Source organism: Daucus carota, chromosome 2, assembly GCF_001625215.2.
Source record: "Daucus carota subsp. sativus chromosome 2, DH1 v3.0, whole genome shotgun sequence".
Lineage (NCBI taxonomy): Eukaryota > Viridiplantae > Streptophyta > Magnoliopsida > Apiales > Apiaceae > Daucus > Daucus carota.
In genome coordinates, this window is record NC_030382.2 from 54,297,567 (window position 1) to 54,412,701 (window position 115,135).

At 33.7% G+C, this 115,135-nt stretch overlaps 12 protein-coding genes and 1 long non-coding RNA gene across 25 annotated transcripts; 5 read left to right on the forward strand and 8 right to left on the reverse strand.

Annotated features, from left to right (window-relative positions):
* Positions 1-2,758: 2,758 nt before the first annotated feature.
* On the forward strand, positions 2,759-4,560 carry LOC108206252 (dof zinc finger protein DOF1.4). The gene has a single exon (XM_017376489.2). It carries the CDS (start codon positions 2,854-2,856, stop codon positions 3,865-3,867), a length of 1,014 nt encoding a protein of 337 aa, XP_017231978.1. The 5' UTR covers positions 2,759-2,853; the 3' UTR covers positions 3,868-4,560.
* Positions 4,561-7,368: 2,808 nt separating this feature from the next.
* LOC108207790 (late embryogenesis abundant protein At3g53040) lies at positions 7,369-11,212 on the reverse strand. The gene is made up of 4 exons (XM_064086939.1): positions 10,914-11,212; positions 10,279-10,832; positions 8,048-8,273; positions 7,369-7,914 (listed from the first exon to the last, which is right to left on the reverse strand). Exons 1-4 carry the CDS (start codon positions 11,040-11,042, stop codon positions 7,459-7,461), a joined length of 1,365 nt encoding a protein of 454 aa, XP_063943009.1. The 5' UTR covers positions 11,043-11,212; the 3' UTR covers positions 7,369-7,458.
* Positions 11,213-14,252: 3,040 nt separating this feature from the next.
* Positions 14,253-36,104, reverse strand: LOC108209248 (uncharacterized). 8 transcript variants are annotated; one of them, XM_017380052.2, is made up of 12 exons: positions 35,881-36,104; positions 26,071-26,175; positions 24,469-24,487; positions 21,015-21,080; positions 20,804-20,898; positions 19,906-20,015; positions 18,564-18,637; positions 18,365-18,459; positions 15,953-16,050; positions 15,517-15,616; positions 14,782-14,846; positions 14,253-14,677 (listed from the first exon to the last, which is right to left on the reverse strand). In XM_017380052.2, the coding sequence occupies exons 4-12, from the start codon at positions 21,047-21,049 to the stop codon at positions 14,591-14,593; spliced, it is 759 nt and encodes a 252-aa protein (XP_017235541.1). In that variant the 5' UTR covers positions 21,050-21,080; positions 24,469-24,487; positions 26,071-26,175; positions 35,881-36,104; the 3' UTR covers positions 14,253-14,590. The 8 variants fall into 8 exon arrangements, with proteins under 8 accessions (XP_017235541.1, XP_063944336.1, XP_063944339.1 ...); XM_064088266.1 differs by having other exon boundaries at positions 21,224-24,487; XM_064088269.1 differs by lacking the exon at positions 24,469-24,487 and adding an exon at positions 35,230-35,420 and having other exon boundaries at positions 26,071-26,183.
* Positions 33,890-34,842, forward strand: LOC135150842 (uncharacterized). Its single transcript, XR_010289244.1, has 2 exons — positions 33,890-33,958; positions 34,692-34,842. It is a non-coding gene; the product is annotated as an uncharacterized LOC135150842 (long non-coding RNA).
* Positions 36,105-37,097: 993 nt separating the features above from the next.
* Positions 37,098-47,377, reverse strand: LOC108206616 (hypothetical protein). 2 transcript variants are annotated; one of them, XM_064088271.1, is made up of 15 exons: positions 47,153-47,377; positions 46,953-47,016; positions 46,578-46,685; positions 41,558-41,638; positions 41,365-41,459; positions 40,495-40,601; positions 40,083-40,393; positions 39,869-39,920; positions 39,550-39,794; positions 39,352-39,403; positions 39,033-39,277; positions 38,834-38,885; positions 38,673-38,751; positions 37,660-37,718; positions 37,098-37,585 (listed from the first exon to the last, which is right to left on the reverse strand). In XM_064088271.1, the coding sequence occupies exons 4-15, from the start codon at positions 41,626-41,628 to the stop codon at positions 37,454-37,456; spliced, it is 1,500 nt and encodes a 499-aa protein (XP_063944341.1). In that variant the 5' UTR covers positions 41,629-41,638; positions 46,578-46,685; positions 46,953-47,016; positions 47,153-47,377; the 3' UTR covers positions 37,098-37,453. The 2 variants fall into 2 exon arrangements, with proteins under 2 accessions (XP_063944341.1, XP_063944340.1); XM_064088270.1 differs by having other exon boundaries at positions 47,124-47,377.
* Positions 47,378-48,720: 1,343 nt separating this feature from the next.
* On the reverse strand, positions 48,721-51,345 carry LOC108206969 (uncharacterized). Its single transcript, XM_017377424.2, has 3 exons — positions 51,138-51,345; positions 50,866-51,023; positions 48,721-49,311 (listed from the first exon to the last, which is right to left on the reverse strand). The coding sequence occupies exons 1-3, from the start codon at positions 51,216-51,218 to the stop codon at positions 49,221-49,223; spliced, it is 330 nt and encodes a 109-aa protein (XP_017232913.1). The 5' UTR covers positions 51,219-51,345; the 3' UTR covers positions 48,721-49,220.
* A 1,278-nt stretch (positions 51,346-52,623) lies between these two features.
* Positions 52,624-55,999, reverse strand: LOC108206681 (probable ribonuclease P/MRP protein subunit POP5). Of its 2 annotated transcripts, none has more exons than XM_017377061.2 (4): positions 55,891-55,999; positions 55,172-55,359; positions 54,886-55,023; positions 52,624-53,014 (listed from the first exon to the last, which is right to left on the reverse strand). In XM_017377061.2, the coding sequence occupies exons 2-4, from the start codon at positions 55,347-55,349 to the stop codon at positions 52,866-52,868; spliced, it is 465 nt and encodes a 154-aa protein (XP_017232550.1). In that variant the 5' UTR covers positions 55,350-55,359; positions 55,891-55,999; the 3' UTR covers positions 52,624-52,865. The 2 variants fall into 2 exon arrangements, with proteins under 2 accessions (XP_017232550.1, XP_063944342.1); XM_064088272.1 differs by lacking the exon at positions 55,891-55,999 and adding an exon at positions 55,799-55,817.
* A 2,399-nt stretch (positions 56,000-58,398) lies between these two features.
* Positions 58,399-61,440, reverse strand: LOC108208347 (non-classical arabinogalactan protein 30). Its single transcript, XM_017378875.2, has 2 exons — positions 58,973-61,440; positions 58,399-58,880 (listed from the first exon to the last, which is right to left on the reverse strand). The coding sequence occupies exons 1-2, from the start codon at positions 59,796-59,798 to the stop codon at positions 58,558-58,560; spliced, it is 1,149 nt and encodes a 382-aa protein (XP_017234364.1). The 5' UTR covers positions 59,799-61,440; the 3' UTR covers positions 58,399-58,557.
* Positions 61,441-66,171: 4,731 nt separating this feature from the next.
* Positions 66,172-70,049, reverse strand: LOC108205881 (serine/threonine/tyrosine-protein kinase HT1). 3 transcript variants are annotated; one of them, XM_017375998.2, is made up of 4 exons: positions 69,742-70,049; positions 68,363-69,196; positions 67,385-67,837; positions 66,172-66,611 (listed from the first exon to the last, which is right to left on the reverse strand). In XM_017375998.2, the coding sequence occupies exons 2-4, from the start codon at positions 69,065-69,067 to the stop codon at positions 66,339-66,341; spliced, it is 1,431 nt and encodes a 476-aa protein (XP_017231487.1). In that variant the 5' UTR covers positions 69,068-69,196; positions 69,742-70,049; the 3' UTR covers positions 66,172-66,338. The 3 variants fall into 3 exon arrangements, with proteins under 3 accessions (XP_017231487.1, XP_063944343.1, XP_063944344.1); XM_064088273.1 differs by lacking the exon at positions 69,742-70,049 and having other exon boundaries at positions 68,363-69,691; XM_064088274.1 differs by lacking the exons at positions 66,172-66,611; positions 69,742-70,049 and adding an exon at positions 66,646-66,870 and having other exon boundaries at positions 68,363-69,701.
* Positions 70,050-73,955: 3,906 nt separating this feature from the next.
* Positions 73,956-75,728, reverse strand: LOC108206280 (uncharacterized). Its single transcript, XM_017376529.2, has 3 exons — positions 75,411-75,728; positions 74,685-74,910; positions 73,956-74,550 (listed from the first exon to the last, which is right to left on the reverse strand). Exons 1-3 carry the CDS (start codon positions 75,675-75,677, stop codon positions 74,123-74,125), a joined length of 921 nt encoding a protein of 306 aa, XP_017232018.1. The 5' UTR covers positions 75,678-75,728; the 3' UTR covers positions 73,956-74,122.
* Positions 75,729-92,602: 16,874 nt separating this feature from the next.
* LOC108208097 (uncharacterized) lies at positions 92,603-93,236 on the forward strand. The gene has a single exon (XM_017378580.2). It carries the CDS (start codon positions 92,678-92,680, stop codon positions 93,110-93,112), a length of 435 nt encoding a protein of 144 aa, XP_017234069.1. The 5' UTR covers positions 92,603-92,677; the 3' UTR covers positions 93,113-93,236.
* Positions 93,237-94,416: 1,180 nt separating this feature from the next.
* Positions 94,417-98,762, forward strand: LOC108205956 (large ribosomal subunit protein bL21m). Its single transcript, XM_017376089.2, has 5 exons — positions 94,417-94,949; positions 95,182-95,262; positions 97,492-97,593; positions 98,146-98,220; positions 98,418-98,762. Exons 1-5 carry the CDS (start codon positions 94,524-94,526, stop codon positions 98,538-98,540), a joined length of 807 nt encoding a protein of 268 aa, XP_017231578.1. The 5' UTR covers positions 94,417-94,523; the 3' UTR covers positions 98,541-98,762.
* A 6,979-nt stretch (positions 98,763-105,741) lies between these two features.
* Positions 105,742-112,470, forward strand: LOC108208976 (probable ubiquitin-conjugating enzyme E2 24). Of its 2 annotated transcripts, none has more exons than XM_017379630.2 (9): positions 105,742-106,121; positions 106,920-107,589; positions 107,777-109,239; positions 109,914-110,045; positions 110,188-110,607; positions 110,693-110,756; positions 110,874-111,013; positions 111,248-111,559; positions 112,006-112,470. In XM_017379630.2, the coding sequence occupies exons 3-9, from the start codon at positions 107,800-107,802 to the stop codon at positions 112,249-112,251; spliced, it is 2,754 nt and encodes a 917-aa protein (XP_017235119.1). In that variant the 5' UTR covers positions 105,742-106,121; positions 106,920-107,589; positions 107,777-107,799; the 3' UTR covers positions 112,252-112,470. The 2 variants fall into 2 exon arrangements, with proteins under 2 accessions (XP_017235119.1, XP_017235118.1); XM_017379629.2 differs by having other exon boundaries at positions 105,754-106,121; positions 106,917-107,589.
* The last annotated feature ends 2,665 nt before the right edge of the window (positions 112,471-115,135 follow it).

The window sequence follows — 115,135 nt, forward strand, 5'->3', positions numbered from 1 at the left end:
ATTTTTGACTGGGAATTTTGTATGGAAGTGGAACTTAAGATCCCTTGAAAACTACTCGTGTGTTGAGGAGCCTAAAATTTTTATGGCCAGTGGTTGGTAGTCGGCACCAAATTATATTATAAAAGTGTTGTCTATTGTCAAGAGTAGTAATATTAAAAATACATTGTATTTTATATTTCAAGAATTATAATATTATTAATATATTTCAATCTAATAATTAAATAAATAAATTCACTTTCTAAAATTTTTTATAATAATTATCTATCAACATAATTGTGATATTATAAAATAGCCGAATGATTAAATAATCAATTAATCATAATATCAATTATTTAACAAAAATTTCTAAAAATCCCACAAATAATTAAGGATCGAGCGCGGCGAGTTAAGAAGAATTTCTTACTGACATTGCCATGTGTTTAATGAAATTGCACCGGCTTATAGAATTAAAGGCCAGTAGTTTTATGCATGAGTTGTATGAATTTGATTCTTCTACGTTTTATTCTACTTTGTCCTTCAAACTTAAGAACAGGGTGTCAATTATTAGTTGTAAAAAGATTAAGATATGTATATATACATACACAGTTATCAAGAAGGGGAGTGGTGGAAGAAAAAGAATGGTAGGATAATGAATATGTTGGGGTGAGAAAGCAGAAGCAAGGAAAAGAAAGCATGCAAATGGTGGGAGATCTTTGTCTGCACATTCTTTTGGGTGCAATGTGACTTGTCAGCCTTTGAGGGTTCATTACATTAAGCTTTCATCTTCATCCTTCTTTGCAATGTTCTCTCTCTGGTCCTCAAACATCTTCTCATGTATGAATATCCCTGTATGATTGATTCATGGCTCTCGAGGTTGTGTTTGATATTTATCAGTTCTTTATATTAATGCTAAATTATTGGTTCTTTAAAAAGTCTAATTTATCAGGAGTAGGGTTTCTGGGATTATATATACAAATGTGATAAATTTGGAACTTTATACAAGCAGAGCTTGGATTTTTTTTTCTAACTTAAATGCCTAATGAGAAGTTAAAAGTTTAACATATAACTCAATAAACAATGTCATGAATTATACTACTTTGTAATTCTGCAGAATGGTATACATTGAAGAAGTGGATGATCAGATTTCAGATGTACTAATGATGGATGTTTGGGAGATGAGAGAATCCCTTGGGGAACTACAAAATCAGTTTGTTCCCCTAACATGGAATATATGCTTCCACTTTATAGTTTTGCCTTACTAGCAGTTGCTCTTCACATGGGTCTTTCTTAGTGTGTGACTGTGTGTGATGAGGACTAGCATATGTGCACTTCTTGCATCTTCATTTACTTACATCTCTTTATATATATACTAGCTAGTAGTGCATGCATGTGTACTAAAGTAGAACCCATGTAGTTTAACTGTTTTCTTTATATACAAATTACAGGTGGTTGTTAGGCATGAAGATCATCATGAATAGTTATACAGCAGTGGGGAATAAAGGTGGGTTAACCATTTTATGATGGGTCTGGAAATTTGGAGTTATAATTTCCACATGGCTTCTCTTGTCCTTTTCTCTTGGAGTTTTCACTATACTTTTCATTTATTATAGTATGTATGTTCTGCTATATTTATATAAATAACAAGGTGATAGACTAATTCTGCATAAATATGATGCCTATGTATGTACTAGCCAGCTCCTCTTTTGTGGTATCAAAAATAGACCATCAGATGTGGAATCAATGGCCACATTGTATATTTTAATGTAAATGATTTAGTGGTGCTATATGCTTCGCCAATTAGAGCACGTCAACATGCACAATATAAGGATAGATTGCAGTGGTAATTGATTGAATTGAATTCGATTACATTCATGTCGAAATTTATTAGAAAGAATACTGGGCTGAGTATGAGCAGCCAAGGATGCAGTATTGATTAAATTAAATGGATTATGTAATCATCAACATGTTTACACGGTGATTAAATAAAATCAGAAGCTTTGGTTGTAATCATGACAATGCGTGACACCTGATCATGACAACCCATTCTAGATGGGATATATCGGATCATGCATGATCTTAGGTAATTGTATAATATATTCAAGTTAAAAAGCCCATTTGTATATATGCATACACAAACTCTATATGATACTGATAGCCACAAATGGTGGAGTTTATAATAATGCATGTGTTAATTATCTAGATTAATAAACCTATAAAAAGAAGGAAAAGGAAGTGGGATATGCTGTATGATTACCTCGGGTAATGGACTCTCAGAGAATTTCCTTTGTCTAAATCGATTCTCTTGTACATTCCATGGATTCAAGTAAAGTGTTTAAAATTTTACAAAAAAAAAAAAACATTGTTTTAAGAATCAGTGTATATTATTACTTTGTGTATCAAAAATATTAAAGCTTGGTTCACAAGATTAGTTAAAAGTCGGTAACTGTTTCTACATTTGCACGTGGCACGTGAAACTAATATTAACTCTAAAAAAACTACTAATCACTTGCTTAATTAAACGCTACATTACCAAATAAATCTCAAGATAGACTCACTTCATGTCTTCATGCCACCTGCTTTTGTCTTCTTATTGTTTGTAATTTGGTTAGAGCTTAAATACAAATAAAACCGCTCTTGAGGTAACCAACTGAGCTAGCTAGCTAGGAAATGGCACTCAATTACATCTCTCCAACTACTGACCAATGGCCACAGCTTCTTCTTTAAATTCCTTTTCCCTACTCAATTATTTTTTTTTTTTTTTTTTTTGTCAGGCCCCTACTCAATTATTTGACAACAAAACATGACCCCATTTATATTCTTGTTTCTTAGCTTTTGGAATGGAATATAATTAGTCCTGTGTTATGCTTTCTTTTCATGCTATTTTACCCTAAAACACCTTCTTCAAAACTTTTTCCCCCTTTAACTTTTTTGCAGATTGATGATCAGAACTTGATGGCATCAACTAATATGGGTGTAGACAAACCAACACAAGAGCAAATACAACAGCAGCAGCAACTAGCACTAAAGTGTCCTCGCTGTGATTCATCCAACACTAAGTTTTGTTATTATAATAACTACAGCTTGTCGCAGCCAAGGCATTTTTGCAAAGCTTGTAAACGTTACTGGACTCGCGGTGGAACCCTAAGAAATGTTCCGGTGGGTGGTGGTTGTAGGAAGAACAAGAGGGTTAAAAGGCCTGCAGCCGCCGCCTCCACGTCGGTGCCTGTGGATTCATCTCCCAATAGTTCATCTTTGTTGACTTCAATGACTACTATGAAGCTTAATAATCCTTTGTTTTATGGCTTACAACAAAATACTGGTATGAACCCTAATACTTCGGAATTCAACCTTTCATTCCAATCTAGGGTTGATGCAGGTAGTCATCATCAATTCTATGAGTTTGATAATTATCAACCTCAGATAGCTTCTCTAGGGTTTTCATCTTCTGGCCAAATAGGGCCTAGCAATGATCTTCTTTCTAAACCAATGCTTTCAAGCTATCATCATCTTCCTAACTTTGGATCTTTGAGCTCAAGTGTTTCTGCTGCTCCTGCAACAATGGCTTCTTATCTTTCGCCGAACCTTCAGCCACAAAAAATTGTTTCCAGTAATGTTATTGGAGATACAAGAGCAGCCGGGGGTAGTAATTTTATTGGATTTTCTCAATATGAAGATCATATGCAAATGCAAGGGAGTCATGATCATGATGGTGGTATCGCTACAAAAGAGTTTAAAACAGAAGAATCTCAAAATAGGATAAATAATAACAATCAGATCCGAGAGATGAGATCATCAGACACTGATTCTGTTTTTTGGAATTCAAATGGTGCTGGTTCCTGGCTTGATCCTGCTAATCTTGTTGGTTCTTCAGTCCCTTCTTTAATCTAGCAACGCCACCTGATGCAACAGAGTCATTTGATCTTCCTCTTATGTATTTTCTTTAATTAGGTAAATAGATGGTGATCTATGTTTTAACTTGCTAACTAGGTAAGCTTAATTCTGTTGAGTAACTTATCCTTTTCTAGTCATTTACATTATGGCCGATTGGCCGCAAGGGAAAATAATTATAGATTTGAGGGTTTCCAAAGGATGGGAGGATCATCAGTTGGATCGGAGTGATCATGTCAGCTGCAATTGAATTCAGCCCTTCAATTTTATGAAGCAAGGTTAATTAAGGAATTCATAATTTGCTCTGAGAGGAACCTCGGATCCTCTTCCGTCTCATCTTCGTCAACAAAAAATTCCTCGTCCCTACAGCTCGCATCTCCCAGGATTCAGATGCATGATCTGCAGATCTGGTGAGTTGATTTAATATACCTTTCTATACTTTGTGTATATGTATCTGCAGGCATGCACTCATATAGTGCATTTCTAGCACTTGTATTAGTAGATTTGGTATAGGGGTTTAACTGAGAGGATAAATGTTAAGATCTTTTCTTGATCTGGCTTAAAGAGGGAAATCAAACCAATTAAGGGCTTCAATGGTATAATTATATCGGTATAGAAGATAGGGGAATTTCTAAGTTAATTGTCAATGTGTATGTTTTTCAGTTTATTGATTGGTTAATTGGTCTTCTTGTACTTGGCTCTGTTAATTTATCTTTGTGGTTTACTGTATCAGCATAATTCTTTTTCCAGGGTCATGCTAATGTTTTCATGTTACAATGTTATAAGTTGCATTATCCATCAATTAATTAGCGTCGTGTTTAACTTGATTAACATTTATTTAACACAATTCCAGATAATTAGCTGTTATCTTAGTTAAGTACGTATACATCTGATGAAAAGACCAGGGATAGAGAGAATGGATTTTAAATGTACACACTACATATAATCTACCTAAAGATTAGAAGATCAACGAAAATGTGGGTGGATCGAGTTTCGGTTCTACAATATCGGTACATCTATTTAGTTTTTAGGTTATGATTTAAGATGAAAATTGAGAAGGTAAATTCAACTGAGCTTAACAAATTAAGATTTGCTTAAGCTTACTTTAAGTATTGCGCCAATCCGAATTGGTATAATACGAGCCGCGCACAAGGAAATGATCACAGTACTAACCAGAACATGGACGAGATGCACAGGGAATTCACAGTACAAGCTAGCGTATATGTGTGCGTATGTTAAGATATTTACATGCTAGGAAGAAGAAGGAAGAGAAACAAGAATGATCCTAATCAAGTTGGGATGCATGCTTGGAATTTAGTGTCCTGGCTGCATTGTTATTGTACATTCTGTATCATCCCTGGACCAGCTGATAACTTGAGAAATTTGGGAGGGACTCCTTATAAGTCTGACACATCCAATTCATCAAGCAAACAATAGTGACGACCACTTTACTTTTTCACCTTGGAGTTTGGTATATATATTGTTAGTTTAGTTCCCTATTGTACTATTTTGCATGCTCCACACCAATATATGGATGCATGCATGTGCAAACATAGATAGACGGTAGGGGTGGGGGCTTGCACTCAGTAAAAGTTAAGACTTAAGAGTTGTGTGGAGATGTGTAGAAAAACTGGTAGTGCGTGTTCTGCGTGTAAATCTGCATGCAGTACCTATTCTTCAGTGCAAAATTCCAGATCAGACCGAGAGTGAGGGGTGGATAGAGGTTTTTTCCTAATTAAATAGAACCAGAAGAGTTCGGAGATGAATCCAGGATGAGCTTAAACGGACCTAAATAAATTTCATAGGATCAGGATGCGGTTTAGTGGAACCGTGATAGGGTCAAATTTTGACTGTACCCTTCAGGAGGCTCTAATGAATCATGAATGGATTGAAAGGAGGCCTCATGGTCACCGGTTAACAACATATATCCATATTTTCAAGTAAACATTAAAAAATGTGTCAAAAAAAAAGAAAAAAATGTAAACATTAAGAACAATCATTTTAAAATTTATAGCCAAGTTCGAAATAAATATTGAAAATAATTATCTAAAATTCATAAAATATTGTTAACATATAAAATTTTGAGTTATTTAATTTATATTTTTAAAAGTTAATAAAGTTATAAAATTAGGTGTATTTTATAAATATAATATGTACTCTAAACTTTAATGACCACCAAGATTTTAAAATAAAAATATTATAATATTTAGAGGTATTCTATGTATTATAAATAATTTTATTACAATTATGTGGATTTCATATTTATAATATTTAGAATATCTGATCATAATCCAAGAATTGTTAAATTAAGATCGATATGAACTGACTTTGCTGAACTCTACCGAGAGGTGGGATTATATTTCAAAATTTATTTAGCAAAAAAAAAAGAAAAAAATTCAAAATTTATTTATTTTATCGATCTAAATCCTTTGAAATTATTTTAAATACACCACAGAAAATTTTTTGAACACGCTCTTTATAAAAGACAAAAATAAAATAAAATAAGCACACAAGATAGTGTCAACTGTCAAGCAAAACACTAGTACGGTAATTTAAAAGAAAAAAGGGCACTCCAGTTTCTATCTAATAAGAACACGGAAATATGATTATGCGTTTATTGGGCAATGTGATTATGCGTTTATTTAATTTCTTCATATTTATTAAATGGGAATGATATTTTATTTTAAATTTATTTTCTTTTCAAAGTAAAACCGGAAAAAAGAAAAGACCGATTGGGATAAGCAGCCTCACCTCAGGCCGGATGAGTTGCCTCACTTCAGGCCCATTTATTGTGGGTGATTGGGCCTAGATTGTCTATCTAGATCATGTTTGTTTTGTAGACCTTTAAAGAAAAGCCCAATATTTTTCATCGCAAAAGACTAGCAGGGGATGGGATGATGAACCTCACTTGAATCACTGTGGGCCCAATTATAATGAAAATCAAATATTATGAAATTCGTGTCATAGGGCTGGGCCTAGGTTGTATATAAATATTATTATATTAATCATTTGAATAGAATAATATTCATAATATACTATGTTCAAATTAGGTCGATATTTATATATACGAATTTTCTTAACTTATAACATGTTTTAGTAAATATTTTTATTATAATCAAAATATATTTAGGTATTCTCACCCCAACATAACTCACGTCTCATAAGCCCAGCTTCACTTTGGACTTTAATTATTAAAACTCAACATTTTACATAAAGAACTTTCCGGCCCAAAACCCAATTTTTTATGGTTAAAAACTTGCTCAACTATTAGATTAGGGATGAACTCAACAACTTAAACCAAAAAAAGCTAAAAAAAATATAATACTAAAAAATATAACTCAAATATATTTATTAATTATTTAGAATTCTATTTGAGTTAAAAAAATACATATTATTCTAACTAATTTTATTGTAATAAAATATTAAAGTAGATAAGATTTAAATATTTAATTATAAGCCAGTTATAACACTTTAAACATTTCGATATTCGGAAAGTGAAAACCACATTATTACAGAAATACAAATGAAGACAACACAAACAACCTAAACACAAAACCTAATGAATAGCCATGAAGCCCATGAACTACCTTCCTATTCCTTTTTCTCATGATCCAGATTCCCAACCTTCCTAGCAGACTCCAAAAAATCTTCATACACTTTCCTCTCAGGAACATCATCTCCAACAAAATGGTCATCCTTACCAGACTTTCCCACCACACTCTCCTTAATCTTGTGTTTAGTATCCTTGGCAACCACCCACATTTCCTCCACTGTTTGCCTCGCCTTCTCCCCCAGAGTCTGCTCAGAGCTCTCATCATCCGCTCCCCCCATCCCCGCCTTCTCCTTCATTTTCTCGGCAGCCTCTTCAGCCTTATCTTTCGCCGTGCCAGCAGCCTCCTTAGCAGTGTCTTTCATGTCATATGCTTCGTTTTTTATTTCTTCCTTCATTTCATGTCCTGTATCCATTAAATCCTCCACGTTTTCTTTAGATTTTTGTGTTAGTGCACCGAGTTCATCATCCGCGTCAGTAAAGTCTCCATGTACATCCTATATGTTAAAAATAATGTCTAAATTATACACAAACTCATCAACTGTAGAATTTTAAAAATCGATTTGTAGTTTATACTTTATAGGATAAATTAGTATGTATTTAAACGAATCTATATATTATATATATTACCTGCAGCTGAGAGTAGTTGGAGGCTGAAATGAATCCGAGCTTCGATACGTTGAAACGGGAATACAGTGAAGGGGCTTGAGAAATAGCTTTTGACAAGCTGGCTAAAGAACTTTGAGTGATTTTTGACATTGCTCCCGGTATATGCAATTTTTTCCCTCTCGGAGAACTCGATTTCGTGGAAGTCTTGTTTAATTTCTTGATCAGGGAGAGAAATTTTATCAAATAACTTTAGTTTGTTGGATATGTTTTGTGGGTTTTTGTCTCTGAATTTGCTCTTTCTTTTAGTACCTTCCGGAGCTTTATCGTGAGTATGAAATTGGAGGCAAGGTGGCCTCATTTTAAATGGCCACGTGGGGAGGTTTATGACACGCGTACCTTGCTCCTGCATCTGATGACATCATTACATTGTGCAGTACTTATAAGAAAAGCACGAAATGAGTTTTTTTTAATAATTTTTCACATTTATAAATAGGTGTTTTGTATCATTATGTGATAAAAAAACAAGAATTTATTCAAAAATATGTAGATTTTGATGTAATTTTTTTTAGGAAAAAATCATTATTTATGGAAAATAAATTTAGCTAACGGTCCTGTTGCCGTTGGGGTCAAACCGTTAAATGGATTTTATGTTCCGAATTGATATCTTACGCTCAAAATTTTTCCCAATTTTATAAACTATATTCAATATTCGTATTTCTAGTTTCGGATTACTATAAATTTCACTAAGAAACAAAAGTATTACCCAAAAATAACAATAACTGTACTGGTATCTCTCTCCCGAAAGAAACCCTAATTCTCTCTAGCTTCTCTCTTGTTGTAGCCGCCTGGGGCTTCCATCGGTTTTCACCGGTGGAAAGCCCCTAATCAGTTAACTACTTTGTTTAATTCGTAGTTTTTGAATAATACTTCTTCTCGGGAAAGTTAGATCCAGAACCATCGGAGATTTCGTTGTCTCTCTTCCAAGCGGGTGATCAGTTACAGTTCGATTTTTCTTGTTTTTGTGGTTCTACTCCAGATCTATTTTCGAGGGATTCTTAGATCTAAAACCATCGGAGATTTCGCTGTCTTTCTCCTCCAGTCGGATTTCTCTTGTTTTTGTGGTTTCATCTAAGGTTGTTTTCTCTCCCTGGTGAGAGCTTTGTTTTTCGCTTCTTAATTGTAAGCGGGGTTTGATTTGGTATGAAAGCTTGTATGGAATCGCAGTTCTGGTCGATAGCTCAAACGATAGCTCTATCGGGACATGATGAAGAGGGTACCAGTAATTCAACGAGAATGCATGAAGCGGGTACTTGTATTTGTACATACATTTTCTTCAAAATATCGTTTAACTGGGTACTTGTATTTGTACATACATTTTCTTCAAAATATCGTTTAACTGTCTCATTGTGAGATCATGTTTATTCGACTCGATCATTGGTGTAGATGCCGTATCGCCTTTTATTATTAGATTAACACCTTTGTTTCAAAAAAAAGTATTACCCAAAAATATTACCGTTACTTTAGAGAAAATAAGAAGAGATTCGTAGGATACGGAGGACATCAGTTTTCTTCTACATCAAGTTGTAAAAGTAAACGATAAAATATATTACGAGGGCCATCTGATAAAAATCCACCTGACTTGAAGTGATTTTAAGAAAAAGTTTATATTAAAAAGCCATTGCTGTGACACGATTGTTGCTATTGTGTGCCTAAAAAGTTGAGTGGTGGTGCTAGAAAATCCGACAGTAGAATACATCTTATTTCTGGTGCCCGACTTTAAGCCGAGGCCTATAAAGATTACAGGAAAGGAGAAAGGTGAGGACAAGAACAATTCCTAAAAGTACAAGGGAACAAAATCCGTTACTTTAACCCTGTCTGTTCGAACCCAAATTTTAATTTATTTTAGCTTTCAACTGATATACATATTTCGGTTGAAGCCAATTTTATTTCTGGTATAATATCTCGAAGTAACATAAAATAATTCGAAGGTGGCTTATATGAATGAACTCATGAAGTACTTCCAATGACAAGTGAATCAACTATGTTCGAATAGCAAATTGCAGGTCCGTTTGAAAACGTCCACAACTTGACAGAAGACATCAATTATACAAAGTGAAAATACTTGATCATAAGTTGATAACATCTTAATCCAATACAGAAGACACCATGTCTGTAATCAGACTCCTCCAGCATTACACAAAACACGAAACTAAAACATCATTCAATCTCATATCTCAAACCAAACTCAATACTTCTTCTCACCAGCCTTCCTCCTTTGCTCCACAACATCCTCATCCATAGTCTTAGGAATATGATCCTCAACATAATCATCCTTATCATCTTTTCCCACCACCGTCTCCTTAATCTTCTGTGTAGTATCCTTCGCCGCCTCCCACATGCCTCCCACCGTCTTCTTAGTCATATCGGCCACCGTGTCCGCCGCGTCCTTCGTCGTCTCCGTCGCGTCTCGGGCCGTCTTCGCTGCCTTATCCGACACCGTTTCGGCCGCCTCCTTTGTCTTCTCCTTCACGTTGTAAGCTTGGTCCTTGGTCTTGTCTTTGGCACTCTTGGCTGTGTCGGCTGCTCGGTCAGCTCCTTCTTTCGCTTTCTCGGTCATCTTGTTTGCGGTCTCTTTCGTGGCTTCCTTCATGTCGTAAGCTTGGTCTTTGGTCTTCTCCTTCACTTCTTGAGCTTTGTTTTTTGTCTTGTCCATGCCTGATTTCACGTTCTCACGAGTTTTCTGTGCTAGCTCATCAAACTCCCTGTCTGAATCGCTCGTATCCTCACTAGTATCTCCACTTCGTCCCTGCAAATATTAACATAATAAGATAAGTACTTCTTTCTCAAAAATAAGTACTTATCGAGAAAAAAAAAAAGATTCACAAACCTGAGAGTATTTGGAGGCGGAAGTGAAGCAAACTCTGGAGACTTTAGGACGGAAAGAGGGTTGAGGGAAAGCCTTTGAGACGTTGAGAAACGACATTTTCGTCATCAAATTCGACATCGCTCCTGCCATTGATATAAAATTTATCGTCTACTTTTCTTCTGGTAATATCTTCGATTTCTTGTTCGAGTTGCGAGCTCTTTGTATTTCTCAGTGTTGTGTCGTAGAATTGTTGTGTTATCCTTATAAGAAGAAACAGGGAGGAGGGTGGCAACTTGGCTTCTCGACACGTGGGGGAAGACAGGACACGTGTCTGTAAATTGGACATGTGTCGGGTGGGGCTAAGAACACCTGTTGCTTTTTATATTTCTCGAAGATGATGAGAGGATAGATTTGAAACCGTGACGAGGATTTTGTTGGTTGTTTTTACTACGGTTCCCATGAAATATTCACTATTGCAGTTTCATTCTGAGTCTCGAGTTTAAATATAGTAACACAAACAAATATTATAAAATATACATCAAGTATTACTCCTCCGGCCCATAGTTCTTAATTTTATAAAAATTAAAATGATGGATTATATTTGACCTGAAAAGTGAAGCTGTAAGTGAAAGTACTGGGCCTATGTATTTTTTGTTTCCAAATAATTAATTTTTGATTTTTTGACATAATATATTTAAATGTGCTGACTATATAATTAAAATTATTATTTTGAAATTTTTTTTAAAAAAAAATATAAATTTATATTTTAATTCATAATTTTTTGCGTAAAATACAAAGTGTGTACCTGAAGTATGCTTGTTGTTATTTGACCTGAAAAGTGAAGCTGTAAGTGAAAGTACCGAGCGTATGTATTTTTGGTTTCCAAATAATTAATGTTTGATTTTTGACATAATATATTTAAATGTGCTGACTATATAATTAAAATTATTATTTTGAAATTTTTTTTAAAAAAAATATAAATTTATATTTTAATTCATAATTTTTTGCGTAAAATACAAAGTGTGTACCTGAAGTATGCTTGTTGTGCACTTTGTGTACCTCAACTATCTATTTAACATTTTGTGTACCTAAACTATGTGAATGGGTGCAATCTGTGTACAGGTGCTAACTTCTGTTAGCTCCGTTAGTAATAACTTAAAGGACATTGGGTTTTCTCGTCTTTTCACGTTGCATTTTGGACATCAAGGTATATATGATCTTGTTTGGAAATCTTTCGGGACGCCTTTTAGTTCGTGCCTGGATGTACTTGTTAATCAAAATATTTTAAAATATAATTATATTATGAAGATTAGATTATGTTACACTAATACTATTACTTACTCCCTCTGTCTCATTTAATTCTATATGCTCGACACGCACTTCAATACCCTTATTAAATATAATTCTATAACTTATTTTTAAAATTTTCTTTTTCTGAATAAAAATATAACATTCAAACTTTTATTTAAAAAAGAAAATTCTTAAAAATAAGTTAAAGAACTATATTTTAGAAGAGTATTAAAGTTCGTGCCGCATCATCATTCCCCAATGTATATAACTTAGGGGACGGAGAGAGTAGTAATAAAAATAATATTTTAAATAACTAATAAACGTGTTTAAATTGATATATTGTTCATAAGTGTGTTCAATAAATTTTTTATTTAACATGTTTGAACAAATTCTTAATAGTTGAGTCTGTTAAAATACAATAGCTTTTATGTAATTTTTAATGGCCTTTTTTAATTCTTAATAGTAATTTTTTAGTTTAAGATTTTCTTCATAATTTAAATAATAATTATTTATATTATTACCATTTATAAATTTTATGTGTGTTAGACGTCTTAAACAATACGAGATAATAAATGAGATTCAGAATTATAACATTTTTTTAGTTAATTGCATATGTATATAAATCTAAGTTAAGAATATTAAACAATAATTAAAGTGTATAAAGGGTTATAAGAATTATTTTTTAAATTTGATTATTTTTAAAATATATGAACTAATTAAATTTTCAACCAAATAATTAATATTATTTTTCATCATTAGGGAAATATAAAATTAAATAAAATTTTAATGTAAAATTGATTCTAAAAGTTGTTTATTAATTTATTATAAGATTAACAAATTTTAACACCAGAAATAGTATATGTATAATAAACAATAAACAATATACATGAATGAGTATGAGACTATGAATATGAGTAACTATGGTCTGGTACTCTGGTTAGCATAGTCTATGCAAATTTATAAACGTGTTGTCCAGGGGCCACCCAGATGAGAAAACATGAAATGTCCGAGTACTATTTTAACGGAGATCACGGACGTTATGCTCTAGTACACACATTGCTTCAAATCATTTAGTTCAGGTACACAATATGTTGAATTGATAGTTGAGGTACACGTTATGCACAAAGCAGATAGTTTAGGTACACATTGTGTAGTTAACTCTAATTTTTTAGAACCAACAATTTTAGTTATTCCATAATATGTTTAAAAATGTGCGTCAAAATTTATCAAAATTTAAATTGTCAATTATTTAAAAATATACGCCCTGCGTCTTTCCCATTTCTTATCAAATGGGTTGGACGCCGAGGTTAATAAATGTGTATAAAATAGGGAAAAAAAAGTGGGTGAAATGATAAAACTCATTGATTTTTAAAGTATAAAAGAAAGATAATGAAGTAAAAGTTGTGTGGAAAAAAAAAGAGTTGATCCATGTTTTGAAATGTAAAGAATTGGATGAAAATACTCGAAAAATGAAAATGTAAAGAAATAGATAGGATCAAGAGCCGTAATCAGTTGAAATTACATCATCTACTGATGATAACAAATTGGGTTTTCATTTTTTTCTGAATATGATTGATATGCATGTGTCACGGATCAAAGTTTAACTCCACGCAAGTTATATGTATAAATTTTATTTATAGTAGACATATTATATACACGGTGATAGATGATGGTTTGTAAGTATAATTTATAGTCAACAACTCAAATTTCTTCTGTCGTTTCAACCAATACTTGCTGATTACCACAGGCAACGCGGATACGAGGGAGATATACAAAAGAAATGAGAGTCCGTCGATAACTTGGTACATCGTACATCAGAAGACTATCATGAAACAAGTCATATAAGAAATTGTAAAATCTGGGTGATCCATGTCGCAAGATCTTATATCCATCAGAATAGAAATAAGTAACAAAACTAAGGTCACAGAAGTCATAAAAGGATAAAGAAGAAAATGCAACAAAACCCAAATTTTGACTAATACATATTTCGATAGATCATGTCATCAGGACTGAGAACTTATATCCATCAAAATAGATATAAGTAACAAAACTAAGGTCACAGAAGTCATAAAAGGATAAAGAAGAAAATGCAACAAAACCCAAATTTTGACTAGTACATATTTCGATAGATCATGTCATCAGGACTGAGAACTTATATCCATCAGAATAGATATAAGTAACAAAACTAAGGTCACAGAAGTCATAAAAGGATAAAGAAGAAAATGCAACAAAACCCAAATTTTGACCAGTACATATTTCGATAGATCATGTCATCAGGACTGAGAACTTGTATCCATCAGAATAGATATAAGTAACAAAACTAAGGTCACAGAAGTCATAAAAGGATAAAGAAGAAAATGCAACAAAACCCAAATTTTGACTAGTACATATTTCGATAGATCATGTCATCATGGCTCAGTCCTGACTACATAAAGCGCCATCAGCAAGAGATAAATAGCTGGTGCATGAGTCCTCGATAAAACATGATTGAGTCCCTGGCAAGATATAAGGAAATTAAAACTCCGGTTCTAAATCAGTGAAACAATATACAACTGCAGAAGAAACTTGCTAGAGATGCTAAGATATGAAGGCCACTTACATCTGAATCTACCCTCCCTCTCGATGGCATTTGGCTGCTCCCATTATCCTCACCTGGAAAGTACACTAATTACAAGCAGACAATCTGTTAGTATGTTCTGCCGAAAAATAATTTGCGAGCTGATTCTCAATCATTCAAATATAAACATAATATGTTTAGATAGAACATCTGGAGTCAAAATAAAACCATGAGAAAGATAGAGATCAATTACAGGCTATTGAGTACATGATCTATTGATTTGAGGACAAGAACTATTGATCTATTAAATATAAAAATTTTAGATACAGGGAAGGAACTATACAATATATTCGTCACTCATCATGTTAACTGATACTAAAAAAAACTACCAAATAAGCAAGTAAAAAAGTATAAATAAGCCTATCCAAGAATCGCTATAATACTGAACTGAAAACTTGAGAGTTATTTTGGGTAAAGGAACCAAAGGAGACTAATTTTTGCCTGGTACATATTAGGAAGCATGACTAACATGTCAGTGTCCTGAGTCACGACTCACAACCCTATAGAGTCCCTGATCTTAATGAAATTTGCTTTACAGAGAATAAAATGAAAAGAAGCACACAGATGTCTTAAACAAAAACAATAACCACCTCTACTAAAAAACTTCTCCTGGGAGTTGAATTCTTTTGTAAGCTTCATATTGTAACAAAGAAATGCTGGTTGTAAAAAACATCCCTATAATACTATCAGAGATTATCAGAAGAATACAAGTATTACCTCCCGTCGTTGAGAATTCTGCCAGCATATCCGGTTGTAGATTAACCATTGAAGTTTGTCGGGTACTCCCTGCACCTTGATTTTCCCATGATGCCATTGCCTGAGAATTTTCAATTAATGACTGAGTATTTATGCAATTAAATCTCAGATAAACACTACTCCCTCAATTTTTTTATACAACGCTTTGTCTTGTGGCACACATCTTTAGGTGGGTTGACCGGATAAAAAAATTTATTATTTAGTTGATTTTTTTGTGAATTAAAATTTTGACTACATATATTTATTCAGAAAAAGGAAATTTTGAAAATAATATTTTTAACTACCCGGTCAAAACACTTAAAAGTGTATGCCAAAAGTCAAAGCGTCATATAACAAAAACAGAGGGAGTATGTGACAAGGAAGTAACAAAAGATATTCACAGTTCACGAAATAAGACCTGTCCAGAAGACTGAGCATTTACTCTGGCTCCAGAGCAGAATGCAGGACAGAAGAACTCCCACCATTCCAAGAGCAAATTCTCATCGGTCTCCCCCACTAAAGCAGATTATAAATATTTATGTATGATCATCCAATGACTTCATAGGAGATGGGAAAGAAAGTTGAAATAATAAAAACGTATGAAAGTTTGGGGGGGGGGGGGGGGGGGGGGGGGGTGGGGGGGGTCTTCTTTTCATTCTATTTCTCTTCACTTAAAAAAAACACATCAAATTCAAAAAATAAAATAAACAAATGGCTGCACTATTGATCTAGTTTCATTCGATAAATCACTTAACATTGCAATATGAGCCATAATACTCTCTCTTAATATTTTAGCAATTTTTAGGTCACTGATAAGATCTGATACTGCTACGAACTATTTCAAGTCAACTCAAAGTTGATTAAATGTGAGTGAGGACCTTAATTATAGAGAAAAAAAGTAAAAACATTCTAAAACAAAATTTACTATAGAAAAGAGAAAAAAGATATCAAACATTAGGTAGATCTAAACTAAGCCACATGTGCTCAATAATCAATATATTCCAGTCAGAAGTAGGGAGTGGAGTTGGATTATAATGCTTAAACTTTGAAGACACAACTATCCTTAAATCTAACTTGTTTCAAAATAAACTTCATACACAGGATTGAACACATCTATATCTCTATCATACTATTAAAGCCAGACCAGGGATCTTTTGCTGTCTATTGTCAATAGTAGTCATTTGAGCGAAATAATTAAATTGGGGGGATTTGATGATTTCAACATATAATAATGAAGTTACATCCTACAAATTATTTTGGATCACATAATAGAATTAAATATTTATACTCCTGGTCAAACCGGTTTTAATAGTTTTAACTTCTATACCAATAATTAACTATTTGTCCGGTTGGTGCGCGGCCGGGGGGGGGGGGGGGGGGGGGGGGGGGGTGCCTTGGTGAGTAATTTTCTATGATTTATCGGAATTTAAAGTTCCTCCCAACCAAACAACTTATTCAAATATCACTTACTACGAATTTCAACTTCCTAAATCCTACATGTCTGGGTGTCAACCAAACAACCACTAGGAATATTAAACATGGTTTAATTATTATGGACATGAGTTTCTTTAATATGTACAATATATAATGACTTAAATATAAGTTGGACTTAACAAATGACTGTAGTGAGTATTTTTTTTTTAATTGTATTTAGAGATGGCAGTTTTATACGATCCGATTGGATCTACCCGAACCTGATCTTTTTGGATCTGGATCTTATTTTTAGACCCGAAAAAATTTGGATCTAAATCTCAGCTTTTCCGAACCGAGACCCGAATCGAAACGCGAAACCCGATAAAAAATATTATATATATATATATATATATATATATATATGTTAAATGTAAAGTATATATATTGAAATACTATTAAGTATTAGGTATGTATATTAATATTTTACTTCATTTTATATGTGCAATACATAATTTACATCCATTTCGTCAATATTTAATTTTTCTTAATTATTGTGCATTAATAATAAAAATATAAACGATAAGTTGAATGATTGTATACAATTAAATTAACATGTTTCACGTGCTTATTGTACTAAATGTAACCTGGGAAGCCCTTTTTTATATTTCTAAATTAAAAAAAAATAAAATCAATCATCAGATTTTTTATAGATATATAATATTTATTTTTTATTTAATTTTATTTTTTTAAGTATTCGAATTTAACCCGAACCCGAAAAAACCCGACGGATCGGATTTAGATATTCATTTTAGATATGCGGACCCATACCCGACCCGAATCGAAATATAATGGATCTGGTCTGGATCTCAAAAAACCCAACCGGATCCGACCCATTGTCATCCCTCAATTGTAATAGACTTGTGCTATTACACATAAATTATATTATTATATTAATTTACAGGCCTTCCGCTTGCTTGTACATTATAAAACGGTCTTTAAGTCAGAAATAAGACTATACCAAAATAAATTTAATCTACTGACTTCAATAGAAAAGATATATAAATCATACCCTTAAAAGAATAATTATAATTGCAGAAGTGGTCCACACAATAATATAACATCTCGCTATAAATTTATACAAATTAGGTCGAGTCTCTAACATGATTACTCTGTGAAAATATCATCAATAAAACTTCTAAAAATTTATTTTGCCAACATAATGTTCACTTTATGCAAGAAATCAGAACCTGGTATAAAAATCATAAAAAAATGAATTAACAATAAATACCAACAGACCAAAAATTACTTGTCCAATGAATTGATAACAATGAAACCAAGTCTAAAACTACACAATAATTTCTTCACTAAAAGCCAATAAAAGAACAATCAAACATATCTTGACCATAAAACCACTTACATTGTGATGTCTCAACATTTGCTTCTTTCGCAAATCTACTAGCAACATCAAGTAAGTTCTTTTTCTTCATGTGATCGTAAATGTAAAGCTCAAGCCTGAAAAACCAAATTGAGTTAACAACATACTTTGACCAACACATCTATAACCAAATTACCAAATCAGCATAAAATCAGAAAATCCACATAGGAGCGTAACTCACATCTTTTGTGCATCCCCTTCATTCTTCATAGCCAGTTCTCTTTCTTTGTCCCATTCTTTTCCAAAAGCCATTTGCTACAACAAAAAAAAAACATTTAACCAAGCAGACACACCAGGAGAATAACACAAGCCAATAGAAAAAAGAAACTAATTTTCTCACATATATTTCCTACCATGTAACTCAATACTCGAAGAGAAAAACACAAAAACATCTAAAAATGATATTGGAAATGTTGCATCAAGGAATGATGGCCAAGACATAGTATAATTAAAATATACATTTTACTATATTCATTATCAGGAATTTTATTGTATTCTTGAAAGAAAGATTTGAGTTTAGGCAATCGTGGGTGTTAAGAAAATCTATTTATCAGGAATATTAACGGAAAACATTTAATTCTCTAACTTTTTAAACTTGCTTATTTTTATTTTCGATATAAGTGTTGTCATTCTGAAAGAAGCTGACGAAATTCTCATGACAGGCTTAAAAACTATTTCTTCCTTTTGGGTTAGACTGCAGTTGGAAATCGAAGTAGTCAAAATTTTGCTATTAGTCTACTCAAGTTTATCTTTTCATTACATAAATTGTTACATCAGTTGGTTTGACACAATTCACAACACTTTAAAGAGATACATGCAACAAAAAAAAAATGACAATGTATTAAATATCAGGAGTGAGAATATTTAGAGGAAAGAATGTAAAAATATTAGAACCAAAATTATTATTCATATAGCAATTAAGTGTTCAGAATTAATCACTAAAAACACAAGTTCTTTCTTTGTAAAATTCTATATGTTTGGAATCCATTTGAATAACAGATAAAACCAAAGTGAGATTCTTGCATTAAAATGGTTGGAACAGAACTCTCAATATAAGTTTTACTGAAATGAGTAATAGTCACCAATTGGTACTATAATTTTGAATATGTAACACATCAAATTATTTTAGATTAACACTAGAAACCACTGCTGTGATGAGGAATGAAAGTAAAAGAAAACCTCCTACAAAGTATATTAATTTTTACTGTAGAAAATTTAATGTAATTTTTTTGTATGTTCAATATGTGGGACGTGGAGTTCATCATCATTTAAGAATAAGCCCATAGATTGCGGGCCTAAGTCGATCATGTTATTATATTAGGTTCTTATATTCTTAACAAGTCATGTAACCCCCAAATTTTTTTAAAGACTTGATTGATTAAATATTAATAAATACTACATTGATTTCTTTGTTTACAGTCGGGAATTTCCAGGTTGGCATTTGTCAAAGATTCTCAAAATAACAAATATGCACTATATAACAAGGAAAGAGTAAAAAAGATTCACAGTTCAAGAAGTAAAACCTGTCCAGAAGACTGTGCATTCACTCCAGCTTTATTCAACAGTCTTGAACACAATGTCAGCCAGAATAATAGCCACCCTCGTCTCATCAGGTTCACTTCAATCTCCACCACTAGAACAGATATGAAAACATTTATATAAAATCATCTGACAACTTCATAAGAGATGGGAAGCAAAAAGAGCTGAAACAATAAAAGACGGGGGGGGGGGGGGGGGAATCTTCTTTCCTTCCTATTTCTCTTCGCTTCAAAATAAACAAATTTTTTAAAAATAAAAAAACAATTCAAATACTACAATTCCATGAGAAACCTTAGTCAACATAGGATAATCGATTGAAAGTATGATTGTACCAACGACTAGGCAAGCTGCAACACCGATCTTTTTTCAATTAATGACGTTAATTAAAATTGTATATTGCAAAAAAATAAATGATGTGTAAGAACTAAAACAACACAACATATATTTAATTTACTTTCTTTAGAGATAACATCTATAAATTAAATTTTTGAACGCATAAATTTATTTGCAAGAGTGGTTCATACAATTATATACTATCTCACCATATAGTTGCACAAATTAGGTTTACTCTCTAATAAGATTACTCATGAAAACATCAGAAATCATTTTTTTTGTGAGATACACATTTGTACGTTTTGTTCTGCTAACAGATTAGCTTGCTTAGATTAGTTTGCTTTTTACAAGACATACGACCCAATAACTCATACAAAAAGTGAAATAACAACAAATACAAAGGCATTACAGATTACTTGTCATATGTAATGATAACGAAAACTAAGAATTCAAGTCTAAACCTACACAAATAATTTCTTCACATAACATTTGTTCACTAAAGTTAATGAAAGGAACAGTTAAACATATCTTTACCATTGAACCACTTACATTGTGATGTTTCAATATTTGCTTCTTTTGCAAATATTTCAGCAACATCCTGCAAATTAATTTCCTTCATATGATTGTAAATGTAAAGGTCAAGCCTGAAACACTCAAATTGAGAAAAATCAACAAAATCAACAAATACAAGCATATAACTCAATTTCCCAAGTGAACATGAAACAAAAAAAAAATCCACAAAGGAAAGGAGTGTACTCACATCTTTTCGACATCCCCTTCATTCTTAAAAGCCATTTGCTACAGAAAAAACTCAATTCACCAGGACCTGCAAAAGCAGACACGCGAATAAAGGAGAAAACTGAAACAAGCCAGTCTTGATTTGGGGTGGGTGGGGGGGGGGGGGGGGGGGGGTGGGGGGTAAATCAAAAGAGAGAAGATGTTATTAACCGAGAATTTTTTTTTACGTACCTGAGGATTCAAAAAGAAAAACACGGAACCAGCTAGAATGACATTGGAATTGTAGCAACAAGAATATATATAATAAAGATTTTGTATAGAAAGAATCTAAATTGAATAGGTGGTTGTGTCTTATTTAATGACGGTAAATGCAAACTAAAATTAGAAAATACTTTATTATATTAAATATAACAGAATTTAATGTATTCTCCAAAGAAAGATTTTAGTTTAGGATATTGTGGGTATTTAGTAAACCATTAATAATTTTATTATCTTTATTGATATTTAAATAATATTGTCGAAAATATTTACTCCCTCATTCCCCTTGAATTGTATACATTGGGGGACGGGGAAGCGGCACATACTTTAATGCTCTTGTAAAGTATAGTTCTATAACTTATTTTTATTCTAGAAAAAAAACCTTAAAAAAAAGTTACAAAATTATACTTTATAGGAGCATTAAAGTGTGTGTCAAGCAGTGAAAAAAAATGTATAGAAATGAGTGGGATGGAAGCAGTAGTTGTCTTACATTTAAGTTAATTTATATTTTAATTTCTACATTAAGTATTGTCATCATCAATGTTGAAAATATACAAAATTCACATGGTGAGTTAAAAGGTTAAGTCTTCTTCCTACGTGGAGATAGTGGTTGGGAAACCGTTGATGTAGTCCTAAATTTTGGCAATTAGTCTATCGAAGTTCATATGTTCATTATATCTATTCTTCTTATCAATTCATGTGAGTCATCATTAGTTTTGCACAATTCACAACAAATTTTAAAGATAAAAAGGAAAAAAATTTGAAAATGAGTATTGAAACAAATGCAATAAATGTATCACAAGAATTAAAAAGATGAATATATATAATGAACAAATGAACTTCGATAGACTAATTGCCAAAATTTGAGACTACATCAACGGTTTCCCAACCACTATCTCTCCACCTAGGAAGAAGAACTTTTCAAGTTACCATGTGAATTTTGTCATAATATTTTGATACGTTGATGATGACAATACTTATATAGAAAATAAATTTTAAATTAACTTAAATGTAAGACCACTAAATGTTATCCGACTATATTATTTAAATATCAATAAAGATACTAAAATTATTAATGATTTCCTAAATCCATACAATATTCTAAACTAAAATCTTTCTTTGGTGAATACATTAAATTTTATTATATTTAATATAATAAAATGTATTTTCTAATTTTAGTTTGCATTTACTGTCATTAAATAAGACACGACCACCTATTCAATTTAGATTCTTTCCATACAAGTTCTTTATCATATATATTTTTGTTGCTACATTTCCAATGTCATTCTAGCTGGTTCTGTCCAGCAAAAAAATTAGAGAAAATATTAGTGCCAAATTTATTTCCCAAAACAAATTAAGCACATAGCATTAGTGACTAAAACAACAAACTTTTCCAAATGGGGGGGAAGAATTTTATGGGAAAAAAACATTTTTCTGCCTAAATTTTTTTTTTACACTTGGAGGCTTTAATAAAATTAAAAGAGTAAAATTATAAGATGTAGTCGGAGTAAGATTCTTGCATTATAACGGTTGGAAACATTACTGAAAAGACAAATAGTCAACAAATGTTACTATAATTTAAAATATGTAAAATGTCAAACAGATTCAAAATAAAATATTTTCACTAAACCAATATTGTAAAGATTGAAAATAAATATTTGTTTTGTTTCTTTTAGTTAATAGTTTAATTATATTTGGCATAGGAATCTTTGTGTATTTACCTATTTGTTTTACGAGTGGGACTAGGTATCTATTATCTAATTAGTCAAGAGATTTGGAACAAACCCAATTGTTTAAGGATCTTATTCCAGCACGTTATTACATTAAGTCTTGTATACAAGGCCTTTAGTTCTTCGTGAGTCATATAATCCGAAAGTATTATACTAAGTCTCTACATTGGAAAATTATGATCGAGTCTTTTCATGTTATGGTTGGAATACATAGTCCTTCTCCGATGTTTGGATTCATGGGGTGGTGCTACTTCTATATTTAAATCACTCTATTTTTATCATTTTTAATTAATATTTCAGTTCATAAATTGTTTTTTCTTGAGTTATATCTTGCATCAATTTAATCGTTTATATCATAATCATTGTATAATGTGTGTATTATATTTATATATATATATATATATATATATATATATATATATATATATAGGGTGCTTCTCAGTGAGGAACTCCATAACTAGTAACTTAGGAACTAAAACCGTATGAATAAAGACAACCAATATGCACGTGATAAAGTGGAAAGCAGTTACGTTTTTTTTGGATAAACAAAGCAGTTACATCTACATGTAAGTATGTAACCTTGGTTTTTCACGTGTTAGTTTTTGGTTTTAATATATTTTTATTAGATAATTTTATGTTCTGATTTATTATTATGTGTTTAAATATTTCTGCTCAATATTAAATTTTTACAATTATTTTTGTGTTCAGTATTTTTTTGCTTTGGTATTGTTTTCTATCATAGTTTTTTGTTCATTTTTTGTCCTGTATATTATTTTGTCCTGTATATTATTTTTTGTTCAAATTAACGATTTAATATGACACCTAATAATTAAGGTTTAAAATTTTATGTTTGAGTATTAAATTTTAATATATTTAACCGGTTATGTAATTTTTTTTCATGTTCTGTAATTTATTAGTGTACATGTTCTGTAATTTATTAGTGTACATGTTTTTTAATCTTTTTTCTCATGTTTTGTAATTTATTTTTCCTGTTCTGTAATTCATTCTTTTATATAATATTATTTATTTCCATTTTTAAAAAGTCCAATGTGTTCTGTATTTTATTTATGTAAGTGTTCTGTAATTTGTTTCTCATATTCTGTAATTCATATTTTATATTTAATAATTTTTTGTGTGATATAATTTGTTTGTAACTTTTTTTAAGTAAAACTAAATTTATTAATTAATAAATAAAGATACGTGCAGGATACTGTAAATCATGTGCTGTATATTAGTTTTTTGTAATTGAAAATCATTTGTACATGTTGCAGATAACTGCTATGTGCACAGTGAGTTGGATGATTAACACGTGGATGGCTTACGTTATAGTTCCTAGGTTACTCATGCAAATTGGTTCCTCAATGAACCACACCCTATATATATATATATAAGAAAAGTTCTATAATAACATATACATACATATATATATGTGTGTGTGTATGTATATATATAAGAACATTCTAAGAAGACCACTGTTTCACCGGAGACCTTAGAGACCATACACGTCCTGCACACAAAAAATTATGAAATGTATTATTTTGCAAAGCATTAATATGAAATTTATGGTTATGATCTAATCTGGCATTTATATAAAATCAAACCTTTTCTTCCATAATTAAATCACACATTATTTTTAACTATTGTAAATTAACAATCACACCTTATCTTTCACTATTTTAGGCAATAATTCACACATTATCATTCATAATTATATCATTAAATATATCATAGAATCTCAACCACATAATACACTTAAATTTTGTGGTACTTTATAGGGTCTAAGTTCTTAAAACAAATCAGTTATATGTTAGCCATCAGGATCAAAATAATCCAACCATTAACAACTTGTGTGAAATATTGTGCAAAATATATATTGCTCTAGAACAAAACAACCTCTCCCTTTCTCTCCCTCTCTCCCTCTCTCCCTCTCTCTCTCTCTCTCTCTCTCTATATATATATATATATATATATATATATATAGTTAGTTAGTTAGTTAGTTAGTTAGAGGTCACCTCCATCATGTTTATAACTAATTACATGAACAAAAACAATTTGATGATTCTAATTAATTATCAAAACCTGGGAATATTTCAATGCAGGATTACACCAGATCTTTTTTCTTTTAATATTGATTGCATCGTAATATATGTTACAAATATTCTGGCCTCTGGCTTTAGTTACTAATTGATAGCTATATTACTTATTAATGGGAAGAAGAACACAGAGAGTGAAATATTATGATAATAGTCCCTTGTACTAAACCTGATTTGTATCATTTAGTCTAAATATTATGCTAATACAGGGGGGCTTAATCTATCGTCATTAGGATTATCATTTGGAAAAAGTTAATTAAAGTTGTTAGATTTCCATAAACTCCGAAGTGGACTATATCAAAAATGACGGCAGAAGCTTATATCTTTAAAAGCAATCTGGTTCCTCGCGAGAGGAGTTTGACAGTTGCAGAATTCAAGCAAGAAAATTAAGCGAAGGTCGTGGGACAAATACTCCAAAGTAGGCATACTCTCAAATATATCACTCTTTGTTTGTTATGTCACAGATTAGGATTTAGGCATAGAAGCTAGACTTAGGTGCCTGTTGCAATCATGGGTATAGAACCTGGTCAATGGGAATGAAATTTTAATACATAGAAGTATTAAAATCTCATTTCCATTCCCATTTAATCGATTTGGAATCACATGATCCATTCATCACCTTAACGACTCATATAAGCAAAGAAATCACAAACAATGAGACATAATTAAGACTATTCCTAAACTGACATAACAAAAATCTAGAGAGGAAAACACAAGCATGCATGAGGTGGACAACACTGAACTTACTAACAGCTCAAGATTAATTTTCACGAGTACTTTGTCAACATCATACAGATTCTCCTTTTTTCATGCGAATATAAGTGTAGAGGCGAAGCCTGGCCCTGAACACTTACAAAATAATATAATAATAAAACTCATAATAGAACCGGTAAAATAAACCTAAGCTAACAATCAGATACCCAGATTAATTGAAGCTGGTACATGACATGTACTCATATCAAATTAACAGAATATAAATGTTTGGAGAGACGTATACCACGTATTGATTGAATTTTGTTGGCAAAACTTGCGTAGCAGCAGTAAAATACTGTAAACTCGCTTCCGTTGCAAGTAGAATTTTGGTCGCGACTTGAAAGAATTTCTGTTTTCCTGAGCAACCGTTAGTTTGTCTTATCATAATATACAATTCAGTACACGAAAAGTTAGGAAATAACTACAAAATATAGAGCCTAAATACAACTAGTCTATTGAAACAGGGCAAAATTGCATTAAATTTTAAAAAAAAATGACCACGTACCAAAACTTATGTGACTACGTAACCATAAAACCCATTTCTCGACCAGGTACAATACTACCAAATCAGGATTTCTTACGAAAAACATATTACAACATTTTTTATATACATGTATAATTCCTTGTTATATGGATTTTGCTGGCTGCTTAATAATTCTTTAGGCACTTGTGTTTGCTAACTTTCTAAAGATGAAATTTGGTCACATACTGTGATATCCGTAGTTAATTAATAATAATATTAGTTTAGTAATTTGTAGTAATTTAAGCTTATAATAATAATATAAAATATGTTATAATAGAATTTGGTGATATGTAAGAATCTAATTAGAATAGAAATTGTAAGCAGATTAGAAAAAGAATTTATCATTAGATTAATTATTTAATTAGGAGTTTGTTAATATTTTAAAATCTATATAAGTGGGTCGTACTTCTTGGATTAAAATCAGTTGCAAAACCCTAAGAAATAAAGCAAGAGCGTAGCCGCAGAGTAAAGGAGAAAGGAAGAGAACGGAGCCGCGTAGTTAGAAAAGAAAACGTATAGAGAGAAGAGGAACGCGACCAGCGGAGGTATGAACCCCTTTCATTCGTTTTAGTGTTGTAATTAATATGATGATAAGTTAGTAATATGAAGTGGTCATGCATGTTTTGGTCGAATAATGGGTAATAGATTTAAGCGTAAAAGAAGTTCAGTAATCTAATTAGTGCGCACATGATTCTTGGATTGTAGTGGAGCCTGGGTTTAGTTAACGAGATGTACTGACTAGTTTTGAGTTTTATGATTATGTAATATCATGCGTCTGGTTGTGGGCGTAATCAATTACGGGAGTTAAAACATTTAATAAACACACTTATTCAGGATTAATGTATTTACGAGTTGATGTGTGTAAGATAATAAATTATAATCTTATATTTAGGTTCGGAGCCAGGAGTTTAGCGAATTATTTGCGGAATTTCGTGAGTGTTCGATTAGCTATTTTCGAGGTACGGATTCTATTCCTTTTATTCAGCGCTACTCCTTTCGATATTAAATGATTATGATTTGTCCTCTTTTGATCCGTCCGATTTGCTAAATTTGCTTTGTGCTATTCATTTGACTGTTTTGATATCCGAAAAATATTTTAAAAATCTGTTTTGAGGCATTCAAATATTTGTTATGCGGTTTTCAAGGATTTTACAAAATTGTGATTTGTTCAGTTTATTTGAAAATATATGTACCATGTGATATAAGTTGTGAAAACTATTTTGTTTTGAACCCTTAGAGAGATATAGGGTATACCGAGTTTCCCAGCTGTGGGGGTACTACAGCCATGTCTTTGCGGCACCATTGACATGACACTTCCGTGACAGTGTGATTGGTCACGGCGTATCCTTCTGTTAGCTCTTGGGAGGAGCTTTGGCCATTTTTGATTATATGTTCAGGATACGTGGGTGCACCCAGTTCAGTTTTGATATGATTTGTGATTTGACGGTGACGTTGTATATGCCGTACACGTTATCCGATTTGTTGCGCACATTAGGTACCCTATGATGTGTGTATCTGTATATGTTCTGATATGATCTCGGTATGAAATATCCTAACCCCTTTTTGCTTCAGCCTGTTATTTTAAAATAACTGGTTTATATTATTGTCAAACTATTTTAAATGTTTCTTGTTTTGTAAATGCTTCCAATCCGTACTGGGCATTTGGCTCATGCCGTATTCTTCTTCTGGCAGGCACTTAGGGGGATTCGAGACTGTGTGATGGAGAGCAGCCCATTCTTTTCATTGTTTAGGACTTTATGGACTTCTAGCATTTATTCGGATTTTATTGTTTAGAGATTCTATTTATTCGCATTATTCGGATTATATTATTTTGGAGGATTTATATCATTTTAGGAATTATCAGACTTGTTTAATATCATTCGGAATATATTTAGTGCTCTGTTTGCAGGTTTTGGAATTGTAGGTAACCTCTCGTCTTAATTAAGATGGGGGTGTTACAAAGTTGGCATCAGAGCTCAGGTTCTTTCCTGTAGAAAACCTATTTAGGTTGACCTGTGAGAATGGGTAGACGTTAGGATGGGTATTCTGTTTAAATTCATTTCAACTGCTCACTTCATCTGCGCAATTCATTTGACATCTGCTCGTACTAATTACTTATCCAATCTCGTTTTCTTATTAGCTTCGTTTCTTATATTGTAGATGCCTCCTAGACGTGAGAATCCTAGGCGCGGTAACGTTAACATTGGTGCAGCTGAGTTAGCTCAGTTGATAGCTCAAGCAGTGACTCAGGCTCTTCAACAAGCTGGGCAAAATCAGGGAAACCCAGGAAATAATGAGGAGCAACAAAATCAGCCTGATGCACTAGCTTGGTTCGATAGGTTTGTTAAGCAGAAACCAGATTCTTTTCATTCAGCACCACAGCCTATTGATGCTGAAAATTGGATTGTTCATCTTGAGAAGATTTTTGATGCATTGGGATGTGATGATGCTACAAAGGTGAGGTTGGCTGTGTATAAGTTAGAGGGGGATGCTCAGAGGTGGTGGAGAGGAGTGAAGACTATCAGGGGTGATGCATTTGTTGAGGCATTGACTTGGCAGGGGTTTACAGATTTGTTTTATGAGCAGTACTTCTCAAAGGCAGAGAAGGATGGTTATATGAGAGAGTTTAATTCTATTGAGCAGAAGTATGATGAGAGTATCACTGAGTATCTTGCGAGATTTATCAGGTTGGCAGGATTTGCTGGGACTTCTGCAGGGACTGCAGCACAGCAGGCAGAGAAATTTAAATGGGGGTTGAAGTCTTCTCTTAGGATGTCTATCATTTCTTCCAGATTTCAGAATGTAGCAGAGGTGGCTGATGCAGCCAAGGATGTTGAGAAGGAGCGTATAGACTTCCGGACTAACAGATCTGACAGTGGCCGTAAGAGGGGTAGAGATGATCAGCTAGTCACAGCACAGGGTAGACAGGGGTATGGTGGTCAGAACAGTCGGTATGGACAGTGGCGTGGACAGAACCAGAATAGGGGAGGTCATACAGCTCATGGTCAGAGACAGAATCAGTATAGTGGTCAGGGGCAGGCTCAGCAGGGGCAGACTCAGCAGTTTCAGCAGCAGCCTAGACAGTGGCAGAATCGTCAAAGGGGACAAGGACAAGGACAAGGACGTTATCCAGTGTATGGGGGTAACCCCAATATGATTCCGGTGGCTCCTTGTGCTACATGTGGTAGACACCATCCGGGCAGAGCTTGTTATAAACAGACTGGGGCATGTTTCTCGTGTGGTTCGATGGATCATAGGTTAAAGGACTGTCCACGTAATAATGGTGATGGAGGTAGTGGCAGTGGAGGTCAGCCGAATCAGCAGAATCAGCAGAATCCTACAGGCAGAGTCTTCGCATTGACTTCTTCTCAAGCAGCAACTAATCCAGATACTGTTTCTGGAACGGTTTCTGTGGGTACACGTGATGCTTATGTGTTATTTGATACTGGTTCGACTCATTCTGTGGTATCCCTATCATATGTTCGTTATCTTGGTGTTTTACCTTCATTATTATCTCCGCATATGTCTATTGCTACCCCTATGGGGACTTCTGTTATTATATCTGATGTGTACCGAGAGTGTTTGATAGTTGTGGGGGATAGAAATTATAAGGTCGACTTGCTTCCGATGATGATGCATGACTTTGACATTATTTTGGGTATGGATTGGTTGAGTGAGTATAGGGCGACGATTAATTGTGAGGAGAAACGGGTTATCTTTGGGGATGTGAATAAGCCAGAGTATGTATATCAGGGGTCTCAACCAAAAAGGGAGGTTAAGTTGATTTCAGCTCTAAAGGCGAAGAAGCTCATGTCTAAGGGTTGTGATGGTTATCTTGCTTTTGTAAAGGATACATCCAAGGTTGAGTCTCGCATAGAGGATTATGCAGTTGTGAGTGAATATGCAGATGTATTTCCCGATGAGTTACCAGGTTTGCCACCGCATCGAGAAGTGGAGTTTAGTATTGAACTTGTTCCAGGTGCAGAGCCTATTTCTAAGACGCCGTACAGGATGGCACCACTAGAGTTGCATGAGTTGAAAGAGCAGTTGCAAGAGTTGTTGGATAGGGGATTTATCAGGCCTAGTGTGTCTCCGTGGGGTGCTCCGGTATTGTTTGTGAAGAAGAAGGATGGGTCTATGAGATTGTGTATTGACTACAGGGAGTTGAATAAGGTGACTATCAGGAACAGGTATCCGTTGCCACGTATTGACGATTTGTTCGATCAGTTGCAAGGGGCGAAATACTTTTCAAAGATTGATTTGAGATCGGGCTACCACCAGTTGCGGGTAAGAGATGAGGATATTCCTAAGACAGCTTTTCGCACTCGATATGGTCACTATGAGTTTCTTGTGATGTCTTTCGGGTTGACGAATGCACCAGCCGTGTTTATGGACTTGATGAACCGGATCTTCCATGATTACCTTGATAAGTTTGTTGTGGTCTTCATTGATGATATCTTGATATACTCTAGGAGTAAGGAGGAGCATGAGGAGCATTTGCGCGTTGTGTTGGGTATTTTGAGGGAGAAGAAATTGTTTGCCAAATTTTCAAAGTGTGAGTTTTGGTTGGAGCAGGTTGCATTTCTGGGGCATATTGTGTCTGGTAAGGGAATTGAGTTGGATCCTGCGAAAGTCGAGGCTATCACTAATTGGCCGAGACCTAGCAACGTTACAGAGGTGAGGAGTTTCTTGGGTTTGGCAGGCTATTACAGGCGGTATGTTGAGGGGTTTTCGTCCATAGCGTTGCCAATGACTCAACTAATGAGGAAAGGTGCTAAGTTCGAGTGGAATGATGATCGTGAGAAGAGTTTCCAAGAGCTAAAGAAGAGGTTGGTATCAGCTCCTATTCTTGTTTTACCATCAGGCAGTGGGGGATATCAGGTTTACAGTGATGCTTCTAAGAGAGGTTTGGGGTGTGTTCTTATGCAGCATGGGAAGGTGATTTCTTACGCCTCTAGACAGCTTAAGCCCTATGAGGTGAATTATCCGACCCATGACTTGGAGTTAGCAGCAGTGGTATTTGCATTGAAGATTTGGAGACATTATCTATATGGAGAGACTTGTGATATCTTCACTGATCACAAGAGTCTTAAGTACATTTTTACGCAGAAGGAGTTGAACATGAGGCAGAGGAGGTGGCTTGAACTTCTTAAGGATTATGATGCTAAGATTCAGTACCATCCAGGGAAAGCTAATGTGGTGGCGGATGCTCTTAGTAGGAAGAACTTCGGGAGTGTGGCATCTCTTGTTACTCAGCCGCACCTTATTTCAGACTTAGAGCGCTTGGATGTGGAGTTGTATGTTAGAGGGTCAGATGGCAGTGTAGCAAGCTTAAAGGTGGAACCTAATCTTATTTTGAAGATTAAGGATGCTCAAAAGAATGATTCGGAGTTGGATGCTATTAGATTGGAGCTGGCGAATGGGAAGCGAACCGATTTTCGTGTTGATGATGAGGGTGTGATATGGTTGGGTAGTAAACTTTGTGTTCCTTCAGATTCGACAATTCGTGAGGCGATTTTGACTGAGGCTCATAGTTCTTCATTTTCTATTCATCCGGGTTCTACTAAGATGTATAGGGATTTGAAGACACATTTTTGGTGGAATGGAATGAAGCGAGATATAGCGGAGTTTGTGTGGAAGTGTCTTACATGTCAGCAGGTGAAGATAGAACATCAGAGGCCTAGTGGATTGTTACAACAGTTAGATATTCCGATTTGGAAGTGGGAAAACATAACCATGGATTTTGTGACTGGTTTACCAAGGACTTTTAGAAAGAATGATGTCATATGGGTTGTAGTTGATAGACTTACTAAATCTGCTCATTTCTTGCCTATTCGAGAGACTACTCCTGTTCATGAGTTAGCGGAGATTTTTCAGAGGGATATTGTTAGACTTCATGGTATGCCTGTGTCTATAGTTTCTGACAGAGATACGAGGTTCACATCACACTTTTGGAAGGGATTTCAGCGAGCTTGGGGAACAAAACTTAACTTTAGTACGGCCTTTCATCCGCAGACAGATGGACAGTCAGAGAGGACGATTCAGACATTGGAGGACATGTTGAGAGCTTGTGCCTTGGAGTGGACAGGCGATTGGGATAAGTATTTGTATCTTGTTGAGTTTGCATATAATAACAGCTGGCACGCAAGTATTGGCATGCCACCATTTGAGGCTTTGTATGGTAGGAAGTGTAGGGCACCGACTTGTTGGGATGAGGTTGGAGAGAGAGATATTGAAGGGCCAGAGTTGGTTAGAGTGACAAATGAGAAGGTGGAGCAGGCTAGAGAAAATTTACAGAAGGCTCAATCACGTCAAAAGATTTATGCAGATCAGAAGAGAAAGTTTGGTGGATTTGAACCCGGTGATCATGTGTTCTTGAAGGTGTCTCCTTGTAAGGGTGTTAAGCGTTTTGGTATGAAGGGGAAGCTTAGTCCGAGATATGTGGGTCCTTTTGGTGTTATAGAGAGAGTGGGTGAGGTTGCATATAGAGTTGCTTTGCCACCGCAGTTATCTCATGTGCATAATGTGTTTCACGTGTCTGTCCTGAAGGGCTACAAGTATCATCCGTTCCATGTGGTTCAGTATCCGTTACATAAGATTAGGGAGGATCTTTCTTGTGAAGAAGAAGCGGAAGCTATTTTAGATCGAGAGGAGCGAGTAATGAGGAAGAAAAATATTTTGTTTGTCAAAGTTTTGTGGAAGAATCATTCGGAGCGAGAGGCTACTTGGGAATTAGAGGATTCTATTCGTGAGAGATATCCGCATTTATTCGATTCAGGTACGAGTTTTAGTTTCGTTAGATTCCGGGGACGGAATCCTTTTTAAGGGGGTATATATGTGATATCCGTAGTTAATTAATAATAATATTAGTTTAGTAATTTGTAGTGATTTAAGCTTATAATAATAATATAAAATATGTTATAATAGAATTTGGTGATATATAAGAATCTAATTAGAATAGAAATTGTAAGCAGATTAGAAAAAGAATTTATCATTAGATTAATTATTTAATTAGGAGTTTGTTAATATTTTAAAATCTATATAAGTGGGTCGTACTTCTTGGATTAAAATCAGTTGCAAAACCCTAAGAAATAAAGCAAGAGCGTAGCCGCAGAGTAAAGGAGAAAGGAAGAGAACGGAGCCGCGTAGTTAGAAAAGAAAACGTATAGAGAGAAGAGGAACGCGACCAGCGGAGGTATGAACCCCTTTCATTCGTTTTAGTGTTGTAATTAATATGATGATAAGTTAGTAATATGAAGTGGTCATGCATGTTTTGGTCGAATAATGGGTAATAGATTTAAGCGTAAAAGAAGTTCAGTAATCTAATTAGTGCGCACATGATTCTTGGATTGTAGTGGAGCCTGGGTTTAGTTAACGAGATGTACTGACTAGTTTTGAGTTTTATGATTATGTAATATCATGCGTCTGGTTGTGGGCGTAATCAATTACGGGAGTTAAAACATTTAATAAACACACTTATTCAGGATTAATGTATTTACGAGTTGATGTGTGTAAGATAATAAATTATAATCTTATATTTAGGTTCGGAGCCAGGAGTTTAGCGAATTATTTGCGGAATTTCGTGAGTGTTCGATTAGCTATTTTCGAGGTACGGATTCTATTCCTTTTATTCAGCGCTACTCCTTTCGATATTAAATGATTATGATTTGTCCTCTTTTGATCCGTCCGATTTGCTAAATTTGCTTTGTGCTATTCATTTGACTGTTTTGATATCCGAAAAATATTTTAAAAATCTGTTTTGAGGCATTCAAATATTTGTTATGCGGTTTTCAAGGATTTTACAAAATTGTGATTTGTTCAGTTTATTTGAAAATATATGTACCATGTGATATAAGTTGTGAAAACTATTTTGTTTTGAACCCTTAGAGAGATATAGGGTATACCGAGTATCCCAGCTGTGGGGGTACTACAGCCATGTCTTTGCGGCACCATTGACATGACACTTCCGTGACAGTGTGATTGGTCACGGCGTATCCTTCTGTTAGCTCTTGGGAGGAGCTTTGGCCATTTTTGATTATATGTTCAGGATACGTGGGTGCACCCAGTTCAGTTTTGATATGATTTGTGATTTGACGGTGACGTTGTATATGCCGTACACGTTATCCGATTTGTTGCGCACATTAGGTACCCTATGATGTGTGTATCTGTATATGTTCTGATATGATCTCGGTATGAAATATCCTAACCCCTTTTTGCTTCAGCCTGTTATTTTAAAATAACTGGTTTATATTATTGTCAAACTATTTTAAATGTTTCTTGTTTTGTAAATGCTTCCAATCCGTACTGGGCATTTGGCTCATGTCGTATTCTTCTTCTGGCAGGTACTTAGGGGGATTCGGGACTGTGTGATGGAGAGCAGCCCATTCTTTTCATTGTTTAGGACTTTATGGACTTCTAGCATTTATTCGGATTTTATTGTTTAGAGATTCTATTTATTCGCATTATTCGGATTATATTATTTTGGAGGATTTATATCATTTTAGGAATTATCAGACTTGTTTAATATCATTCGGAATATATTTAGTGCTCTGTTTGCAGGTTTTGGAATTGTAGGTAACCTCTCGTCTTAATTAAGATGGGGGTGTTACACATACTCACATATAATAGATGTGAAAAAGCAAACAAGCATCTCCATTTCCATTCAACATATAACGGAAATAAAGAATGTGTGTCTATGCAATAGTCAAGAGAGGCCCACACAGAAGCCCAAATCATTAATAACTCTTACTAGAAGGGCCCAAAGCGCACAGGAGAAGGCACGTGAGACACAAGGGCAGAAAAGAAAATGCAGAATGAAGGGATAGAGATAAGGAGGAAAAACAGAGAAGATTAGGGTTATCGATTATGTGTTGAGTAAACCTCTTAGAGGAATTGGAGTTCCAGCTACTTGAAAGTCCGGATTGGCAATTCTGTTATCTAGTTCATTACAGTCTGTGTCTTGCATAGATTGCTTCTTTCTTCCGTCCTCTTTTATTACATAGCCAACCAGCTTCCTACTTGAGCAAACACAAGTAACCATCTACACGTGTATTAAGTTTCAAGTGCCTGACCTAAAGTAGTGTAATAAATGGCGTGATCAGGAACATAATGTAATAATACAAACTTATAAGAGCAAGTCCAATGCTAATGATTTTAGTATATTCTGGCACTAACAAGTGACATTTGGTGTTCAAATAGAATGTGTGTTCAGAACATCCGAATTCCAATGCTACCGCTAAAGCGACTATCACTATCAAATTCGAGTTTAAATCAATCAATTCCCTCCTTTTGTTGAGATGGCGTGATAAGATTAGATATAACCCTCTTTTTCGTTCTAAATACAAAATCAATTATCCTTTTTCCGAACAAATATTATATTGCTCTAATAGAATGGGAAACAAACAGAAATATGCCTAAAATGCAATTCAATTCATTTGAAACCATAACAAAACAGTAAACTCAGACGATGAAATTACACATGTAAAATTTTAACTATGAAATTGAAGTTATAAGTTAATTAACACAATTTACCTGTATCGATGATCGTCGGAGTCCATCGCTAACGACAACGCTACACAGGTATCGGGATACATACATATATACGCTCTATGCGGAAGAGAGACCCAGCGTTGCGAGAATAAACTATAAAGATCGAAAAGAGAGAGACGTTTGGGAAAGAGAAAATACCGGAGAGAAATATTGTTAATAAATTCCTACTCGTGATATTGATTTTTTGTCCGATTACGGATGACAATATTATTTTCAAACTTTTCTGAAAAAGAAAGCTAAGTATAACTTTTTCGGAAGTTCTTGATCTAAAATTCAATTATAGAAAAAACAAGTTCATGTACCTGTGAAGAAAATTAGCTTTTTCTCATGTTTTAAAAAGTTGTCTCAAATTTTGTGAAAATTACTTTTGTAAGAAAATCAAAATATTGACATATAATTTTATATGCATAATCTTACTTAATAATAAAGCACCATAAAAAATATTTAAAATATATTTTTTAATTTAAATGAAAATATTTCATTCAAACTATGTCTTTAAATTTATATTAACTTTATAAACCGTTGAAAATGACTTATAATATATATACACATATATATCTATATATAGTATATATGTCCAGTTTTATGAAAAATTTATATTAATTATTTTTTTAAAGATATTTTCAAATAATTAATCAACTTGTTTAAATAAATATATTTTATTGTGTATTTGGATTAATATATAAATATTTTTAAAATAAATAAACTTTTTTAAGAAAAACAAATCGTTAATTTGAAAAGTTGACCTCACTTGAACTAAATGCTAAAAATGTCCTCTACCTATATATATCACTTTCCGCCAACAAGAATTACTGAGAAATAACAAAAAAAAAAAAACAGTTCGCCTTTAACTTGAGTGTCCTGCATCAACGTGCGTTTGATGATCGGTGTCTGCATAATTTAATGTATTCCTGTCATTAGACAGAAAGGAAGCAAACCATGCAGGATGCAGCCATGATAACTAGGCTAGAGGATTTGCCAATAAACAGTGAAAGTGCTCTGATAAAAATTTTGCAAATCAATTAATCCCCGTCGCCGTTGATGCTAAGATCAGACTTTCAGATTACTCAAGTGTGTCTAAACAGGACAATGAGACAACCCGAGAAAGTGGAAACATTGTTCCGTGCTTATATATGAATTGTCCAAGTTCCAGTGATGAATTGAACAGTAGAATCACGATAGCATAATCAACAAGAGAAAGTAGAAATATTGTTCCATGCTAATATATGAATTGTCGGTCTTACCTGTTACAGCTCTTCACCGTCCCCCTCCCAAAAAAAAAAATATTAAAAAAAATAACAAAATAAAAGAAGATATGAGGCGGAAGATCAAACCCTGTGATCTGGCGATGTGAGAACACAACCCCAAATGTCAAGTTGCAAAATTAGGAAAAAGAATATTGTTGCAAACAGGGATATGCACATCCCAATAAATCGTTTCCACCAAAACAGCGTGGATATGAGTTCATCAAAAGAGTATTATGAAAAATTTATCAAAGAAATGAAAACAAAGTTGATAAAACAAACGATAATTCTGATAAATTCATAATTGCACTCTAAGGCTTTCCACGAGACGGTTTTGGACGCCGTTGCCGTTTTGAAGGCCTTTGTCGCTCTTCCGCTTCCTGGAGCATCAACTCAGGAACAGCCGCTGGTACATGACTTATAAATGAGTCAGGGTGGGGTCCCTGGCAAAGATATACAGAGTTGTGAGTAGATACTTCATGCAACATCAAAATATATAATCACGCAGGTCACTTACATCTGATGCATTTACTCCAACTCCTGTCAGTGACCCTTGGTTCTCCCAATTGTTTTCACCTGAAAATTCAATAATTTTTAACCAGAAGATTCAAGAACATATCTTGCTTAAAAATAATGAACCAGCTGGCTATTATTTACACAAATATAAACTATTCATTATTTTCTAATTATTAAAGGGATGCGCAGAGACATGCATGAACAATACAATCTTTTTCATTCTATTGTTATTATATATGGCAAAGATTAGAAATTGCTTTCAGGTCTTAAGATGCCACATAGAGAGGAAAGGTTATCTAGCACATTCCATGGAAAAATTATATAAATATATGTTCACTACGAGGAGGTTCTTGGTTAGGAAGGACAACAGAGAATACTGTTTCTTGTAAATTCTATCATCATTGCTATAGATCTAAGAATACTGGAACTGCGCCTACTATAACATTAGGAAGTTGGAGACCTCAGCATAAGGTCCTCTGCAGAATCGCATTGAGCACCAACCCAGCAGAGTGTGATGCAAAGTATTTTCAAATATCTATCTAGCCAAGTCAGCAATGCATAGTTAAAGCATTATTGAAGGCCATGCAAATAAAGCCTATCCACAATCCTCAACTTAACATAGTGCATAAAGGGTTGGCCGGCTGGGTACATTGAAATCTTATGCTCCCTCTCAGTAAACTTTAAAATTATATATGTTGGCTAGATATGTTTAATTGTTTTAAGTCTCCCTATGTTTCTCGATAAGCATATATATATTTGTAAATAGACCTCTCCAAATTAACCTGCACATGTTGAATTTCCTTTCTCTGAAATTTAGTATATTTAGAAAAGATTAGGATCTTGATTGAGGCTATGGCTTGCTCATCAGCTTGCACTCTTTTATTATATTGACTAGAAACCCACAGTGCTAATAAATTTCCCGTAACACATGTCTCTATCCTCTTTTCTCATGAACTACGAGGAAACAGGAAATCTATATATAAACAAAGATTGCATGAGCAGAATCAGACAAACCAGTAATAGTTGCTGCGGGTATATATGCTGAATCCTGTCCTGCATGGTAACTTGGCTCGTGTTGAACGGACCAAATAGCCTGCAACAAAAATAAAATGTCTTAGACTCTTAGTCACCATTCAGTTCTGAAGTTATGATGTTAAATGATGTAATAACCATACCCCAAAACCTTGTGGAGGAGGAAGCTGAGGAGTACCAGGCATATGTAGGTGGCTGCGACACACAAATAAAAACAAAATAATATAAAATAACCATCATGTGTAATTGCAAATCAGCGCACACTGGACTGGCATTATTCATATACAAATCAAGTAAAGAATGTAAACTTGATGAACAACTAACTGGTGATACTGAAACTACCTGGATTTGTTGATATGTAGCCCTGGTGTCATTTCAGCAGGAAGAAATTGTACAGGAGTATACCTGAGAATCCCCTTTCCCTTCTCTCTTGCAGCCGAGTGGCCTAGAATACTGGTAGTGCCAGTATTCATGCAACCTGAGATTGCATGACAAGAATCAGAATATCCTGCAATAGTTGCTGCGGGCAGATATGCCCAATCCTGTCCTGCAGGGTAAGTTGGCTCGAGTTGAACGGACCGAAAATCCTGCAACAAAATTAATATGTCTTAGTCACCATTCAATTTTGTAGTTAAGATGTTCAATGATGTAATAACCATACCCCAAAACCTTGCGGCGGAGGAGGCTGAATAGTACCAGGCATGTGTAGGTGGCTGTAACACACAAATGCAGACAAAAATGATTAAGTAACCATCATATGTGATTGCAAATCAGAGCTCACTGGACTGGCATTATTCATATACAAATCAAGTAAAGAATGTAAACTTGATGAACAACTAACTGGTGATATTGAAACTACCTGGATTTGTTGATATGTAGCCCTGGTGTCATTTCAGCAGGAAGCAATTGTACAGGAGTATACCTGAGAATCCCCTTTCCCTTCTCTCTTGCAGCCGAGTGGCCTAGAATACTGGTAGTGCCAGTATTCATGCAACCTGAGATTGCATGACAAGAATCAGAATATCCCGCAATAGTTGCTGCGGGCAGATATGCCCAATCCTGTCCTGCAGGGTAAGTTGGCTCGAGTTGAATTGACCGAAAAGCCTACAACAAAAATCAAATGTATTAGTCACCATTCAGTTCAGTAGCTATAATGTTCAATGAAGTGATAACCATACCTCAAAACCTTGCGGCAGAGGAGGCTGAATAGTACCAGGCATATGTAGGTGGCTGTGACACACAAATGCAGACAAAAGAGACAAGTAACCATCATATGTAAGTGCAAATCAGCCCTCACTGGACTGGCATCATTCATATACAGATCAAGCAATAATGTAAACTTGACGAACTAACTGATGATATTCACAATTTTATCATGAAAACAGAAACTACCTATATTTGTTGATATGTAGCCCTGATGTCATTTCAGTAGGAAGGAAGTGCACAGGAGGAAACATGAGAGCCCCCATTCCCATCTCTCCTGCAGCCGAACGTCCTAGAATACTGGTAGTGTCAGTATTCATAGGATGCTTACCGGCTCTCCGCTGGCTATCTTCTGGAGGAGTCTGGAACCAACCCTCTGGTGACTGTCCCATAACATTATTCACATGCTGCGATGGATTTCCATTTGGTGGTGCTCTGGCTATACCAACATTTGTTCTATTTAATGAAGATAGGATCTCAAGAGCTTCTTTCACTGAAGGCTGAGGATCAATTCAATTAATAAATACACAAAAGTGCACCGAAATCAGAAAGCGGAACTTTTATAATAATTTAAACTTCATTAATGAAATAACTGTAATACCTGTGCAGATGATTCTGGATTCTCACCAGGTTGCATTGCCATTCTGGAGCCAAACTGCGGCCAGAATATGCCCCACCAATCAGTTAGCATCCTTTCATCGTGAACCACTACAAATACCAAAAAAGAAAAAAAAAATATAAACTCAGGACACATACAGCTTTAGCATATGTGCTACTCTAGCTATATAGGGACCACCCCAAATTGAACTGTGCTTAATCTGACGAAATGAGAAGAGAAAAATCAAACTTTCTGCACTTTTCTTATGTTGTTTCTCATCATCGTGCATCTGTGTCCAAGGGTAGACCATTTGGTTCTCACTTTTCACAATACTCCTGTGTCTCATTTGACATCGACTCCACATATATATATATATATATATATATATATATATATATATATATATATATGTGTGTGTGTGTGTGTGTGTATGTATGTATATATTCTATAATCATATGTACCTAGTACCTAAGGGAGAATATAAAGAGAACATTGTACGTTTTGTTGGGAGAGGAAAAGGAACTACAGAAATTAGTACAAATTATTCTTCATATGAAGACTCTTACAATTTATTAAATCAATAAGAAAAGTTGTTTGTTTATCTATCCCTGTCACTTGTTTAACAAGTAGTACCGCGCACTGTATATAAATATATTTTGCAGGCATCAAAAACTTGTATCTTTTATGATGATTATACAAGCAGGACAAAAAAGTGTAAAAAGATGAAGCAAGTCTTGTACAAAGAAAAACAGGTAAATGACAAAACTATAATGGAGGAGACACGACATTGATTACAATTTTTCTCAAGCAATTCAATTAAAAATAAGTGAAACAAGATATATTCAAATATAATGTGAGCAAAAAGAGACTTACAATCTGCCATCTCAATATTTGCTTCCTTAGCAAATGTCTCGGCAACTTCATGCAAACCACTTCTCTTCATGTGATTGTATATGCAGAGATGCAGCCTGAAATTTTTTATATAAAAAATATTTTAAAAGAAAAACATGAGATAAAATCTAAAATAATGCCCAGGCTAATATATGTGCACTAAGATTTAACTCACATCTCTTCAGCACCCCTTTCCTTTCCCAGAATCATGTACTTCATGTCATTTAAATTTTCGCAGAATTCCATTTTGATTGACCTTTCAAGATCCAAAATGATACACAGTAAGATTTTCATCAATGAGAAAAATAGAGCAAACAAGAGTAGCCACATAGACGAGAGTTTATAATCAAAATCCAAAACCGGAACCATTTTCAATAACCTCATAATGAGAACGTAAAACTTACTGCGGAAAAGAGAAGAGAAAACACAAAAGTTGCTTCGAAGAAGAAGATACGAATAAGAGTCTCACACTCTGAAATGTGACACTGCTTGTGCTTTCTCTACGTTTAAATAATTTCATTTACGAATTCAAGATTCTTAATTATCAACAAAGGAATTTTGAATTCATTATTGAAAAAATAAACTATTTAGAAAAGAATATTGAAAATACCATTTGAGGGTGTATTCAATCTGGATTTAAAAGGTGTATTCAATTTGAATTTTTGAAAACTCATTAAAATTTGGCGGTATTCAACGAGGACTTTAAAATGTTATTACAATTTTGCGTATTCAATTAAGTTTTTTGAATAATATTTGAGACTTTGCTGTATTCCACCAGGATTTTATCAAATCGGATGGTATTCACAAGTTCATGGATTTTCTTAGATATTTTGTAATGATGAATTTGCTAGTGTCTATTATGCTTGTTAAAATTTAGCAAAATCTATCAGATTTTGAAAGATTTCTAAATTATTTTACCAAAAATACCAAAATTTGTATAGGATTTTATATTTGACTTACAAGAATATGTGTATACTCCCTCTGTCTCATTTAATTCTATACGTTTGTTTTCAAGTGCTCGACACGCATTTCAATGCTCTTATAAAATATAGTTCCGTAACTTATTTTTGAGATTTTTTTTTCTGAATAAAAATTTAGCATCCGAACTTTAATTCAGAAAAAGAAAATTTTAAAATATATATTGCACAACTACATTTTAGAGGAGCATTAAAGTCCGTGCCCCGTCCCCGTCCCCCAATGTATACTATCTAGGGGGACGGAGGGAGTAATTAGAATAAAATATAATCTTTCAAAGTCTAAAGATTATTATTAATTTGTTGAATAATATTAAAATCTAAATGGAATGAACAACCCACCCACCCCCAAAAAAAAGGAATATATAGGATCTCGAATTCATTGTCGAAAAAATTGAACATACAGTGTATATAGGGAAAAAATCTTGAATTCAGTTTTTAGTGTCAAAAAAGTAAAAAGATTCTTAATTACAAAACAAGGCTCACTAGAGCCTCACAAGGCCTTGGACAGGCCCTAGACAACCAATGAGCCTAAACTTGACCCCGCCCCAGTCCACCTCAGGGTCCATCTCTAGGCCCAACAAAGCTTTTCATTCTCTCTAATTGCATTGGTTTGTATTTTGTTTTCATTTCAATGATTTTAATTAGTGTAATACCTTGTATATATTTATATATTTATATATGTGTGTGTGTGTGTGGGTCGCGCTCAAAAGAGAACCAATGCTTAAAATAAAATTATAGAACCACTAATGTTCTGCTGCAGAACCCTACTTTTTACATAGATTTTCAACATCTAAATCTAAATACATGTTTTTTTGCATCGTTGTTTGTGTTCAAAAGTAATTTCAAAATATAATACATAAAAAAAGACATTTTTTTATGTGCAGTTTTGATGCAGAACCCTAACTAATACTAGAAATAAGCTAATGGTTCTAAGGGTTCTATGGCTAATGAGTCTATGTGGAGCGCGAGTGCGCGACCCATATGTGTATATATATAGCATTGTGAATTAGTGGGAGCCTCCAGAGATTTAAGGTCCAATCTCATTGTGGGTAGGTATGCTAATCTCATTGCAATAACATGAGGGAGGGAGTTTAGAAGAAGTGCAATTAAAATTCATGTAGATCTTGTATGAGGGATTGAAGTTCGTGTATTATTACACGTGTGATCTTGCTCCTATTTGACGGTCATAATTCTAATTCATCAAAGTAATTTATATATTGCCAGATTTCTATAACAATTTCATAAATATATAACCCAATGCAAAGTACGAGTTACTTTTAAATGTTTTAATTTTTTTTTCAATAGCTTTAATTATTATGTCTTCTATAGATATTTTTTAATAATTTTAAAATAGAATATAATATGGTTGTTGGGAATTTACATTTATTTCTAAACTCTAAATTAATATTATAAAAATTAATTGTATTATATTGTAGATGGGAATCGAACCTCAGACCTTTGCATAAATTTTTATTTAGTATTGCAACAAACGGTTTTTGTCAATTTGAGTTAAAAAAATAAAACTAATTTAAAAGGATAACAAAAATTAAGTGGTTAGGCAAACTACAAAATATCCCCATGTTCGGTTTTTATAGTTGAGTATTGGTGATGATGTAGTGAACTCTGATGATTTAGATTTGGCCCACCAATTAAGGAGCCTAATCAATGATTTTTCGCGTCTTAGTTAGACTATTTCCAATATGTTGGGGGTTATATCTTGTTGAGTACCTTATTATCAAGGTTGTTATTCGTGCCCATCTTTTTGGAATGTCAATGTGTTATGCTTTGTTATCTTTGTGAGTCTTGATACGTGTTTCGATTATCATTCTGAAAAGGATTTATACGATATTTTGGCTATAAGCATGGTTGCTACGTCGGTAAGTCGAGTCAAGTCGTCCGGACTCTCCGGCAAGTCGAGTCGTGACTACTCGTAGACTAGTCGACACTAGTCGACAAGGTGTAAAATTAATAACATATAGTAATAAATTATATATGTGTGTTCTAACTTCTAAATTCTCAATTCTAACAATTCTTTTTCTCCTTTTCTCTTATTTATACAATTCTGAGCCCTTTTCAGTGTAGAATGTAAGTGTGTAACTCACTAACTGCAGAAGAGTGCATAACACCGGAAACCATAACTGGACAGTAAAACTAGAGAGCATAAACTACATAATCAAGTTCAACAAGCAGAAAAGTGCAAAATAACAAATTTGGGCAGTGGGAAGAATTGAAAATCTGGGCTTGGAATCGACTTGAGGAGTGCTAGGCCTTCATTTTTAGGTTTTAATACAACTGGATGTTATGATTTATGCAACTGGGTTAGTGGGCTTTTGTTTTTCTTAATATTATAGTTCAGTCGACCCGACTGGTCAACTGGTTGATCATAAGTCGAGCGAAATACTTACATTTTCTAGTCGACCTGCCCAGTCCCCCTTCATACCCACTGCTCGACTAGTTGACGACTAGTCGCGACTAGTCGAGCGACTCAGCAACAATGTCTATAAGGCTCGTATCGATTTTGGGACGATGGTGGATATTGCAAGAGCTGACCTTTCACAACAAAAAATTATCTATATTTTGAGGGCATTTGGTGCTCCCATATCAGTTTATTTGAGTGATAGGTAATTCGTATGAATATTCTATATGTTAAGCAATCTGAAAACAAAACGACTATTTGTTTAGTTCATTTTTTGTTTCACAATCAGAATGTAGTTGACAGTTATATTTGTCTTGTTAAGTGTTTCTTCTTAATAAAATTATTTGTTTGTCAAGAGAAAAAAACTTGCCAAAACAATCAAATATAATTTGCACAATAAACCACTTACATGCTTACAGCTCTGGATGTGCTTCTTTTGCAAACATTTTAGCAACATCATGCATTTCTATTGTAAATATAGATGTGCAAGTAGGGATGGCAATTTTTACCAAACCAATGGATACCCGATCCGTACCAAACCGATTGGGTTTTACCGAACCCGAATATTTCGGGTTTGGGTTTGATTTTTAAACCCGAACTACTTTCGGGTCGGGGTCGGGGTCGGGTTTATGACATACCGTTTCGAACCCGACCCGAAAACCCGAAACCCATATGAAAGATTTATATTGTGATATTTGATATTACTGTGCAGTATAGTTTTTGTTCTGTTGGGTATTTAAGTATTTGTATTCTTTTCATTTTACCGAGTACATTTTTAGATTATTTTTTTTTTGGAATTTTTAGTCTTCACCTGTACTATAAATCAGAAATAATACATCTTGAATCTTGAAATCATTAATAATAGCAAGTAGTACTTGACCGCAGAAATTTGAAAAGCTTCTATTTTGGTGTGCGGCTTTCAAACTTATTAAATGAAAGAACAGTTCTTATCCTACATTCAATTTATTTATTTTATTAAAAGTTAACTAGAAATGGACAAAGACTAAAAACGTGGAAAGTCAAAATCTCACCTGAAGAGAGCTCAAATGTCATGAGAATTATAAATGAACAATTAACCCAGAGGAAATTGCACGTATATGGTCATTTAAAATATATCTTACGTCAAAAGGATCAGAAAAAGGAATAACAAATGACACTACACTTTCTGCAAAGAAAAACAAACTGCAAATGTGAAGTTTCTTAAACAATATTCATGTCCTGAATCAGCTCTAATACAGCAAAGAATTCTTTCTTTCACAGCAGAGTTTCCTACTAGACGTATTTATAACATTCTTGAGGTCTCATTAGGTTTCTAAAGATTCACTGCTTCTGTGTACTTCCTTTACAACATAAACAAGTTAAAATTTTGCGCTATTCCAAAGTGTAGCAATCACACTTAAACGCGGCACTAAAGTAATGATAGAAAAATATCCATACATGAAACAAATTATTCTGTATACAATTATTAGCCGATACTTTTACTAATACAAATACTATTTCAAGTACAGGACCTAAAAATGGAATAGAAAGTATATAATCAAAACTCGAAATATCACATTTGAGCTTGAAAATGAGAATTAGCACTTTGGCAGAGAAAAAATAATCTGTGGACATATAATTTTTGCTTGAATTTCCAATTTTCACCAAAATACGTCAATTTCATAATAATTTCCCACATTTGTACAACCATATTTTTAACTTTAAAGGAACTCACACTTCTAGGCCACCATATTTGATGTTGCCACTATAAACTTTAGATGCCAGATTTCAATTAAATACATATTTTCAAGAATGAGACAAACCTGCATAAGGTGTTGCTGATGGATTCGCAGAATCCTGTCCTGCAGGATGAGTTGGCTCCATTTAATCAGACCGTTCGGCAGAAATCTCTTTCCCAACCCTACTGGCATCTGTAGATGGTGTCACACGCAAATGCATACAAAATGATGAGAACCCGCTATCTCCAATAATGTCTACACGCGTTTTGAAACTAATTTTAAGTTTCGGGAAACAAAAACCCACTCTATCAGAAAAAATTTGAAAAAGCCAATCAATGATCACTATGATCTCTCTCTCTTCCCCCGCTTAACAGAGGTCAAGGGTTCAAATCTTACCAAGCAATATTAAAATCATTAACAGGTAAGGATTACAGGTTAAGTGTGCAAACTGAAACTTACCATCTCTCCTCTGACTAATACGAGTCTGCAAGGCATTGAGCCTGGTATATGACTTCGATAATGCCTAGAAATTAAATAATAACGATTAATCAATTACAGTACGAGATGAAATAAATATATGTGTGATTTCAAGTATTTAAAAGGGGGTGCGATTAAGATGAAACGACTCACTGTTTTGTGGGTTTGCGATGGAAAATTACCGATTTGAGCGAATCGAGTGACGGCGTCATATTCGTTAGGGCTTTAGCTTCGCCCCAGCATTGCATAGTAGCCGTCTTGATAACTTATATCCATAATCTTGAGAAGAAATTAGAGGTTCTTGAAAGTCCATGGCGGTGCCAAGATCATTTCCAAACCTGTTCAAACCCTTCACTAAATAATACTCCATATTAAACAGGGTTTTCTTGATCCGCGAACTGTACGAGGTTACGATGAAAAATAGTAGGGTTAAGTTATTTTGGGTACCATTTATTTGTTTGTTTTGAGTTCTGAAATTAATATACTTAATTATGGGACTATATAATTATCAATTTATATTAATTAAAAATATTAAAAAAAAATTATTAGTGTTATGTATTTTGTATTATTGATTGATTATTTTTATATTAAATATTAATATTTAATTATTTAAATAAAGACATTAATTATATATGAAATTGATTTTCATACATTCATTTCATGCCCACCTCCAGTGTTACAGAAATCGGGAATCGGACCTAATCGGTTGAGCTACCGATTCAAGGATTAATCGAAAATCAGGGATTAATTGGAAGGATTAATCGGAGTTAAAATCGGGTTTATTTTAATATTAAAATATTATTTAATATTTAGTTATTATTATATTAGTTATTTAGTAACTAATATATTTACTATATTTATAAACTATATAATTATTCATATTTAAAGTAATATAGTATTTTAATTTTAATAATTTATCACATATACTTCGATTATGAAAAATATATATAAGGATTAATCGGATTTCAAAAATCGGATCGGTGACCGACCTTGCAGGGGATTAATCGGAGATTTATCGATTAAATCGGGGATTTTTAGAACACTGCCCACCTCGATTAATCAAAAGTATATAATATTACAAATTTTATTCTACATGAATAGATCATCCATATCCCTCCAGGAAAACACAACCCAACCTCAGCTGATTAACAAGTGCTGCCAAGTGCCAATCATATATGATTGCCGTGAATTGAAACCAATTAGATCAATGCCTAAGAATTAATTTTATTTATATCCTAGAAAAATACAAACATGATTATAATTATACGTTGTATAGTTAGTGCATGAATATGAGTAGTTTTTTTTTTTTTGCATAGTTACGATCTGTCAATGTGCATGAATATGCATAATTTATTTTTTTGCTCATTTACACAGACGCGACAACAGATTTGGGAATAGGCAACTTTTGCATATGTCTGTGCAAGCAAAACTTTTTGAACCATTGCAACGAAAATAGTCTTGACATTTCCCCGGTGCTATGGAGTTTGACCCCTACTCAAGGTGACAATTTAACAAGTTCATTATCATTATCATGCAAATAAAGCGCCAAAAATTGCATTTGATTTCTCAAACACACCTCAACGAGATATCCAAAGATAAAACAGACCAAATGCAGGAAGAAAAACATTTAAGAAAAGATTTTTCTCTGGTTTTGGATAATATACTCTAACAAACACATATCCTTAGCTTGACACTACTACAGAATCTTGCTTTTCTAGGTGCTGCACAGCCTTTTTAAATCAACGCAAAAGAAAAAATGAATTGCAATGTATTAATCATCTACACAAGTTGAGCATCTTTTTATCTGTAAAGATGGGAATAGAATCACATGAATAATCTAAGGCAAAATATGAGGGGAACAAACAGGGCACTATTATCATTAAATACTGGTTTCTTGAAGTCTTGAATTCACCAGAAACCAAATGAAGTTCCTGTGTCAAATACCTTGCTGCTCTTGTTTCTGCTTCATGAAGCCCAAGAAGGGAAAACCAAAGGAGGCGGCAAAAGGTGATTAAAAGATCTCATAATTTCCTGGTTTGAGGATAAGACCTGCCGAGGCTGCCACAGAGTGCTAAACATTCTATACCTTTCTTTTAACCATCTATCTCCATAAATGTACTTGTCAATTGTCATTTCAAACAATGTTTGTGAGTCTTGCTTCGAGCTTTAATACTTCAAAAAATTGCCTACACTTGTAATGGTGTCTTGATTTTGAAAGGTTGTAACAAAGCAGAGTCTTCTACACTTGTTCTATTGACTTCTGTCTGCATCAACTTTTGGCGCTAAGCCCATCTCCTTCATTTGATTTTCAACTGTAACTAGGCCAGTTTGTTCAAGAAAGCTGCAGGAGAAAATGATCTATTGTGAAGCTAAAACATATTAGAAACAAAACAAAACATAAGAACTGGAGATCAGTTTTAAATTGTTAAAAGCTTCCTCTATTATTTTTCAATCATTCTTGTTACCTCGATATTACACTACAAGGTCAGGTGACTTAAATTTGTTCTCCTGTTGGTCTTTTGCTGAATCAATGGTGTATTTGCATCTTACGAAAACAAAGACGGAGTAATATTACAGCATACACCCAGGAACTTTATAACTTAAACCTAAAGTAGCAACCACTTGCAAATTCCTCAATAATATGTAAATGAACTTTGACTGCTTACGTTCAAGTGTTAGAACCAATCAACCAAAAATAAAAAAAAATGTAAAACCAGTTTTCAAATATCTTTATAAACTACATGGTCTTCCTTCATAGCTGATGAAGTTTAGCAAACCAAACTATATCTCATTTCAGGTTCTCAATTAGAGGTGTCTGTAGATCTTTCCCTCCCTAGACCCGCTCTAGAAGCAGGATATATAATATAATGGGTAAAATTTGGCTTTGCAAGTAACGGCATGCTTTCAGCCATAGTAAAAGGTCTTATATACCAAGACCTATGATATTTTAGACGTTTTAGGCAGAATTAGAGTGCAACACGGTGAAGCTTCAGTGAGGCCGTGTCTTGTGGCCATAACTCAGGAGTCAGGATCATAACAACTATGACAGGTTAGGCTTATCTATCTATGTCTACATCCTGGCAACATTCAGGTATTTGATGAAGCAGGCAGAAAAAGTATGGGAATAAACAACATACAATTAAGTTACCCTTCTAGAAAAAAATTGATAGTCCATGTATAAGATACTGTAACAATAACCATCACATGTAATACATCCTACTTCGTATTTTAGAAAGCCTTATACGTAGTATACAGCCATATATCTAATAAATCAAGATCGTTAGCGGCGCTCTCTACACAAATATGAATCCAACACAATATCCCTGAAATGAAAGCAAGATAGGCATTATAAGGGCATCAGATATCTTATCAAGTTCGATCCAAATAAGAAGAGTTATATAAATTAATTGTGTTAACAACTATAGATTAAAAGATACACTGCTATCCCCTAGAAATTTATTGTGTGTTAAAAACTATAGATTAAAAGAGATACTGCTATCCCAAAATATACAACCAATCAATGACAATAGCCAAGTGAATAAGAGGTTCAACCAATATCTGCCAATAGTCATACACTCGGTAGACCGCAATAGTTAATTCTCAAGCACAGGGCATCTAAATATCAACTTGAATGTTAAATAGCTGCTCCGCAAAGTAAACATTTACAAATATATTGATCATGAACTGAAGGCCGCAGTTAAACACATTATCAAGGATATCATACAACTATTAATAAAACAAAACAACCATCACAAAAACACAAAACTTCCAAAATAGTTTGATCTAATAATCGTTTAACATAAAATCTTATCTAAACCCCCTATGAAAACCTCATTAAGTAACATTACAAATAAAAAGTATATATTAAATTTGCATGCATGTGAGTTCAAAATACCTCGTTAAAAGAAAGAAGAGCGTCCCAGTAATAAGAACAAGTAATGTGACATGAATGATCAATGCAGAATCACTTGCAGAAAATGCTAAAGCCAGCATAGCAGCGAGGCACACACCCAACATCAAGAATGCAACTTTTAGTGTATTCCAAGTTTGGCCCTGCATTCAAAACCACAAAAGATTAACTTGCAACAACAAATAAACATTTAGAAAAAAATGATTAGCCAAAATATGCAAAATCTAGGTGATTTTAATGGGGAAAAATGTACGGACATTAACGCCAGGAGCTAAGGCGCCAAGTAGCACTGCTGTTGCTGCTGATACTTCTTCTTTTGCAGATGGGTTGTTTTCCATTTTAGTATTAGATGATTATGCAACTAAAGATTCTTGATTTGAGTACTGTGTACGAGATGATAATTGGGGGAATTGGGTGCGGAATTAGGGTTTTTTTTTATGGTCAAATTTTGACTTGTTTGCTTGTAGTCTTGTACTGTACAGTTATTCTAACAGGCTATAATATAAATAGCAAGAAATATTTAGGAGTTTTTTGAGAATTGGAATTAAAAAATAGATTATATTCTTGACAAAAAATATAAAAATAGATTATTCTATCAAATTTATTATTTAATTGATATTATAAACATAAATATATTATTTTAATAGGATTGTTATTTTATCTATTACTATTGTTTTATCAGGCTCGTTGGTGGTTTTTATCAATTATTAATATAATACAATTATCAATTAATTTTCTATAAATTTATAGAATATTTCTCTAATTATGTATATATATTGAATTTTCTTCATTAAGAATTAAGAAATATGTGAAAAATGGAATTAGCTAACCCAAAAAACAACGAGTACGTTCAAAATATTTAGATGGCAAAAAAAAAAAGAATATTTTTTTCTCAAAGCTTAAAGATACTTCTAAAAAAAGTGTCAATTTTAGAACCTTATGTTTTACCGAAAAACAAGAACCAAGTATTGTGAGTGGTTATTTTGGCATTTCTGGTTGCCCTTGTAATGAGGATATACCAAACTCTCTTGATCCCAAAGTAGAAAGTTACTTAACATCACAAACCGGTAATTCCCAAAAATGCCATACATGCATCTTCTTTAAGGTTCTCATTCTTCTTCTAATTGAAAAATAGGCCTGGCAGTTCAGAAGAAACTTTGTGACACTCATGGCACAAGAGACATTACAAGGCATCAAATTTTTGCAGGGTAAACAATCCTAGATCCCGGGAGGGTGGCATAACAGCACCGAAGATACAACATACGTCGCATACTTAGAGCACCACAAATACGCGAAAATTGAACCATAACATGGATGCCAAAGTATATATGATCCTCCTGTTTACATTGTTCATCACAGCTAACGCATCGTCGAGCATGGGATGGAACAAAAAGACATCCTTTGGTTTTGAACTATATTCAAAACCGGGTAGCTTATACAATTGTGATGGTAAAATCGGTGATTGTATTGCTGAGGAAGAAGAAATGATGTTGGATTCTGAGGCCAGTAAACAAATATTGGCACTTGAACACAAGTTTACTGGCTCTAAGTTTATTGATAAGGAACATGTCCCTTGCAGTCAACCTGGCCAATCCTACTACACATGCAAACGCAGATTATGAGGCTTCTGGTGTGTGATGCTGTTGCATAATGGACGAGATCGGGGTTTCCCTTTTTTCTTTGAGCTTCAATTTCATTGTGTACATTAAAGGGTTCTGCATTTTTTCTAATCGTTGCACAGCATTATAATATGCAAGACAGATTTAGCTTTTACATTTACATGTTTTGGAATAATAACAAATACATAATGTCGATATCAGTATGAGCATTGAACAATCACAATTTTGTGGAGACATTTCCTAGTCATAACAATAAACTTCTGCTTCCAAGTTGCAATTTTTTCGATAGGATTAACTATTCCTATATAGCTGTCCCTTATGCAAACTGTAGAGTTTACAACACTGCACTTGCTAATTATGTATCACTCAGAGCTCCAAAGTTTTGATCTTCTCAAGAAAATTTTGCATCATTTGATTGATCTCAGCTGTGACGCGAGGTCCAGCCTCTTTCTTGTAAATCTCGAACTTTTGTTCTTCACACTTCAAAGCTGCATCTTTACAGGCTCTGATGCTTCCTGATGCAAAATAACATGTATATTACTGAACTAAACTCGTCACTAATATTATGATCCACCATATCCTGTGTTTATTTTGAGGGATTATAACATGCAGACGATGACCTGTTTCTCTAGATTTTATGGACTTGTCCCATGAAGCTAGATAATTATAATCTTTTTGGTTCACTTGTATGGGATTATATAATACCCAGCGTAAGGAGGTACTGTAATGTAAGACCACAAAAACAATCTAAGAAAAGATCACTAAAATCTAGTTCATGGGATAGTCCTTTTTAATTTAGAGTAAATAATGTTAGTCTATTGATTATAGTCTCCTTAAATCAGACATGCCTATAGAGTAATTAAAATCTTGAAAAAGAAGTTGGACTGATGAAGTTAAGAGAGATCCATTATTATTTACGTAATATGGAAATAGGCAACACTGAAGCCATCCGCTAATTTACAATATCTCGATTGACTAAATCTCTAAATTACAGAGGATATATATCTGTTAAAATCCATGGAACAATCATCAAAGTCATTAAGCTGGCAAAAAAGTTTTTCTTAGATTACTAAACAATCTCTTCCGACTGTAGCACATACAATAGAATGACAAGCGTCTACCACACTAATTTAAGGCTCTCTGTTTCACAATTAATACCTCATAGGCACCTAATATAAGATGTTTACATTTATAAGTATATAAATCAAAAACGATGCTCAAGAAATAACTAACACACTAGGAAAGATACAAAAAGGATAAAAGCTAAGCACTTCTGCAGAATGATTACCAGAATTAGTCCAAGTGGAGCAAATAAAAGAGGATCATATTATAATACTCCACACTAAAAGAGATTGTAAAAAATAAAAAATTCTGATTTAACAAGTACTACGTAATAATTATTTGTGGTACAGGAGTTATGTTATGGATCAGCAAGTATTTCATTCTTAACTGAGGCTATATCATATTCATTTCATCCAAACTATTATAGCCTCGGCCCGTTGTGATGATATTTCCCTGTCCGATATGTGGGAGCCGGTCTATGGCCATGGCCAGGGAGATTAAAAAAATTCTCAGTTACCGGATAGATCGTGTAGCTGGAAGATACTCTTCATGCTCTTTTTTTTTTTGGCTGGAAGGTTAAATTTTAGAATATCTATGACATTGCCATTAGTACTTCCAGCCACTAAGAGTAGCTGGAAGAGGGGTGCCATTCAAATGCTGCACCGATTAACTTCTCTCTCATGTTCTTGATCGTGATTTCATTGAAGCATGCCGGCGTTCTTGTTATTCGCATTGTTACAAAGCCACTGGGCACCACTTGAACCCGTCTTCCAGCTACTTAAAGTGGCTGGAGGCACTAATGGCAATTTCATAAATATTTTAAAGAATTTAGCTTCCAGGTCAAAAAAAGAGCTTGAAGAGTATCTTCCGGATATAGAAACTAGGGGCAGCTGATTCGACGGCCGAGAACCTGATGTCCGTCTAACAGCTCAGAAGCTATTGATGGCCAAGACCAGCTCCCCTAATATTTATGCTTAATGTTTACTATTTGAATGTATACTTCATGTTAGATGATTGTTAAGACTAGCTCCCCTAATATTTATGCTTAATGTTTACTATTTGAATGTATACTTCATGTTAGATGATTGTTGTTTAAACACTTATTATACACACGGTCTTCCGAAATATTGATCGAGATTATAATCTTGTTCTACTGTGGTTAAAACCACTAGGATTAAAATGTTTTGCAGTTCAATTACCAAATATTGTCACTCTTCCAAATTTTTTTTTATTATTGCCATAGTCACAAGTCATAATCGTCTAATGCTGATAGTCATTGCCTATAAATCCAGAAGACAATTAATGTGACTATTGCTTGACTTACCACTCAAGTCCAACAAGTTAAACACTACTGGGCAGTTTCCAATATCCCTGACCATGGTCATTGCACACCAAACTTTTTGATGCTCTTCCTTTGACGTTCGGATGATGCAAACTTTCGTTATTGGATTCACATATTTAACTGCCAAAAACATAAAATGTTTCAAAGATAGATACCTAAAATCCAATCCAATATACACGTGCAGTAGAAGATACAATAATCCACTACGGGTATAGACTACAATCTACATCAATAAAATGCAAGTGCTTGGCACTATTTTAGCTCTCACCTTGAAACGAACCAATTGATGAGCCAAGACCACATTCACCAAAGTTAGCAAGAACGCTTTCCTTGATTGCTTTTGACACATTTAAATGAGTAATTATAATGGGATCATCTGTACCAAGATCTTTATTTGGATCCAAAAATACCTCCATTACAAAGTACCTATTCTTAAATCTTACCATGCTTCTCCACCTAATGAGAAAAATAAACACATATATTACATAAGTAAAACGCATACATGAAGAATATCGTCTCGTATAGAGATAAAAAAATCAAACGTGTTTTGAATCAGAAAAACAAAAACACCACTCAAACGATCAAAGTGTAGTACTTATCAGAAAAATGTGAAGAGCAGATTGTCAAACAATTAATTCAGTAAAGTTCATAATTGTCCGTGCCTCGAAACAAATAATCAAACACTAAATAGGTGTGCTAAAATTTTGTATGAAGCAGAACAAGACTCTGTATATATACACAACCATCAAACATCTTAAACATCTTAAATATATGAAGCATTAGCACCAAAAAAAACAAAAAAGGTTATGCAATAATTTTTTGTTATCAAACATATGACAAGAATTTGAATGGGGGAGCTTCAATTAGATAGAGTTCGATTAAATTTAAATACTACGTTTAAATATCTTCTTTCTCGTAACAAACAGGCAAGTCTTTAAATATAGATACAGGTACAGAGTATGAGGGTAACAAGAATGAAAGACATACAGAGGGAAGCGAAAGCTAGGTTTCTTGACTTGTACTAAAGTTGCAGCGTTCCTCGAGAAACAGCCGTTAGAAAGCTTTGCTGGGCTTATTAATAATGATTTTATTTTATTTATGGAAACTAGAGTTTATTAATAAAGCCCAATCATACATGATTACAAATTAAAATATGAGAAATATTCTCGTATTAATATAAAAATCATAACAACAATAACTTTTCAGAAATATAACAATTAAATATAATATAACAATTAAATATTATATATATATATTATAATTACTTTAACTCAATCCGATAAAATAACTATTATTATTTATCAAGTCATCCTAAAATTTGTCCAACCTACGCGTATGTGTTGGCACATCTTATTTAAGTTTTAACAAGAACAAAGAATTATTTTACGAAAAAAGTATATAGTTTATTGTCATTTATTGTTGATTATTCATTTAAAAAATAAATATTTAATGAAATTAGTTAAATTAATATCATTTTATATTAAATATTTTTATTTAAATAAAGTCAGATATTTAAAAAAACACATTTGACCTATAATAGGTTAAGAACCCGACCCGACTCTCTTTGCCCCTGTTCCTCTAATCGGAAACAGGCGACTATATACTGATCTTGTCCAACCAACAATCCATCGTTCTACAGGTTTATTATGTAATAACAGTTATTGGTGTCTTCTGCTAGGTAATTTTTATTATTGCCCAAAAGAAATATGTAATTGCTTGTGTGTTGTATGAATGTATGATAATCTATCGGTCCAATTGCTATCTTTGCACTTTTGGCTTTAAATTTTACTCTCAATTATTTATTTTGAGTTTTCAATTAATATCGACTTTTGTAACAAAAAAAACTAATTTCGCTTATGCTGTCATTTATTTTTTATATTAATATTATGTATACTGCTCAGAGATAATAACACAAAGGGGGATGAAATTGCATATTATACAGAGTCTTCGAGACAGGGGAATACCAGGCAAAGGAGCTCTTGGCATGATTTATTGGATCAATTAGTGTAGGTTCTTAGGGATCCAACTTTTTGTCGGCATTGTACTGATCTTAGGTGATAGTTTCTGATGTTTAGTGTTAATCTGCTGTTAAATTTTGAAGTTGTCCAAGCCTGTTCTTCGTGTAGATTGTTCCAGCTCTTTTACCGACTTCAAGGATGTCCCTCTCTTTGTGCTCTAGGGACGTATGTCCTAGTACAATGTAGTCTTTGGCTGGTTTATACAAAGTCGAGAAACCGCGCGTTGCGGCGGCTTATAAAAATTATATTAATGATTCAATATTAATATTTGTAAGATGCAATAATTTTGTAGTTGTCTATAAAAAATATATTAATGATTTAAAATTAATATTTGTAGGATAAAATAAATTTTATATTATTAAAATCTTGATTTAATACCAATACTAATATATAAATTGCAAAATTGGACTATAATTCATGGTGGAAAAATGAAAATAAATTTCTACACGTAATTAACAATTTAAAGAACGACGGATCTTAATTTTATTTGTGTTATTTTTTAGAAGGTAATCATGTTCTTACATACCTTCCTCCAATTTTTTTGGATTGATTGTGCACAAAAATATCTAACTTAAATTCGTGAGATAACGGTCTATAACTATCATTACTTGTAACAACTTTTATTTTTTTAATACTATATAACGTTGCAATTTTTGATATTTTTCATTCAAAATTTCAGAAAATTAGAAAAATAGAACCGAACGATGTAAGAGGCGCCACCTACACGCCCCTCGCTTCCCCTTCATATAAGTATATTGATTTTCCTTGTATAGCAGTCTATAATGCATGAATAATATTTTCCTGTATACAAAGTAAATCATATAAAAACTAACAACAACAAACATGTCCAATGAACAAAACATATATTATAAAAGAATAACCAACAAACATACATCACTAATAGTTAACTTATTGATATCATCCATCAATATCATGTTAAGACTATATTCTTCTCCCGTGTTTGGATTTGTCGACTCTCACGTAGAGCGGTCTATAACTACCTTTGCTTGCAACAACTATTTTTTTAATACCGTATAAACAGCCTTCATTTATCGTTGCAGAAGAACGGCGACACCGAATTAGAAATCGGGTGTGGTATTGAGAGAGGAGGTTGTGTTTAGATGATCTAAAACCCTACAACTTATAGGGGTATTTATAGGTGCAGAGAGACTTGTGTACTACTCTTTCCCATAATTAAATAATCTGAAACAAAATCAGATTAAAATTTCAAGCTACTATATTCCATAAATAATTTGAAACAAAATCAGATTCTGAAACTTGCTTCTAATATATCCGAAACTAAAAAAAGTAGTATTCCATAAATAATCTCAAACAAAATCAGATTCTAAAACTTGCTTTTAATATATCCGAAACTAAAAAGGTAGTTTTATTTTTTGATATTTTTCATCCAAAAATTCCAGAAAATTAGAAAAATAAACGGAGCGATGTGAGAGGCGCCACCTACACGCCCCTCGCTTCTCCTTTATATAAGTATATTGATGATTATTACTTTAATAAAAGAAGATATCATCACCCTGGATTTATTTATTTATTGTCACCAAAGATCCTGGACACATTACACAACAATCCTGGAACCGCCAAAATTGTGATACAAACATAACATATCGTCCCATGCCTAATGTACCCAACTTGGGCATGGAAGTTTATGACCGAAAGCAAAAGGCCCGACGCTGAACAATTCAAAATCAACTGGAGCTTGGGCAGACCCTGGCGGCTTTGAGGATCTCATCAACATCGCCCCTTGCAGTCCGTTGTTTAAATTGGAGGGAGTGTTGCAATTGTTAGCAGGTGAATCCACCAAGAACACTCTACATTTGTGATATCCATAGGTAGTTACAGTATTGGGTGCCTTGATGAAAAATTTCCCATTCTTGTCTGTCTTAGTTTGGACCACCAGGGGGTACTTTGTGTTTTTACATTGCAGCTTCACCACAGCACCTGAAATATAGATGGTATCGTATATATAGTTTAGTAATTTAACTTGCATTTGATGCGATGTTAGCATATACACATGTGTGTAGCTAACTTACCTTCAAGCGGAGCAGCTCCCGAGAGCTTTTCAACTCCTCTATTGTCGCAGGGCTTGCAGTAGACCATACCTTGCACCGCCACAAGCTTCTTAGGTGGTGGAATCAGCATGTCACTGGGTGCTTCCTGAACGGGTGCAGATGCTGGTGGGAGTACAGTACTACAGGGTGGTTGTGCTATGCTTGTAGGGATTGCAGCAGTGGGTGGCTCTGACGTGCTTAACGGAGCATTTGCTGGTGGGAGTACAGTACTACTGGGTGGCTCTGCTATGCTTGTTGGAGCAGATGCTGGGGGGAATACACTACTACAGGGTTGCTGTGCTATGCTTGGGGGGATTGCAGTAACGGGGGGCTCTGATATGCTTATCGGAGCAGATGCTGGTGGTAATCCACTACTACAGGGTGGCTGTGCTATGCCTGGAGGAATTGCTGTAGTGGGCGGCTCTGGTATGCCTGTCGGAGCAGATGCTGGTGGGAATACAGTATTTTCGGGTGGCTGTGCTATGCTTACTGGAGGAATTGCTGTAGTGGGCGGCTCTGGTATGCTTATCGGAGCAGATGCTGGTGGTAATCCACTAGTACAGGGTGGCTGTGCTATGCCTGGAGGAATTGCTGTCGTGGGTGGCTCTGGTATGCTTGTCGGAGCAGATGCTGGTGGGAATACAGTATTTTCGGGTGGTTGTGCTATGCTTACTGGAGCAGATGCTGGAGGGAGCGCAGTACAGGGTGGCTGTGCTATGCTTGCTGTTTCATAGCCATGCGTTACACCGAAAACAATGACCAAACAAAGGAGTGAAAAGCCCAGGGGTTTTGCACAGAGAATGGCCATCGTTCTTTAACGAAAGAAATGCACCTGAGTTGCAGTCAATATTGGTGATTTTAAAGGGTTTTGAAGCTTTGAATAATTGAACTGAATGAGGTACAGCCGAAATGAGGTTGTTATGTATGATGGTGTACAGAGTACAGGCTTGTGAATGCAAATTTTGCTTTTACTTTGGAATTCTATTTCAATCGAAACACGATTCACCTCTATTTCATGGTGCACGTTCGAATGCATGCGTTTGTGTTTGCAATCATTAAGTTGTTTTTAGGGGGTGCAATATGCTGATATTAGTATATACATCGGATAGACTTGTCCTCACAAAATCCAACTTGGAAACGACTAGTAATCAATTATGAGGTGCTGAGGTCATCCGTGGAAAACAATCGGGCTTAATGTTCTAGACCTTGCTGCTTGCATGCACAGAATTAAACTTGGAAATCTCATCCGTTTTTGTATTTTGATCTTGCCTGAGTCGGTCTAGTTTTGAGCATGAAATCAGTTGTGAAATATACTTCGAGTGCAAAATTCGGAACAGTGACCGTGTGCAATCTCAAGACACCGCCATTTAGCATTGCACCATAGTTAAGATCTTGATGATCATTTTGGATTTGACAGACACTGATCTAACATGTCAATGGTTAAAATCTTGCCGTCCAAAATATTAAGGATCCAAGAATAAGAGCGGAGAATGGTTAACAAACTGAAGTGAAAAACAGACAAAATTAAGAGTTGTATTTTACAGTGATCCAACTTTAAGCATCAAAACAATGAAAAGTAATGTATACACATTCTTCATTCTAAGGCCAGAAGATGTCTACAACAAAAATCCTCAATTCGGCTGCATTCGAAATCCTCTTTGTTACAAAATTTCTTGTGCACAATCAAGAGGTCATAACTAGAAACATAAACAGTCATGAATAATTATGAGAGGAGAGCTTTCCTATTGGACTAAGAGAGAATGCCAACAATAATAATTATTATTCTTTGTTTTCTTAATTGAAGAAATAATTGGAAAATAAAATGGCTAAATACAAAAATGAGCGATAATTCCCAATAGACGGTGGTACGATTCAATCCAACATTTTATTGATTCGGGTTTGAGTGTGTTATAGCTTTATAATTCGAGATTAGGTTTATTATCGAATGAACTGCAATGCTGTGATTGACCATGAATGGATGAGGGCAACAACATTGTTAAGGCCAAAACTAAAGCAAAAAAGCGATTTTACATTGATCCAACTTTAAGCATCAAAATAATAAAATTAATATACACAGATTCTTATTCTAAGGCCAAACGATGTCCACAACACAAATCCTCAAGTCGGCGATATCTTCTTCGAAATCTTCTTTCTCGTTACAAAACTGACGACTGGTCAGAGCTCTTTCCGGCAGCTTAGCAGCTCTGTTCTCCGTAAAGCAAGGAACTCCGGCGGAATTAGTAGCACCACAAGAATAAAAAGGCAGAGCTGGTGATGATGAGCATGTCAAGTCGGTGTGTGAGTGTTTGAGAAGCTCAGAAGCAAGAAGAAGCAGAGAAGCCATTAGAATAACAAAAGCAAGCTAAAAGAGAGATGTATGATCTTGAATCTTGATGAATGAGTATTTGAAAGTGTATGTGCAGTATAAATAGGTGGGGGATTGTGTATAGTAGTATAGCCCACCGGTTTGTATAAATAGATGGGTGATGCAGATGGTGGGTGCCCACAGAAGTTCTTTATTTTGTTTGATAAATGTTGCCCACAGAAGATGCTGCGGGAGAAACAAGGGGTGTTTTGTTTTGTTTAAGCTTGGGAGCTGCTTGTTTTTCCTGTCCTGGATGATTGTTAGATTTTCTTGTTGGCTGTTGCAGTTATTATTCTAGCTGCTTTTAAATTTTTTATTTATGTAAGCTCTTCAACTTGCAATATTTGTCGCTAAATTAGTTAGGGAGTGGGAGATACTCTTTGATATTTCTGTTGTAAACGGCATCGAATGTTAAAAGCTTATAAATTATTATATACGAAAGTTGTTTTTCATAATAAATCAATATATTTTTAAAATTAAATTAAATTTTTTTTTTAAAGTTGCATTTTCAATCTCGTATATTTTTATTCATAAGTTAAAGTTTACCTATTATATTTTTATGATATGATTAACTTGCCAAATATTTTTGTTATAAATACTGACAAAACTCTAAATTAAAGTTTTTAAAAATTCGTTCCTAAATTTAATTGGCCGATATGTTTAATTCAAATGATAATGAAATTATATCAACTGTTTAACTAAAATGAATTATTTACTTTTATAATATTTTAAGAGAAAAGATGGGAGCGAAATTTGAGATACTTGTCCCTATTGAGCCACCGGTCCGGGACTCCCAGTAGCAAAAAGAGAAGGGGTCCATTGCATGGTGGAGGACGTTGACATTTTGGGGCTTAAGGGAGTGTTGCGGTGTATTTATGGATCAAGAGCAGCAAAGTGCAGTTGCCAACGCTCCTCATTAATCACTCTCTCAGGCCCCCATGGCCAGCCCAGCCCGTCATTACTCGCTCTGACTATTTTGCCACTAGTTAGATTTTGCCTGTGGCCGTGAATGATTCCTTTGCAATTTTATATTAAGATACCGATAGTTTAAGCGAGTAATCTTTTTGTTTGGTACATAAAGTGCTTGAAAAGAAGTTATTAAAATCTAAATAAGACAGAGTATCATAATCTCGTTGCAAACAAAGATTCTTGTGTGGATGTGTTGTTTGAGCTTGAGTTCACTTTTACCAACCGCTTACTCCCTCTCTAATTAATTATTGTTTTAATTTTTCATATTCATCAATTTTGATCGAATTTGTTCATGTTTCTTTTTAGTTATCTAATACTATATATAATATCTCTGCGTGAATCTGGCAATTTAAAATGTATCCGGTATTAGAGTTAATTGCAAAGTACGTCTTTTAGTTAATGTGAATCACACTTTATTAACTAACTTTAGATAATTGTAGAATGCATTTTTTTAACATATTTTAGCCCTCATCTTTGATCCATTGATTCATATTTGTCTCTTTTAACCTATTACGGTGAAAATTCAAAAACTTAAAAATTTACTAAAATATAATGTTAAAGGCTCTTAAATCCATCTTACTCCTCTTTTTTTTTTTTTGACAAAATACAAATTTATTCCATTAAATTAAAACAAGTCTAGTCGGGACAATTCCCCAACTGACTACTCTTTTAATTTAACAAAAAATTAAAATAGACCATACGTCAATCAACTCTCAAAGTATTATAGTATTACAATGTTACAGTACTTTAGAGTAAAGTTCTACGGAAACCACTTTATTTGGAGACCGTGGAGACCACTTATGTTCTGTAAGTAAAATATTGCATGAAAACATTACAAAACTCATAATTTTGCAAATCAAAATACTGTAGAATACATTATTTTGTGAAGTAAGTTCTATAAATATCACCAATTCATTATAATTATTGAAGAACATTTATGTTTAATAAGTAGAATATGTATGTTCTGCAAATTGAACAAATGTTCTGCAAACTAAATATATTCCGCAGGATAAAATGTTATATAATATTCTACATGCAAAACATACATGATATTCAAGATTTTAAATGATATAATGATCCTTGTGCAACATGATTTGCAAAATTATGAGTTTTTCAATGTTTTTATGCATATTTTACTTGCAGAACATAAACGGTCTCCACGGTCTCCAAAAAAAGTCGTCTTCATAAAACTTTACTCCCGTGCTTTATATGGTTAATAAAATAAAGTTGCAACATAGTGGCCACTGGTCAAAATCTTAACTGACACAATCAAACATGCATTTCACAATGTTTGTTCATCAAGATTCAAGAATCGATTCCTTAGTCAGGAGAAATGCATGACTTGTACTTGAGTTGAGGGATCTGAACTATAAATACAAGGCAACTGTTGAATCAATTACTCATAAATCTCAAGTGTAACCTCACAAGTGAGGATGAGTGAAAACTAAACATAAATTTGAGCAAGACTTGCTGCACGCCAGGGCCGGTTTTGAGGGAGTGCAATAAGTGCACCAGCACAGGGCTTATGAAAATTTAGGACCCCCAATTTATGACTACTTCTTTCTATCTTTTAGTATACTCATGATAAATATAATATAATATTAATATATCTTTAATTTTACCATTATTTTATTGAAACACTAGTCAATTCTTAACTCTCAAGACCCAGCCATGCACGTCTCTTCTTATTCCTTCTCTCTCCACATAAATTAGTGCACTGTACAAGCAATAAATCCCACACGGCCACACACATATTTAAGTCTAACTACTCAAAAAACAAACAATTTTTCAGTTGTAGTAGTCTAATTTTGTTTATGATATCTTGTTATTTTAAATATATTAAAATTTTGTTTTGTCATTTGGAAGGGCCTCATTCTTAAAGTCAGCACATGGCCTCAAAAAAGTCCCAGACGGCCCTGCACACCATGCTTAGTTTTCTCCGATACCTTATTTCTGATGTTCACTTATATACATAAATGATAAAACATAACTACGAGTTAAGTACAATGTCGAAGGTAAGGATTGGAGAAGACTAAACAGAAGAAACAATTGATTCAACCTGTTTAGTTTTCTCCAACATCTTATTTCCGGCTTTTACTCAGTTGTCAGCATTCATCTCCAACTTTGCCTTTTAGTGTTGAGCATTCTGCCAATGTTGTCCGTCAGAATAGGATGAAAGTATGAAAAGGTATTTAAGTTTAATTTTTGTTTTGTGCATTCTCTTTAGTTTTCTCCGATATCTTATCTCCAACCTTTACTTCTTCTAGTACATTCTCGGCCAGAGACAAAGAAAAGAAAGCTACTCTCGCCGTCCCCTTTATTTGTTTACATTCGGAGACGGGGCTCGGCACACATTCTAATACTCTCGCAAAACATAGTTCGATAAATTATTTTTAACTTTTTTCTTCTTCTGAATAAAAATTTGATGTTTAAATTTTTACAAAAGATAAAAATTTTAAAAATAAATTATAGAACCTTATATGCATCTTGAAATACGTGTCGAGCACCGTAAAAAAAAGGGTAAAAAAATTGAGAGGTACGGAGAGAATATCAGGCTTCATTTGTATGCCAGATGTAGACTAGTTTCGTCCAGCTATTTTCATCGACCTTCTAACTTCTAAAAATATCCATTTCAGACGGACCGTTTCTGTTGGCCCATCTTCTGTTTTGGACCAAGGTGGCCTGTTACTCATGCAGTCATGCTTCAAATAGTTAGCTGGACGCAGTTTTGCATGACCTTATTGGGCTGAACATAGTTGGGCCTATACCGAATCAATTTCCCATTTCTTCTCACCGTCGTTACTGGTCTTAGTAAAATGACTGGACGGTTCATATACGCTTCCTCGTCAAGTTTCAATGAATGTCTATGCTTATACCCGTAACGTAATTTTAGAAGTTTTGATCACATTAATGTTTTTAAAAAAAAATTCCCAAAAAAATATTTATGTATATTTTTATTCAATAATATAAAATTACAAAAATAAATTATTATTATATGATAAAAACATCTAAAATCACGTGCAAATAATCACACGATTTATAAACAGGACATTTCGGTACTCCTCCTGTTTAGTGTAATATCGATATCTTAAAAGGCCTTCAGGGATTAACCGAGTGAAAAAGAGGTTCCCACCTCATTGTATAAGATTTTTATGCTCAAATCTATGCTAAAAACATATTTATATGTACAACTCTGAACATATTGCAATGCAACTTGCTGCAATTATTAAACAAAAGCACTACCACTACAAATTAAGAAAGGCAATTTTACATTACATAAAGAACATCTATTGATCCCACTTTCTTGTGCAAGATCTTGTTTGATTGTTTATTGTTGTATGTAATTCTCTTTGCAGAAGAACAAACAAATGAGCACAACTAACTAGATGCAATCCAAAACAGAAAGAGCTACAAATACAAATAATGAAAGGGACAGGCAATCCTTACCAAACCAAACATATGCCGTGTACACTACACATAAATACCGGTCCGAGAGTAAAATGTAGGCGTGATTTAGAAAAGTTTTGAAATATGTTTCATATCCTTGCGCTTTTCCCCTCATTAAAGGGTATGATAAGCAATTGACCAGCTATCAGATAAATCATGCTAAATCAGCTAAACTATCCAAAGATCATATGGTGGCCATCACTCCAATCTCAAAAAGACAAATCAACTCACCTCTCATAAACCATGACCACTAATACTTGTGATATCTGGGTATTAGAAGTTGTTTGCCAAAGGCTATGCATCTGTCGAACACCTTTGAAGAAGCAAACATGCAGAACTGCTTGTACGATTTTAACAAAGAGCAGGTTGGTTTTTGCAGCGATGATGTTAGAGTATAATATTTACCTTAACTCCTATTTAATTTACATATTCATATAATTTAGTACGAGAATACAAGGAAAAGTCTAAAAAAAAAAAATTAAAAAAAAAAAGAAAAAAGGAAGGAAAAAAAGGAGCTGCGATGTACATTGCGACCTGGAAACTACAAAAGCCAGATCACCAAAAACATCATGCAAATTTAGGTTTGGGCTTTGGTGAAGGGTTATGATGTACAGGGCCAATCTTCTGAATCAGATGAAGAATCCCTTTCTTGTGATCTTGACAAGGCAGGTTTTGTAGCTTATTTAAGTTTCCATCACTTGCAAGTGAAGCCTCAAACTGCTCTAGCACCTTCACAACCTGACAAAAATCTGGCCTTCTGTCTGGTTGTAAGGACCAACACTGCTCAATCAAAGCTTTCATGGCAGCAGGGCAGTCACCTGGGATAGCTGGTCTAAAATTCTGAAAGATCACAATATAAGTATTATTAAATTGAGCGTGTGTGTGTGCAAGAACAAACTGCCCTTGTGTAATGTGCACCCAAATACAAATATATATGGGCTCTTTAAAGGCGAGTGCTCATGTTGAAGTGAGTTAGCACCTACCAAAAGATTTATGATTCTTGAAAAAAGAATTTAACGTACTTAATTTTAAACATTAAACACGCAAAAGCTGACCTATGCAAGGCAACACGTTGTCACTCCCATTTCCTTATCTTTCTCTAGATATATACATAGAGAAAATTAGAGACAAAAAAAAAACGGGGTACAAATACGTTCGTCAATGTCCTCGATCCTGACCCATGTTGATAAATAACTATGACAACAATATAATAATATATATGTAAAAATATTTCAAAGAAATCGAAGTTCTTGAAAAGTAAAGCCTCGCCACAAGATTTTATTAAAACCATATTATTAGGAAAAATAGGTGAATTGTTTTATCTAGCTTTGCTAAACAAATGAAGTGCAATAATTCTATGTGTGTTGGCATTTTACGAAACAGAAAGTATCAATTTCTGTATACCAGAAACAGATATAATTTATCCTTCCCCATCAAGCAATTTACAATTAGTCGCAAATGTATTTCAAATATACATATCGGACTTTGTGTGTGCAAATTTTTTACAAAGCCATAATAAACTAGAAAATGTGTGAGTAATATCTATGCGCAGAATTTATATTTCACATGAGAAGCAAACTGCAAAAAGAAACAAAACTGCGTCATGAAAGTACCTTGTTCACCACGGCAAAAGCGGCTTGGATGGGTGTCATATCCTCGTACGGTATATTTCCAGCTACCATTTCCCATAAAATGAGTCCAAAACTATAAACATCGACCTTTCTGCTGTATGATTTGCGTTTAATCATCTCCGGAGCCATCCAGCGATAAGTTCCGGAGTCGTCAGCCAGGGGATCACAAGATGTGTCACGACAAGCTATTCCAAAATCTGCAATTTTCAGCTGAAAATCCTGATTTATAAGTATATTCTCAGGCTTAAGGTCCCTATGTATGACACCTTGAGAATGAATGAATGCCATCCCCCGGGCAATATCCAGAGCCATCGAGACTACTTTTCGTAAGGGAAGAATCTCCTCAAGCTTGTGCAAGTATGCCCTCAAAGAACCCTCAGAAAGATATTCTGTGATGATGCAGAAGACTGGTGGTTTTCTGCATGCTCCTTTAAACTGAAGTGAATATGAAAGAATATCAGGAAAAAATAAAGTAATTGCAATTCAGCAATCTGTTTTAAAACCGTGATTTGATAAAGAGGGCACTGATTTTACTTTCTCTTTTATCAAATGACTGCATGAAAGTTATAGTCAGCATACTAAAGAGGCAAGAAAAAACAATCTTTGCACACGTACTATCCTGGCAATTAATACGTTTCCTTCTATGAAGGAGAGTAAATAGGTCGAGGATGCAAATTTTTCCATCTTACTTACGATTGACACTCTATTCATTTGTACAACTTACAGCCAAATTACAGAATAAACATATCCATAAACCACGTCAAAAGGAATGTCTTGCGCAGTCCTGTAGGAGGGTAAGTAACAAACTGACTAAATGATCTTGTACCACTAACATAAGTCACTTATTTGTTCATAGAAACGATTAAATACCGTGATACAAAAATCACTTCTTACTGGAATCCTGAGAGTCATAAGATGATAAAGCAGTAAATGTAGTGGATATAAAATATAAATATATACCTTAATGACATTTTGGTGGTGCAGACGACTCAAAAGGGTAACTTCTCTTGTGAACTGCTTCTCTAACCGAGCTCCAAGTGATCCATCGTCGATATCATCTGGTACCCTAATCATTTTTACAGCAACAGATTCATCCTTGTAACACCCATGGTAAAGTTGACTATGCGCCCCATGAGCAAATCTAAGCCCAATAAATAGCTTAGAGAGATCAACCATCCATTCATCAGCTGATTCGACAGAGGTAACCTTACCGCCACCATGATCAAAAAACTTTGTCCATGCCGACTCCTTTTTGCTCTTCAGCTTATCATAAATTTTCATAGAAGAGAAGTGCTTTAGCGACTTGGGGGAATGGTTAGTATCAGGGGCCCTTTTTGCAAGAGAATCTTTAGGGGTTGCCTTTCCCGATCCTCTTCTTACGGGATGTGGAGTTGAGAATCGCTTCCTATCAGACCTCGCTTCCTTAAAAGTATCTGAGAGTTTGGTTTCAGGGAGAGGCGATGCAGCCCTAGGTTTATTTGTTCTATGATTGAGCTGAATCTGATTACCACCTGATCCATTTGCGGGTCTTGTTTGAAGACCGGAAGCTCTGTCCGAATGAGATGCCAAACTGCTAGAGTCTATGGCAAATTTGCCAGAGTCCAGGCGATGATAAATGGTGTGAGAAAAATTTGTTCTTCTGATCCAAGAAGACTCTTCCCCCATTATCGCAATGGAGATACAAAATCAAAATTTTCCTTAAACTAATCAAAGCTCTCTATAAGCTATTCTTCCCAAATCCATAACTAAAAAAGACATCAAACCATCGAGCCGAGGTAATGTAAAGATGGTCACCTGTCAATAGATACCACAAAAAACCTCAAGTTTCTAACATAAACACATGATCATACCCTAACCCAAAAGCGCAGACTAAGACTGATACCAGTCTCCAACCTTCAACTTTTACCAAAAATTCATGAAAAATCCAAACTATAAGCAATCAGAATAATGATCATTCAAAATCATACACATGCAAGAGCCACAAAACCCAGTAATATCCCATCAAACACAAACTATATTATCAGCCCTACAAAACCTCATTACAATCAATCACCCCTTTTAGTCTCAAAGTCAAATACCACCTTCTTTAAAAACCTAGAAACCCCACATACACAAACAAAAAAACAAAATAAAATAGTTATCTAACCCCCCAATTAAAAAAGGTACACAGTCACGAATTGAAATAAAAGAAACACCCATCATCATAAACCCCATTCGCAACACAACAAAAGTGTCAATTGCTTCAAATCAATCATACACTTCAAAACAATTAAAAACTAAAAAACCCATTAATTAAAATAACAAAACACACTTGTCATGCATACACAATACAAACTTACCCAAAGGGAAAATACTGCTACAGTTCTTGAGCAAAATCTAACACTTGTTCAGAGAAGAGTGAGTTCATGAGTTGATAGTATTAAGATAGATACATATAGTTGTGTGTATAGGCGTGATGAATACGGAGCGGTGTGATGATGTGGGCTGAAGTTTTGTTTGGAGCTAAAGGTGCTTAAAAGTCAAGAACAACGGAACACAAGAGTCACTTTCAAAGAATGAGTACGAAGTTGTTAGAATGACAAGCGATACTCGACGAAACATGTGTGTGTATAAAAAATAAGGTTTTTATTATGTGATACGGTTGCACGGATATTTTAAGTTTATTCCTCTGTTGTAGTTAGAGATGCACAAAAGATCTGTTCGGGCCAGATCCAGACCGGGCCAAAAAAATCCGGATTTTTTTCAAACCAGATCGGGCCGGGCTTTTTTAAAAATCGGGCCGGGCCGGGCCGGGCTTTCCCAAAAATATTAGGCCCGGTTTAGTTATAAAAAGCCCGGATTTTTCAAAAATCCGGATTTTATCCGGGTTTTTTTGAAAATATTAGGCCTGTTTTAGGCCCTCGGGCCGGGCCGGGCCGGGCCGGGTTTTTTTCGGATCGGATTTTTCAGATTTTTTTCCAGATCGGATCAGATCGGATTTCAGATTTCAGATTTTTTGAACATCTCTAGTTGTAGTGTTGCTTTGGTTTCAATTTTGTTTTGTGGGATGGAATATATTTCCACCCATTACCAAAGAATTATGTACAGCTTTGGTACGCGTCCCTGTTATATCCATCCGTTACTCCCATTTTCTTTCCGATTTTTCATGATATATATTTTAAATTTTTTATAAAATGTAGTTTGTAAATTAGTTTCAACTTTTTAATTAAATATTTAACATTTTTATAGAAAGTAATATTCAAAATAATTATAGTATTATATTTTATAAGGAGATTGAAAATGCTTGTTAGTCTCATCTTCGAGATAAACAATTTAGATGGACCGAGAGAATAATTATTATGTTTTTGAATATATGATGACTTTTTGACACAAGCTGATGTTTGATTTTTTATCAAAAAATCATCTAATACCTTTTTAAGATTTTTATTATTGATATCGGGGCACTGAATTCTTTTTTGATAGTCGTATCTGTTAATCAGATTTGATATGATCTAGTTTACATATTTTTGTAATTTAGAATTTTAACAGAGTTCATTATTTGATTTTTTACTCTTTTTTTTGTCACGAGTTCGATTATTTGATTTGATATCACGGGTTGTGATGTGTTTATGAATTCAAGCCTTTATCCCCTTGATAATTATAAATGCGAAGGACTTCGATCCAATGATGTGATGATTTGCTAGTAGCTTGAGAGTTGAGAGACGGCAAATACCGTCGATTTAGCTAAAACTTGTACGCAATATAATCATATAACTTGGTTCACACTTAATCATTTTCCCCAAAAAGAAATTGGTTAATTCATCATTCAAAAATTATATATGATAAACTTTTATCCGGTATTATATATGTGTGTGCAAGATTTAATGCATTACATTTTCACTTCTATATCAGTATAGTAAATGACTAAAATTTATTATAAGATTTTTACTTTTAAACTTAATCTAATGTAATATATATTCGGAATATTGTGTTGTAAAGTCCCGGATGAAAAAGAGGGATATCTCCGGCTGACAAGTTGGGCCTCAGTGCCAGTACTTCCCAACAACAAGGCCCGCTTTGAGCAATATTAAGACTCATGGGAGAGAAGACATCCGGCCCAGTAGAGATAAGAGTGAGCCCCGTTCTGATTGACAACAAGAAAAACCTCGAAACGTCGATGGGAAGAAATAAACTGGTAAACAGACAAGCCCCCAAACTTTACAGATCGGTTGTTGGGTCCACGGTCCACCCCCGCTCATAAACTACTCCGGCTTAATGGACCTGAATGAAAGCGAAGGTAAAAGGCTGGTAATCCAGATCTGCAATATGGGCTTTCGAAAAATGCATTTACCGTATTTTCAGTTATACCTTCGGAAGCCCACACTACCTAATAATGAAAATGAAAGTGTAATTGGCTGCTTCTTTTTTTCCCGGTTTGCACCTCTAAATTAAGAGGTCGTTTGTCCACGCTTTTCTATACCGCCGTGTTGTAACAGAATCACGAATGATATACTATATTCTTTTGTTCATTCAAACTCGTACCGGTGTTTTGTTGAGAATTTTGTTTCATCAAATCCATTCCTCAAACCCACAAAGTATGAGGATTTCATACCCAAATGAAAGGTGAGTATGAAACCTAGGTTTCAAGAATCAACTTTTCTTCTTTTATTTTCATTATTATTTTTATCATTTCATGTAAATTATTGACACAAAATGAAATTAATGACTCAAAAAATATATAGATATTAATTAAATGATATTTTAAATTAATTCCAATTAATAACTCGTAAATATTATGATGCAATCATATTCATTCCACCACTAAACCAAACATCTGATATTAGAAATGATACCTCAACTCCATATCAGCTTAACTTGATTCCTCATTCCAAACCCATACCCTCTCTCCAACCAAACGACCCTAAGTGAATTGGTTTGGGTTATAATTTAATACCCTCAAAACGATCTTACTTAACTTTACGTCAAGTAGTAAACTAATGATATGGCTCGTACTCGTTAGTGTATAATATATGTCGGGTCCGATTGAGTTGAAATTAGTATGTAACATATAATAATATATCAAAAAAATCTTAATTTTAAGTCAAGTAGTAAACTAATAATATGATTCATCGGTGCATAATATATGTCGAGTTGGATCCTAATCCAACCTATTTAATTCATGATTTTAATATTTAACACCATTCAAAAATTGGTTAAATAATATCGAGTGGGTCGGTTAAAAATAGAGACGGTTTAGGTCGGTTTAATCGATTTGGTTGGGTTTATGGGGCCCATGTCTCCCGACCCGAGTATTTTAGGTGCATCAAACCAAACCTTTACACATTACACCCATGAAGATAAGATTCGGGCGGATTGCGACTCTGGTCTAAAACACAATGCCTCGTAATTAAAATATGGGCCACATAAATAAATGAATTTAGAAAAAATATATAGAAATATCCAGTTTATGTAAGAACGCACGATAAATACTCGAGTTGTGAAAATGAAATTAAATATATAAGTATATAAGTATTATTTTGGTTTAGCTATCGAAGATCACAAAATTAGATCAGTACGAAAACATGATTCGATGGGTTTTCTTAACAACAATGATTAAGATAGATAAAACAAATCGCTACTGCTACTCTGCAGATTAGAGTCTCCTTGGCACTGACTAGGATGAAATTAATAATTACAAGTTGCGACTCGAATTAATAATGTTGGGACGAACTCATACAATAATTTAAGGGTTTGTCTAGTGTGTGCCCATGGGCACATGCTAAGCACGGAAACTCATAGATTTGGAGTGTTTTTATTGGTGTGGTTGGTGTGAATGCGGAGGGGGCCATCATTATTAAAGGTGTGTGAGCCAATCAAAAAATGGAAAAACTATCAAATTTTGTGCTTATTGTGTGCCCATGGGCACACCATAGAAAAACCGATAATTTAAAGCAAACCTAATCAAGAACGATGGGGCATGCCGCTGAATGCTGATAATTTATTATATTATTCGGGACACCTACGCGGCGCATTGCCTATGGTTTTAGTTTGGTTTATCATAAAAAGATGACACAGTGTTGAATTATTTTCTTATTTGATTAATTTATTCCCTCACTAAGTACTTTCGTACTTTTTAATGTTTGTTTATTGTCAAAGCACTTCACTTAGCATTAATAAATTTCATTCCAGAGTACCTTTAGCATCTTAAATTTGATTAAAGAACTTTCAACCAGTTGATAGTAGTAAAATATGGTACCACTAAATTAGGCGACAGAAGCATCTTGGTTGTTCGGACTTGAGCATGTCACATTTATTGTCAAATAAACAGAGGCACAATACTCCCGTCCTATTAATATAGAATATATTTATTATAATAAATTATAAATTTTAACTGATATTTAAATATTCAATAAGGAAAATTTTATATATTCGTCGGAACCATTGATATGGCCCTTGATTATGCTCACCGTCTGTATCCAAATGTGTACGAACACAAAATATACTTAATTCAAAGTACTAAATCCAAGCGGAATGGATTCTTTCTGTAGAATGTAGCGTCGGTTGACAAAATAAGTTAAAAAGTAAAATGTTATTAATATCCATCAGGTTTCAATAGTAAGGAGTAATAAACTTATAAATAATTTAATATCGCTAAACTTTTAAAGTCCAGAGATTCCTAGTTAGAAACTCTCTGATACTCTCCCAGTACATCATATACTTCTGTACACATGAACAACTTAATCAAACAACCTTAACTGCAGCACACTGCACACTCGGCAACTTCTCTAGCAAATCCACCGTAAGCATAGACGCCTTTGGCCGCTGCGGCCGGCTCGCCAACACGGTGGTGGACATCAGCCGCGGAACGGTGGTTCTCCGTTCCGTGACCCTGAGCCACTTAGCTTGCATGTACCTGGTTTTTCTCCATGGTCCCAGGTGCATTTTCCTGTCCCTCATGCATTTCTTAGCAGCCGAACATAATATTGTGGTCAAGCTCATTAGTCTCTCAACTTTTCCCACAAACACTTCTGGAAGCTTACTCACTAGCTTGTTGTATTCTTCACTTGCTTTAGCCATCTCAAATTCACCGCGAAAATTCAATTCCACGATTACCCTCACCTGGCCTTTCTTTTGATCTGTATCCAGTACATCTACAAACGTGTGTTCCCCTGCACGCGGAAATTATTACAATTATAAAAACAAATATAGAATGGTTGCATGAATATTTAAATTTTAAGTCAAATCAAATGACAAAATATATAAATAATTATTAGCCTCGTATGTTTTTTTCGCGAACACTTACCTGATGGCATATCGGGTAAGTTTTTCCACTTGGACTTGCAAATTGCTGAATCGAAGCCAGCGTTTTGAAGACAGCCACTAACTTGTTTCATAAGGCAACTTCGACAGCCACCGATCACCGGATTTTGGCAATTACATAAATTTCCGGAGACTTTAGCGTCACTCAATGCTTCTTTTGTGCAGTTTCTGATCTTTGATTCCACGGAACTTGTTCTATACAAGGTAGCCTGCAGATAATTTTGATCAGATAAATAGGCAAACTCCATGTTTTAGCTGTATAATATTGATTAGAGCATCTCCAACCCCAAAAACCCTTGGCTAAAATCATCTATGTGTCATCTAGGTGGCATCCAGATGGCACTTATAGAGATTATCTAAAAAGTATACAACTCCAACCATCCGCCCCTTAGCAAAAAAATATAGCCAACCATGTTTGGTTGGCTATATTTGTCGAATCAAGTGAGCCTTTAGGTATAAATTTACACAAGCACAATTATACATAACTCCATTGGAGCATGTACATGTCCCCTTAGCAAAAAATTTACATAATGAGTTTAGCCAATCAATATACCCAACCATTATACATATTGCTCTTGGAGATGCTCTTAGATAAATATGTTACTGTGGAGTTTATAAACTTTTCGTTTTTTCGGAAAACAAAAAGATTCAAGAATTCGGACATTTACATGAGTCAATTTTATGTTTATACAAATGAGAATAAGCGTACCTGTAAAAGGTTGTGTTGATCTTCCCAAAATTTCTTGTTATCTTCAACCATCCTGCCGGAGTTTTCCACATCATCGTCTTCATCAAGCTGGCCTTCATTTTCGTGGCAAGTAATGTTCTCCGGCGATCCTTCACCTTCTTCGTGAAGAAACCCAAATACTGTATCAGACATGCTCAACGCTAGTTCACCTTGAAATACATTTTCCCGGTTGTTGTAAGAAGTAAAGATGCGGTGGCTCATCGGAACCCTGGCCATTACTCCGGCCATAAATTTTTCTCTCCCTTTTTGAAAGGCTTTTGTTGGTTTGGTACATAATAAATTTCAGTGATAGCTGTTTATATACTACTCCCCCGTCCCTCCAAGAAATATGTATAAATTAGTGGAAAAGGGAAAGAAAAATGGGTGAAGTGGTGGAACCCAAAGTGGGTGAAGTGGTGGGACCCATTGACTATTTTGGGTGGGACACCCCAAAAAGGAAAGTGTAAATGGGTCCCATCCAATTTTTTACATTTCAAAACTTACCCAAAATAGTCAATGGGTCCCACCACTTCTTCACTTTTCTTTCCTTTTCACACTACTTTTCCAGTTTTACTCCACCATCTTCTTTTTATACATTAAAAATCAATGGGTCCCACCACTTCACCCACTTTTTTTTCTCTTTTCCACTATTTTATACATATTTCTTAAACTCCGTGCCCAACCCATTTGATAAGAAATGGGAGGGACGGAGGGAGTACTATATTGCAGGGGTCATTGGTCAAGTCTCCAGGAATCAGGATCCAAAATTAGCTAACAAAAGTTAATTATCAACCCATTTGATAAGAAATGGGAGGGACCGGGAGATTACTATATTGCAGGGGTCATTGGTCAAGCCTCCGGGACCCAAAATTAGCTAACAAAAGTTAATTACCAAGACGTCTTGCAGTTCAAGATTAGTTTTTAAAATATCACAACTTATTTTATCATTACCTTGTTCATATAATACTCATTCCATCCGGGTCCATCCTATCCATTTCTGAATAATACAATAAGAATATGTATTTTAAATTTATAAAAATATAATTCTATAATTTAGTTTAAAATCTTTTGATTCCCAAAAAAATCAAATATTATTTATTTATTTATAAAAATATTAAAATTAAAATTACTTTACAAAATTATAATATGTGATATTTTCACAACAAATATAATTGAAAATTTAACCATTATAACAACACATTATTCTCAGGAAAATCTCATCATCAGAGGTTGAACCCGTACCTAGGATTATATTAAAATAATATATATTACTAATATCAATTTAATAATGATATTTGAATTAAATTAACCGGTTATCATAATCAATCTTTTAAGATTAAGTTAATCTTACATATTTTTTGTCTTACATTATTTTGGTAAGCTAGGTAGTTTAAATTATTTTCATATTTAACACTGTCAGATATATTTTAATTCAAAAAGAACAATTTTATTTTTCAACAATATGTCAACTTCTTTCTTTTATCAAACGTTGCTAGATTTTCGATTTGCAACTTTGGTTTAAAAAAAAGTTATTCGTGAATCTCCCTTAAATTCATACATATACTCCCTCCGTTTTGAAATATAGGTCGTTTGACTTTTTTCACGCATTTTCAAGTTTTTTGACCGCATGCTTAAAATTATTATTTTTGGATTTTTTATTCTCAATAATAATATCAATCATATACTTTTATTTAAAAAAATTAAAAATAATTATTTTTAGCATCTGTTCAAAAGACTTAAAAATGGAGCTAATCGACTTAGAGCATCTCCAGCAGCATCTTAGCCCATTCCTTAAATATAATATAAAATATTGGATCCTAGTGATTTAAGATAATAATAGCTATTCTCATCTCCAACAATATTATATTCATTCCTTATATACTATTTTATTATTAAAAGTTACCATTATTGCAATAGGTGAAGAGAGTGAACATGTTTGTATTCAAAATTTTTTACTCCCTCTGTCCCTCTGATTTCTATACACTTTCCTTTCGGGATGTCCCATTCAATTCTATACATTTCAAAACTTTCCTAAAATAGAAAAAATTTTATAATATAAAAATCCCACTCACCCACTAACTTCATCTACTTTTTTAAATCTATCACTTAAATATTAATGGGTCCCACCACTTTACCTACTTTTCGTTCTCTTTCTTATTACTTTATATTACTTTATACAATTTTCTTAATCTCCGTGCCCGATACAAATGTATACATCTAAATGGGACGGAGGGAGTATAAAATAAGATAAGATTTAGGAGAGAAGAGAGGTTACCTAAAGATAAAGCATGGCTAATGGATTTTAGTGATTTAGGGAATCACTAAGATTCTGTTGGAGTGGATTATTTTCCCATATTCCTTATATTTTGGTTTAAGACTCCAAATAGAGAAGCGGCTGGAGTTGTTCTTATATTTCAAACATGGAGTATATTGTTGGTGTGTATTAGAGTAGTTTTCAAGATCGATTGATATTATCACAGATTAACGCAGATGGTTTATATCGCCTGGGAAAAAGGAAAAACATGGTCTAAATCGGTGGGTCAAACAGCTAGGATCCACGTAAGTCTGAGATCAATAAACTCGATATACATACAAAGATGATATACTCGAATAAATTTTGTTTTGTGATACGGTATTGTTGCTCACCTGCCATATCCATTATTGACGTCTCTCTCACTCTGTTCGCTACATATCCTATCCTAATCTCGTGGAGATGGGACCTACCCAGTGACATTACAGCAACATAAGATGGTAACGTGGAACGATCATAGTTACCGGCCTTTAGTTATGATTGTGATTTTGTCCGGATGTGATGGTATTTTTACAAATATAGCCCTCTATAATTGAGAACTTGGTGTATAATGAATAATATGATCATATTCATTTTACATCTGAGATGGGATGCAAATGTGACATGTTTTATTTCTCCTTTTAATGGATCCCTGTTCGGCTGTTCGAGACTTGTCTAGACATGAATACAGATGGACAAAAAGCGACTTCACGGCACTTCAGCAGTTTTATCTTTAATAATTGAAGAATAAAATAATATATATTAATTGTGGAATTTAAATTTTTTAAAATTTCTTTGGTAGAAAATTTAAATTTATGATATGATGACCGTTCTTAATTTATTAAAAGAAGTGTTAAGACCATCCTCTCGAACAAAAGGATTAGTTTTTTCTTCGAAAAATGATTTTTTTAGTTTTTTTTTCTGAAACACAGAAAACCAAATTTGATCATCTATGCATACATCTGAAGTTGTGGTTATTAAAAAATAAAAAAACTATAAAATTTGATTACCACATTATATTTACTCATAATTTAACTTGGTAAAGTACACTTGCTTATTGCAAAGCCAAAAACGATATAACGTACACGTACAAATATATTTTTCCCTGACTGATACTCTACCAGCACCTACATTTTGTATAGGCTGGCCGGCAGACCTAGACGCAATTTAATTCTTTCTTATATACTACTCCCTCCGTCCCACCAGATTCTTTACAGTTTTCTTTTTGGGATGTCCCATCCAATTCTTTACATTTCAAAACTTACCAAAAATAGTAAATGGGTCCCACAACTTCCCAACTTTTTCTTCCTTTTCACACTACTCTTACTCCCTTTTCACACTACCTTTACTCCACTATCTCTCTTTTATACATTAAAAAGTGATGGGTCCCGCCACTTCACCCACTTTTCTTTCTCTTTTCCACTACTTTATACATATTTCTTAACCTCCGTGCCCAAACCAAACGTAAAGAATTGGCTGGGACGGAGGGAGTAGTTGAGAAACCACGCGTTGCGGCGGCCTATAAAAAGTATATTAATGATTCAATAATAATATTTGTAAAATGCTAATACTAATATATAAAATTGTAAAATTGGACTATAATTCATGGTAAAAAAAATGAAAATAAATTTCTACACGTAATTAACAATTTAAAGCACGACGAATCTTAATTTTATTTGTGTTTTTTTTAAAAAGTAATCATGTTCTTACATTGTCACCTTCCTCCAATTTTTTTCCGATTGATTGTGCACAAAAACATCTAACTTAAATCCGTGAGATAACAGTCTATAACTACCCTTATTTGTAACAATAAGACTGTATGAACAATCTTCACTTAAAAGTTGCTTGAATGGAGAAAACAGATAATGATGAATAATATTTTTCCGTGTACAATGTAAATCATATAAAAAATTAACAACAACAAACATGTCCGATGAACAAAACAAAATATTATAAAAGAATAACCAACAAACAGACATCACTAATAGTTAATTTATTGATATCATCCATCAATATCATGTCAAGACTATATTTTTCTCACGTGTTTGGATTTGTCGACTCCCACATAACGGTCTATAACTACTTTTGCTTGAAACAACCTTTATTTTTTTAATACCGTATAAACAGCCTTCACTTATCATTGTAGAAGAACGGCACCACCGAGTTAGAAATAGAGCAAGAAAATTATCACCAGAGAGAGGTAGGTTGTGGTGTTGAGAGAGAGTAGGTTGTGTTTAGATGATCCAAAACACTACAACCTACAGGGGTATTTATAAGTGCAGAAAGACTTGTGTGTTACTCTTTTCCATAATTAAATAATCTGAAACAAAATCAGATTAAAACTTTCAAGCTGCTATATTCCATAAATAATCTGAAACAAAATCAAATTCTGAAACTTGCGAAAATTCCAGAAAAATAGAACAGAGCGATGTGAGAAGCGCCACCTACACGCCCCTCGCTTCTCCTTCATATAGAAACAAAATCAGATTAAAACTTTCAACCTACTATGTTCCATAAATAATCTGAAACAAAATCAGATCCTGAAACCTGCTTCTAATATATCCGAAACTAAAAAAGATAGTTCTAATTTTTGATATTTTTTATCCAAAAATTCCAGTTATATAGAAACAAAATCAGATTAAAACTTTCAAGCTACTATATTCCATAAATGATCTGAAATAAAATCAAATTCTTGAACTTGCTTCTAATATATCTGAAACTAAAAAAGATAGCTCTAATTATTGATATTTTTTATCCAAAAATTTCTGAAAATTAGAAAAATAGAACGGAGCGAGGTGAGAGACGCCACCTACACGCCCCTCGCTTCTCCTTCATATAAGTATATTGATTTTAAATCGTGGAAAAGGAATGCAAAAGGAGATTCGAGTTTAAATCGTGGAAAAGGAATGCAAAAGGAGATTCGAGAGAGCAGTTCTTTAATTTTCAGGGACTAAATAATTATAATTCTATTTTTTAAACAATTCTTTATCATTTATTAAATAACAAATATAAATTATTTATTTAAAAATTGTATTCAAAAATATATTTAAATATTTTTAAATACAAGAAAAAGGATATTGATCTTTTTATAAAATATAATTAGAAATTATAATATTTATATAAAAAGATATTTTAATAATATACTCCCTCCGTCTTCCCCAATAGTTTACATGGAGACCGGGTTTCCGGAAGCATTTTAAGCCTCTTATAAATATAGTCTGATAAATTATTTTAATTTTTTCCTCTTCTAAATAACATTTTAATGGTTAAACTTTTATACAAAACAATAATTTTTTTTAAAAAAGTCGTGAACCTTCAATAAATTACTACTCATATGGTCATATTATACCAATCATTAAAAAATAAATGACTTATAATTAAACAACTTAAACACAGATCACTCCTCGTATTATACCAATCATTTAAAAATTTGATTATAGGTCGATATATGAACCTTCAAATTCAGTGCTAAATTGTTACTGTGGACCTTGATTAATCAGCCCAGTTTTTTTTTCAACAAATTATAATCTTGCACCTAATTATCTTAATATTTTATTCCAATTAAAACATACGCGTGCTATAATCAAAACACGCTCTCAGATTTATTGACATATTTCTAAATTCTAAATACCTTAAAACTTTATTCTAATTTATTCTGCTCCGAGGCTAACAGTGTTGGACTTGCTGCCCCGTGATGGACTCATGGTAATAGTTGTAAAAAGATATATGGAGTAGGAGAGTCCAGTGGGCCAGTTCGACTAGAAACAGAACAGACGGAGATGTAGCGAAAATTTTTGTGACGGAGATATAGCGAAAATTTTTGTGAGCCCAGCCTCGAATTACGAAGTCGACGAGTATAACATTTAGCACACACTTGCGTGGGGGCGGCGGGTACATGCTGACAAGTGAAATTTGAATATCCAGCACAATATGGCCTCGTTTGTTTCGATGTAACCCAACCATGTAATTTGAAATTCCTTGGATCTAATATGAGTTACAGTGTTTGGATTGCTCAATTTAAAATTGAGCAAAGGAACTTCTAGTTCCAAGGTTTTTACCGTTAATACAAAATATTGGAACTTAGTTACCAAGTTCCACTATGATCACCACAAGTTACATACCTATCCAATATAAAAACATTAAATACTTGCCAAAATTATCCACGTAACTTCTAGTTACATAGCAATGAAACAAACACAGGTATTTAAATTACCTTAAAACCTATAGTTATAACTTAATTACAAGGAGGTTTAAGTTCCCGTGTAATCATAAAATTGACGAAACAAACGAGGCCTATAAAACGAATTATGCTCATGGTCCTTAATTTTAGGGTTAATTATTAAATTGGGCACTCGCTTCACATCAATATATCATCCAGGGCACTCTCGAATTTTCGGTCTCATTTGAAACACTGTTTTCAGAAAATGTATCAATCTTAAAAGTAAAAAGTTAAATTCGAAAACAAATTGACAGTTTGAGATGTGTTACTCGTGGGGATTTAACACAGTAGACTATAGAGATTATGTAGGTACAATTAATTGAATTTCCGCATCCATAAAATGGCTATATATGTATTATTAGGGTTCTGAAAGATGTATTTTCAGAAATGAGTGTTAGAATATTTTTGTGATTTCGGTAATCTATTTTCAGTGTCAATTCCAATAATAATCCCTATATTTGTTCTCTTAGGATTATTTTAATAATAAATTTGAGAGAGAAAGGGAAAAAGAGAGAATAGACAAAGAAAGAAGGAGAGATGATTATTTATTTATAAATATTAAATAGGTAATGGTTAGGGATTAACAATTAAGATTGTGCTAGTGATTAATGTGAGTTTAGGACATCATATTGGTAGACTTGCTCTAATAATTAGTTACAAATCGTTGCGTATGTCTGCTCATAAGTTATTTCAAGAAGGGGCTGGTTAACCTGTGCCCTGAGGGCACAGGTTAAAGTGTATTTAATGCGTCTTGCAAAATTAATGTGATTCTAGTTTTTTGTAACAATACACTAATGACTAATTAGATTCAAATCATATTTAATATTTTATTTAATCACATACTCCCTCCGTCCCTTTTTACATGTCCCTTTTGGAAAAAAAAATTGTCCCAAATTACTTGTCCACTTCTCTTTTCAAAGCAACTTTTTGTATGTTTTTTCAAAATGTAACAACTTCCAATGTTTGACTAGCATATATATATATACACAACTCTACCCAATTCATTACATTTATCAGGGATATGTATGAAAACAAGATATCCACCTAACATTTTCTTAAGATGCGTTATTTTTTCAAAAGGGACAAGTAAAAGGGGACGGAGGGAGTATTGTATTATGATTTTAATTATTATATTTTTTAAAAATATTAAAATAATAAAAGACTCATAAATTTATTATTAAATATTAGATTGGCCGATTTTAGTTAGAAGGGTGATTTTAATTTGAAAATTAGTCTGCATGCAGGGGGGCCTCGTTATTATTTGTGGGATTAAATCAATTAAAAATTATCATATAAAATGTGATAAAATAATTATTCTATGTTCCCCATTTTTTTGAAATTTAATAATATTTTATTATAGATATAAAATCTAGAAGACAAATCAAAAATAGATGTATAATTAATACTTAATAAATTTTTGAATGATTCTATACAAATACACTGATAACTATACAAACATAGAGTAGTTGACTATATTAATTACTCACTACTTATCCTGTGGCCTGAGGGCACAGGTTAGCCACTCCGTTTCAAGGAAAATAAGTTAAACAAGATACTGATTGTGGGCCCCACTATTTGAAACGGACAAAGCCTCACACGTATGCATTGCTTCAAAAATAAATATCACGAGAAAATCCAAACAAACCCAAAATAAATATCGTCCAAATATTTTCAAACAACAAACGAGACATAGAAGGAAAAAAATAAAGATGGCCCATCAGTTTTCTCCGTAGTGTGTATTCTGACTATTCTCCACTCTCTCATCGCTAGCTTCACCGAATCACCGGTGTTCTCATGATGTTCCACATGAAAGATATCCACACCTTCTCACATGGAACCGAAGCTGCAACAAAGCTATTGGGCTCCACCCCACAGGCCCAACTGGTTATTCGCAGCTCCGACTCGTTTTCAGGCCTGCTACTGTTGACAATCGGGCTAGTCCTTTTCATGGTAGCGTTTGTAGATGACACAGATTTTCAGAGTTTCTTTGCAAAAGGGTGCGTTGTGCTACATGTGTTGATAATACTGTATATTACTTCCGTTTCACAATACAGGTTTTCTTCGAAAAAATTACGCATATATTAAAAAAATATTAATTAGATAATATTTTCATGCTTGGGTCTCAAATAAATGCATGAATGTAAACTCTTATTCAACCCTCATTCATTATTACACAACTAAAGGTGATTTTGAAGTGATGTCGATATATTTGTATTAAAGTTAAAAATATACAAGTATTATGAAAAATATTTCTTTTAAAATAGACTTGTACTGTGATACTGAGGGAGTATCATTTTATTTGCGCGACTACTTAGCGGGGATAGAAAAAAACACGTAATAATACTAATATTGACATTGATTTATTATGAGTCCTGATTGAAAAATAAATACATTTTAATATTTTTGGATGAATTTTAAAAATCTTATGAAAAATTATTATAAATACTTTATCCATATATTGAAACAAATTAATCTCAATTTAACAACACAGTCAAGTAACACCTCAGTTCATAAAAAAAAAGAGTAACACCTCTCAGTCCGAGTAGTGTGCAGATTTTTTTTTATCAAATGGGTTGGGCACGGAGATCGAGGAATATGTATAAAATAGTGGAAAAGAGGAAGAAAAGTGGGTAAAGTGGTGGGACCCATTGATTTTTAATGTATAAAAAGAAGATAATGGAGTAAAAGTAGTGTGAAAAGAAAAAAATAGTAGAGAAGTGGTGGGACCTATTGACTATTTTTGGTAAGCTCTGAGATGTAAAGAATTGGGTGGGATACCCAAAAAGGAAAATGTAAAGAAATGAGTGGGACGGAGGGAGTATATGAAGTATGGGAGAGTCCAGTGGGTCAGTTCGACTCGAAACAGAACTGATGGAGAAATAGTCAATAATTGTCTGAGCCCAGTCTCAAATTACCAAGTCCACAAGTATTAACACACTCTGCTCGGGTACAAGCTGACAAATGAAATCTGAATATAACCCAGCATATAAAATATAAATCCAATTATGCGAATGGTTGCTTAATTTTATTTCAGAAGTTTAAAATAATTTTTAATTTAAATTAGAAATTGAATATTTAGGTCAAAATCTAATTTTTTGTGTTAAAAGTTAAATAATGTTTTAGAATTTAGACATATAATTCAAAGTCGGGATTTATTATGAAACAATTACTTAATATAAAATCTAATGTTATTTTATAATTATACAGAACAAACATATTATACCTGTATCAAAGTAGATAATTTATCGATTTCATCATTATTATCATTATTATAATGTCTTAATACTTTATACTATAATTTTTTTTGAAAAAAAAATTTAATTAAATAATGAAAAGTCATACGGCATCTAAAAAACAATTAGTTCAACAAACATAAAACACATCATGTCACTTATTAATCCAATCTTTTATGAAGATACAATCAAGCGATTTGTTGAAATTGATATATGTACATGTATCGTCTTCACCAAAATCTTCACCACAACCGGTTTGAGCTATCAATCGTAATTGATCCTCTACTAATCTTTATAATTGAATCAAGCACTTGAAAAACCGGCGGATCTAATGCCGCGGACATCGAATCACACCAAAACACGCAAAGCACACAAAGCTCTCGCAAGAAGTGAATAAACAAAATCCAAATAAATTAGGAACAAATATCACCCAAAAAAAAATTTAATCAAACAAAAAGACAATCTTGAAAGATTCAAAGATAGAATTCCTCACATGGGGAGGAATATTATTGAAAGACAAGAATAAAACAAGGAAAATACCTAATTTGGATTTTCCACCTGTGAAACCCGATGGAAACCCCTGACGACGGCTAGGAAAAAGAAGAGGTTGAGAGAATTTTTTTTTTCTTTTTTTCTTTTTTTAGGATTTTACTTCATATTACAACTGTTCAGTCCAACTAATTTTCTGCTGCAATATGTGGAAAACAAGTTCAGAGCAACTGCTGAAAGCCTGAAACTTCAGCCACACATTACCGTAGGTTACATAGGGGCAGTTTATCTGAATTTATTATCCAGCAATAAGTTCTTATTTCTAAAAGAGGTACATTAAATTCAATTTTAATCTGAAATTAAATTTTATTATTATATCGAATAATGAATATCAAACATCTCTTTATCATTTATTTATATCTATAAAAATTAAAATTCTCATTTTCTAAATAAAAATAAATAACCCTGTCTTTTTACAGGTCAAGAAATATGAAATCGACTTTTCATAGAAAAAAAGTAGAAATGGTCTTGGCCAAGCACACATGATCGACCTCCAAAGACATGGCCGACTACATTGGTGGGCCGCCGTCCTCCTTTTAGCCCGTTTTCTTGTTTAAAGTGTTTTTTTTTTTGAAACGCAGAAAAAGATATTTCAATAGAACTTAGAAACTTACAAAGAACCAAAAGGTGCCTAACAAATACAATAAGAGGAGAGCCTACATGGCCCCTTGAACAGACACCTGTAACTTAAAAACAATTACAGCAAAAAGAGGAGGGAAACTAAGCAGCTGGAACAAATAAAAACTGAAACCTTAACCGACTAACTGCGCAGGAAACTTAGCAGCCTGATTACCACCAACAAACTTAGGCAGAATGAAGCTCGAATCCAGAAGGTTGAACACACTAACACCATGCTAAGCTTGGCAAAAGATGAAACTAGAGACGGCAGAACTCATGATATAAAATCTCCGCAGAACTCATGGTTACCTGCAGAATGAGTTGGACATATCGTTATTCATTCGGTTTATACTCTGAATACTAATTAGCAAGAAAAATTATAATATCAGTAATGAAATTTTAGTAGAACAAAGAAAGTTACAGTCGTAGATCTATTTATCTAAAGGCATCTAGGACCAGAGTCAAATCTGTCAGCGCCGTTACCAATTAGCTAGCCAAACTGAGAATATCTCTAATTAATGATCGATTTTCCCATCGTCTCCATCATCCGATCAGCCATCATATTATAGTCTGAAGCCTGTCCGGTGAGTCCGTTCCTCTTTTTATCTGCTCCTATTGCACTACAAATGTAAATTATTTTTTACTATTATTTACGATCTCTTCTTCTTTTTAGAGAGATTAATCTCATTGATTTTGGTTCACTTCAGTGTCAAGACTTGTTTTTGTGTCAGATCTTGGACACCCTTTGATTTTGCATTTTGTTTTTGCGGTTTTGATAATCTTAGGTAATAGATTGTGTGTTAGTTCATTATAGTTCTTGATTTTTGGCTATGTATGTATTTTAAACTGCACCTTGTTTGGGTATGGAATACTTGTTCTTGGCAATTTTGATGTGTTTGTTTAGTTTCTTGGATTTAGTTATGTTAAATCTGTTTTGGACTCCCGAATAAAATCACTCCTCCAGCTCTCGACGCAGTCATGAATCTGCTCATGCTTATTCTTGGTATACTCTTTTCTCAATTTTGATCGAAGCGGTCATGTACGAGAGAGATAGCATAGCGATGGTGGCCGAGGATGGCGGCGACAGAGGCTCCGGGATCAGTACGGGATCCGATTTCAAAAAGGAAGGCGTTAATTGTGCCTTAATTGAGGATGTTTTATTGTGTCTCTTAATGAGGGCCTTAATTGTGCCATTGAGGGCGTAAATTGTGCCTCCTAATTGATGGCGTTAATTGAGCCTTAATTAAGGGTGTTAATTGTGTCTTAATTAAGGACGTTAATATTTTATTAATTGTGCCTTAATTGAGAGTTTAATTGTCTCAATTATGAGTTATCATGATTGTGGAAATATTTGATATAATCTGTTTTATATATTGACTTATATTTTTCTTGTTTTCCTTGTTATATTTTCAGGATTCTTGGAAGAAGACCGGTTTTCTTTTCGGACATTAAAGTTTTATTGTCTAAATTTCCCCGGTCATCTTGCATGTCCGACGGTTAGATAATAAGCTTTTTTGAATGAAAGAATTATCACGGTGAATTGCCGAGTCATATTCGTTGAGATTTATTCTCATTATCAAAAAAAAAAAAAAAAAAAAAAAAAAAAAAAAAAAAAATCTCCAAAAAGATAATCCTTATCTCACCAGCTTTTCCACCAAGTGAGGTCTAAAAATACCTTTTTTTGCCAGCTCGTCAGCTTGCTCATTAAGGTACCGAGGAACAAAATGGATGAAAAAAGTGGTATTAATAACATGTAATTGGTCAAAATCCATTGCTTTGAGGGGGAATTTAACAGAGAGGCCTTCATTAAACGAATTGACAGCTGAAGAAGAATCAGAACAGATCACTGTTCTTTTTAAATCCATCTTTAATTTTATCATCCATTTAATGAGGTGCAAGATGGCATCCACCTCTGTTTCAAGAGCAGACTTGGAACTAGCAGGACCAGAGAACATTAGAATCATTTTTCCTGTACTGTCCTGTAGGAAGCCACCAATACCACCATTATATTTAAATTCATCAATCTTACCCCAAGCTCCATCCACTGCCCCAACCAAATCAAATTGGTCTCTTTTAAAACCCCAAAAAGATCTGAGGATATTATGATGACGTAATGCTATGGCACCTTGTGGATTTACACTCCAGAGAGGATCTGCTCCAAAAGTCAGGAAACCAGAAACAGAACCCCACTTATTAACCCTGAGATTAATTAACTTAATAAAACAAGTTTCACTGATCCTTTTATTATTGAATACTAATTCATTTCTCGCAAGCCAAATAGACCATAGAACTGCAGCTACAACGATTTTCCAGATTTCCTTCCCCAGAGGTGATGAAGAAATTTTTAGAAGGCCAACTAGCGAAAAACTCCCACTTCTACGAACAATTCCAGGGACATTCCACCATTTCCCAATATAATTCCAACCCCAAATTGCCAAAGTACATTCCCAGAACAGGTGAGAAATTGATTCTTGACGTCTTCCACACCAAGGACAGAAGTTAGGTACTCCAACAATTCTCAGGCTAATAAACACCCTGGTTGGCAATATATTCCATTGAATCTTCCATAAGAAAGCGAGGATTTTTGGCGGAGCTTTAATCTTCCAAATCACTCTCCAGATATAACTGTGATGAATAGAAGAAGAAAAAATTGGAAGAAGGTTTTGACACAGTTTTGTAGTGAATAAGTTGTTACTAGGGAGCCAGACCAGGACGTCAACACCAACGGAGAGAGAGAATTGTTCCAATAGACCTGAGAGTACAGGTAATTCATCCAATAATTCTGAATTCAAGGTGTCAACCCAAATATCATTCAGGTTGCCTCTTTTCCACAGAAGAATGAAATCCTTAACTACCATATGTTTAACTCTCACCTTATTGTATAGAGAAGGAAGAAGTGAGCAAAGCGGAATATCTCCAATCCACCAATCTTCCCAAAAATAAGCCAACGATCCATTTCTCACACACCATTTAAAATTTTCCCTAGACAAGAGTCTACCTATCCTAGGGTCTGAACTTAGATTTACAATATGTCTCACGATGGGAGAACACACCTTTGGGTCCAGCCGAGAGATGTCATAGTTCCAAACTTTGCCATAACGCCTTGTGAGAACCTCATTCCACATGCTGCCTCGCTCAGAGTATGCTTTCCATACCCATTTCGCCAAAGAAGCCAAATTTCTTATACTAATCAAAGAGAGACCCAGACCCCCTAGTTCCTTAGGCGAACACACCTTATCCCAACTGATTAAGTGAAGTTTGTTGCCTCCGTTCTCCTTGTTACCCCACAGGAATGCTCTTCTCATCTGTTCCAACTTGTTAGCGACTGTAACCGGGACTTTGTACAAGGAAAACCAGTAAAGAGGGACACTATCTATCGCTGCACGCAACAGAATTGACTTACCAGCCAAGGAAATTTTATCCGCTTCAAAAGAATTGATTTTGTTGGAGAATTTTAGCAAAAGAGGATCCCAAAAGCGAACTGAACTGGGATTAGCACCCAATACCGCCCCCAGGTAGTTTATAGGCCCATGATCTGCTGTACAACCGAGAAGCTCGACCCACCTCGAAACATGACACTTGGAATTGCCGAAGGCATAGAGGGAACTCTTCTTAAAATTTATCTTGAATCCTGAAAGTATTTGAAAGCACTGGAGAACCCTTTTAACTCCCATAACAGAGTTAATATCATCTTCCAGAAAAAGGATCACATCATCTGCAAATTGCAGATGTGTAATGGGGGAAGAGGAGTTCGGAAGAAGAACACCGTTGATAAGCTTATGTTCGACAGCCTTATTTAGAAGAATATTTTAGTTATATTTTTTGGTTTGGTTTCTCCTTTTGGTACTACAAGTCTACAAATATGGAGTCTATTAGTATTATATTGTTAAACAGTTTCAAATCCTAAAAACACTCATAACAATCCATTATCATATAATATTTCATTAAAAAAATTATAATGATGTTATAAATAAAATTATAAAAAAATTATAATGATACGAATAAAATTATAAATATACAATTTTGAATATCTTCTTTTAGCAAGAACCTTCATATAACTCTTTTTAACTTTAACGTGTTCTATCTCAATATAAACACGAACCATTATATAACCCTTTCCAACTCTAATTAAAAGTTATTGTTGTCGAAAAACCAAAATTACAAAATTATGTTGAAATTCGATTGATTTACTAAATTTTTCAAAGGTATTACACGATCGGCCATGTTTGGAAAAAATTTGAATTTTCTGATTGTTTTTATTTTTAAATCTACGCTACTAAATTCGGATTAAATATACTAAAATTATATGTGTGTCTATATATATATATATATATATATATATATATATATATATATATAATATTAGAGTTTGTCCATTTTTAAGTAATCAGGTGAAATTATAGTCAGTTGAATAATATAATTTAATTAAAATTTAATCCGCTAATACTAAAATACTAATAAAATGATGTTAAGATTTAAATTATAAATAATAAATTACGAATTATATACCCGCCCGTGCTTCGCACGGGTTAAAGGCTAGTACTATACTATAATAAGCCAACATAGGTATAATTTGTAGTCCAAGATTTTAATTATATTTTTTGGTTTTGTACTCTCTTTTTGGTACTACAAATCTACAAGTGTGGAGTCTATTAGTATTATATTGTTAAACAGTTTCAAATACTAAAAACACTCATAACAATACATTATCATATAATATTTCACTAAAAAAAATTATAATGATGTTATAAATAAAATTATAAATATAAAATTTTGAATATCTTTTTTTAACAAGAACCTTCATATAACTCTTTTTAATTTTAACGTGTTCTATTTCAATGTAAACACGAATCATTACATAACTCTTTCGAACTCTAATTTTAAAAGTTATTGTTGTCAAAAAAACCAAAATTACAAAATTACGTTTAAAATTCGATTGATTAGATTACTGAATATTTCAAAGGTATTACACGATCGGCTATGTTTGGAAAAAATTTGGATTTTTTGAATTTTTTTATTTTTAAATCCACGTGTACTAAATTCAGATTAAATGTACTAATACATATATAGTCAGTTGAATAATATAATATAATTAAAATTCAATCCATTAATACTAAAATACTAATAAAATGATGTTAAAATTTAAATTATAAATAATAAATTACGAAATATATACCCGTCCGTGCTTCGCACGGGTTAAAGGCTAGTAATGTTAAAGAGCAAAGTGAGTCATAACTCGGGGGTGCGGGTAATATTTCCTCGTGCTAATATTTAGTTACAAATTGTTACGTATTAAGTTATTTCAAGGAAAAGAAGTATACAAAGAAAAATATTATAAAGCGTACAGGTTTTCTAATTAAAAATACACAAGTAAAGTTAGGGCTGTAAAATGATCCGGGTGATCCCGGGTACCCCTCTGCTCAAGTACCGGATCATATTATTTTTAGCTTGTCCAGATTTGGGTCCGGGATCGTTTTATTCGGATCTAAACCGATCCCGGGTATTTGAGATTCGGATCTGAACCGGATATGATCCAGTATCATATTTTCTATTTTTTAACCGGGTAGTTTATGATCCATCGAATATGAGCCGGATATGATCCACTAACACCAAGTATCATTATTATTTCAGTTGTTCAAATAACTATCATTAGTCTAAGTAAATATAATATTATAAAGTATAATAATTTTAAATTAAAACTTATAGTTATATATTGATATATATCATTTATTAAATATATATGAAGATAATAAGTATGATCACATTAAATAAATCATATTTTATGAAGATATAAACTTAAATAAGATATTAAAATTTTATAAAATGATAACTATTTACTTGCAAATATGATGGTGTTAAAATATAATATGTATATGAGTTTGAATCGAATATGAACCGTGGATCATATTCGGTTATTCGGGTAGTATCATATTATGAAAAGTTATATGAGCCCGAATCTGAGCGGGTATAGGTGTTCTCGTATCCGGGATCATATATTATACGGGCTTAATTTTTCCGCCAGATTTGGATCGTTTTCAAAACGAATATGAGACATGTATCATATTTTCGAGCCGGATATGAGCCGAGACACCGGATAGTCCGTATCGATTTACAGCCCTAAGTAAAGTTGTCGTAAAACACGAAGTTATAAGAGTCCGAAATTTATTACTACAAATTAAACAAGATACTGATAGTGGGCCCCACGTTTGAAACGGACAAAACCTCACACGTATGCATTGCTTCAAAAATAAATATCACGAGAAAATCCAAACAAACCCAAAATAAATATCGTCCAAATATTTTCAAACAACAAACGAAACATAGAAGGAAAAAAATAAAGATGGGCCCATCAGTTTTCTCCGTAGTGTGTATTCTCCACTCTCTCATCGCTAGCTTCACCGGTGTTCTCATGATGTTCTACATGAAAGATATCTACACCTTCTCACATGGAACAGAAGCTGCAACAAAGCTATTGGGCTCCACCCCACAAGCCCAACTGGTTATTCGCAGCTCCGACTCGTTTTCAGGCCTGCTACTGTTGACAATCGGGCTAGTACTTTTCATGGTAGCGTTCGTAGATGACAAAGAGTTTCAGAGTTTCTTTGCAAAAGGGTGCGTTGTGCTACATGTGTTGATGGCAATTTGGAGATATAATTATGAAAGAAGGGTAGAAGATTTGGCTTGGGATTGGATGAGGCAGATATTTGGTGATTGTTTGTTGGCTCTTTCTTGGGTTTTCTTTCTTTTGCAATCTTGGAAAGTTAAATATGAGTAGGAGACTATTTGTGTTACTTTAATAAGTATAATCTCTGTGTTCTTCGTGTGTGCTGTGTATGATCTTACAAAATACAAACTACAACTTTGTAAATATTAAAAGAAATTGTTTCGTTTGTGTGTGATATTTTTGTTTTTGTTTTTGTGCGGAGGTGTGTGTCAAATATATGTACAGGTGTGCTGAATGAGGTGCGAGTCGTGTGACTTTGTGCCGGAAAATACATACATATATTAATAAGAAAAATACAGTAAAGGCTTTCATGAGTTGCGGTTGTTCTCGACTCATTCATCGTCTATGATTTTGACAAGCATCCACTTTTGGTTAATTTGGCTTGGGTTGACCCATTACTACTTATTATAACTTACGATTTATACCGTCCGTTTCTAAATATTTTTTTTTGTTTGTCTTTATTATTTTTGTCAACATACAATTTTAATTGTTAATATATTTAATTTCATATTGGTATTAAATATAAAAACTACACCTTTATACATTGGACGTAAATTAGTGATTTGTTTTATGTCATAAACAATTCCAACATATAAGATTTTTAGGGACGTAGGGAGTAGGATACTGGATTCCAGACGAGTAAATCTCCAATGTCATATCAATATTGTATACTACTTCCGCTTCACGTCTTTTTCGAAAAAATTACACATGTATTAAAAAAATATTTTCATGTTGGGTTTCTAATAAATGCATGAATGTAGACTCTTATTCAACTCTCATTCATTATTACACAACTTTCAATAAGGGTGATTTTGACGTACTATGAGAAATATTTCTTTCAAAATAGACTTGTACTGTGAGACTGAGGGAGTGTCCTTTTATTTGCGCGACTACTTATCGGGGATAGAAAGAAACACGTAATAATACTAATATTGACATTGATTTATTATGAGTCCTGATTGAAAAATAAATATATTTTAATATTTTTGGATGAATTTTAAAAATCTTATGAAAAATTATTATAAATACTTTATCCATATATTGAAACAAATTAATCTAAATTTAACAACACAGTCAAGTAACACCTCAGTTCATAAAAAAAAAGAGTAACACCTCTCAGTCCGAGTAGTGTGCAGATTTTTTATAAGTACTACTACTAATTTATAAATTTAATAATTGTTAAATAATTTATATTAAATTGATGTTAATATATATATATATATATATATTATATTAAAACAATTTAATTTATATTAAATAAATTACGTTAAAACATTTTAATCTAATATATTTATAAAAAATATTATTATACCGCCTGATTTATTAATTAGTTTTTCAAAAGAAAAGATTATGCAAAGCAAAACGAGACAACAGGAGTATGTCCACCAGTAAATTTGAACATTGGGGGTAAAACCAAACATAAAACCCTACTGAAACCCCTCACTCTCTTGACCCAAATCAAATGGCTCACAGGCGAGTCTTTCAAACCCTAATTCGACATTATTCCTCACATTCCCTCAAAAATCTAAATCCCATCCTCCAAACTCTCCCTCGGATCACTCAATTTCAGTCTTTTCCCCAAATTTCTAACCTAATTTCATCAAATTCCACTCCGAATTTACACACCCAGTTTTCGCGTCATTTCGCTTCGAATCGCAGTGATGATAGTGAAAGTGATGAAGATTATGATGATGAAGATGATAGTGAGGATGAAACGGGGGAGAGTTTAGATGAAGACGACGTCGTTTCGGGGTCGAGTGGGAAGAGAGAGTACACGGCGGAGGAGAAAGAAAGTGAGGCTGCTGCTATTGGGTACAAAGTTGTTGGCCCCCTTCAACGTTCTGATCGTGTTTTTAAAAATTATGAGCCTGTATTTGCTGTTTTTCAGGTCAGAGTTTCGATGTTTGACTCTCCCATTAATGTTTTTTAGTGTGTTCAGATTGAAAAATGTGGTGTGTATATGAAGATTATTATCCTGTTTCTGCTGTTATCGAGGCTAAAGTTCCGATCTCTGATCCACCCACATGTGTATTTTTAGTTAGTTATGTTATGTAGATTGTAAGGGCGTGTGTAATGTGTTGTGTGTTTGAATTGGTATTGAATATATTTTGGTTTTGTAGATTGGGTCACACCAGTTTAAGGTGAGCAACGGGGATTGTGTCTACATTGAGAAACTTAAGTTTTGCGAAGTTCACGACAAGGTATATTTGTTTGATTTATTTGTCTGCATTTCATTTACCAATGATATTGTTGATTTTGGTCCCATTTATAGTTAATGAATTCGTTGTTCCTAATTTTTTCAAATGCATGTTCTCTCATATCAGGCCATATGGGTTTCGAATAATAAAACAAATATATAGTTGACAAGCTTGTTATTTTTGATAGCTTAGTCTGTTATGAATTAAGGCTGCCTTTTGCCGATGCTTCGCCTGATTGTTAAATCAGGAAGATAATTCCATGGTTTAAAATCTAGGTGCATGCGTCCGGTCTCTGCCTTACAGCTGCCTATGTCTCATTTATCTACTTGCCGAAGACATAAAAATTAGTGCTCCCTCCATCTCAAAATAATAGTTTTGTTTTAACTTGTACAATCAAACTGACCAAATTTTGACCAACAATTACACTATTATATAAATATTTTTTTTTTAGAAACTATATCATTAGAAATTAAATAATCTACTTTAAAATGTATATTTCAGTTTTTTTAAAATTATAACAGAATATTTTTTATTGATGGTCAATTTGATCATTATTTCGCGATGGAGGGAGTACAAAATTTAAATTAATGTGTTGTAATATTATGCAAAACACTAGTGATAATTACTGCTATAACTAGTAACTCATATAAATATTTCTGCTTTGTTAATATAATATTATCATTGTATGATTTTTTTTATATGATAATTAATAATTTCGATTTGTTTATCTGTGCATGTAGCTTTATAGTGTCTCTTTGATTTCATGCTCAAATATAGAAAGGCGGTTCAATGCTCTTCACGTTCTGGTGTTTGACCCCTAGAATTTGCTTGATTATACACATTTACCGTTAAGTACTTTTATTGGCCCGGTTTCGACCTTCAAAGATTGACAATTCTACACATTGACCATGATCACGACAAGTTTTCGGGAGTCAAAGTGCATGGGTTTTACTCGCTACAACATGAGTGAGAAAAACATTAATTATTCACACTTTAGCCATCCCATTGGCACATGAACCTTCTATCCACTGTAAGAATGGGGCTGTCTCATTACTGTCTCAAGAACTCACAAATATTCACAGTAGCAACTGGGGTTTGCAAAATAAATGACCTGAACTAATAAACAACAGACATAACAGAAATAAATATCTTACTTCATGGATGTCATATAGACACATTGATCAGACCTCAAAGTACTGTTTGATCGTATGTTAAAAAAGAGTTTCTCGAGTCTTCTTGCTACTGGACCTGGCCTAAAAATCTCATAATCACCCATTTCCCGAACGTGTATTTTCATCTCTACCTACACATGTTTCCATTTCTACATACACAATAGCCACCAGGTGTCAGTTTTCCTGGCATGCGGCCCAGAATCTTCTCGTCAATGAGCTCAATAATTGGGTCTGTCTTGGAAAATTGGTGAGCCAAATGCATCTTCCCTATTGATTAGGTGAAGGAGATCAGAGAAATTGAGATGTCAGATTTCATGTCAAACACTAAAGGCAGACTACTGCAGATAGTGGTTGATAGCGACATAGCGATTTCACTGCATTGTCGGGAGTAAGTTGTTACATGTACATGTAGAGTTCGGAAGTACAGAGGTCAGGATGAAGGGGTGTTCGATATATACATGAGTAGAGTTCTCGCTGAGTTTTCTTTAATATGCAAAGCTCAAATAAATTGTGGCTTAATGTAACAAACCTGAACCTTTCATTTCAACTGTCTTTCTTTTTGTCGAAAGGGTACTAATTAAATTCAGACAACATTGTCAATGAATAAAATTTGCAAATTTCATGAGCCAGGTCACTAGAAGGAGAAAGGTTACACCCATCTAATATACAATTAATCAGCACTTGTGATGTATGTAATTCAAAGGAACAGAGCCAGTAACATAAAATTTGTGCTGCGAATAGGTTATACACAAGCTCTGTTGGAATATCATGGTATATAGGTTTTATAAGGTCATTAGTTTCGTATATACAGTTGTACAAATATCTTGAGATAATCATGTCATATTGGTTCTATGCAAGCTTTAAGTATATAGTTTACAGATAACAGTGTTGTGAGATTGTCTAAGTCTGACTAAATTGTCCATTTCTTTCATTTTAGTCTCCTTGCTATTCTCTGATTCGGCACCTAAATGTATTTGCATATTCATTTTTGCTGCTACAACGGAAGTTTTCTGCATATATTATGCTACTATTATCTTAATATCTAGAATCTGTGGTGCAGATAATTCTAAACAAAGTTTTAATGTTGGGGTCTCCCACTCAAACACTTATCGGACGGCCAATATTACCTGAGGCAACTGTTCACGCTGTTGTTGAAGAACATGTAAGAGCTTTAATCTATATTATTGTCTCCTTTTACATATGTTATCCAGAAAAGGTGATAGATTTATTGGTGATATATGAATGGACTTTAGCATCAAAACTTAAATGATGGATTACTGTCCTGTTGAGTCTGGCTTAAATTAGATTGTTTGCGTTGATATTTGGTGGTATAGAGATAGATGGGTTCTATGATTTGTTAAACCTTAAGTTGCATAATGAATGATTGAAGAGGTAAAAATTTTAAGCTTTCGTCTTGGTATTTACTGATTACTTGTACATATATAGTAATTGAAAATTTTGCTAAAGCTCATGGGCAAAGCATACCTATTGAGGAAAGAGGGGGCTCTAAGCGATCACAAGCAAATATGTGGAAGTGAAATCCCTTGTTTTGCATTTTTCAACTGATAAATGTCAATTGATTGTCCCTGCATGATATGTTTAACCAGTCATTGAGTACATCATAGGTTTCCCTTTGTTTGATGTTGTTGGAAATGGTTTAGTAAATGTGTAATTGCTGGCTAGACTTTATTTCTGCTTTTGTTTTCCCTTTCAGGCTCTGGATGCAAAAGTAATCATTTTCAAGAAAAAGAGAAGGAAGAACTATCGTCGAACAAAAGGACATCGACAGGTTAGTTGGATTAAATTGTTGCTAAATTATATTCTGCTTTGGAATGGACAGAGCACCTTTATTGATCTGAATGCACCTGATTCTTATTTTTCATTCTTTATATTTTTTGTAATTCATATTCACGCAGACACATTTATGTTTGCACACATGTTTACGTACTTCTGGCTAATATCTTTGTCCATCAAATTACTATTTAGGAACTGACAAAGTTAAGAATAACTGACATACAAGGGATTGAAAAGCCGGTAACCCCAGTGGTAATTGAGAAGACCAAAAAGGCAGTGCAGGAAAAGGTAGGTAAAGTAGCAGTTCCAGCATAGAAAAGGCATTCTGCTAGGCATCATGTGTTAGTCCTTTACTCCTTTTATCCCCTTTAATTCGAATGTCTGAAGTTTAGGGTTCTGGGTTTCCTGGCTGTTTGCAGCATCTGGTTATTGTTTGGTCAAAATATACATATATGCTGTCCTTTCAAGTAAAAGTTTAGCATGTGACTTGATCCTGAAATTTGTAATAAAATTTCATAATTTTGATTTGGACTCTCATTTGGCTGTGTTGTGCGATCAAGATTGGCAACTTATTTTGCATTTGCAATAAAAATATATATAGACAGATATGATGTATATGTTGAACCTTTTTACCCAAATGAGCATCCAAAATATGTTTATTACTTGTGACAAAACAAATGATGGAACTTAAGACTTTGAATGCGTAATAGTGGGCTTTCTGGATTCAGGACTTTTTAGCAAATTCTGTTTTGGCCTTCAAATGCTTTCCGTCCTAAGTTAACTAGCTTCCATGAGTCAATTGGCACCTCCAATATTAGTTGTCTTACATGTTCTGTATACTTGTAACATAGTTGTGTCAATCACACTGGCTATCTGCAAGTAGATGTCATGGAAAATTGCATGGTTAGGAATATGTAAGTCTTAGAGCAACATATCTGCTTTTTAGAGTAAAGGCTTTTGACTTCTGGTCCTCTGCTACTCCCTCTGTCTCACTCATTTCTATACTGTTTTTTGCATTGCTTAGAACGCATATAGTTCCATAATTAATTTATATATATATATATATTTATATATATATATATATATATACATACATATATATTTCTTTGGCACTTGAATCTCCTGTGTTTTTTCTTGTTGGGTAATTTGCTCATAGTGGAAGTGAATGAAAGAGATAGGCAAAGCCAGGTGTTGAATGTAATCCAGTCTAGTAACAGTATACGGCACTATTAAGAACATAAATGGATAGGGACAATGACATAGCTTCACATGTGTACCGACAGCAATGAATACAAACTGCTTGTAATCTTTAGTTGACTAGCTACAAACTACTGCAAGTGATAGAGATGATAGAGATGAACCTGGCCCTCTTCTTTCCATTATCTGCAGACAGAGTACAATCTTTATAAAGTTCTGACACGTGTAATCTGTTAGTTTTGTGTTTATCTCATCAAATGGTTGAGACTTGAGGATATGGGTCAGAGAGAGAGAGAGACACCTGTGTCTCTCACTCTCTGTCTAGTAATCTTCTCTGTTCTTTTAAGGTATGAATATTTCATGCTGTTTTTTTAAGATATGAATATTTCTCGCGTTTTGGTTTCAATTTACATGTCCACTTTTGAAGATTTTTTTTTTTTCAGATTAGTTGTACATTCCGACTTTTAATGTGGAGTTGTTGATTTTTTATTTTTTTTAGATGAACTTAATATTACATTTTTTTTATCTATAAAAACTAGCTTTCCCTAATATGATTATAATGAAGGATTTGTGATCACTTAATCGCTAGATAAAGTTAGTTTCTCGTAGCTTTAATTGGTCTACGTTTACTGCATCAACTAGCCAAACTTAGTTATATTGACAAACAATTTGTGAAAATGACGTTAATACTTAATACTCACCACCGCTTGTAAATATTTAAGCTCTCTGGTTATGGGCGGCGGAAAGTATATAATTGCAGTTATTTTTTTTCAGGAATGGCTGAAACTAATTAACCAGTCTACTCAAGTGGTGATGAGATAGTCAATATATTTACCAATTACCACTCTGCCGTTGAACCAATTATTTTCCCATTTTCCAGTGCTCCTTTAATTATTTAAACCCTTCGACTATATTTCAGCAAATTGCAGCGTGACAAAATCTGTTAACTTTTAGATAAAATGTATTTTTTAAAATTAGAGCTGTATATGCCGGTGCTTTTGCCTTTTAAATATAAATTGATCTCAAATTGTTTTGCCACCGGCGAACCCAACGAGTACGACCCAGTAATCAAGTTTCAAAAGGTATATTTGAGTGCTTGTTCCCACTTAACATTTCTTTTTACTTGAAAAATATAAAATATGTTTTACATTCTTGTTAATGGAATGTCTTGTCAATACACATATAATGGCCCTAACACTTCCTACTTGCCTCTTACTTTATTTCTATGTGCTTTGCTAACTCTCGCTTTTCGTATTTCTTTGAATCTTATTTATGCTAAATTATTCCTTCTGTTTCGTTTTATACTAGTCAGTTTGATTGATACGATTTTTAAGAGTGGAATGTTTGATTTCAATTTAAATTAAATAAAATAGTTCAAACGATAGTTTCATAAGGACATGATAAAGAGGATATCGAGAAATTAATGAGAACATATGAAGTTGATACATGTACTTGTATATATATTATTTAGAAATCATCATTTAATTATGACCGTTTATTCGACTCGATCATTATTTATTCGACTCGATCATTGATGTAGATGTCGTATGGTTTTCATTATTAGATCAACATATTTGTTTAAAAAGAAGAATGATAGTTGATTTAAAAAAAGTGTAATAATATATTAATATGTGATTGTAATAATCTTAAATGAATGATATAATGTAAATTTCTTTCTTTTTAAAAATTCTGAGAAAATAAATTACTTCACATGGATGGAGGGAGTATCATTTTTATATTAGTTTTTAATTTCACTACCTATGTATATTAATGTTTAAATTTGTAAAATGTAAAGAATAAATGGGAAATTTATTATGTATACAATATCTTGTAAGAGGGGTTGGGAATTCTCCTAATACATTTCAAAGGTTTTTTTATTATTCTAAAATTTACAAAAATATAAAAATATCTCCAACAAATTTGAAAATATAAAAATAATTTCTTGTTTGGTGCTCCAGGGAAAATTTCTCCCGGATTCTCCCCTGTATACAATTATACAAGTCAATTAAAATCAAACGGAAAAAAGGAGTACAGGTTGTGTTTGTTGCTGGTTTTACGAGGAATTCGTTACAATGGTATAACGTACAGAAATTTTTTGTGGAGAATGATTTATACTTATATGCACATGCATGAGGATCTAACCGGACTTCCCAAATCTCATTAATTAAGTGGTAACACTGTACAATGCGAATTGACCGTTTTCTGCCTTGTCTCGTCGAAATTACTTTTGCTTTTTCATTCCAGCGTCCAACAATCGCGTCGCGTTCACTCGTGACACATCATTGGCTCACTTTTTCTTTAGAACTCAGTTGCTAGTTACTGAGATTTATTTCCCATTTGTTTACACTTTCTTGGAGTGTACTATCCAATTTTTTACATTTCAAAATTTATCAAAAATAGTCGATGAGCCCCACAACTTCTCAACCTTTCTTTTCTTTTTATACTAATTTTACTCCACCATCTTGTTTTTATACATTAAAAATTAATGAGTCTCACCACTTTACCCACTTTTCTTCCTCTTTTTCACTACTTTATACATATTTCTTAATCTCTGTGCCCAATCCATTCGATAAGAAATGAGAGGGACGGAGGAAGTAACGATCTTCATTTTTAGCGACATTTGTGTTTTAACGGAATTTGAGCTCTCGGTCCGATATTGTAGTACCAGAAGAAAGATATCTATCGGATTATCTCAGGCTTTCTCCGGTCAATTGTGGCTAGTCCTCCAAAAATATTCTATAATTTGAAAGTAATATTAAACTTAAAATCTTAAAATTCGGAGTCCTAAGAGCATCTCCAACCATCTAAAACTCTTGGCTAAAAGGTGAGTTGGCATACCTTCAATAAAAAAATTTAGCCAACAGCTCCAAAAACTCAACTCCAACCATGCTCACTTGTTGTCTATAAATTTAGCCAACCTCCTATGGATGGCTAAATTTGTCGAACCTCTACAGGTCTGTAAGAAAATCTGTAGGAAAATTGTACATCATTTATTACCATATTGAACTGATATATTCTATTTTAACAAATTAAAATATTAATAACATATTATTTTTAAATTATAGCCAATCAATATAGCCAGTACCATTGAAGCAAAATGTCTTACAGGTTCAGCAAATTTTACATAATGTTTTACAGATCCAATTTAACCAACGATTATAGCTAACACCGTTGGAGATGGTCTAAGACACATTACGAATTCATTAAAATGCACTTAATCTTATAAAATAATCGAATACTTAAAATTGGACATCACTCATCAGTTAGTCCTTCAATTCCGGGTGGAAATCACCGCAACAGTAAACTGATCCGGGGTTTCTAGTTATCATATTTTTTGAGTGAAGGCTGACATGAATTGTGTTTATCTAAATCCACATTCATCGGTTAAGGCGTTAAGCTATGAGGATATGTATTAAAGCATTTTGTGAGAACAGTGCTCAAGATTTGCATATATGTTTTTTAAAATATTCTTTGGGTATGAACAGGAACAAAGATTCTGAGTACATGTATTAAAATCGCATGTATGTATATATGGGCTAAAAGAAAGATGAAATTAATGTTGCTTTCATGAATTGAGGCGAGCACTAAGAAAGGTGTAAAATTGAGATCGTCCCAGTTGGTGGATCACAAGTTGTATATACTCCCTCTGTCACTCTCATTTTTTTATAGTTACTATTTTGGGATGTCCCTCTCATTTCTTTACATTACTATAAATAGTAAGTTTTTCCCATCATTACACCCACTATCTTCCCCCACTATCTCATATTTAACAATAAAAACTAATATTACACCCACTACTTTCCTCCATTATCTCAAATCTATTATTAAATATTGATAGGTCCCATCACTTTACCCACTTTTCATCTAACTTTACTCTTTTTCCATACATTATCTTGGTCTCCGTGTCCCCTTCCAATGTAAACAATTGAGGTGACGGAGGGAGTATATACTCTCTGTCCAGCTAAAAAGTTATTGTGACCTAAACCGTAACACAGCCGTATATTATTCATTCATGTTGAGTAACGTGCAGAAAACAGGATTATACCTTTCGGGTGAAAAACTGAAAATACACTAGGCACGTAACCATAACCTTTCATTGAACGGAATGGAATGGGCTGTTTTTGTAAAGTTTGTGAATTCATATTTTATTTGACTTCAGATAATAAATTTAGGAGAATTTAGAACAAAATCAGTTAAAATTGTTTCGTTAAATTGAACACGTATAATGTTTTGTAATACTGATTGAATTTATAAGATATTATGCGTTTATAATATTGACTTTATTGATTGGAATGATTATATTTTAATATATTATTAATATTTTCAATTACCATAAAAAATATGTCATTTTATTATGATAATAAATTATGTGAAATATTTTTATAATATTTTATAATCTGGTAAAGGTTAAAAAATATAGTCAATTTTTACAGTCGGATAAACGATCGACAAATATAATAAATACAAGCAAGTTGAATATATTTATTGACAAGTGAATAAGAACTCCTTAAAAGAGGTTATCCTTCACATGTGTTCAGGTGACTGACTATGCAGCACCGCGACACTTCACATGTGTGGAGATTTTTAAAAGTAAGAACTGAGATGTACTTAGATTTTTAAGATAACAAAAGGCAAAATTAAGTAAAATAGATTGCAAATATAAGTAATATCACCGTATATTTAAAGATTTTTGTTTCTTGTTTATGCAATGCTTAAAACTTTGGTCAGTTCTAAACTAAAGGCCATACTGAACATGTTTGCACCAAAGAGTTAACAACGTTGATTTAATAGCATCCATTTATAATGCTACTTTTTAAGTGGTTAAGTTGGCAAATTAAAGTAGGTGATCATCCACCAGTACCACTATAATTTTGAATTTTTGCTGCCCTTAATGATGCTGGAACCCATACATAATCATAAAGTGATTCTACATACAAATTTATAAACAAAAATATGATATATGTTGGTATACTTGTTTAGTGCCCTAGAATATTCACAGGACTATACCACAACCATTCATATATCCATAATTAATACACATACTCTTTTAATAATATAATTATAAACATATATATTTGTAGACAGTGATTCAAATGAGAACAGTTTATTGACAACAGTTTGGTTGGGAGAAAAATGAGAATAGATGTTGTAATGACAACAGTTTGGTTGGGAGAAAAATGAGAATAGATGTTATATTGTTTTGCAGCAGAATAAAAGGTGTTCTCTGTAAAGCACGACCTGTATACCCTTACTTTCAATAAATTCAAAAATATTAATGATATATAATAACGATCCAGAATGTCTGTATTTGTTTTTGTTTTCATAATTAGAATAATAATAATTTTTATATTTTATTTACATAATTTTAAAGTTAATTATTTATTTCTTTATTAGTATTTTAAAAACAAAACTAAATACAATATTCTATTTTCAAAATTATATTTATGTTTCTAAATATAGAAAAAGTTAGTTCTGAAACTAATTAACTGCTATTTTTTGTTGAATTTCCACCCTTCTCACGTTAATCCCTGGCAAAAAACAAAATAAAATTTTGGTGGGATATAACATGAATTCAGTTTTTGTACGTGTACACACTACTGTCATCATCCCGCACAAAACCATAAATCGATTAACGTTTTGATAAGGAAGATAATGTGGAACATGTTTCCGTACGGTCATGACAACAACACAAATGAAGGGAGTGAAATGAAGTTCGAATTTTAATTTAATTGAATGTAAAATAATTTTGTTACTTTCATCATTCTATTTCTATCACCCTCAAATAAGAACATATTGCAAAATTATTATGGAGAAATAATATTTTTAAAAATACTTTTAAATTTATATTTATAGTCATTGTTCTAAAATTCGTGATCAATCAAAATTAATTACTTATTAATTATTTATCTATAAGTAGCTGAACTCATTTAACCTCCCACCGTTCAATTCAACAATTCATCATCCGAATAATTTGAATAACCAATAATTTGAATGTTTTTTTTTTGAAAAAATTTGAATGATTCTTTTTTTTTTTTGGAATAAATTTTGAATGATTCCACACTAATCGATCAAACATGATTTTGGCTTTGTCAATAAAAAAAATCTAAATTTGAATGAAATAACCCAACTGAAAATACCTAAAAACAAACGAATCTGAGTTGAACTCCTTGAAAAGCTAAAGGTGAGTTGCCATTACGTACATAATACTTGCAAGTATAAAGTTGCAAAACTGATGAGGACCCGGAAGAGGCAAATATACTGTTGGTATATTCTGTGTGGTACCGAATCAATTTAGTGCTTATATTTCATTGGCTGTGCCAGTATGAAAAGTACTCTGAACTTGCCAAGTTTTAAGCTAGAGAGAGAAAACCAGAGCAGTCACAAAGCAGAGAAACAAAACAAGCAGAGACAAGAGAAGGGTGTGTTTCTTGGGAATTGTGCTATGTTCTGGAGGCTTTTATATGGCATGAGAGATGGGTTTTGGGGAGGGACTTGGCCTCTCTGAATTCCCCTGATTCTACTTCTCTTTTGTTTGTCTTCTGGAATCAAGAATTTCAAGAAAGCATCAAGAACAAGATTTTATGATTGGTTTTTTTGAGTTCTTGGGCTGTTTCTTTTGCTTTTTGTTACTTTCTATATAGGTGTGATCACTTGTATTGGGATTGTATGGTTCAACTGTTGCTGCAAAGCTGCAAAGTGGTACATTTCTTTTTGTCATGCAACTCTCCTGCTATGTGTTTGTTTCTTTGAATTATATTTAAACTGAAACTTTTTTTAAGAATTAGGGTATTATTATCAATTATAGTGGTAAGAGTAAGTACATTTTTGATGCATATGTACTTTAGTTTTGCAGTATTATGAGAGTAAGACTGAAGCTGATTCTTATTTTCTGCTACTTACTGCATGGCTTTCAAAGTGAATTTTTTTGAAGTTCTATTTTAGTGGAATTTCAAGTTCCATATGTAGGTTAAATCGAGCTATGAGTTATATTATCTATATAAACTTTTGAAATGGTTGTATATCTACTCTTGTCTTGCTCTATGGATTAAAAACACATCAATAAATGGTAAGTTACAATAGTCAATAGGTACCAATTAAGGCTATGCCCATAATAAACAAGAAATTCAGAAAACGCAAAGTTCTTTATATGAATATAATTGTCTTCCATGTTTTCAAAATCAGGTTTTTCTTTCACTCTTACTTTCTTTGTGTTAGAGATGTTTTTGGTATTTACTGAAATAGAAGTGATACTATCATGTGGAAAGCAAAACCATCCTGTAGTTCTTGATTTATGTGGAAGAGGTACACCTTATTCTTTGTTCAGTTTTGAAGAAATGAATTTTTCGAGAGCCTTTATAGTTGTATGAGGGATGACTTGGAAAATTATCTGAAATATTATTTTCATGCGGGCTACTTATACATATCTTTGTTCATGAGTAATTCTTTACAGTGAGTTGCTTGCAAAATTAATAACTAACTTTTAGCAATATCTAGCAGGTGGATGCACTTGTGAAGATTTCAGATTGACGGAGTGATACTTTTTTCGATTTTAGGAGAAAGTTAGTTGAGGAATAAACTGACTTTCTCGCGGTCAAGCTGCAAGTACACTTGTTTTCTGTTCTTTTGCTGTGTGTTCAACTGGTTCTATCCCCTTTGACGGTGGTCAAAGAAGGCATAAGTTGGCTTCCCGGTGCAAATCTCCTTTGGCAATAGTTAGGTGCTTTCTGAAAGAGCAAAAAGCTTGTTTTGGAGCATTTAAAAAATCTATCCTCTTGTTTTGAATTCATCTCTGCTGGAAATCTCTTCTGGCAAATTCGCAAACAAGTGGCTCTCTCTTGTTGGAATCGTTCTTGGAGCAATTCCAGTTAAGAGGGTTTCAATATTTGTTTGTTGGGCAAATCTCCTTTTGGCATTCGGGTTTCTTGTTTTAAGACTCCCCTCAACCCTTTCGGGGGCAAATCTCCTTTGGCATATTCTCCACTTGTTGGAGATTCTATCACGGTCTCTGTATCTTAGATATCAGATTGATCAAAAATTTATTACCTATCGACTGAGTAAAGTTATATACAAAAGCATTGTGTCCTGGTTCAGCAAACTTGCAGATCTCCTGGCTAATAGACATTTTGCATTATCACTCGGACCTGTTTCTTAAAAGAAAAACATTGTGGTAAGTTTCTCTACTCTTTCCCCCCTTTTTTGTGTCATCATTATCTTGACAAGAACAGAAATATTCAATTTTTGATGTTGATTGTGGTTAATCTTTATGTTTTTCAATTTCCATCTTTTTTAAATGTATCTCGGTTAAACGAGTATAATAAGTTGTTCTAAATACATTCGACTCTTTGCATGTTCAGGTACATATATATATATCGTAGTGATGGGATCACCTTTCAGTGACTGTGATAGTTACAGTTACAGCAGCAGCAGCTCCGATGATCAAGAAGGCAGCGAATATATGTATGGTGGCCAAGCATGTTCTATTCTGTCAAGTCTCGAGGAAACCATTGGAAAAATTGATGATTTTCTCTCATTTGAGAGAGGATTTGTTCGTGGAGACATTGTGTGCTCAGTAGAAGATCCATCGGGACAGATGGGAAAGGTAATCAATGTTGAAATGATTGTAGATTTAGAGAATGTTTATGGGGCTAAAACGAGACATGTTAATTCCAACAGACTTGGAAAGTTACGTTCCATTTCAGTTGGTGACTATGTAGTGGGTGGGCCATGGATTGGGAAAGTTGAGAACATTGTTGACCATGTAACCATTCTGTTTGATGATGGTACCAAGTGTGAATACACTGCAATGGGCCCGGATAAGCTCATACCTATTTCTCCAGACTTGCTTGATGATCCACAGTACCCTTATTATCCTGGACAGAGAGTCCGTGTAGAGCTCTCATCTACAGCCAAGTCATCAAGATGGTTATGTGGTCCACGGGAGGGAAAACAAAATGAAGGAATTGTTTGTGCTGTCGATGCAGGAACAGTTTTTGTTGATTGGCTTGCTTGTGCTCTGGTTGGCTCCGCAGAGTTGGCTCCCCCACTTAGGCTGCAGAGTTCGAAAAACCTGACCTTGTTGTCATGTTCCTCTCATTCAAGCTGGCAGCTTGGGGATTGGTGCATACTTCCTCTTATTGATGAAATGGGTGTTACAGAGTATCCTTCTCTTAATTCATCTAAAGTTGGAGTTGCACAAACAGAGAGAGCATTTGAAAGGAGTTCTGCTCTCAAACTTCAGAATTTGTATGTTATTGTAAAGACAATGACTAAGGCTGATGTTCTTTGGCAGGACGGAAGCCAGTCATTTGGGCTGGACTCACAAGCTCTCTTTCCAATAAATATCATTGATGCCCATGACTTTTGGCCTGACCAGTATGTTCAGGATTCTGATGATCATCATAACAGTGATAACCCAAGATGGGGTGTGGTGAGAAGTGTGAATGCAAAAGAAAGAACTGTGAGAGTACGGTGGGAAACTTCTAGAGCTGACCACGTAAATGATCCTGAGGCGATGGAGGAGGAAATTGTTAGTGCTTATCAACTGGTTGAGCATCCAGAGCACTCCTACTGCATAGGTGATGCGGTGTTTATGATGCATAAGGGCCATCTTTCGGAAATAGTTGGTGGAAAAGAGTACAAGGACCATGAAATTGGCAAAGGGTTCAAACATGAGGCTGCTGATAGAAGTGCAGATCCCTGTCATAGAGAAGATCAAAATGAATTTTCCAGTAACAGGTACTTATCCCGATTTGGAATTATTGTGGACTTTTACAATGGCAGCATTGAAGTGAAATGGGGTACTGGTTCTAAAACCAAGGTAGACTACTTCATTAATTTTATAATTTATGTCATATGTTTTCTAAATAGACTGCTAGTCCTGTATTGATTCAGTCTTTGGTAATGCATTTTCTTTAGTTGCAGAGTCATGGGCATTCATTTTATTCTAAGTAATCTTACTTTATCCTTGCTGCAAAAGCTTCAGAAATTTTCATTTTGTAGGAACCAGGAACCACGCTATAGATGTTATGCTCCCAATGTGCTTTCTTGTTAGTATGAACTCTAAGCTGCTACAGATTTTCATACACCAACTTACACATATATCACTGTTGAACACTTTTTTCCATGTGTAAATTTATTCTCGTTAGATTTTCTTCTATTATGGTATTCTGTGTTTCTTCCTGGCAGGCCATGATTATTGATACATAAAGTTTTTAAGGACTCCTCAAACACAGCTCATGATTTTTCGTGCTCTCTTTACTTGTAGACTACATCTTAGGTCTGTTGCTTGCAATGGTTAAGACTTCCTGACTAAGATATACAACCCAGCCTAGTTTCTCTCTAACAATTAGGATTTATTCTGTTATAAAATAGTTATCTTTATTGAAAGTACTGTATAAAAAAGACGTTATTTCGTGCTCTAACAATTAGGATTTATTTTTCGTGCTCTCTTTAAAAAAGACGTTATTTCTCATTACTTTGAAACAATTGCAGGTTGCACCTCATGATATCTTTCGGGTGGACAAAGATGAAGGCTTATCTGTTACTTCTGTTCTACCTAATGAAAATGCTGAAGAATTGAATGGAACTGAGCATAATGACCACTCAATGGGACATGAAGAAAAGGTCAGTCCCCATTTCTATACGTCTAGTTCTTCAGATGGATAAAAAAGAAGAAGAGAAAGTTAACAAAATAAAGGATATTTGTTGCAAGTCATCCACTCGATACTTTAATTTTTAACGATCAGAGAATTGTCTGTATTTTCAGGAACTTTTGAATTCAAATGTTGATGGTAATGATTGTCAAAGGAACTCAAGGGATACTAGTTCTTTGTCTTTTCCCACGGCTATTGGATTTTTCACAAATCTTGCCGCAAGTCTATATAGTTCTCTGGGTTTTGCATCTACATTGAATACATCTGACCTCGTACCACGTAATCAGGCACAATCTGAGATGCCCAACGAGATAGAAGTGGTAGAACTCAGCGATTTGTGCACTGCAGATCAACCACTGGTAGCAATTGAATTGCAGACATCTGCAGAAACTAACTTGGAACAGAAGAGAGGCCAGTTTCTATTACCATCCGGAAGCAAGTCTCCAAAAGAGTTTGGGCAGTTTGATATGGTCACTGATTGTTTGGATCACCACTTTGTTGATGGTTCAGGCAAAAGTTTAACCTTTTCACAGGTAAACTATAAGTTCTTCCCTCAACTACTTTGGCAAATATTCAAAAAGGTTATAGTGGTTTCATTTTCTTTTATTTTCCTTTTAGATGAAAAGAGGTTGGCTCAAGAAGGTTCAGCAAGAGTGGAGTATTTTGGAGAAAGATCTTCCAGGTATGTGTGTGTGTGGCACGCGTGTAATCTTATCTGTTATATTTTTTCTGAGAGAAATCTAAAATTGTTGAAATTGCAATTCGTGTTCCTTTCTTGAGTATTTGAATTCTGCAACAGATTCAATCTACGTCCGTGTCTACGAGGAACGGATAGACTTGATCCGCGCTGCAATTGTAGGAGCGCCAGGAACTCCGTATCATGACAATTTATTTTTCTTTGACATTTACCTTCCTGCGGAATATCCTCATGAGCCACCTGTAAGTTGTTTTGTACCCTGCTTAATTTTCGTTGTGTTGCTGAACATGATTTTTTGACAGCATTCTTAGTATCTAAAAACTTGGTTTAATAAAATATCGGATGTTAGCATCCTACTTTTTTAATGGCCTTGTTCCGTACAAAATGTGCAACTTCACTTCACATTTGTCTACTGCATGTGAAGTTTAATCTTCAACCAAGCTAATACATGTTATCTGTGACATTGAAATATATAGTTGGTACACTACAACTCTGGCGGGCTTCGTGTCAATCCTAATTTGTATGAGTCTGGAAAGGTCTGTCTCAGTCTGCTCAATACATGGGCCGGCAGTGGCAGTGAAGTATGGAATCCAGGGAACTCAACAATTCTTCAAGTTCTGCTATCCCTCCAGGCCCTCGTCCTTAATGAAAAACCTTATTTCAACGAGGCTGGATATGATAAGCAAATTGGAAGAGCTGAAGGGGAGAAAAACTCAATTGGATATAACGAAAATGCATTCCTGGTCAGCTGCAAGTCCATGTTGTATCTACTACGCAGACCACCAAAGGTAACTACTGTCTTAAATGTACATTTTCTTTTTGTTTTATTTGTCTCAAATTTTTATTAAAAGTTGTCATGCTACACTTCCAATCTAGAATTACTGTTTCAGTAGTCCTGGATATATATTCTTTTCTGAAAGAAATATTGTGTTAAATGTTTATATAAGCATTAATTTCATCATCTCAAGTGTGCTCTCCCAACAAGATTGAGTTATACTTGCCAAATTATACCAGACGTTGATGTTGACCACCAGTAAGCCATTATGACCCCAGAATATCCTCTGATTAAAAAAAACCAAGAGTGACAATGACCAAATTTATTTAGAGTACTTTATACATGATGATTCATTTGATCACAGTGTATCGGTAGCGATTTTGCACTTCTGTATTCTGCATTTTAGATGACTTTTTTTTCCAAAAAATGGAAGGAATGTTGATTTTATACTTGGTACAGCATTTTGAGGAGCTTGTGAAGGAGCACTTCACCCGACGTTGCAACTACATCGTAGAGGCTTGTAATGCGTACATGAAAGGCGTTCCAGTTGGTAGTATTTCTGGACACAAAATTGTAGATAAAGAAATTGGAAAGGGCAGCTCTACAGGTTTCAAAATCATGCTTGCCAAACTCCTCCCTAAACTTGTGGAAGCATTTAGCGAAAACGGTATGGATTGCAGCAACTATATCCAATCTAAAGAATGAATAATATGGGACGCCAGGTTAACCCTGAATTCTCAAAAGTGTGCTTATCTTTATTCATTTGTGTAAAATATATTATTGTATAAAACAAGTAGAGTGAATGAAGAAGACTTGGTTTGCTACTCTTTTGACAATATGCCTGGGGTGTGATATAAATAAAGCTCGGGCAATTGAAGTTGAAATGATGATTTGTTATAAATTTGACCGGGTTTTAATGTTTCATAGCCTGTGACTTTGTGTTGAAGTTTTATTATGAATAGGAGGGAACCTCTGTTAAGAATGATGTGTACATACAGACTAATTTAGTTCAGTATATGTTATTGATTTCTTCAAATATTTACGAGGATGTTCCGGTATTTCTCATTAAAAAATGTGCAGAGTAATTTAGTTCAATATATGTTATTGATTTCTTAAAATATCTATAAAGATGTTCCGGCATTTCTCAAAAAGTGACGGTTAATCATGATATTTCTTCAAATATGGATATCATCCGTAAATTCAATCTAATAACTCTATATGAAAAAACAACCGCACCAATTTATAATATTTTGTACATTCTCAACATTTTCTTTATCTCTACAAAATTTACAATTATTTATTTTACCATCGAGTGATGAAATTTCTATAGTAATATATCATGTCATCTGTCTAAATCATGCAATCATAATGCAAAACACATGAATTATAAATTCATGATAAAGATTAAAACACACTAGAGCGTTGGCTCTCTCGTTTCAATAAAAAAAAATTATTAGGCTGGGGCGCGCTTAAAAGCCCCGCTTCTAGAATTTTAAGTTAAAAACACTTATTCGTACCGTTTGTGTAAAAAATCGAGAAGCACTTATAAAAAATTAGGATTCCAAGTTTTTGTTTAATGAATTCTACTTTTTTCCCAAACACTTTAATCACTTATGTTGTGTTTGGTTGGGGAGAATGGAATGGAATGAGTAAAATTACTTGAAACTAATAGAGATAGGAGGGAAGTTTGGAATAAGTATAAGTGAGTTCAAAATTGCTATGATGAGATTTGAGAAGAAATTGGGGGTAGGAGAGAATGTAGCATTCCATCTCAAATTGAAGGTATGATCTCTAGCACATAATATAAGGAATGGAATGGAAGAAGGAATGAAATTTGTTAACAATTGCCCATAATATAGTTCATCTTTCATTCCATTCCTTCCGAAATCATTCACCCCAACCAAACACAACATTATAAGTCTTAACTAACTTCTAACTTATGCTTCACTTATTTTATCTTAAGTATGAAGTACTTATTTTAAATTCAACTAAACGGCCTTATAAGTTGCAAGAAAAAAAGTCCAAACATAATTGTCAAGATAACTGTGAGTTTCTTAATTATCAATTTACAAATAGATCGTGTTATGTTCATTATTTTTTCTTCTTAACACTATACAATTAATCATTTTGAAACTCTAAAGACTGGTTTAAGTATTTTAGTTTCATGCAAATGAACTAAAACAATGATTGAAATATGAATTCATAAAATTAGAATCATTTATATTTGAGATAGATAAGGTAAAAAATCTTTCAGACAAACATGACTCTAGTGTACGGCTCTTAACGATTTTTCTAGTGCAGGTCCATCACTCGTCCATGTTCCATATGCATGCAAGCTTCTTTTTCAAGAATTGTCTATGGCGATTGCTCCCAGGATGCTTACGCAAGATATAAAGATAAAATTGACGAAAGACCTGAGGAAAAGAGGGAGCTTGAGAGTCTCAGGCGCTACTTGTATTTTTATCGTTTCAATCAATATACTTATATAAAGGAGAAGCGAGGGGCGTGTAGGTGGCGCCTCTCACATCGCTCCGTTCTATTTTTCTGATTTTTTGAAATTTTTAGATGAAAAAATATCAAAAATTAAAACTACCTTTTTTAATTTCGGGTATATTAGAAGCAAGTTTAAGAATCCTGATTTTGTTTCAGATTATTTATGGAATATAGTAGCTTGATAGGTGGCGCCTCTCACATCGCTCCGTTTTATTTTTCTGATTTTTTGAAATTTTTAGATGAAAAAATATCAAAAATTAGAACTACCTTTTTTAGTTTCGGGTATATTAGAAGCAAGTTTAAGAATCCTGATTTTGTTTCAGATTATTTATGGAATATAGTAGCTTGAAAGTTTCAATTTGATTTTGTTTCAGATTATTTAATTATGGGAAAGAGTAGCACACAAGTCTCTCTGCACCTATAAATACCCCTATAGACTATAAAGTTTTATGAAAAAATATCAAAAATTAGAACTACCTTTTTTAGTTTCGGGTATATTAGAAGCAAGTTTAAGAATCCTGATTTTGTTTCAGATTATTTATGGAATATAGTAGCTTGATAGGTGGCGCCTCTCACATCGCTCCGTTCTATTTTTCTGATTTTTTGAAATTTTTAGATGAAAAAATATCAAAAATTAGAACTACCTTTTTTAGTTTCGAGTATATTAGAAGCAAGTTTAAGAATCCTGATTTTGTTTCAGATTATTTATGGAATATAGTAGCTTGAAAGTTTCAATCTGATTTTGTTTCAGATTATTTAATTATGGGAAAGAGTAGCACACAAGTCTCTCTGCACCTATAAATACCCCTATAGACTATAAAGTTTTGGATCATCTAAACACAACCTCCTCTATCTCAATACCACAACCCTCCCTCTCTGGTGAAAAATAAAGGTTGTTGCAAGCAAAGGTAGTTATAGACCGCTATGTTGGAGTCGACAAATCCAAACACGGGAAAAGAATATAGTCTTGACATGATATTGATGGATGATATCAATAAATTAATTGTTAGTGATGTATGTTTGTTGGTTATTATTTTATAATATTTGTTTTGTTTTTCGGACATGTTTTTTGTTGTTAATTTTTATATGATTTACA

Bases quoted from the DNA above. Each gene is read 5' to 3' on its own strand.
- LOC108206252 (XM_017376489.2), top strand. From the start codon at position 2,854: ATGCTATTTTACCCTAAAACACCTTCTTCAAAACTTTTTCCCCCTTTA.
- LOC108207790 (XM_064086939.1), bottom strand. From the start codon at position 11,042: ATGGCAGGAGCGATGTCGAATTTGATGACGAAAATGTCGTTTCTCAAC. The intron at 10,833-10,913 runs GTTTGTGAATCT...TAATATTTGCAG, and splicing joins CCGCCTCCAAATACTCTCAG to GGACGAAGTGGAGATACTAG. The intron at 7,915-8,047 runs GTAATATATATA...TTTAACATATAG, and splicing joins CCAACTACTCTCAGCTGCAG to GATGTACATGGAGACTTTAC.
- LOC108209248 (XM_017380055.2), bottom strand. From the start codon at position 21,049: ATGGCTTTTAAGAATGAAGGGGATGTCGAAAAGAT. The intron at 18,460-18,563 runs GTGAGTTACGCT...TTGGTTTTTCAG, and splicing joins GAAGGGGATGCACAAAAGAT to GCTTGAGCTTTACATTTACG. The intron at 16,051-18,364 runs GTAAGTGGTTTT...AATCTGCTTTAG, and splicing joins AAATGTTGAGACATCACAAT to TGGGGGAGACCGATGAGAAT.
- LOC108206616 (XM_064088271.1), bottom strand. From the start codon at position 41,628: ATGGAATTCTGCGAAAATTTAAATGACATGAAGTACATGATTCTGGGA. The intron at 40,602-41,364 runs GTAAGTCTCTTT...TGGTATTTGTAG, and splicing joins AAATATTGAGATGGCAGATT to TGGTTCACGATGAAAGGATG. The intron at 39,921-40,082 runs GTAGTTTCTGTT...TGTGTGTCACAG, and splicing joins CTACATATCAACAAATATAG to CCACCTACATATGCCTGGTA.
- LOC108206969 (XM_017377424.2), bottom strand. From the start codon at position 51,218: ATGGAAAACAACCCATCTGCAAAAGAAGAAGTATCAGCAGCAACAGCA. The intron at 51,024-51,137 runs GTCCGTACATTT...TTTTGAATGCAG, and splicing joins CCTTAGCTCCTGGCGTTAAT to GGCCAAACTTGGAATACACT. The intron at 49,312-50,865 runs GTATTTTGAACT...TTTCTCCTGCAG, and splicing joins CTCTTCTTTCTTTTAACGAG to CTTTCTTGAACAAACTGGCC.
- LOC108206681 (XM_017377061.2), bottom strand. From the start codon at position 55,349: ATGGTAAGATTTAAGAATAGGTACTTTGTAATGGAGGTATTTTTGGAT. The intron at 55,024-55,171 runs GTGAGAGCTAAA...TGTTTTTGGCAG, and splicing joins ATCAATTGGTTCGTTTCAAG to TTAAATATGTGAATCCAATA. The intron at 53,015-54,885 runs GTAAGTCAAGCA...ATTTTGCATCAG, and splicing joins TAACTTGTTGGACTTGAGTG to GAAGCATCAGAGCCTGTAAA.
- LOC108208347 (XM_017378875.2), bottom strand. From the start codon at position 59,798: ATGGCCATTCTCTGTGCAAAACCCCTGGGCTTTTCACTCCTTTGTTTG. The intron at 58,881-58,972 runs GTAAGTTAGCTA...TCTATATTTCAG, and splicing joins GGGAGCTGCTCCGCTTGAAG to GTGCTGTGGTGAAGCTGCAA.
- LOC108205881 (XM_017375998.2), bottom strand. From the start codon at position 69,067: ATGGGGGAAGAGTCTTCTTGGATCAGAAGAACAAATTTTTCTCACACC. The intron at 67,838-68,362 runs GTATATATTTAT...TATTCACTTCAG, and splicing joins ACCACCAAAATGTCATTAAG to TTTAAAGGAGCATGCAGAAA. The intron at 66,612-67,384 runs GTACTTTCATGA...GTGATCTTTCAG, and splicing joins CTTTTGCCGTGGTGAACAAG to AATTTTAGACCAGCTATCCC.
- LOC108206280 (XM_017376529.2), bottom strand. From the start codon at position 75,677: ATGGCCGGAGTAATGGCCAGGGTTCCGATGAGCCACCGCATCTTTACT. The intron at 74,911-75,410 runs GTACGCTTATTC...AATTATCTGCAG, and splicing joins ATCAACACAACCTTTTACAG to GCTACCTTGTATAGAACAAG. The intron at 74,551-74,684 runs GTAAGTGTTCGC...TTCCGCGTGCAG, and splicing joins CTTACCCGATATGCCATCAG to GGGAACACACGTTTGTAGAT.
- LOC108208097 (XM_017378580.2), top strand. From the start codon at position 92,678: ATGGGCCCATCAGTTTTCTCCGTAGTGTGTATTCTCCACTCTCTCATC.
- LOC108205956 (XM_017376089.2), top strand. From the start codon at position 94,524: ATGGCTCACAGGCGAGTCTTTCAAACCCTAATTCGACATTATTCCTCA. The intron at 94,950-95,181 runs GTCAGAGTTTCG...TTGGTTTTGTAG, and splicing joins CTGTATTTGCTGTTTTTCAG to ATTGGGTCACACCAGTTTAA. The intron at 98,221-98,417 runs GTTAGTTGGATT...ATTACTATTTAG, and splicing joins GAACAAAAGGACATCGACAG to GAACTGACAAAGTTAAGAAT.
- LOC108208976 (XM_017379630.2), top strand. From the start codon at position 107,800: ATGGGATCACCTTTCAGTGACTGTGATAGTTACAGTTACAGCAGCAGC. The intron at 110,608-110,692 runs GTAAACTATAAG...TTTTCCTTTTAG, and splicing joins AAAGTTTAACCTTTTCACAG to ATGAAAAGAGGTTGGCTCAA. The intron at 111,560-112,005 runs GTAACTACTGTC...TACTTGGTACAG, and splicing joins TACTACGCAGACCACCAAAG to CATTTTGAGGAGCTTGTGAA.